The sequence below is a fragment of the Aulonocara stuartgranti genome, assembly GCF_965226115.1.
Source record: "Aulonocara stuartgranti genome assembly, chromosome: 17".
Classification (NCBI taxonomy): Eukaryota; Metazoa; Chordata; class Actinopteri; order Cichliformes; family Cichlidae; genus Aulonocara; species Aulonocara stuartgranti.
In genome coordinates this window covers 2,050,707-2,172,602 of record NC_138953.1, presented here as the reverse complement: position 1 = coordinate 2,172,602, position 121,896 = coordinate 2,050,707, and the positions used below count along the sequence as shown (strand labels likewise).

The window sequence follows — 121,896 nt, the reverse complement described above, 5'->3', positions numbered from 1 at the left end:
TTTTTGGCACAACACCGGCCCCGGACAAAGCGGATGAAGATGGATGGATGGATGGATTTATTTCCTATCCTATTCATAGCCTTTTCTTTTTTTCTTTAGGTCACGAGCAGTTGTGTAAGCATTTCACTGCATATCGTACTGTGTATGACTGTGTGTGTGACAAATAAAATTAGAATTTTTAAACATGATCTCTAATGAGTCTCTCTCTTGCAAGCAGGTAAAGCACTGCATGTGTTATATAACTATCTGTGAAACTGAAAAGAAAAACTCTACTCCTCCAAAGGAGAAATTCATTAGTTACAACAGGATAACAAGATTAGAATTTCAGCTGTTACAAAGAGTATTTGTAGCAACATTTTTGACTGACATGAGATAAATACTTTATTTAACCAATAAGCAATACACATGCAAAACAAAATAAGCAACAGCCAGTGTAACCTCTACTAAAACTTTGCTCAAGATTAGCAAGCAACTGAGTCTAAAAGTGGTGACTTCCTGGCATGAAATATATTTTATTTTATAATATTATTATATTTCAAAATTATACATGTCACACACACACATCTTAGACTTCGGTGTTTTATTGAGGAACAATAAATATCAGTAGAGAGCAGTCAGTCCCAACGCTGGCATGAAGTGTGACTACTAGGGTGGATGGTCATCTTCCACACGTCGTTTCTGGTGCTGCCAGAAAAATAGTCCGTACATAAAGACGTCCAGGAAGAGGTGGAGGAATCCATGTCTGTGCTTTGGAGCTGTCAATAGTCCCACAGGTTAATCAGCAGGGGCACATGAAGGAGAAATAGTGGTTACTTTAAAGGTGCTTAGGACGCATCGACTTACTCCACAGGTTTGTCCACCATAAAACACCAGTGCTGCTGTCAGCCAGTCAAAGTCAATATAAATTAAAAACACAGGAAGGCAGGATGTGTTGCCCATCACATACTCCGTTCTGGAAACAGCAGAAATGCAACCGTGTCCACATTTTGTCGTAACAAAGCAGATAAACTCCCCTGCTATTTGTAATCCATTAGAGTGCCACATGAATACAGCTTAAATGACAGCGTGCGTTGACAATATGTACACCTGAAAGTATCCATTTAGCAACAGGCAACACAAAACTGCTAATGCTGCAAAAGTTCAAAGATAGGACATCTGCCCAAGATACACATTTCCAAACATTTTACTCTCTGCTGCCAAACATATTTACATTTTGAGCGCATTTAGAGGAGGTGAAACACAAATATGGCGCGTCCCTTCATGACACATTTATGGACCACAGAAAACAAGGTTAACAATTCTAATTGTGAAATTCATCCATTTATGCCAAGTCTGCAGTTTACATAAAAACCCCTTTAAACAATTAAAGAACATTTAGCTTAGCATAGGCTAGTTTGCTTTATTACAAAAAATAAAATCTAGATTTTAAACAGTGTATAAACAGCCAGTGCTACTGCGGCTGTTACACAGGGACTAAAAACGTAACCTGTGACTGGCTTGAAGTGGGACTTTACGGGAATCATGACACACACACAAGCATGAAAGTTGTTAAGACCATAAACCTGCTACTTCTCGCTTCCTATGCTAATTGGTGACAAATGGGTGCTATTACACTCAGTCTTGTTTATAGAAACGTCATTTTGTGAAGTAAACGTTCTAAAATTTCAGCTTATTCCTGATGTTTGATATGAATGCAGTAAAAAGCTGAACTGTGTATACTGATTATTGTTTTTGAAAGAACCGTTTTGTTGTTTTGTGGAAAAGTTTAATAACTGCCAGGACTTTAATTCATTAATGTTATACTTGAATTAATTTCTGTCGTATATTGTTAATGTGTCAGGTATCTCCATAGTGTAGGAGTTCACACTTTTGGCCCACACACGCTGGTTTCAAGGAAAAGGCATAAATCAGCTGAAATTCATTTTTCATTCTTAGATGAGCCTGTATGTTACAGTTTAGCTGTTATTTAGTTGTTGAAACTGGCAAACTGGCAAGAAATCCTACATGAATTTGTGTGTAGGCAGATGGTGTAATTGTGTTTGTAAGGCACACAGCCTTAAAACCTGATCTTACATGCGCACATCTGTGAAGTGAGACATAGATGTATAATGTAGGTAGGAATGTTAGCCACAGGTTAAACTCTTAACACTGAGTCTGTCATTGTGTCAGTGATCCCTCAGCTCAGTCTCTTCATGGCATCGTACTCTTTCCGTGCACAAAAGCATTGTTGCTCACGCTAACAACAGTTAGGTTGATGCTACTATAACCAACAGTTACAGGTAAGATAATGCATCTACTCGTACCAACTGAAGGGGGCTATGCTACACACAGCTGTTACATGTCTGCTGCTACAGCTATGTCTCTATGCTGTCATTTCAGCATGCACTCAATTTTTTGTTTTTCTTCCAAGCAGCCATATTTCAGTACACTAAGAGAATCAATAAGGCAGAAAGATGCTGTGATTCATATCAGCAACGACAATCCTGCAGCCTAGAAAAGACCTTAAAGCAAAAACAATATAGAAAGTATTTTCATGCTCAGTCATCAAGGTAAGGAAATCCCAAAAAGTGGATTCTGTTCATGTGGACGTTTCGTCACTCATCCAAGTGACTTCTTCAGTCGTACGCTTGGCCACCGCTACGTCCAGATGAACAGTTTTTGGGAATATAAAAAAGTAGTTCCCTCAAACATGACAGTGAATAACTGCTTTGCAAAAGTCTTTTTGGAACAGATTTTTGACTTGCAGCTTGAGTTTAATGTGAGCAGGAAGCCAAACAGTCATTTTCCAAGTGTACTGAAATAACAAATACATGGAAGGCAGGAAGTGCTTCTAAAAGCTGATATGTCTGCAGAAACCTGTGCACTGTGATGAACAGCATTAGTTCATCAAGTAAAAAACTACAGATCCTTGGTCTGATCTTTTGTTTAAATAGTCTTTGAAATTCACAGGAAGAGTGGAAATACTGCATGCAAGCTCATGGGTCACCCACAAATTTTAACGTCTCTCATGAAGAATCAAGCAACATGAGAACATGTGGAACTTATTGCTTTGGTTTCCAAATTGTCCTTTCAATTTAATGTCCTCCAAACCTTATCATCCATCTAATCACAAGGCCAAGGAGCTAACAGTTAGACGGACAGAGTGAACTGAAGAGGAGGACAGAAAATTAACCAGAGTCCTGTGGAGCTAAAGGTTGATGCCTTTGACCAGTGAGGCTTCCAGTGTGATGGAGAAGTCGTGCAGTGTCTCAAGGACGCTAATAAGGGTATTGAGAGTGGAAGGGTCTCTGAGCATTGCTGTGTCCTCATACATCTGCAGGATCACTGGACATTCCACGAGCAGGGGGAGCCACTGGGGCAGCAGGCGGTCTCTGTGGGGCCAACAGTGATCAGAATTATTAAAACTTCACAGTTTATCGCATTTTAAATTTCAATTTTTAATTCAATTTAGTTTTTAAAAAATGTTAGTTTCAGTTTGGTTTGATTATTTTTATTCATTATTGTAGCATTATGTCACAAGATAAAGCGCCTCGAGGTGACTGTTGCTATATAAACACAACTGAACTGAATTAGCTTCAGTTTGAGTTGCTACACAAAGCCTCCCATTGCTGAGGTGACAATCCTGACCACACTGACAGAGACTCAACCCAAGGACATCTCCTAATTATTGTTTAGTTTGGTTTTAGTTGAACGCACAATATGATTTGGTTTAGTCTTATTCAAGAGTCCAGTTTAATTTTAATTTCAGTGAACAATGTTTTTCTGCATACCGACAGTAGTGTTAGCTTTAGTTTTATTAACTGTAATAATGAGACAGACAATTTAATATGTGTAGTGTATAGTAAATGTGTGTGCTTATGCTATGAACAATATGTAAGTAAACAGTCTGTGTCAGTTAAACGTAGTAAGAGTTAAATCGACTTAAATGTTAATCAGTGGTGAGACTGCAGATTTTCAACAGGACTAAAAAGATAAGCAATGTGGATTACTGGGTCTGGTATTGAGATGAAGCATGACAGGTGGAATATCCGGAGGCTCAACACAGGGCCGGCAATGAAGACAGAGACTTGGGAAAGAGGCCAGAAGAAGACAAGTTGAAGCCCCTCTGGAGAACAAATGAAACCCTCAGGAGTCTTGAGAGCAGGCTGTCCATAAGAAGACAGAACAGGAGCCCAGCAATGAAGACGGTGGACTACCAGAGATGACTTGGCCAGCGATGGTGAGGCAAGACAGGGAAGCAGCAGCTACGGCAGAGGCCATCTGGTGGCCCAACAGGAGGCCAGCAATGCTTGGGAGGAGGCCGAAGACAAGGAGAAAGGCCGGGAGACTAACGGCTGAGGGAAAGCCGAGCTGGTAGCTGAATTTAAAGCAACTGATGGTGAAGCACAACAATCTGCTAGTTTTGAAAGTAGCAGCCATCTGGCTCAGACAACATGGGACCCTCTGGCTCAGCTTCTGGCTGCTCATGTTCAGCCTGTGCAGGACCCACTGAAGGCTCTGGTGACTGGGAATGTGCAGAATCCACTGAAGGTTCCTTCTAGGATCTATGCCCAATGAAGAGGATCGGCTCCCTGGCTCAAAGTACTATATCATCTCAAAGGAGCACTTTGCGCTTAGACTGTGGGATTTCTTTTAGTTCCTAGGGCATTAAAAGTAGAATGGGAGGCAGAACCCTCAGCTTTCAGTTTGGATTCAGGAGAAAAGCAGGTTTTCTACTTAGATTAAGCTTAAAACTTTCCTTTCTCATGAAGGTTGTAGTTGGGGCTGTATCAGGTGACCCTTCTTTAATTATGCTGCACTAGGCCTAGGCTCCTAGGGGCTTCCCATGATACATTGTGCCTTCCTTCTTCACTCACCATGTATTTATACACCACTTTGCATTTAATTATCATTAACTTCTGCCACAGTGAAGAGAAACAAAGAAAAAAAGAAAACAAGCCAAGTGTCACCTGTGGCCTGTGACTCAGTGTTTGTGTGCTTTAGTTATATTCTTTAATTATTGTAATTCGTGGGTTTTGGTTCTGCTGTGTTATATTTTTAGTCCTATGGTTTTGGTTTCTGTCATTAGGCTGTCTCGTGTTCCTCGTCTTGTCACACTCGTCCTCGTGTTCCCTCTGTCTTCCCGGTCAGCCATGTCTCTCTGTCTCAGTGTCAAGTCCACATCTTTGTTATACCTGTTTTATTTTGGCGGTCCCTCGTCTCATGTCAATGTATCTAGTTTTGCTTCCTTTGTCTCGTTCTGACTAGTTAATCCCAGCTGTGTTTCCCTCCCATTTCCCACTCTGATCACTCTGGTGTGTATTTAAGCCCTGTGTTTTCTTTGCTTTGTGTCGTGGCGTACCCTCACCATGCTGGTGGTTTCCTGTCTGTGTTCATGACTAAAGCTTAGTTCATGTTTCTTAGTATTTAGTTCTTGAGTCCAGTTTAATATCTAGTTTGAGGTTTTACTTTTTTTGTTTGAATGAAAGCTGCTATTAGAGTTTCACTCTTGACGTCTGAGAGTCCTGCATTTGCTGCCAGCCACACAGCACTCGCCTCGACAGTGAGCATTTATTTTGTCCTGTCTCCCCTGCCCTAGAGGAAATCCAAGACAAATGAAAACTTCTGACCACAATCGTGACATGTTTTTAATATGTCAAATTTCTGATCGAATAATCACAAATCAAAAGATGCTATCAGAGCCCACACCTGCGCAGGAACAGCTTCCGTCACAGCTCACAACATAATTTACATTAATTCGTTGTCTCCACACTGACCTGGCTCCGAGGCAGACTAACAACTGGAACTTTCCGTCCTTGCCGATGTTTCTGGAGGTGGAGTTGATCGCATTGAAGTAATGACAGAGTGACTGACAGGTCATCTTCATGGCCTCAGTGGTCTCCTGAAGGTCTCCCACCTGGTCAGCTGACTCCATGTAGGCAACAGCCTTCTCTGTAGGGTTTTAGAGGAGCATCACACACCATATCAGCTTACTTAAAGCTCTCTACTGTTGTGTAACAGCTCAACAAACTGAGAACACTAGGCTGAAGGCTATGTTACAAATTCATTTGAAAGCCCAGATTACACAAAAATAATTGTAAATGTTGTATAATCCTCTACAAACATGTATAAAAACCATGACACATGAATAAAAAGGTATTCCACATTTTTTCTTTAATCCAGTAAAACCAGTACACATTGTAACACAGTTTAGCCCTTGATTTTCTGCCATGGGCCAAACTGAACAGTTTTCCTCATCAGCAGCAGAGCGTGCCGTCTCTTCACACTCACCCACAAAGTCCCACACAAACACAGTCTTCTGGAAGAGCCTGGCAGATTTGAAGCCGTGATGGAAGAACTGTTCCAGAGCCGCGACCAAGCTATTCTCGCCGCACAGCAGAACAGTCAGACTGCCTCTCTGTGCAACACACATCAACACGTCAATGCACAAAAGCAAATGTTGATACAATGTAAGAAGTTTGACATTTAGCAAGTGACGCTGTTACTTTGTCTGTTACTTAGTACACACATGTAACGAAGCTTGCTTGTGTGGGCAGGTAACTTGGCACCCTGTCATCTAAGTGGCTTAACACTTTTTGCTAATTACACTATTCCCATGAACGTTGGAGTACCTCTAAAATTCGATTCAACAATGTGCTGTGACAGACTGTCACTGAAGAGAAATGACTACAACTTGAAAGATCATCACTCTTTCAGACTTTCTATGGTCAAAGCACAACTTTACTTATGGACACATAATGAATGCACTCCCTGATGGAAACAGGAAAACAGAACCCACACTACTCAGAATTCACAGACAGCATAGCAGTAGTTAAGCTATAAGGCACGCACTCATTAGAAAAGGATTTCAGAGTGCTGAAAGTCACTGACCTCTTTCTCTGGTTTGTGGAAGTGTTTGATGATGTTGTTCACTGCCTCCCCAATCCCCTCTTGGATTTGTGCTGAATTCAGCTCTAGAATGGGGAAAACATCTGCATCAGTACAGACTGCTACAGACCTCTGAACCCTGACAGCCTGAGGTAGCAACAGCTAATGTCTGTAGCTACCATCCTTCCTGGAAACGCTGCATTTTTGAGCTGCAATGGAAGTCTGAGCTTTAAACCACACTTTAAGAATTACCCATATAATTGAGTTCCTGGCAGCTTATCATTATTATTATAGAAGTTGATATGCCTTAAAGTTTCCAAAAAACTACTGCAGAAAGGGTTTTTAAAAAAGCATTTAATGGAAGCCTGGCAGTCTTATTTTGATGATATTATGAGATTCATTGCACATAAAAGCTCAAAAATAACGAAAACATCGATAGAGCCTGAAAGTGTTTAGTGAGGTGGTGGATGACTGAGTAATTGCACACAGACCATCTTTTGTTCCTACTGTGGATAAAATCTATTTAAAATCCTGCACTTCAAATATCAGAAAGTGCGGCAAAACCTGTCAGGAAATGAAAACATTTCATTCTCAGTATTAGAGATTTCCTGTTGTGTGAGAACGCTGACAGTTACTGACTGGTATCTCGTCCGGTGAGCGATGTGATGCTGATGCGTCTGCCCTGGGAAGGTGAACGCTGTAGCGGGGGTGTACGGCAGGCCCTTGCAGAATCATCCTCTCCGCTGGGCAACACTAATTCCCCGATTAGGACCCTTTCCAGGCTGCCGTCATCCACACCCTTACCGAGCCATCGACCGCAGGGGAACCTGATGGACAACAAGGTGCTGAGGTTACACATCAACGCTCTACATCTGTTGGCATCTTTCTATTTGTTCTTCTGATTTTCAGGGGAGATATTTTATATTTGACTTGCTATCAACAAACACGCAGAATGGTTCCTACTAACTAGCACTTGGTGTGCATCAGAGGGTGATGTACTAAATGTGGTTCAGACACACAGGCGGGCGAAATCTACGCGTTTTCCATCCGTATATCGGTTTGTTCTTTCTCCACACGTCTCCGCTCTGATCTTCTCTCTTTGTCTTTCGTATGTTTTATATTTTGTATTTTTCAGTGTCTTGTTTCTTTTCTTGTCTGCTTTTTGACGTTATGAGAAACAAACAATTTAATATTTTCTCCGATTGGGTTATACAAACAAAATTGACCTCCAATATTGTCAGTGAGCCACACATTCCAGTTAATTTAACAAATGTCTCTATAATATAATATAATGCTGAATGAATATGCCTTTTTTAACTCACTAACAAGAAAAAACACTTTATTAATTTTCATTTTAAATTCATCAAAACTGCCGAGAAACAGCAAACTATTAAATGCCCAGAGTGTGACACGCGTGCGCCAGCAGTTACACTCATGACAGGACGGTTATCGGCTGCTAGCTGCACTCTTATTGGTCGTAATGTTGTCTGAGGTCTACAACAATCTAATTTGGCTGCACAGAAAAGCATGTGAGGGAAGTTTACTAAATGAGTAACAACAACAGAACAAAGACAGGTCCTCTACTCGCCTGTAGGTGTGTCCTGTGATCTCGTTCCGCACCATCACACAGTCCACCAACCATTTAGCCAGGAGGCCGGCATTATCGTGACCCAGCTGCACCGTGGTGAGCTTCCCCAGGTTCTGACACTGAACACAGAGAGCAACTAGTTAATCAATACAATATCAGATCCTACTCTCTTTCATTACTGTGCATGATATACTTGTCTGTCTCTGGTTAATTCAGTTATTTGGGCACAAACGTTTTACTTTTTATTTATTTTTTACATTTCCTTCAGCATATTTTCCTAATAGCTCCAGCAAAGACACACAGAGCACAACTTCAGTCAGCACTCATGTACGCAGGGTAAAGGAGCAACTTTGAGCAAGTCAAACACAGAAAAGAAAAGCAAGCATTTCAAAGGGATACGCTTGATGGTGGGAGATGGAGCTGTAGAGCAAGGGCTTTGTCTAACCTTGAATATGGCAGAGATGTGCGTGTGAGGCCTGAAAGCAGACTGAGGGAGATGGAAACATACGTTAAGACACAAAGAAAGGACAATAAAACTCACTCATGCATGCAAACTAGGCTTGGCTCACAGAAATCCTACTTGCATGATTTGACACTGTAAAACAAAATTGATTTATTGGAGTGCACTGCATAGAAGTGCAACTAGAGGGCAGTCTTCACATGACCTACATCACTTCATAATCGATCTTGCTTGATGGAAAATTTCTTGAGGTAAAAGGAGAATTGTTTAGGGCTTAGGAAGTAGACTGCTGTGAATGTGATGGCAGATGCTGCTGAAATTCACCACAACTGGTTCACTTTTAGAACTAAAACAGCAGCTTTAAATGCTTCTTAGTCAGGATCGGCGATAAACTCGCGCAGGCGACTTTTTTGTGAATTTATACGTTTTGTTTGCAGCGAATATTTTACTTTCTTTTCTTGTTTGTTTCAGAGTTATTATAGCTACTTTTTGGATTATTCATTTATTTAAGATGCACCAAATTGCACAAAAGACTTAACGTTACATCAAAGATTTATTTTTATGTTAGCTGGAGGAGAGATTTTTATTTTTAACTTACTTTTGTGTTTCATTTTGTATTTGTTGTTTGGTCGGGTGTGTAAGACGGATAAACACTGGAACGACCTGTAAACACAGTTACAATGGGGAAAAGAAGCCAGTTTCTTTGTTTCCCTCCCTCCATTGTGGGTTTTTAAAATGTAAATAATATAATAAAGTTTTTGTTTTTTTTAACATGAGTTTGAGGAAATGAATGGCTGAATTTGGGCGCACTCTGAGGAGGCTGCATGTGCCTGCAGATGGAAGGCAGTGCCGTTAAAACAGTGTTATTATTTTTTTCCATTGGCTCCTTCTACTGGGTTCAACCAAAATTATTAGCAAACTTACTCATGGGCGAATAAATGAATGGCTCTTGTAAAAATGATCGGCGAAAGGCTCGGCCTATCGTCGATGGTCGATGCATTCATCCACTCGCCCAACCTTAGTTCTTAAAACTGCAAAACTCGTGCAACGTGGACACAGAGCAGGAGAAATTCTCCAGAAGTTATGGGAACTAACTCTCCAGTCCAATATTGCCTATTCAAGAAATGCTGAAGCCAAGGCAAGAAGCATTTTACATATCACTTCATGTTTTGGAGCCTTGTCCCGAGACTTCTGGGATGAACTATTCTCTTTACAGCACCTTTAAGAAACACTGATTTTTGATTACTGTGGCTTTAAATAAGCTGCAGTGCACCATGTGATGTTTGACAAACAGTGACAAGGAGTGAAACATAGAAAACACAAACTCAATGCCTGCACACAACATCAGAGTGGCTGACAGCATGATCAACTTGTGGGAGGTCAAAGGTCACAGTACTCACATCAAAGGTCATTTCTAATACGTTCTTGGGGATCTGCATGATGCCCGAGTCTCCCAGTTCCCCTGAGACGCACACCCAGGGGTTGGATGTGGTCATAGCGTTGCTCAGCTTCTTGATGGGGATGATGACGACTCGGTATGGGATCACTGCAAAAAAGACAAAAAAATCCTCACAATTTCACAGTCAGCTATTGATCCGTAGCTCTATGACATTTTTACTGTAAGGCTTCAGTAGGTGGTGCAGGAGGGCTGAAGGGCTTTCCAGGAGTTTGATGTCATGCCATTATAAACAACACGACCTCATTATAAACAACAACACGACCTCTTTTCATAGAAATGCTGCTGACACACAATTTCAGTTCCAATATACGTTTATATGTGTGAGTGTATATATACAGTTCATAAAAATACACATTGATATGTGACATATTTAACAGCATAATTTGCTGTTTCCAATCACCTAAAGCTTCTCGTCTTAAAACGTTTCTTTTGTTCAAGAAAAGCATTGCTGTGGGTGGCCAGAGGTCAGAGGTTATGTGTAGCTGATGGAAAACTCACTGATGGTGGTGAAGACACTGGTGAAGCAGAAGTAGTCAACAGCATTGAGAGAGAGCAAATGGAAGAGGAACTGCTCCTTCTCCTCCTCACAGCGCAGGAAGGCGTAACGTTTGTACAGCTTCCTGTGGCGGTCAGTCAAGTCAGGTTCAGATACAGCGAAGTACATCACATCTCTCCTCATCAACATCCATGTCAAAAGTCTTTTTAGTTTGACAGTTTTTGCACCCTTAATAACTAAACAACAAAATAAAACGTTATCTTTCTAGACTAACAATTAGAGAGCCCGACCATGAAACTAGCAATGAACTGAAACGCTTCTGTTTTGTTTGAAGGGGCAAAATGGAGGCGTGCAGGGAAGCTTACAGTTATACTTCACTCAGAAATGGATGTGTGGAAGTCAAGTGGGAATGTCATTTGGCCAGATGGACCTTTTACCTCCTGTAAATGAATACAGCAGAAAAATACTCCCAGTGCTGCACTGGTGTGGCTCAGGGTGCTCACTGCTGCCCCCTGTGGCATGATCAAGCCACACAAAAAAGAGCCACTTTCTCCCACATCGTATAAAACGGAGGGTTTTCTACAACTTTGTGTCATGTGTTTTAACTGTATGCAAACCCTTACTGTGAAAACGACTGCAAAATGTATGTTTAATAGTGCACGACATGTAAATATGAAGGTGGGATTCAGTCACCAAAATGCTTACTTGGTTAAGGCTTGTCGCGACAGCAACTGTTTGAGATGCTGAGAGAGCAGCTTCTTTTCCAGGGACAGGCGAATCCAGGCTCTGGCTCGGCCAACGTCCGTCTTGATCTCTGACATACTCTGGATATGCCTGGGACAGACGGAGAAGAAGAATAACGCTGTGGTTTTAAGATGAAGGAAAAGTTATTTACTTTAACTTCACTTACAGATTTTATACATTTTCACAGATGCACCAACACGGACATACAAACTACTTGTTTACAGTACGTGCAGCGAGTATACTGTATATAATATGATGTTTAATACTAACAGGAACACCTAAACAGTGTTACTCTAGTCTACCTGTTGTAGAAGAGGCTTGGACAGTGCAAAGGACAACAAAGTCATACCTCATATCCTGAATGAGAGACACACGCAGAGAAGGCATCGCTATGGAACTATCAGACTTCCTCCTCTCAAGAAAGCGAGGCGCTACAAGGAGAGATGGATTTTTTGTTGATGCTTTAACATGTGACTGAGGCTTTCGACTGCGTGTGTGTTCGTGTATGTTACCTGGTGAGTCAGCCTGCTGCGCCAGCATCTCCTCCCGGGCCTGATAGTGCAGCAGGTGAGACCACAGAGCAGACTTCCCCTGAAACATCACGATCAGCATGAGAGAGCCGAGGACAGAAATGACACACATAACAGCAGTTATTGCACCGATGGATGAGGCATCACATTATACACAGACACAGAGGGAGGAACCTCAACATCTATAGCGTGTTGAAGAAACCTAACATTTGTGCAGCACTGTATATATCTTTACTTCAGTGTGTGTGCTGACCTGTTTGACCTGCAGCCCGTGGCTCCAGATTCTCTCTAGCAGGTCACACAGACTGGCAATCAGAGTGTTCTCCTCTAATCCAGTGATGCTGGCCTCGCCATGACCCAGCTCCACCGCCTCGCGGCCCATCTTCTCCACCAGCATACGCTTGGTCTACACACCCACATACAATTAGAGGAATCACTGTGATATATTATGAACATACTTAAAATCCAAGGCATATGACACATCCATGTAACCTACCCTCCAGTTATATTAAAAACCACTGCATTCTGTGGATGGACGTGCCTCTTCATCATTTCTTATGATGGCTAAATGGGCAAACTGGAGTAGAAGAGCCTTGCTTTGTATTGTGGAGAATTTGTGTCATAGTTGAGGAACTTTTTATGTGTATGGGTTAGAGATGGCACGATACCACTTTGTTATGTCCGATACCGATATTGATATACCGATAAATTTGGATATCGGCCGATACGAATCCGATATAGTGTGTTTTTTAATCAATAAAAAAAACACACTATAAATAGGGAACCACCCCCCACCCTCCACCTCATGATGCTTAATCGACGTAATCAACTTTAATTCGATGCAGTGTGAAAAAAAATGCACAGAAATCAATTATTTTTCCACAATAATTAAATAGATTCAACATCTTTCTTCTACAGAACTGCAGACTGCACAGATGGTACCTTCCCAAAGGAAAAAGTGCTACAGCTTACTAGGGTATATTAGACTTAACAGTTACTATATACAGTAATGGACTTCTATACATTTTACATCAGATTAAAACTTTGGGTGTAAGATTCGGATAATTATTTATTAAAAGCTCCACATTTTAAATGAGAATAAGAAAGAAAAGTATGTCTTTGTGCCCCCTTTTCCCTGTTCATGCCCTATCGGCCCCCCTGGCTAAACTTTGCTAGATCCGCCCCTGCACAGTTACAGCCGTCAGCTGCGTAGAAAAAGATCCTCGAGTAGAAAGTAATATTAAATAAATTCTAACAACAGCTGATCAAGCTTAAACGTGCTGCTGTTGTTCAGCCGCTGGTTTCCTCTTTCTGGTGCAAAGTGGGCCAAAAACAAACAAGAGAGACGGACTCGCGACAGAAAAGCTGATCAGCTGATCATTGATTGAAGTGGCAGCAGGAGAGAGAGGGAGAGGCAGTCGCTCCATATATCGGTTGTCAAGCTTAACGCTGGAATGCTTTACAAACATTCAGAGATGAACTTACACACTTGCTTTACTTCTCTCTGGGATAACTTTCTCTGAGATAAAATGCTCGTTTGGTAGCGAGGCTCCAAATGCTCAACCAGACCACCGACAGGTCTCACACGCCACAGCCGCTCTATCACGTGACGCATACTGCTCCGACGTGCTACGGTTATGAGCCGAGTTACGCCATGTCGCAAGTTTTTTGAGGTGCTTTTTTGATATTTGATGGATCGATTACATTTTTTATTTCCCTCCGATATCCGATCCAGTAATTTAGGTCAGTATCGGACCGATACCGATAAGTAATATCGGATCGGTCCATCTCTAGTATGGATTTGGAGGTACTCTATGCGACACACTGCAGTTCATCGTTAAACATTACAGGAGTCATTTTGATAGAACGCAATAATGTGGTAATTTCACAGTTATTACCACTCATTCACCATGGTAGTTTATAAACAGGAAACAGAGCTGCAAAATGCAAAACTGCCCGTTTCTATTTAATAACATATTAATAACCAGGTAAAAACCCTTGGAAACAAACTTAAAGAATAGTAATGACTACCAGGAAACTCCTGTGGCAGTTTATGTGTAATAAGCAGCAATTTAATACTATGGTCATGATAGCTGATTAAAACAAGCATCAGAAAATCTGTAATGAACTGGAAACACTTATGCAAAATGTCAATAATTAAGTTTAAAAGAGTAACCCTTTAACTGAGAAGTATAAACTGTATATATATTTACAGTTTTCAGTAATAACTTCTGTAAATGAAGGACAGCGAATGAGTGCATGCAAGAATCAAGAATCATGGGTCATTTCCAAGTGCAGAAGCATTGCTGGGGTTCTGTTTCACCTTCATGCGACACTCCTTGAGCAACCCTTCCACAAACTTCCAGTTGGTCTGGGCGATCACGGCAGGCGACAGGTCGGAGAGTTTAGGCTGTCGCAGATTCTTCCCGAGGCTGCGGGCCTCCTGCATGTACTTCTGAAGTGCAGACGAAGATATTTAGTGAGATTTAAATAACAGGCACTGAAAGTGTCATTCTTTTGTATGAATGTTTGCAGTTAACACGTATTAGAGGTTGAGGTAAGCATCCTCACTCCTGGCACAATCTCACAAATACGTGCCTTCCTTATACACTGTTAATAACCTGTTCTAGTAGTTCTGTGACTGTTAATGGTAATTTTGTTCATGTGAGACACTTCGAGGAACTTAAGTGAGTTAAGTTAAAGGGTGTGACACAGGAGGCGAGTAAAAAGAAAGGCTGTGTTGGCAGGAAGTATCACTCAGTCTGGAGCATGGCATACCAAATTCAAAATGTTTCCTATAATGAGCTCTGAGTGCTTCGCAGAAATGAGAAATCCATGCTCTTACATCACTGTTCTCACAAACAGAAGATTTCCCACTGCTGCTGTTTCACATTTAAAGTGTTCAAAGCAGAACATGACATGGAAATAGCTGGAAATACTGTCAATGATGTATTTGATGTCCTTTTTTTTTTTTCAAATTAAAGGTTCAGTGTCTAAAATCTTAACCACTAGATGTCAGGAGATTGCAGTTAAATTAATTCTGTTTTTTTTTTTACCATCCCAGTTTAAGAGGAAAATTCTAGCTATGGTGTCTGCTGTAGGACAAACAACTCAGGCTGCTGTAGTGAACGTAGGGTGTCACTCTGCTGTTCCCCTCAGCTGTCAATACGCCTGCATGTGTATTTACTCTGAAGGAGGCTGTACAACTTTGTGGAAGAGTCCGACATGTGTTGATGAGTCAGTGCAGCTCAAGTCTGTCTGAGGCAGGTTTTTGAAGATGTCATAAATGTTTCTGTTGGTAAGAGCTGCTGTTTTTGCCATTGTTAGCTGCTGTTAGGTGGCATCAGTGAAACTGATGGGACTTTTTATGACACTGAGGCCTAACATTGGTATACTGGTGTAATGGCTATAACTGTCTGGATATGGGATGGTCACATCTTCATCTACTCACAGTGACAAATTGCAACAATATGAAGAAAAAACAAGCTTGTTTATGCACGTTTTTGTGTTATTGCCCGGACTTCAGTCAGGAGACGAGGCTTCAGGTAAGACAGAAGAGGATGACATACATACATACATAGTAGATACATACATACACATACATGAAACGATAACACGCATTTAGGTGAATCTCGACCGCTGTGTTCAAGACAGGAGGGCAACATGGTGGTTTCCATAACTCGGTGCCAGGTCCAATATATTTCTGATGGATTCACTCACAAGTTTATGAGAATGTAAATTTTTTGAAACACACAATTACATATGAGTGCAACTTTTTTCCTCTTGAAGGACCTAAAAATTTACTTGCGGTACCTTAAAAGTGAATCTCTCTGGATTTTTGACTGCTGCACATTCAAAACAAAGAATTGGAAGATATGCCTTTGCTAACTGTGCAGCTCACCGAGCCTAAACACCCCTCAGATATGCAAAAAGATTGTATTTTGCTTGTTTTATTCTTGTTTTCCTTTAGAATTTTATATTTTTTACTATTCAGCAAGGAATTGTGCCTTAGAGAATGTGGGAACCTCGGAAAAGTAGGTGGAAGTGAGGGTGGAGGCTATGAGAGGGAATCCAAAACACAAGCATCTCCTGCACATACCAGGCAGGAAGCAGAAGCAGATTTTTTAGGTGGTTTGACAGGAGGAGGGGATGCATTGTCCCACTCCCAAAATGCCATGGAATTCTGTAGGACCAGGCAGCCCTCCACCTGCTCGAGGAGGAAGAGCGGTACAACCCGACCCCAGACGGACCGGAACAGGACACACAGCCAGATAGAAGACGACAGAGCCAAAAGAATGGAACATAAGAAGACAGTGAAGGTAGCATAAACATAACATAAACCAAACAAAGAAAGCTCAAACAGAAGGAAACATAAATGTAGTTACACAACAGAACAAAACAATAAGCAGAAAATAAAGATGAGAGAGTTAGAGAACAGTGGAGACCAGGGAGCAGTCAGAAGGATGGTTTTTCACCTCTTTCAGGTCATTATCAAGGGTTAGATGTTCCGTTTGTTGTCTGTGGCGATCTTTTCTGCGCTGAGCTGTTGTTGCCTTGTGACACCACCTGCAGAACAAACACGCTGTGAATATACTGCGTAGCCTTTAACTATCTGTGCTCCTGTGAGTCAAACTGAAGGGAGAAGAAAGTACATCAGTTGTATAAAGTTACTTTAAGATTTAAGGTAAACTTTGCCTTTAACAGTAAAGCAGTTAATTCACAACAGTTTTTTATGTTTTACTTTCTCTTTGATTTGAACTGCATTTTAACATTGATGATATTATTACGAGCAGCTTAAAACAATCCTATTAAACTATTCTATAAAGATTTTTCAGCAGTGCAAACAGATTTGTCAACATTTTTGAAGTTTTGCTTGTTATGTATCACTGATTATGGAATGCCACACGAATAAAATGGAGAAAAGGAAATAGGATCTGAGTGCATCTAGCTGGGCTTTCAGTTGTATGTGTGTAACCTGATCTAACCAATCTCTGTTGAACCTACATTCAAACTGTACTGGAGTATTCTGACAAAGACAGCCTGAAGCTTCTGCTGTCGTCTGTGAAATCTGTCCACAGTGGAGGCTGACTCACTTGTTATTGCTCGGTCCTGTGTTGAGCACTTCGGTCTGCAGTTTGGGGAAGAACCCCTGCTCGTACTTCCCCTGACCGATCTTCATGTCCAGCAGGTGTGGGTGGATGGCCGTGTGGTCAATCTTCATCAGCCGCTGCTCAATGGCCTGAGCTAAACAAAAGACGGTACAGATTCAGACAACGCTGTAAGGACGTGAAACCATCATGGCATTTGGAGAATTCCAGTAGGTGTCACATTACTGAAGGTAATTTCAGATTTAAACGCTGCAGGCATGCATGTGGATTTATGTGTTTACTGATTCCACCATCTAGATCGCATCTTATCTGAACACACACACACACACACACACACACACACACACACACACACACACACACACCACTGGAAAAAAAACTGCAATTAAGATGTAAGACATTGCGTGATATGTCGCCGTCCTTCACAGATAAGTTTTGCTGCAAAGAGTGACTCAGCTTCCTGTTTGTTCTATTCTGTGTCACTTCTAGGCTGTACTTCAAAACAGGCTGTTTATATATTAAATCACAGCATGATGTATGACGTTGTGGTTCATTCTCTATAGAGACCTGGTCTGACTGACTCTTACTTGTTGATCCTTCTAAAGATTAAACATCATCAACAGCAGCGACTGCAAACACACTCCATCTTCATCTGTCATGTGGTTATACTGCGTTTGTCTCTGACTGAAGTCCTCAGAGAGCAGGTGGTGTGTTCTCTGAGTGGAGGCACTGGAGGGAGGCAGGCAGAGGAAAGGCCTGTCCATTGTCTGCATAATTAAGTATGCAGACCATTGCAAATGAAGTCACCCTTGGCAACTGCAGTTCACATGGACTGGCCTATTAGTGCATGGAAGTCGGAATCACTGAACACACTGAGCCACGGCAGCTCACTCGTACAAACAGCGTTATCTTGAGCTGACATGTGAAGAGTTATAAGCCACTGTTGTCGATCTCAGCAATGATCATGAGAACTGGCAGGAAACCAGAAGAACACCAACACTGTCAGAACATTGTGCTCCCTGCTTTTTTTCTAATTCTTGTGTCATGTCCTGCATTTTTAGCATGCTACCAAGGCACCAGCCCACACTTCATCCAAGGGGATTATTTCTAGAAGCAACAACTGGTCTGATAGAGACTACTCCTTATTGTCTTCTAAATGTTGCGAAATTCCAGACAAGGCCAGGTTATTATTCTTTGCAATTGTTAATAATGAGTTTATATGTTTTAAATGGTCATAAAGGGGGAGAAACTTTGCCTCAAGACAGTTTTTTAAACAGGTGCCTGATAGGATTCAAAAAGCTACTACGGACAAAGGCAGAGGTAATGCACTTTAAAACTGTCTGACAATGACGAATAGACAACAGATTAATGGGTAACTTAGCAAAGAACCAATTTTAATTTGTGTCTTTAGGACTTTGATACCATTAGCCTTTGCAAAAAGTCATAATTTATTTTTCATTTCTATAGTTGAATCACAGTTTGACAGGCATTACATCGTCTTTTGCAGCATCAAAAAGATCCCAAAGAGCTGTTAGTTGTGTTTTTAAAAAAACTAGAGAGGGGGACAAAAGGACTAAAAACGACCCACAGCAGATGAATAGCATCTCAAAATTATATCCTAAAGAAACTGGAAGAAATCCAGCAAAGACCTGCCCTTCAGAATGGCTTCTTAACAAATATTCTTCCACTGAGACAGTGCATGGATTAACTGAAGTATGGAAACTAGAGATGGCACGATACCACTTTTCTATGTCCGATACCAATATCATCAATTTGGATATCAACCGATACCGATATGAATCCGATATAGTGTTTTTTAATCAATAAAACAGTTTTTTTTTAATATCTTGCTGCATTTTGTATAAGTTCATACTCAAGTTAAAACAAACACTAAAGCTATTCTGTTACACCTGTATGCAAAAAATAGACTGCACCCAAAATATTTCATAGTTCAGCAACACTGATCAATCTAATAAACTTAAACCTGCTCCATCCTCCCTATTCTGGTATTTTAAAGAGTTAGCAACCTGACTAATAGGGTTCTAAAACTCCCAGCAAAAATAAATAAATAAATAAAAAATAAGGAACCACCCCCCACCCCATGATGCTTAATCGACGTAATCAACTTTAATTTGATGCAGTGTGAAAAAAAAATGCACAGAAATAAATTATTTTCCAAGAATAATTAAATAGATTCAACATCTTTCTTCTGCAGAATTGCAGACTGCACAGATGGTACCTTCCCAAAGGAAAAAGTACTACAGCTTACTAGGGTATATTAGACTTAATAGTTACTATATACAGTAATGGACTTCTATATGTTTTACATCAGATTAAAACTTTGGATGTAAGATTCAGATGATTATTTATTAAAAGCTACACATTTTAAATGAGAATAAGAAAGAAAAGTGTGTCTTTGTGCCCCCTTTTCCCTGTTCATGCCCTATCGGCCCCCCTGGCTAAACTTTGCTAGATCCGCCCCTGCACAGTTACCAGCCGTCAGCTGCGTAGAAAAAGATCCTGGTGTAGAAAGTAATATTAAATAAATTCTAACAACAGCTTATCAAGCTTAAACGTGCTGCTGTTGTTCAGCCGCTGGTTTCCTCTTTCTGGTGCAAAGTGGGCCAAAAACAAACAAGAGAGACAGAGTCGCGACAGAAAAGCCGATCAGCTGATCAGTGATCAGTTTCATGATTAAAGTAGCAACAGGAGAGGGAGGGAGAGAGAGGCAGTCGCTCCATATATCGGTTGTTAAGCTTAACGTGGGAATGCTTTACAAACAGAGATGAACTTACACACTTGCTTTACTTCTGTCTGAGATAACTTCCTCGGAGATGAAATGCTCAACCAGACCGCCGACAGGTGTCACACGCCACAGCCGCTCTATCACGTGACGCATACTGCTCCGACGTGCTAAGGTTATGAGCCGAGTTACGCCATGTCGCAAGTTTTGTGAGGTGCTTTTTTGATATTTAATGGATCGATTACATTTTTTATTTCCCTCCGATATCCGATCCAGTAATTTAGGTCAGTATCGGACCGATACCGATACGTAATATCGGATCAGCCCATCTCTAATGGAAACAGGAAGAAAATGTTGCGCTTTGCCAAACTATGCTGTGGTTGCGGTTCTGTCATGGTGCAGGGCTGCATTTCAGCCAGTGTGAAGATGATCTTATCTAAACAAATGGAATTATGAAAGTGACAAAGTACAGTCAAATTTTTATCCACCACACAATCTGGACAGTGTTTAACCCTTTAAGACCTGCCATAGAACCAAGTCTGCCAGAGCTTATAGTATATTTTTACATGCTGTGGAGCCATTTTTGGGAGCATTTCAAGTTGCTATACATCAATACAACCATTATAGCCCAAATTTTAATAATATGTATGCATTAAGTGCATAGAAATTACATAAATTGCAAAAGTGCAATAAACTACAAAAAAATTTAAATTCGTTTTTGTTTTTTTAACATATATTTCTACTTAGAGAAATTTAAGAGGTTTATCCCTCAAAACTGTAAATACAAAAAAGTTGCAAAAATAGTTTCCCACCACAGGAAATTTATTTTAAGTGTCTTCATAGTTTTATTTTTGAAATACACCAATTTTTATATACTGCAGGAAAAACGAAAATAAATATTATACTGCAAATTTGCAAAAAAACCCCAAAACAGCATGTGCATCAAAATAAACTATTTCCAGCAGTGCAATATGAGTCCTCAGCATCCCAGAAACGACACAGAAAGTCATAAACTCAAACATAACTTTTAAAAACACCAGTATAGGCTCACAAGGCCCTGATGGTAAAAAACTACATTTCCGCAAAATGACGTCACTTCCGGTTTCGGGCAGGTCATGGTGGACATGCGATAGTTCGCGCTGATGGACGTAGGAAGTGTTACAAACAGCTGATCGGATCGGCGAAGCGTGTTTCCGGAATATTATGTTTTTGTTGCTGCAAGAGCTTTTTATGCAGTTTTTATATGTGGAAGGAAACCGTGACCGAGGACAAGCTGATGGCATCAGATGTAAGTACAACTCCTCCGGTTTCATATGCAAAAAAAATTATTGCGCTAGCTTACGTGGTTGCAGTGCTACTGGGATTTAAAAATAGTTACGCAAAACGAAGCGTGCCCGCTCTGACCGGCTTTAAAGGGTTAACAGACAACAACTTCATTTATCAGCATGACAACAATCACAGACCTCAGCATTACTGAAGCAGTATGTTGACAGAGAAGTAACAACAGGCACACAACATCCAAAGAAGAGCTGTAGCATGTCCTTCAAGGAGTCTAGATGACTATTCCTGAAGAATATTCAAAGAAATTCCAAAACAAGCTGTGATGAAGAATAAAGATTGGCTTTCAAACTTGATAAGAGCTGTACAAACATCTTCCATCTATGTTTGTACATGGTTTACATGGTAACTGCAACTTTGCATCAATCACTGAGCTAATTCCCATTTCATAAGCAAAATATAAAGAAATGTATCAACATTTTTGCATAATCTCTGAGCAAACACTACTTACATATAACAACTCTTCCACTGAAAGCAGGCACTGAAAAGACTTATTTCACTTCAGTGAGAAAGTTAATTAGCCTGGAATATTTTCATTTTCACAACACATGCTTCTCAAACCAACAATCTGAACCATGTTCACACAGAAATAAATCTCTCACACACACGTCCCCATCTGAGCTTACCAGACTCTTTGAGGATGGAGCACCTCTGGTAGCAGGACGACCGGAGACTGGGAGCACGGATATTATAGAGGCGTGCCTTGTCAATACGAGTGTCAAAGACATGGAGCATAGGCTCCTTCTCCTCCCACTGAGACATGATCTTGTTGTCGATGAAGGTGGCAAACATCTGTGTCTCGATGAAGTGAGACAGAAAGGGAAGGTAGGGCTCTGGCTGGTCTGACAGGAATGAAGCCTGTTCACAAGAGCATATGTATTTTCAGTACTGTGCAGTTCAATGTCATTTATATAGCATCTTTAGTAACTTTAGATTTTAAGGTAAAGACAGCACAATATTATAGAAAAACCTCAACTATAAAACAATCCCCTACGGCAAGCACAGGGAGAAAGAGCCCACTTTCAGACAACAATTTGTTTGTAATAAACAAAGCTAGCCTTAAACCACAAATGCCAGGAAAATGTAAATATAGAATTTTAACAGAAAGGAAAACAACACAATGAAATAAATAAGTCTAATCAGCACTAAACATTGACTGAAAATATGCAGACTGATTCTTCAGTTTAAAATACTGTCCATTCTTACATAAAATACTTTAATAGGAAACAGTAACAGGAACTAACAGGTTTCACAAATAAACAGAACAAAGAAAATAGAGTCCAAAGAGACTACGCTATCATTTCTTCCAATTATGGATGATCTCCAGCTAATTCATGATAAATCCTCTGGCTTTTCTTATGATCCACTGTCCTTCCCTTAGATATGCCCTTCTTTCCATTTGTTCTTTTGCTTTTTAAATCACTACCAAGTGAGATGAACTACAACTTATTTGGAAACTGTTTCCTCCTGTTTATGTCATTTTAGGGAGGTAAGCTGCTGTTTCTTTTAGTTATTTCTTGGTTATATTGTGGTTTGTTTGTTATTTTGGCCTCATGTTCTTTTGATATCATTTTGTACTTCTGTCCAATAATAACTAAAACATCTTGGGACTTGGAAAAAAAGGAACTGGTAAGAAGAAAAATGCCTCTTTTACAAATACCATGAAAACGTTGAGTACAACACTTGTTTTCCAATAAGGTACGACCTTTTTACAAACATATTTCTGACTGAGGCACAACGAGAAAGAAAACCTTGATCACCTTGTCAAAGTTGTGCATCTGCTCCCTGTTAGTGAGCCAGGACTCCAGATCAGGAGCGCTCTGGATAACAAACGATTCATAGTCTGCAAACATGGTAGTGAAGCGGCTGGCGAACACCTCCCTCAGCTGAACGTTCAGTTTGGCGTTCCTTAGCTCCTCTTCTTCACCTCCTGTTTGGTTTCCTCCGTCGGTGGGCTGACCTTTGACTCCAGCCCTCAGGGCTTCCACACGTGCCACAGTCACCCCAGTGCGTTTAGTCAGTGCCTGCAGTCTCTCCAGCGTAGCATTTCCCTGCAGCAGCTCCAGCACCACTAACTCCTCTCCTGCCAGATTGCCATTCCGTCCATCGTCCTCTAGCTGTCGAAGGGTGGCGGATTTGCGTTCCCTTCCTGGGGTGGACGAGGTGCTGCCAGGACTGGAGCGGGTCCGGGGCGGGGCGCCAGTGTTGGCAGAGAAGCCAAAGCTTAATAACACCTCAGTGAGCTCCTGGATGAATTCGGTCTTGTTTGGGAACTGAGGGAAGTCCTCTGGAAGCTCGATGGAGTGGTTGTCAATATCCACAAAACACAGGTTGGCCTGTGAGAGGAAAACACGTTTTTATTAGGCTCTGAAATAAACTCTAATGGTGCAAGTTTCAGTTCTGTGATGTGCATTTCTGTTGGCACAACAAGTGAATTCAAATGTGTTCACCGCAGACATTGGATCTGTGCACTGCAGACAGGAGAAACAGCTGGTGGAGGCAGGATTAGTAAAGACAGATCGTTTTTAGGAGGTGGAGGTATGATGGGGGTTGGGATATGGAGTGTCGAGAATATAGGCCAATGGAATAACAGCATATATTCAGACACCAATCCAAATGTGATAGGATGGAATTTGCATCACGCCTCATGGGGGATTAAAGCAAAACCTCTAGAAACACTAAACATGTAGAAATGAGCTTCTACATATCACAGAATACAGACTGCTAAAGGACCTCTCAATTTAAAACGTTTTACAAGGACTATAAAAATGTTGCCAAACAGACCGACGTACACCACAGCTGGGGGAATTTCTTAGTTGTTAATTGATTGAATGTCCAAGTGCAATTCCTGTTTGCTGACTTCTAAATGTAGTAAATCTCACTGAGCAAAGTAAAAGAAGGTTTGGGTGAGAATATTGAATGAGTGTAAAAACAGACATCGAAATTAGGTGAGATGTACGTGGAGTTCTGTGAGATAGCAGTAAGGCACGTGAGCCCATGAGACTGTAAGCATACAGACACAACCAAAAACCAACTTGTTGAATTAAGTTTACAGAAACGTTCGTTTGGCTCTGGCCTCTCATAGCTATACTTGCAGGCAGAGAAAGGCACAGTGTAACAGAGCCAAACATCTCTCATGCTCACGTTTTTAATAAACAGGGTTAGAAAAAGACACATTCACCTCCTCACTGTCTGACTGAGGCTGAAAAGTGACAAAGCAATAAAAGACTACTCCTGTCTGGCTCTGCCTTGAGGTGAATTTAACGATAACAAGGAAACTGACTGTTTTTCATTTAATTATTTCATATCAGTTTATTTATATGTCTATAGCACTTCGCTCTCGCTCTGCAGGCCTACTTGTTGTTCCTAGAGTATTTAAAAGTAGAATGGGAGGCAGAGCCTTCAGTTTTCAGGCCCCTCTTCTGTGGAACCAGCTTCCAGTTTGGATTCAGGAGACAGACACTATCTCTACTTTCAAGATCAGGCTTCAAACTTTCCTCTTTGGTAAAGCATATAGTTAGGGCTGGACCAGGTGACCCTGAATCCTCCCTTAGTTATGCTGCAATAGACGTAGGCTGCCGGGGGATTCCCATGATGCACTGAGTTTTTCCTTTCCAGTCACCTTTCTCACTCACTATGTGTTAACAGACCTCTCTGCATTGAATCATATCTGTTATTAATCTCTGTCTCTCTTCCACAGCATGTCTTTTATCCTGTCTTCCTTCTCTCTCCTCAACCAATCACAGCAGATGGCCCCGCCCCTCCCTGAGCCTGGTTCTGCTGGAGGTTTCTTCCTGTTAAAAGGGAGTTTTTCCTTCCCACTGTCGCCAAAGTGCTTGCTCATAGGGGGTCATATGATTGTTGGGTTTTTCTCTGTACCTATGAAGCGCCTTGAGGCGACTTTTGTTGTGATTTGATGCTATATAAATAAAATTGAATTGAATTGAATTGAATATAGTGCAGGGGATGATACAGTTAAAAAAAACATCACCTCATCCAATAAAGAAGAACAGCATTGTAGCATTATAAAGCATTAAAACTGCATGTTAGGCTTTTATAAACTAAAACTACAATAAATACAAAGATAAAGATAGCAGATCCAGAACAAAGACAACATAAAGACTGTATTTCATCCAGCTGAGCTGGCTGCTGTGTCCTTATAGAGACTTGATCAAACGGAACCATTATTAATAAAGTTTGATTCAGTTTTTTTCTGGTTTAATAAGTAAAATGTGTGCCATGCTCATTTAAATGTGCAAGTGTGTGTGTGTGTGTGTGTGTGTGTGTGTGTGTGTGTGTGTGTGTGTGGTTAGACTTAAAGGAGGTTACCTACACACCTGAACAGAAACTAGAAGATGTGAAATTATAAATTAAGTTCTATGTTATTACAATTTCCTGTTACAAGCTTTTCAGTTTGGGTGCTCCGAAAAGGAACATTTTTATAAAAATACAGATGACATCCTGATCTGGTGTAAATGCAAAAATCCTAGGTGACATCTTTCTGGAGTTTTGTGTTCACAAGAGTTTCAGAAAACCTGACCTCTGACCTCTTAGGTGGGACATAACAAAGTACTTCGTTACTGTATTTATGTAGAATTTTCAGGTATCTGTATTTTTCTTCTGACAACTTTTACTCCCTACATTTTAAACATGCCTGTTACTCTAGGTTTATTTAAAGAGAATAATGTTTTTTTAACCCTTTAAGACCTACTATAGAACCAAATCCGCCAGAGCTTACTTTATATTTTTACATGCTGTAGTGCCATTTTTGGGAGCATTTCAAGTTGCGATACATCAATACAACTGTTATAGCCCATATTTTAATAATATGTATGCATTAAGTCCATAGTAATTACATTAATTGCAAAAAAGTGCAATAAAGTACAAAAAAATTGAAAATCGTTTTTGTTTTTTTTTACATATATTTCTACTTGGAGAAATTTAAGAGGTTTATCCCTCAAAACTTTAAATACAAAAAAGTTGCAAAAAATAGTTTACAACAACAGGAAATTTATTTTGAGTGTCTTCATAGTTTTATTTTGGAGATACAGCAATTTTTATATACTGCAGGAAAAACAAAAAACAATCCTATGATGCAAATTTGCAAAGAAAACAGCAGGTGCATCAAATAAACTATTTCCAGCAGTGCAATTCGAGTTCTAAGCATCCCAGCAACTATTCAGAAAAGCATAAAGTCAAACATGACTTATAAAAACACCAGTATAGGCTTTTAAGGCCTACAAGTAAAAAAAAAAACTACATTTTCCGCAAAATGATGTCACTTCCGGTTTTGGGCAGGAAATGGCGGACATGCGATCGTTCGCATTGACGTCTTTTTCAATGTGGGAAGTGTTACGAACAGCTGATCAGATCAGCAAAACCTGTTTCTGGAATATTATGTTTTTGTTCCTGCAAGCGCTTTTTATGCAGTTTTTGCAAAGCTATATGTGGAAGGAAACCGTGACCGAGGACAAGCTGATGGCATAAGATGTAAGTACAACTCCTCCGGTTTCATATGCAAAACAAATATTGTGCTAGCTTACACGGTTCAGGTTCTACAGGGATTTAAAAATAGTTACGCAAAACGGAGCGTGCTGCTCTGACCGGCTTTAAAGGGTTAAGGGGCATCCAATGTCTGCACAAACATCAACAAACACAGAGAAAGAGTGAGAGACAACTTCAGTCAGAAATAAAGATGAGAAAGACAGGACAGGAGAGGAAGAAGAGAGGTTGGATTTAAAGGTAAGGACGGCTCAGTAACCGACAAATTTAAGACATTTTGTCTTATAGCTTGTGAAACATCTGCTTACATCTTGTTGAAATCAGTTTTGTAAATCCACACAGAGCAGCAGACCAGCTAATCACAGCCTGTACACAAAGGAAATCTACTGAAACTCACATTAGAAATGACTGTGAGCTGTGACTCTTTTCCCTGTGCTGAGCCACAGCACATGCTGTATCTCACGTTGACCCCTGACAGTACTCATGTGTGAAGTCATCCTCTTGATTCAGTAATTTGATATTTACCGGAGTATCTGCGCTTCTACTTAAATACAGAACGTCTGTACTTTTTCACCTCTGCCTGACCCAGAGTCAGATTTAAACTAGTCCCAAATTTCTAGGAGATGCACCTGTGACATAACTATGAAAATCCTTCATTCTCGAGTTACGGCGTTCACAAACTTGGCTGCCTTCTGACCATTGTTGATGCAGTTTCATGAATCCACAGCTTGATCAAGCCCAGTGACAGAAGCACCATACACCTACAGCACTCAAAGGATCTGCGGCCAGCATCCTGTGCCAGACCATAGACACCAACACTGGTACCCTGCCTGGTAGGACTCCTGGTCGATAGTAATTAATATTATACAGCTGGTTTTAATGTTGTGGCTGGTCTGTGCATTAACGCTACCCAGGCTGATGTTGTACCTCCTGAGGAAGCTCAAGTTTGGAGCGGTCAGTGCCCTCTTTGGACTGCAGGCCCATCAGGTAGGGAACAGGTGCATCTAGGAAATGAAGGAGGGAGGCTGGCAGGATGGGAACATAGACGTGCTGCCACTGGAAGGGAAATAGGAGGGTGGTGATGCCCTCTGCCACTGTCATCAACCGCTGGTAGTCTGAGAAACACAGAGAAAGAAGTGTGATGTGAGACAAGAGCATTACAGCAACACGTAGTTTCATGTCAGTTGTAAAATTGCACTCTGATGATCCTAAATTCACGCTAAGCTCCACCAAACACCACACAAGCACTGCTACAGTGTCTTGCAGGCTGAGTTCAGCAGCAGTTCAGAGTGAAAAGTCCACTTGGAGGAAACATAACTAAGGTTTCATGAATTCATCATCCTCTCCTCTCCTATGGTCCACTCCCCCTGGCTCAGCCAGCATCTCCTGATCTGTATGTGCACCTTCACTGAAGGTTTCCAAAGTCTTAACCACAGTCTGCGTGTCGGAGATACAGCTGGTTCACTTATCGGAAAACGTCCGTTTCTAGAAGCAGAATGTATTTACAATTGTGTTTAAATGTCTATATAAACACACACACACACACACTTGGAAACAATTATAAGCACAGCTGCTCTAGGTAAGTGTGTAAAATACATGTTAGAATAAATGTCACACACTCAAATAAAAAGTGAGGCAATAGGTCTTTTTCTTTTGTGTTGGGAGAATTAGTGATGTCTAAAGAACCAATACGTGTGATTCCTCTCAAAGGCAAATTTTGGAATCTGCAATAGTACTTGATGTTTTTTTTACTAAGGTAAATACCACAGGCAGCAAACCAAGGGTGCAATTGTTCTGAAACTAAAGGGGGCAGCATATACACGTATTCTAGTCTATTCTTAAATAAAGAAGAAGAAGAACGGCAGCTAGGAGCACTTCAGTTTCCAGGCCCCTCTTCTGTGGAACCAGCTTCTGCAATTCTGCAATGGCAACTGATGTTAAAGACTCATGACCAATTATCACAAAGGCTTGATTAGGTTTACAAGGAAATTACTTTTTCAAACAGCATCAAGTGGGTCAGGATCGCCTTTTTTCAGTCATTATTTAAAAAGTGCATTTTGTATTTACTTAAGCTTTGTTTAAGATTCAAATTTGTTTGATGATCTAAAACATAAAGTTGTGACAAATATGCCAAAAGAAGTAATCAGGAAGAGGGCAAACACTTTTCCCATCGTCATTAAGAACCTCCACAGGCAGAGTTGCTAGAAGTTACTAAAGCTGCTACCACAGCAGACACTTGTGTATGTTAAAGCTCTCGTGGTATTCAAAGCCCCTCGTACACATCATGGTACTGGGCACTATTGGCATACGGGGCCATATGGTACGGAGTAAAATGTGGGGCTAAGTTGGCGCAGTGCTCAGGTTTGGGCCTACTTTTTAAACTGCATTATAACACATATATGAAGATTACCTTTCATGCAAATCTAAAATAACTGCACTTAATCAAAGCACGATTTACAGGTTGGCTGTAGCTCAGGAAGTTGAGCTACTACTAATCAGAAGACTGGTGGTTTGATCCCCGTCTGCTCCAGTCTGCAGACGGGGATTGCCTTTGGCAATATTAACCCCAAGTTGCTCTCCGATCCATCCGAGGCGAGTGTTAAATTTAGGGGTGAATGAGGCATAAGGACGCATTCTCAAAGTGAAAATCTGAGTAATTAATAAATGTTTTTGTGGGAAAGAGAAAAGCCAGGTTTTGAAGCTCCTACCTGTAGGCGTGTGAGCATATTTTTCATATGTCTGTACATGTTCAAAGTTTCTCCTTTGTGTGGGGAACACAGCAAGCAAATCTCACAGAAACACTCCTGTTTCTTAATGTTGCAGCATGTCTCATCCTATTTGCTCTCTTTAGCTTTAAAATAACAAGTTCAGCTGTTCTACTTTAGTCATCAACACTTGCTGTTCTAATCTGACTTAAGTGGCGAGGTGCAGTATCTCATAAATTCCCTCCTCTTCCCTTTACTCACACTGACAGACTTTAAACTTGCTAACTCGAGGCACCTTCAGATATATTTTGGAAAGCCCCAGCAGTGACAGGGCTCAGGGTTGCTGTTGTTGTTATAGAACTGAAAAACAAGACGAAACAGGTCAAGTCATTGTGAAACTGTAACGGTGCATTAGGGCCTGATAAAGACCAGCAGCTCAGTCTCACAAGGCAAGAAGTGAGCAAGTCTGTGGTAAACAGCTGTTACTGTCAGGAAGCAAGTTGTCATCCCATGACAAGTCAAACACGCTGATTAATCACACTGTGTGAAAACGCTGGCCGCACCTTAAACAGCAAACAGACTAACAGTTCTTGTGAAGGTCAGGACAGGAAATGACATTTGCATCAGTGCAGTGTTAGTGCACACAGGCACCTGGCTCTGTCTGATGCTTTTTAAGCAGTTCAAGCAATTTCTGTATATAGAGAATAACTGCAGACAGATTCTTAAGGTGTATCTACAAAACACCCGTGAATCTCCTGCAGTGGTCCCATCAACATCCAGTGAGGTCAGTGGTTCCATCTTTGGCCTGTGATTGATCCACCGACCTTCTGCTGCTGGAAGTTTTTTAGCATCTACACATTTTTTTCTTTCTTTGAGTGGTTGCCAAAGTCAGAGACTCTGAGTAGGAATGTGAACATTATTAAACACTTTCACTGCATGTGACGAATAAAGAATCTTGACTAATCCTTCCGTTCTCTAACTGCATGTCTTTGGACTGTGAGAGGAAGCTGGAGCACGTGGAGACACACAACCTTCACACAGTAAGACCCCTGATAGTGGAATTGAACTCAGGATCTTCTTGCTGTGAGCCGACAGTGCTAACCGCCATGCCACAGTGCTTAATAATAACGGCTAGCTTATTATTAACACAATCAATAACGACACGGCAGGACAGCAGCTCATTAACGTGTAGCACTGTTCCATGTTTCCCTGCCTACAGCGCCATTACATATGAAGTTGGTATATTTCTGTACGCACATAATTACTCAACTTTTTTTGATCACTCGTGTTTGTGTAATCTGTGCAGAATGTAAAAAGACGAGGAATATGCTCATTTTTAATCAGTTTGTATTATTGAGTATTATTGTGGATTTTCAAAGAAAGTAATTGCAGAAACCGGCCTAATTCATGATTTCAAATCCTTGATTTTAAACTTGTGGCAGAAACAAAAGTACCTATAAGCATATTAAACTTAAGCTAACATTAAATGTAGCAGTTCAACTGCAGCTTAAACACACAGTCTTTCTGGAATTTGCACTCGTGAATTTGTATTCTGTAAGAAAGTTTGTTGACCTAAATTGACTTTGACGGTAACCTCAGAACATGCTGAAACAAGGAAATCACGTTGACATATGCACAGTCATAGTGTCTTCATGACTGCACAGATGAAAAGGTTTTTATTTGCCTTTAATTTGGAGCAAAAGCTTCAGTGCTTGTTAAAGTCTGACATCATTAACTCAGTCGGTTAAGCACACCGTCTTTGCAGCTATTAATGTTTTATCATATATGTCATTTGACACTTTAATATAATTTTTTTTGTAATGCAAACATTTTAAATGCAAACCTCACGTTCTCGCAGCAAATCTCCTTTGCAGAATAAATGTGACTCGGAAGGGCCACAAGAATCATCTTTACTAACAAGCTCACACTAAAATGTGTTGAAAAACCTTTTCTTTACTAAGAACAATACACAGTGAGGTGCGTGATCAGATCCAGAGAGTGAAGATGCCAGAACAATGGAACCAGACAAGATTTTACAAATGTAGAAAGGATCACTGGGACAACTTTGACATCTATAGTGAGGGAGTCGAGTTTTTGGTCACTCTCATTGATGCCCACTTCAATTGCTTGCCTCAAAGTTGAGAAGTTAAATGTCCCTCTTTCAGCAGAGTTTGTTCTGTCTGGACAGATAACTCCTTACGACATTTATCAGAATCCCATTTAATCAAACGTGACTCACAAACTAAAAAAGGGTTTTCCTCTTCATTTATTTACACGAGCGATTTCTACGTGCCTACAGAGAACCTGGACCTCCTAGAGGTAGTTTCTGATGGTTGTTATGAATGCCGCCTTTAAAACTGGCGTTTGTATTCCCATATATCATTGTGATGTTGTTTATTCTATTACTCTTGTTCTCTTCTGCTTGCTTTCTTTTTTCTTTCTCAGCAGGTGACCCAGGTGATTGATATATGCATTTTTTTTCTCTGCCCGTTCTGTTGGTTTTTGTTTTTTGCCCTTCTCCCCCGTCCCTCTTCTCAGCTGTTTCTCTTTCCCTCTTTCTTTCTCCCCTTCTTTCCCCCAGTCAAGTCTGTCCCGTATTCAGTAAGTGAAAATAAAATAAACAATAAAAGGTGAATCAAATGGACCATTACGGCAAGGCTGGGATGGTCAGTTTGGTAAAGTAAATCCGTTGGGCATCTTTCTTCACCTTTAGACAACAATTCTGATGCAAAAGAGCCAAACGGGACAAGCAAAAAAAAAAAAAAAAAAAAACTGGCGTTTTTTGATTTGGAGTTGAAGGTCTGGTATATGAGCTAACAGCTTCTTTTTGCATGACTCATCATGCACAGAAGATAAACAAGCTGCAGAGAGAGTGCTGAAGCTGCACTGAAACTGCAAAAGAGTATGACTGAGGAATGTAGGACAAATAATGATCTCAGTCTACACACTAGATTCTCTGCATTTGGCTCTAATACTCTAACACAGTGAGGAACGCACACACTGCGTCTCACTGCAGCTGTCAATAATAAATGAAAGGAATCCTAGAAGCAGGGAAATCTGATCACTGTGTATCTGAGTGTGATATGCACATAAAGCCTCATTACAGTGTTCTCTGTTTTCATCTGAGTTTTTACTTTACAAGTTTCTAATGCTTCTCCGCTTCAAAGTATAGAAAACAGGAACAGTATGTTTTCTTTTCTGTTATCAAACTGTTCTGGAGAACTGGTGCCAGAGGAACAACCTCCTTCTAAACGTCAGTAAGACAAAGGAGCTGATAGTGGACTTCAGCACTAAGCAGGAGAGGAACTACCAGACCCCCGTCATCAACGAGTGCCCAGTGGAGAGAGTGGACAGCTTCAAATACCTCGGAGTTCACATCACGCAGGACCTGTCATGGTCCTGTCACATCAACACCGTGGTGAAAAAGGCCCGACAGCGTCTCTACCACCTCAGACGCTTGAGAGACTTCCAACTGCCCTCCAAGGTGCTCAGGAACTTTTACTCGTGCACCATAGAGAGCATCCTGGCGGGAAACATCTTAACCTGGTTCGGGAACAGCACCATGCAGGACAGACGAGCTCTGCAGAGGGTTGTGCGGTCAGCTGAGCGCACCATCCGCTCCGAGCTCCCTGACCTGCACTCAATCTACAGCAGGCGGTGCTGGACCAAGGCCAGGAAGATGGTGAAGGACCTCAGCCATCCCAACAACAGACTGTTCTCTCTGTTGAGGTCAGGAAAGCGATTCCGCTCCCTGAAGACCAACACAGAGAGACTGAGGAGGAGCTTCTTCCTGCAGGCGATACGGTCTCTCAATCACACCACCACACAGTACTGACCCACACATATGGTTCTTACACACACACTGGACTTTCTGGACTTTGGTTTTGCACAACACTGGTCACTATATTCTTCATTTCCAGTTAATACTTGTACAGCTGCTGTTATTGTGTATATATTTATTTATATTTAGATTTCTTCATACATTCTTATATAGTTCTATATTGTGTATTTTGTTGTACAGTTATTTTATTTTCAACTTTAATTTATATATTTATCTTTATCTTATTCTTCCCAGTTAAATTTACCCTTCATTCTAATTTGTGTTGTACAGTTATTTCATTTTTAACCTTAATTTATATTTTATTCCTTCCTAGTTAAATTTACCCTTTTTAATTTTTCATATTTATTTCCTATCTTATTCATAGCCTTTTCCTTTTTTGTTTTCTTTAGGTCACGAGCAGTTGTCCAAGCATTTCACTACATATCGTACTGTGTATGACTGTGTACGTGACAAATAAAATTTGAATTTGAATTTGAATTTCTCCCACTAGGAGCTCAGTCTGAGTGGAGTTTTTTTCTCCTCCTCTTACCTCATGTAGTGTATTTTCGTTGTTTTTTCCTATCAGCCTACCTTCTGACATGTCTGCCCAATGTGATGTTTGTGTAAAGTTGGTCAGAAGGTTCCTTTGTGAGTGCGCATGCGCCATTAGCGTGCTGCCTGCTGTAACCCTAATTTCCCTCGGGATGAATAAAGTATTCTGATTCTGAAACAAATTTTCTCCACAGACATCCACAACTTCTGGCAACCAGACAGAAAGCCTTACAATAGCTTCCAGTGGCTAAAAGGCCTCAAAGTAAGAAACGACGTCATAGCATAATAGAGTGAAGACAAAAATGTATCCACTGAAACCTCTGAAGTTGATTAATTGAATTTGATTTCATTTTTTTCTCAAATATTTTTATTGAGGTTAACCAAACAGAATACACACACATTAATAACAAGCACAATAAAAAAGAAAACATCGCAGAGGTTGTGAAAGGGGAAAAAAGCATATTGCAATGAGGTCTTAGATTCTAAGAAAGAACAGAGCTAAACTTAGTTATTGTTAAGGTGGCAGTTAAATAGAGAAATATATATGTAGAAAAAATAATATAGAATAAGAATATATAAGAATAAACAAATGAATATCTACATGCAGGCTCATAGAGCAGTGATGAACTCAGGGCCTGGAGATTTGCAAATATTTCAGCAAGGACCCTCACAGCTGTTTGTATGTTTTGCTGGTATCGCTAATCAGAACAGATCTTTTCCAGGCTTAGACAGGACATCAGATCTCTCAGCCAGTGCGAGTGGGTCGGGACAGAAGGATGCTGAATTTATCAACTTAAATATTGAATCTCACATATCCTCAGACAGAGACATGCTTAAGTCCTGCTCACAAGCAGTTTAATGCCTGACAATCGAAGGGCCTTTAATGCCCACCAGCATGTGACAGATAGCAGATATTAACCCTTTCTGAGTTGGACGCAAAGTTAGGAACATATCTGCCGTCTTCAAAGTACCTCAGGAAAGTTCGACATCTAAGACTGAAGAAAGTGTCTAATCTGAAGACGCCTGAATAAATGTGAATTTTCAGAGAGTTTCATAAAAGATGCTAAGTTATTATCAGTGAACAAATCATTAAAGCACCTAGTGCTCCGTCCACGCCAATCTTGAAATACAGGATTGCTTGTAGATGGTTAGAAAGGGTCATTTGATGCGATTGGACTCAAACAAGACAAATCAGTCAGACAGAAGTGTTTTGTCATCTGAGCCCATATCCTCACAGTGTGCCAGACCAGCAGATTATCAGATGGCTGTGGAGTGGAGATCCAACTACTGCCAAGACAGATGCATCTTTAACATAATTTAACTCCGCCGGCACCCAGGACGCTGAATTGTCCCAATTTTGGAAATGAAACCAAAATATGCTGATCATATGTTAGCTACCCACAAACTGGCAACATAACAATGATTAAAAATGAAAATGTGCCATCATCTTACAGTGACCAAAAGCTAGGGACCACAGCAAGTCTTCCAGGTCCCGATGCAACAAAACAGCCCCATCACACGACCACCACCATCTTTTACTGCTGCTATGTCCCTTTTCTGAAACGCTGCATTATGCAGTGTGACACACGCCTTCCAAAAAGTTCAACTTTTGTCTCGTGAGTCCACAAAGTTACCTTTGCTACTGGTCCTGGCTACTTGCAGCAGATGGCCCCGCCCCTCCCTGAGCCTGGTTCTGCCGGAGGTTTCTTCCTGTTAAAAGGGAGTTTTTCCTTCCCACTGTCGCCAAAGTGCTGCTCATAGGGGGTCATATAATTGTTGTCTGCATGTATTATTGTAGGGTCTACCTTACAATATAAAGCCCCTTGAGGTGACTGTTGTTGTGATTTGGTGCCATATAAATAAAATTGAATTGAATTGAAAGTATTTTCCCACTTTCCACACAGGGCTGTGCAGGGTTGGATTTCTTCCCCTTTAATAATAATAAACCTTCATTTAGAAATTTAGAAACATTTAAGTGTTACTAACATAGAAAAAATAGGAAATCAGGAAGGCGGCAAACATTTTTCCCACTACTGTATAATGTTACAGTAGTGTAACAATTGTTCATAAGGCAACATAAGATATTACTAAAATAAGGTAAACTGAAGCTGATGACTGGACATTTAACTTATCAATGACTCTCCAGGTCCTATAACATGTTAAAATGTCCATTGAAACCATGTTGGAAGCATGTTTAGAGAATAGGTTAATGGAACTATCTAACAATGTGTGGTATAGGTGACACAGCCTGTTTGTATTCTGTATGCAGAACCAATTCAAAGTGTAATAGCACCAGAAATCCAACAGCATGTGTAGAATGTACTTACCCTGTGAGTACAGCAGAATCTGCATCTCCAGCAAGGTGCAGGTGAACACCTGGACCAGGTTTTCCACGCCTAGCAGAGAAAAGGCCTCTGCCAGGGGGAAGTCGGCCAGGGGAAGCTCTCCTGGTCCCGGCCTTTGGCAGACAATGGATTCGTATATGCCGTGGAATTTGAGTGAACGCCCCAGAGCAGGCAGCGGCACCTCGTACAGGATGTTGTAAACGTAGCTCTCCAGTGGCAAGGGGGGTGCGGTTGCAGCTATGACAGCAGAGTGCATCTGTGCAAGGAAGCGCCGGCAGGCGTGCATGAAGGGCATAGGCGTGATCAGACACAAGGCTTTGGACACATAGAGCGTGTCCCGTGACGAGTCATAGCTCCCCGCTGCACGAGATAAAGATGATGAGGATGATGAGGTGGGGGAGTAACCATCATCTAAACTGCTGGCTAGTGAGTCCATGCTGGAGGAAGAAGAGGAGGAGGAAGAAGCGGCATTTGTTTGCTCGGCATTGTGCATCTGGTAGAGAGTCTGCATGGCAGAGCAGATCTGTGGGCTGGTCACCTCCTCATAAAAGGTGTGAACGAAACCATATGTTCGAGATCCATCCTCCTTGGTGATGATGAAGGAGTGGAACTGAGGCTCGCGCTGGTCTGCCTGTGTCCTGAATGACAAACCTTTGGGCATACAGAGCTGCGGAGAGAAAGGGCAAACAGAAATCATCGTGTCAGTTCTGATTCACTCACGCTGGAATCTTTTTATGTGTCCATAATCTTTCACTTTTCCAGATCTCATAGGATTTTCAAACACCGGTAAAAATGGTTCTTACATTTAATTCTACAGCTGAAAATCTTACAAGAAAAAGGCAGCGATTCTCTGCATGACCATTCTCAAATTTGAATTTCTGCGGTTTTATGCTTTTGTTTTCCATTTTATTGTTATAATGAGTTCAATAAGGAAGATCTATGGCCTCACATTTGTCCGCTCCAAGGTGCTGCCGGCTAAATCTGAGCTTCATCACTTCCATTCATGCCACGTACTCTCACTGCGTCTTTGTGCAACCCACCACCTCTCCATCTCATCACTCAAGCTCCATTCAAGCCACCTTCATCTCCACCAACGGTGTCTAGGCTCCAGGGGGTCCTCACCTAATCCTTTTTACAGCTGGGGTTCTGTTTTGCCGAGACAGACCATCGGAGTATTCTGTGATTCTTTCTAATGATCTGTCCTTATTGAACTGATTTGTTTGTTGCTGTGACAAAACAAAATACCTGAATATGTTAACTACGGCACTGAGGAAGTCTTTCATGGCGTCTTATACCACACATCCACTATTTTCAAGAAATGAGGAGAAGATTAATTATTAAATAAATTTGCTAACTCTCTATAGCAATCACGTGTCATATGATTACTTGATCACTTGTTGCTTTCACAGCCAAACTCTATCAGTTACTGCCATCATCAGGTTTACTTGGCTGCTGAGACGAAGGACACACTGTGGAGACAAGTCTCAAGTCACCATGTCCATGCATGTGTACATGCACACAAACTGTTATCCACAATAATTGTTTTGACGATTTGTTGACATTTTGAATTCTCTTCCTTATTGTGCTCTGTGCTGACGGGCATCTAAACAAATATTTAGGCCTGATTGGATTATCCATGGCTCTTAATGAGCAGTTCAGTCAGCAATGAAAGATAATGATATAAATGATGACATCTGGCAAGTCTTGTCTCAAATAAGCATTAACCAGGCTTCAGTACAAGCCTGCAGAATGAACCAGGAAGCAGTAACAATCATCTAACTACGTGAGTGAGGAGCAACACAGGAGATACCGGTGCAGGGTGGCTGTTCCTGTAGGAGCCAATATACTTATGAGCTCCACGATGTAGCAGTTAAAGGACAAAACAACCAAATTTAAATGTCTTCCTGTTTATAATACTGATGTGAAAAAGAAATGAGGACAGCAGCAGTTCAACCTATGTGCATGGTTTATTGTTTATGGTACAGGAAAACTGCTGCTCACAGATTGCAACACATCAGAGATCTAGTATGTAAAATGTGGTTTAACTTAAAGAGCAAGAATGGGAATATATACACTAGTATATCAGTATATATGTATACTAGTATATATATTAGTGTAATGTAAAGTTTTGAAAAGTGTGCGATTTCTGTGCCTGCAGAACATGGGCTAATACTCATTTGGTTGTATTTATTCTCTTTACTGACAGGACCATATCCATAAGAAGTGGGCAAACCTCCCTGCCATTTACAAATATATGATTTTCCCTCCCAGCAGAAACCTAAAGAGGAGGAGATTAGATTCCACAGACGGTGAGACGGTAATAAGATGAAGAGATGATGGAGGTATGTAGGTAGAAGAGGAGATTTAAGGCTATAATGATAATGATTTAAAGAGCTGTAATGATCAGAAAACATGGGAAAAGAAAGAATGATATTTCTGTCATTAAATGCCCTTGACATGGCATCATCAGGTTTCAGCTGCTGCACTGCTGCATAATGGACTGTTTCCATGTCAATGTAAGGAGAGATGCGCGGCTGAATTATTTAAAAGATGTGGTGCTGGGTGAGGTGGAAAACAAGGTGTGTACTCTTTATCCACACGGAGAGTACACGCCTTTGTTTCCATCACGAACACTGTGCTGGTCATGTCTCCTTCATTCCTGTCCTGCTGTCACATGTGGTCCATCTCTGCTGTCTAGGACTACAGTTGGAGATGGTAGGATTTCTTCTGCTCGCAGCAGGTGGAGAACTAGCTGACGGCCCAGTACGTTGGGCTCACCTATGCTTCAGAGCAGAGCAGGGACTGCCATCATCAAGTTTACTTTTGCATATAAAATGAGAGATTCACTCGAAAGGCAGCTGATTACACTACTTAGTAATTTATTTATATGAAAGCACTTTAAAAATATTTTATTTGCAGAGTAGAAACTCCCTTTAAGGCACATATTTGCATGTGTGCGCATCACCTTTGCCACAGGTAGAATGTAAAGCTATATATTCAGTACATAGCCTGTCCCTTTTAACTGTTGTGTTGCTATAGATCTTCCTAGATGTCTAAACTTAAAAATCTATTATTTCTTCATCTACATGTGATTCGTATCTGTTCATATATGTCTGGTATCTCTATCCCAAATACTGTTTGGCAGTGTGGAACTCTTCTCTTGACAAGATTTTAAAAGACCTAAATCAAAACCATAACTCTGCCACTGTCAGTACAGCTTTAAATGTAAAACTTTTTGGAGGGGATTTGTATTAATTGCTTTGTTACCCACAATTCCTTGAGGCCCAACTGTGTTTTAAATCAAAGCCTCAAAAGCTTCTTCCTCTGCCTCTGGCCAAAACCACTAATCTGCCCCATTTCCTCTAGAAATGATCCCATTGGGCTCTTCCCGCCGTAATTTTGATAGAATCCATAGCCTCCTTTATCCTCTGCCTATCATTTCTCCAGAAATCACAGTCCACATACCATGTTAACAGCATCCTGGTCGAATGGGTTCCACTCCACATTTTCTGGATAACGTGCCAGAACTTTGGACTTGAATGTCCTCTTCAGGGGACTCTGCTCAAAGTTTTCACCTGGACAAATGAGAAAGGGAAAATAAAAAGGTAATAATGCATCAACAAACAAAAAATCAAACAACTTGGGCCTGAAGCTGCAGAGTCATGCTCCAGATCAGCTGAGCTCAATGCCAGCCCACCTCAGTTTTAGCTAAACGGATACCCGTTTGGCGTGCTGTTCACAAATAGCAGGATACTGTTTGCTGGTGACTCTGTAGGATGCTTTCCCATGCTTTTTCTGACTTAAGCAATGCCATATCTGTTATATTAATGCCTACTTTGTTCTGTGAGGGCTATTGCTGCTAAACTCGATGCTTGTCTGGTGTGCTTGTCATGTATGCAGGTGAAAACGCAGAGATGGGTTCTTTCCCCTCCTTAGAATTTGCAAGAATGTTTTGGGAGGTTCCAGAAAATAGGCATATGATTTTACAAACACATTACTCCAAATAAAATATCAACCCTAGTTTGAAAAGTGGTCCTGACACAGTTCCAATTATGTTGGACATGAGATACAGAAGTAGAACATAAAGCTTAGCAGAATCAGTAGCACTGGCTCAGTAAACCAAATGGACAGAATATCTCTGTGAGCGACTGAACTGCAAAGCAGATAACACCAAGTTCACACTTGTGCACCTGGAAGCTCTGCAGTGAGCTTTCCTGAAGATGCAATCAAAGATGTTTTCAAAGAGATTATTAAATACTATATAATAGAAAAAACAACACCACTCAAGTGGTTCATAAAGGAAAACAATATATGAAAAACCTCAAATAGAAATAACTGTTCTCAATTCTGGCTAGCTGAGCCCAGTTCCAGTTAACTCAGTTCATTCACAAAGAAAAAAAATCTCTATATTTTGGTTATCCTCTGTCAATTCAAGTCTACATCATAGAATGTAAAATACCCCACTTTGGGTTTTTAATCCACGAAGAGAACCCAAAAGAAGGAAATCAAAATCCTAAAAGGTTGATTCAGTTTATCTGGATGTAGCGTTTTCACTGGGAGAAACGTTTAGTCAGTCATCCAAGGGAATTCTTCAAACATCTCCCAGGGCCTCGTCACTAGGATTTGTAGCAGTTTTCCCGCCACCTTACGGGTTTCTGGCTTCTATTTCTGGCTGACATGAGACTTTTGTACATACTTTTTCGAATCCAAACCTATTCCTGGCCAGTATACCAATGTTTGCACCCTTTATTAGGCTTTGTATCTGCCAAAGTGGCCAAATGTAGGGTCATCAACTAACAACTGTAGAAGGGTTTCCCAGAGACAATCTGGTATGCAAACCTGAAGCTGTAAGACTCTGTAGACCTTGTCTTCCAGGATGGTGAACTTGGTAGCCTCAGTCACAGTGAGATTCCCATCATCTATTTTAGCATGGTAAATCTTTTGTATTTTTGCATCATTCTGGTTGGCTCTCCATATGTCCTCATCTGATAATGAAATGTGCTTGCGAGGTTCCCCTTTAACAGATAATATGCTGGCAACCTGGGTTTCATTGCTGGCAGGGTCACTAGGGGCTCTGGATAAAGCATTTAGCAGTGTTATATTTTACTGTACTCACCTGTAAAGGTGAACTTCTGCAGATACAGGATCCAGCAAGTGACTGTGCAGATCCCTTTTAGGTTTTGAACACCCAAACCAAGGAGGAGTGATCAGGTATCTCCATTTCTTGAATGCCCACACTATAGTTAGCACTCATTTTCTGTAGTGGAATAAATGCAGGCCATAGGCCAGAATTTCTCTGCATAATCTACTTTGTTTGCACAAACACAACTCCAAGTCCAACATCACTGGGATCTGTATACACCACAAAGGTTAGGTCAGGGTTGGGATGGCCTGAGATATCAGACATCAAAGGAATGCTGACATTCTGGAGTCCAATGGACTTTGGGTCCTTTTCACTTCAGTGGCTCAGCAATCTGAGAGATACCAAACCTGTGATACCAGCCTGCCATTTCTAATAGCTGGCTTTTTTCATCTTAACAGTGAGTTTTGTCTGCCTTAATTTGTCTAATATAGCCCAAAGATGAAAAAATGCTGTTCTCTGGTTGGAGAATAGATCAAAAAATCATCCAAGTACAAAAAGCAGGTCCAACCTCTGAGATCACCCAATGTTATCTCCATCAGCCTCTGGAAACTAGCTGGCTCGTTCCTCATTTTGAAGGCATAACTTTGAACTGGGAAAGGCTAAAGGGACAGGTGAACACTGTTTTGTCAATGCCTGGACACCTCCTGGGTAACAAAGGAGTTTATTAGTGAGCACTTCTGTGCATCCCAGTCTTCACATGCATACATCCCTGTTTTTATTAAGTTAACAAAAGAAGTGTCTCTTTTACCACTGCTTCCAGTTGGGAGACCTCAACTGCTCTTGGCAGGAGCTCTGCGTCAATGTTAGTCTACTCTAATAGAAGCCCTTAGCCCTTACTCCCTATCCCCAATCACCAGGTATGTCCACACTTCCTCCAAAATCAAACCTTTTCTTCTAAGCCAAACCAATACTGGTGATTTTTACTCATCCCAGTAGGATATGCCTGGCACACCTCACTCAGGAGGTCCCCAGGGGTCATCACTGTCAAATGCCCAACAAGACTCTAAGATACCAGTTGAGGCAGCAACTTGTCCTTTATCCAGAGTGGGCACTTAACTCTTTTCTGGTTGAACCATAGTCTCAAACTTGGAGGTGCCAATTCTTACTGATGCTGCTTCATACTCACTTGGCTTTGTCTAGAAATTCTGTCCATAACAATTTTGATAAGAAGGTGGAGTCTACTACCCACCAGGAATGAGTCTGACTCGCAGTGTGAACCAAGTTCAATAGCTGTGCAAGGACTGAAAGGTTCGTAGCAACAGGCCGGACACTCCATACTCCTGAAGCATCTCAGACAGAATGCTCAGAGGGACATGCTCGAATGTCTTCTCCAAGTCCATAACATACATGTAGACCGGTCACCTTGTTTCCACACACATTTCAATATCCTCAAGAGGATAAAGAGCTGGTCCAGCATTCTGTGACCAGGACGAAAACTGTGTTTTTCTGCCTGAATCCTAATTCGACTAACAGATAGACTCTTCTTTCCTTTAGCCTGATGTAGACCATCCCATTGAGGCTGCACCTGAGAGCACTGTCTCCAGTCTCACTGCTTAAAGATGGGACCCAACATCCCAGTCTGTCAGTCCAGAGGCACTGCCCCACGTTTCCAGGTGACACTGCAGAGGCATGTCAACCAAAACAGCCCTACAACATCCAGGGCCTTAAAGACCATGGCTACCTCACCCCAGGGACCCTACCACCAACAAGCTGTCTAGTGACCACCCAGACTCTGCTTTTTCTATAGAAGACATTTCAATTGGATTAAGGAGGCTCGACTATATCCTCATTTGAGGTCAGTAGCACCTCACGCCATGTACCATGTAAATAGAGCGCCGTTTTCCTCTCCCAAGTCACCCGACTGTTTGCCAAAATTGCTTTGAGACAGATCAAAGTCTTTTTCTTTTCCCATAACAAAGTCTTCCTACACCCAAGTTTTTTTCCAGTGACTGCCTGAGCTGTGTTCCACTTGGACTGCAGGAGCCTGCCAGCTGCCTCCAAAATCTTACAAGCTAACCAAGCCCGATAGGACTCTTTCTTCTGCTTGATGGTGCCCTTCACCAGATGTGAAGGGCACCATCAAGCCTGAAGCCAACGCATTTAAGAGTGCTCTCATGGGTACTGCAATACTGCAATATACTCGCTATTGTGCATCAGGGATAACATTTACAACAATCACTAAAGCAACATCTAATATACAAAGGAGAGAAACTTGGAAAAAACTGGCCCATTCTGCTCTCTCATACCTATAGACCAGGGGTAGGGAACTCCAGGCCTCGAGGGCCGGTGTCCTGCAGGTTTTAGATCTCACCCTGGGTCAACACACCCGAATCAAGTGATTAGTTCATTACCAGGCCTCTGGAGAACTTCAGGACATATTGAGGAGGTAATTTAGCCATTTAAATCAGCTGTGTTGGATCAAGGACTCATTTAAAACCTGCAGGACACCGGCCCTCGACACCTGTGCTATAGACATTTGACTGTCTACCCCAGGAGATAACTGCTTTACTATAAGGCTGTCAACTCTAAGGCAGAAGAGAAGAGAAGTCAGGCATAAGCACAATAACTAAAAAAAACCCCAAAACAATAACTCGCTTTAGTCATGAAGACAAGAGGGACTGATTTGGATAACAAGTTCAAATAAGCTGACCTACATTCAGCATTGTCAGTTGTAGAATGCAGACAGGAAATGAGAGACAGCGACTGGCTAAGAGGATGAAATGGATTGAAGACTGTAATCCACATGGAGGTGGTGAGGTGATCCACGGGGATCTACAAAGTAGGGCTGCTCGATTATGGCAAAAATGATAATCACGATTATTTTCACTGAAATTGAGATCACGATTATTTGACGATATTTATTTAACCCTTTAAGACCTACTATAGAACCAAGTCCACCAGAGCTTATATTATTTTTATTTATTTTTTTTACATGCTGTAGTGCCATTTGTGGGAGCATTTCAAGTTGCTATACATCAATACAACTGTTATAGCCCATATTTTAATAATATGTATGCATTAAGTCCATAGTAATTACATAAATTGCAAAAAAGTGCAATAAACTAAAAAAAATTGAAAATCGCTTTCGTTTTGTTTACATATATTTCTACTTGGAGAAATTTAAGAGGTTTATCCCTCAAAACTTTAAATACAATAAAGTTGCAAAAAATAGTTTCCCACCACAGGAAATTTATTTTGAGTGTCTTCATAGTTTTATTTTGGAGATACAGCAATTTTTATATACTGCAGGAAAAACGAAAAACAATCCTATGATGCAAATTTGCAAAGAAAACAGCAGGTGCATCATTTCACTGTGGGAAGTGTTACGACCAGCTGATAGGAACGGCAAAGCGTGTTTCTGGAATATTATGCTTTTGTTCCTGCAAGAGCTTTTTATGCAGTTTTTGCAAAGCTATATGTGGAACGAAACTGTGACCGAGGACAAGCTGATGGCATCAGATGCAAGTACAACTCCTCCGGTTTCATATGCAAAACAAATTATTGCGCTAGCTTACACGGTTCAGGTTCTACAGGGATTTAAAAATAGTTACACAAAACGGAGCGTGCTGCTCTGACCGGCTTTAAAGGGTTAACAATGACTTTAAAAAATAATATAAAATAGTGTGCAACACCACTGAAGTTTTTTTTTTTTAAACTCTCTTTTCAACCAACGGCAGTCACTCTCCAAATAACTTCTGCTTAGCTTTCCGAGCTTCCCTCGGGTCCTCTTAATCAGCGGTCTCCAACCTTTTTTGCGCCACGGACGGTTTATGCCCGACAATATTTTCACGGACTGGCCTTTAAGGTGTCGCGGATAAATGAGGGAGGGGCTAATAATCGGCTCAGTCATTTTTAATGATCGTTGAAAGCCCAGATCGTAATCGTGATTAAAATTCGATTAATTGAGCAGCCCTACTACAAAGCACAGGAATGTTGGCCTAACACAAACAGATAGGGACTGACATGATTTCTCTATCCCCAAAAGGGCCAAAAGTTTAATTTGAAGCTAAATATGTGGTACGATGCGCCCTGTGCTATGTGGAGAATTTCATGCTGGCCTTTAAACTCCCTAAAGCTGGTAAATAATATTAACCTAAAACTAAAACTGTGAAAAGATTTAATGGACATAATCATGAATATGGTTTACATAATAAACACATTTTCTTAGTTCTATTCAGATGTGTTTAATTGCAAAGAGAAACTCATCATAATTCAGGAAACACAGTGAAGTATGAACAGATGTGCAGAAAGACCAATTCAAACATGCAAACAGGTTTTATAGCTAACGCTGTTAGCATAATATTGCTGATAAGTAACAACTGGTATAATAAGTGGAACTTGCTATACTGAGTTTTCATTCCATGAGTAAAGGTAGTAAACTGGTGAAAGGGACCGTTTGGATCACAGCATTATATGAAGAACATATACAATAATACAAAACAAGTGTCATCTCATCTCACACGTAATTTTTTGGGAGCTGCAAAAAAATCAGACTGCAAACAAAGAACATTACTTTGCAAAATATGCTACAAATCTGTTTGAACTAAAGGTAGAAACAAGCTGCTTGGATGGAAATTACTGGTGCAACTGCATGAAAAAGCAGGGCTTTAAACAAGTGGTTAAAAACTTAACCCAAGATACAACATACCAGCAAGATTCTTTTTCAAATTTCTAATTAGTTTAAATTTACTTATTTATTCTCTAATTTATTTGTTCTCTAATTTCCTATGTGACAATATCGTGCAGGCTCCCAAAGTTACACAGTAAGGGTGCTTTAGTTCTTGTTTTTGTTAAACTAAAGTGTTAAGCAGTAATGTCATAGTTTTATTTAAACATTTCGATGGAAAACAGAACCTAGGCTATTTTGACTTATCCCATGTCACGGCGTATACTCTGCCGCTGGCACTGTTTGGTAATCAGTTCATACTTCATATTAGATAATCTGTCATCAGTGAGCTCTTTGGAAAATAGCTGATTGATGACATCAATAAATGCTGCTTCCTGCAATCACTGAAATTAACAATTTTTAAAAACATATAATTTTGAGGCTATATCACCCACACCTAGTTTATCTAAATATATTTATATAAAATATTTATTTTAATATACAACAGTCCAGTTTATTTTCCTCATAAGGAAGTTGCTGAAAATTAATACTACATGCAGGGGTGCACATAAGTGGTCCGCTGGCATTTGTTTGAAGCCAGCTCACCTCCTGCAACCACTTTTCCAAGAATACGTGCTTCTTTTGCAGTTCGGACTCCTCCTGACGTTTCTTTGGAGGTGGAGGAACACCAAAGTAAAGGAGCTTCTTCGACATCTTTAAGAGCTCTAAACAAATGTCTGTCCTCCTCCAGAAAATCGTATGTATGCAAACGCGCGTTGCAACTTCTTATCTGGTGCGCGTCTTTTATTTTGACAGCGCATGCGCACCTACGGACCACTGACTATATGTAAAGGTTGACATCACACACACTTAGAGAGCAGTTGAGTGAGAACAAAGCTGGCTTGCAGGAAAATAATGTGAAGTGTAAGCTCAGAATCGAGGAGTACAGGCAGTGTGTTTTACCTGCAGATGCAGTATCTGGATCCCTGCCTTGGCGGTCTGCTTCTAGCCACCGGTGCAAAGCTAGAGGTGAACCACATGCAGCAAGACATGGAGCAAAAAACACAGAAAAAGAGCGCAATGTCATAATAAATGGACACAGAAAAGCAAATTAAATGCATGAAAATGAGGTAAGCATGAACATGACACAATAGATGATAGCATGCCATTAAGGATGCAACACACATGCTTCAAATGGAAGCGGTAACATTGTAAAACGACACTTTTTTCCTAATAAGGACTCGAACATTACAAAACAGAAACAAGAGATTCAACTAAAATGCTTAGATTCATGTTAGTGACCTCTTTTTGAAGCTGTCGGTGAAACTCGAGGTTCAGGGCAAGTGAGTAACACATTCTTTGGAGTCAAACCAAGCAGCATATCCAAAACACAACTACAGAAGCAGCAAGTGTACCATATTTATATTGCAGTCAAATAACTTTACCATTTTCACATAGAAGAGACCACAGAGATGACAGTTCATATCTGTAATGTAAATTTGACAGCGTATAAAAGTGACTGTCTGTTTAAGTGTTTTTCCCAAGAATTCTAAAGAGTGAAGTAGCGCCGATAGACGTGGTTAGTTGTTGTTGATTCACAAAAAGTGTCGCAGTAATTTATTTCAGTTATGGGTATATTTGGTGCTACAGATAGAGGACATAGAACATTAAGGAAAAGCTACAAAAACATAATCACTTTGACTACACTGCTTGCGCGCTGAAGGATATTATTGCATTGGAAGTCACAAAAGCCACCCAAAGCGGCTCTGTGGTTCAGTGACCTGACACAATTTATACAGCTGGAGAAAATAAAGTATACTCTCAAGGGCTCGAAGGAGAGATTCTTTGCCGTTTGGGATACTTTGCTAAAACATTTAGAGAAAATTAAAACCATTCCCATCTGATACTCACTTGGCAGCTACCGTATACCCTTATTGTTGTGAAGGTGATTAATTTTGTGCAAACTATTGCCTTTTAAGTGCACATCTTTATATATGGTGAATGTTGATGTACCTCATTTAAATTTATTTTCTTTCTTTATTTCTTTATTTATTTTTCTGTCTCTCTGGATTGTGTATGTTCTTTGGGTGGGGTACATATATAAAAAGGAGCATTGTGACTTTGTTACACGTATATCTTTGAATTACATTCTTGACGCTCAATAAAAAAAAAAATAATAATAATAATTTATATATATATATATATATATATATATATATATATATATATATATATATATATATATATATATTAGGGGTGCAACGATATTCGTATCGATATTGAACCGTTCGATACAGTGCTTTCGGTTCGGTACGCATATGTATCGAACAATACAACATTTGTAATTTATTTTATCAACTTTCCTTCTGACGATGCTGTCTGTGTTGAGCGCTCAGTGAATCTGCGTTCGACTACTCCGCCTAGGCTGCACTGTCGAGCGCAGATCCACTGAGCGCTCCACACAGACAGCATCGTCAGAAGGAAGAGCGCAGGGCAAGCTAGCAAGACAGAAGTTAACCTCTCCTTGCAACATGGACCTCCCCCACCCTCATTCAGATCTGGCGTTTGGAATTATTTTGGTTTTCATGTGACGTATGACCCTGAAGGTAAGCGAGTCATGGACTAAAGTAAAACAGTATGTTGGATGTGCCACGCAATGCTCAATTACATAGGTGGGAACTAGTGTGTTAGCGCAGTTAGCTCATTAACGTGTTGGCCGTCTAGCCCCATGCACGGAGCGATCCGCGGTAGCTCGTTAACGGAGATTTGCCGTGTTGTGGCGTTAAGGTCATTTCAACGAGATTAACCTGAAAGCACTAGTGGGAACACAACGAATATGACTGCACATTTACATCATCCTAGTGCAAAGACAAAAACAACAAGCATGCTACTAACTTTAGCCGAGTCATTTAGACAGCTGTTAGCACATGATTCTCCTTATGCTGCTGAGAATATAGCCCAGAAGAAGCGGATAGTATAGCTTTTATTTTGGAAAGAGGCATTTCTCTGTAATAAACTCTCTTTTCCAAAGATGAGTGATTCCTCAATCAGATACAGGGCTCGCAATATCGCTTGCCCGACGTCCTGGGGCTAGCGATTTTTTTTCAGACGGGCTACCCTGCCCGTCGGGCTATTGTAGGAAGGAAAAATCTATGTCAATGCTTTTGCATTCTTTCGGAAATGTAGCTGGGTAATTATGTCATTGGCATCGGTGAGTCACTGTCAATATGTGACATATTGAAATCGCGTTTGAATTTGCGCTTGTTTTTTTGCTTTCACTTTGCAATCACGCGAACTGTGTATAGAGAGCGACAGCACTGATCTGTGAGTGATGATAATTTGTGCACCAATTCCTCTGACATCGTCTTATTAATCGTTAGCTTACTATGCAAACATGACAAGTGAAATCTCCCGCAGCTTAAACATGTGAGAGGTTGATCGCGCAGAGAATCGCTGAGCTTATGTGAGTGAGTGTGTAAAAGCAGCAGGATATATATTGTAGCGGATCAGGGCTGTTCGGGGTTCTGTTTGTACAGTTATGTTTTGTTTATGTTGCCATAGTGACGGGTGACGCCCTCTCGCTGCGACGGTGTGTCCTTCCGGGGTCAGAGGGCGCCCTGTGTGTTGTTGTTGTTGTTGTTGCTGTGCTGTTGCCGCGCTGAGCAGTTAGCTAGCGGCAGTGTTCTTCTGCAGATGTCAATAAACGGCTGTGCTCCCTGGCTAGCTCACGGGAAGCAAGACCAAACGATACCTCCGTCTCCTCCTTGTCTGAGCTCGCCACAATATTTTAGTTCTGCTGAGCCAAATAAGACGGCTTCAAACTGTATTACCCTTCAAGGACCTGCAGTTCAAAAAAGCGCCCCCCCCATCCCCCCGACAGCCAAACCCATCTGTTCTCTGATTGGATTGTTACATTTGTGATTGACATGACATTGACCAATCATAAGTCCACACACAAATCTTTTTTTACACACACACAAATCTTTTTTACACATACAAATCCTGATTTACAAGTACAAAATATTTATAAACCACATTTTGAGCCCATACACAGGTTGTTTATAAAAATGTGTAAAAATACAACAAACTTTTACATTTTATATTTTAATGAAATCAGATTTAGTGAACGATAATCTTACTTTGGTTACCTAAAACTAGACTAAAGCTAAAATAATTTAGATGCCTAAATTATTACTAAAACTAAATTACATTTTAGTCAAAAGACTATGACTAAAAGAAAATCAAAGTTTGCTGTCTTCTAGCATGCCTTCTTAAATCTCTGCTGCTTTTTTAAAGACGTTTTTGGCGTTAAAGTTTTGCCGTTAAACACAACATTAATAAACCAGTTTGCACAATTCAGTTCTCCTCCTGATATTTTGGCTTGCTAAAGGAGTCCCCATATCTGCAAACTTGTCACTACACTCACTGTAAATACCAACAGCACTTTTTTCCCCAACAAATAATTTGCACTGACACAACATTCTAGCAGATCTACTAAGGTTGGAAATTATATTGGATCACAGATTAGAGGAGGCACTTTTGTAAATTAGCTAAGTTATTATGAATTAGCTCATCTACAAAGTTAACACAAAACAACAGATTAAAACTGACATCAACTAGGCCAGGCATGTCCAAAGTCCGGCCCGCGGGCCGTCAGATTTCACATGGCCCGCAGCTTCAGTCTAATTATGTATTAATAAAGCGCTTTACAATGCCACTATTCATTCACTCTCACATTCACACACTGGTGGAGGCAGCTACAGTTGTAGCCACAGCTGCCCTGGGGCAGACTGACAGAAGCCAGGCTGCCATATCGCGCCATCTGCCCCTCTGGCCAACACCAGTAGGGTAAAGTGTCTTGCCCAAGGACACAACGACCAGGACAGAGAGCCCGGGGATCAAACCGGCGACCTTCCGGTTACAGATACGCTTCCCAACCCCCTGAGCCACGGTCGCCACGTATTATTTATGGCTCACTTTCTTCATGACTTTAAAAATGCAATTCCCTTTTTCACCACATGGTGGTAGCACATTTTTTCTGCTACCTGCACCTGAGCTGCGAGCCCACCCTTCTCTGCTCTGCTTTTTTTAAACTTAAAATTCGAGGCAGTTGTGTTTGTCTTATTTGTAAAGAGACTGGTGCCTTGTTTAAGGATTTCAACATTAGGAGACACTACGAGACTAAACTTGCTGCAACATATAACAAGCTAACAGGGAGTGAGCGCGCTGAAAAAGTGAAGCAACTCCAAGCTGCTCTGGCTTTGCAACAGTGATTTTTTACGCGGGCCTGTGAGACACATGAAAATATCACGAAAGCCAGCTACGAAGTGGCTATGTTAACAGCTAAACATGGCAAAGCTTTCACTGAAGGTACGTTTGTCAAAGACTGTGTCATGAAAATGGTGGAGAACATTTGCCCCGAGAAGAAGCAAGAATTTCTCAATGTTTGCTTCAGACATTCACAGACAGCTGCGGGACAGAGGAGTGGAGTTGATATTTTTCATTAGCCTGTGATGAAAGCACCGATGCATCTGACACCGCGCAACTGCTGATTCTTTTACGAGGAGTCGACGACAAGATGAACGTGACAGAGGAGCTGCTGGATCTCAAAAGCCTTAAGGGTCAAACCAGAGGAATGGATTTATTCATTTCTGTTTGCGAAGCTGTTGATGATACGAAGCTACCATGGAGTGAAGTTTCTGGGATCATTACTGATGGTGCACCTGCCGTGGCTGGTGAGCGAAGCGGACTGTCCACACTGATCTGCAATGAAGTCAGTAAAGAAGCAGGTAACGCTGTTAGACTTGACTGTATCATTCATCAGCAGGCTCTCTGTGCCAAACATCTCAAATTTGAAAAAAAAAAAAAAATGTTATGAAACCAGTAGCAAAGACAATCAACTGTATTCGCTCTAAAGCTCCGTACCACCGACAGTTTCAGCAGATTCTGCATGACATCCAGGCTGAATACGGTGACGTAATTTATCACAACGATGTGAGGTGGTCTGCACTACAGCGATTTTTCTCTCTCAGAGAGGAAATTAGACAGTTTTTGGATGAGACGAGACAACCAATGGAAGAACTGTCTGATCCTGTATGGCTGGCAAATCTGGCTTTTCTGGTCGACGTTACGAAGCATCTGAATGCGCTGAATGTTAATCTTCAAGGAAAAGACGCAGTGGGGAGCCAACTATACGCTCACATCAAGGCCTTTGGACCCAAACTGTAACTTTTCCAAAGACACGTGTCCCTAACAGAGCCCTGTACCGCACACTTCCCAGCTTTGAAAGACGTTATTGACAGTTTCCCAGAGGACATTAATGTCCACGTGAAGAGTTACACAACAGCTATCGCGTCTCTTTCTGGGGAATTTAACAAACGCTTTCAGGACTTTGCAGTTTTTGAAAAAGACATGCTGCTTTTCTCATCTCCCTTCTCCGTGGACCCTGATGATGCTCCTCTGCAGCTTCAGCTGGAGCTCATTGAGCTGCAGTGTGACGATGAGTGCCGCGGAAAACACCGGCAGTCTTCTCTTGTTGACTTTTATTGGCAGCTGGACAAAGACAGGTTTCCTGAAGTGCGATCACTTGCTAAGAAAAAGCTGAGCTTATTTGGTTCCAATACTTGTGTGAGCAAACATTCTCTGTCATGAAATTGAGATCCAGGATGAGTGACTCCCACCTGCTTGATATTTTGTGCATCTCAACCACTGCCCTCAAACCAGACCTGATCGCTTTACTAAAATCTCGATCTCAGTATCACCCCTCTCATTAGAGCAGGGATGTCCAAATTACTGGAGAGCTGCTATCCTGCATGTTTTGGGTCTCTTTCTGGTTTAGCACAGCTGAATCAAATGATGTCTCAGGCCTGTGCAGAACTTTGGTAAATGAGGAGATGTGCTGATGAGCCATTATTTGATTCAACTGCAAACCAGAAACAGAACTAAAACACGCAGAAGAGCAGGAGTGACATCCCTGCATTAGTCATGTGTTCCTGAACAGTAAAAAGAATAAAGCACACTAATGCAATTCACAAAAGGAAAATGTATTTTGTTTGTTTGTTTGTACATATTGTGTATATTTACATATGTGTTTATTTCTTGTGGCAAGTGAACTTCCCAGTTGTGTAATCTTCCTGTGAAGATTTGAAAGATCTGATGTGAAAAACTTCTGGAAAGATCTTGTAAAAGTCAAGAGCAAAATTCACTTTTTTTAAACTTTATTGATAACAGACCACTTTTCATTACTTATAACTCCTGTTTAAAATGTTCATGAGGCAACGATATTGCAAACTCATGGAAATTTAGGGTATTCTATACAGTTTGTTCAATGTTATCTGACTCTCCAGATATAAATGAAAGGCAGAATTGTGTCTTTAGAGTTGTTCATGCTTGCCTGAGTGGCTTTTATTTAGGTACATTTCCATTTTAAAAATAAAGGTAATGACTATTAAAATTGTTCTTCATTACGTTTTCACGTAACTTTGTTATGGAAAAAAATGTCAAAAGGAACCATTGGCCCCCGGGCATCTTCACTTCATAAAATTTGGCCCTCTTTGCAAGAAGTTTGGACACCCCTGAACTAGGCCGTTTGGTTAGCGTGTTAGATTGATGTGATTGAATGTGGATGAGAGAGTCACACAAAAACACTCATACAAAAACAGTCTTGTTTGTTTGTTTTTACATACTATGTGCAACTAACATTTTTTTCATTTTCTTTGTTTTAAATTCAAAATTTTAAAAACTTTTCAATGACCTTTAGCTGCTCACGTGCTACAATAGACTGAAGTAGGGCTGCTCAATTAATCGAATTTTAATCTCGATTACGATCTGGGCTTTGAACGATCATTAAAAATGACTGAGCCGATTATTAGCCCCTCCCTCTTGCTTTACTCTCGCGCTGCTCCGTGTGGCAAATCGAGCGCACCTCTCTGCATTTCGAACACGTGTCACAACAATTAAGAGCAGCGGTCTCCAACCTTTTTTGCACCACGGACCGGTTTATGCCCGACAATATTTTCACGGACCGGCCTTTAAGGTGTCGCGGATAAATACAACAAAATAAAACTAGTACCGGTACCGAAAAAAAGAAGATTTATTCATAACACACTGAAAAGACCCAGGAAAACCGAGTTAACGATAAAAATGATAACAAAATAACGCTGAAAACCGATAAACACCCTGAAAACTATACATTTCACACCTGAGCCTCAACTCTCGCGGCCCAGTACCAAACAACTCACGGACCGGTACCGGTTCGAGGCCCGGGGGTTGGGGACCGCTGATTAAGAGGACTCGAGGGAAGCTCAGAAAGCTAAGCAGAAGTTATTTGGAGAGGACAGTGACTATTTTTAAATAAATATCGTCAAATAATCGAGATCTCAATTTCAGTGAAAATAATCGTGATTATCATTTTTGCCATAATCGAGCAGCCCTAGACTGAAGTTCACGCTATGTGCATTTGCTGTTCTCTCTACAACACCATACTCTTATCTGATCTTACTGCTGGAGCATGATCTGTAACTGTGCATCAGCCAATCAGTGACACAGATGCACAGTTACACGTCCCCATCAGTATTATGTAACTCTAGAACATGCATTAGTGTGCACCGCTGCAGCTTCCTTCTCCGTCACTGTCCTGTCTATTCTGATACTTGTCTGCTTTTACTGATACAACACATGTGCAAGTACTACTACTGTGTCTGTTTCTTCCTGAAGTTGTAGTGCTGAACTGTTGCCTTAATGATCAACTTTGATTATAGAGTCAGAGTAATCTGCTTTTCATCGATCATATCTTTAAAACAAAGCATGAACTGTTTGGATTTTATGACAACTGTAGGACGTTATCTCTTTGTAGAATTGTAATGTAACAACAATGCTACACGTGAATACTGTGTCGAGATCATAGACTACTTGTTTTTGTCAGTCTTTGGTTCTTTTTAGTAGAAAATGTTGCAAAGCAAGCAAACTGTAAAGTCTTTTTTAAAAAAAAAAGTAAAAAAAAAAAAAAGGTGCAACCTTCTACCTTAGGTACAAAGTGTGGCAACCAAACAGTGAAACAGGTCCTTCCTAATGAAGCTCTAAAAACCAGCGACATCGCCCACAAAAATAGAGAAGCAACGTGAAAGAGACATGAACAGAATGCAGCTTGCACACTTTACAGGTATATATGTAAATGATAATGAAAAGTTATTTTAATTGTGTGACATTGTTGTGACATTACACACATTACACCCCCCCCCCCCCCCCCCACACACACACACAAAAAGCATGAATTTAGTGCTAATGCATACACACATCCACTAAAAAGATTTCATTGTATAGTTATTTACAAGTGTGGCCTGTCCACAAAAAGCCATGTCGTCATCATTTTGCATTTTCTTTTCCCCTTTGCATGCTGAGATCACAAGGCCTGAACCGAAAGTCTGTCCAGTCATTCTGTAAAAGTCAGGCGTCACTTAGTTCAATCATTAGGTAGTAAGAAGTGGAGTGAACTGTTCTTCTTCTGCCGTGTGACAGGAAAACCACATACACAGTGCTTGCTGGCATTATCTCTTTATTACATCATGGCACCTCTTTCTGTTTGTTTCTGTTCGCTCCCCTCAGCTCGTGTCCCAGGTTCCCTTCATACAGAAACGTTCAGAGACACACAGAGTAAATACAGCAACAATTAAAAAGTGCTAAAACTGCAGAGCTAAGGTAATATACAGTGGGTTGTGTATATGTGGATTATATTTACATAGTGAACAGAGGTTCATAAAAACAACTTTGCCCTAAAAATAACAAGATTTCTTAAAAAAACATAAAAAAATCTTCCCACAGCTGACTACACAGCAAAAAGATGCATTTGCATTAGTCGGTCAACCACACACCTCTGTGAGATTGATGCAGAGGATTAACAAGCCTCAGTTCTGACTATGACTTAAAAGCCTGACTGTGAACTAATTCAGCTTAATCTGACTGTTGTTCTGCTCCGTCCTGAATACTGAGAGCCATAAACTGCAAACAAAGCAACCACTTGTGGCTGCAAGAAGTCTAGGAAACAGTCCTCAGCCCAAACCAAACACTTGATGACTTCATTTGCTCTCATTATGGGCCATGCTAAATAAAATATCAAGTCCAACTTTGGTCATTCTAAGTGCGAGTATAGTCATTATACTCGCTCATTTACTCAGTCATTTTTGACCTAAGTCCCAACCAGACGTTTTCATTATCCACTGATATCTCTGTTGTCACACCCCCCCCCCCCCCCCTCAGGTTAAGTCAGAGCTTCCCAAAGTGTGGGGCCCGCCCCCTAAGAGGGGCGCAGAGCCATTGCAGGGGGGGCGCGGTATGAAAAAGGAAAAAAAAAGAAAAAGGAACGCTTGGACACTGCTAGCATCATGGACAGGTTTTTGACGGGGCTCTCACACAAACGCAAAGCAGGAGATGAAGCGTCGCTGAATATGTTTCCAAACCAACTTCATTCTAAGCCAAAGACTAGAAAATATGGTGAAGCAAATCTTCCCTTTGGCTTCACCTGCACAAGTGCCGAGGTAGGTCTCCCTGCAGGATTGGTTTTCCCTTCGTCGGGAGCAGCGCTGGGCTCTCCAAATCACGGACAAACAGGATCCCACATTCTTGATTTTTAGTTCACAAACACTTCTTGCAATGACTAACTGCTCCTGACATTTTGGAGATGTTAGCTCTTTATACAGTAAAGTTACAGCTGGATACAAATAACATCAGGCTGATCCTGCAGCGATTTGTTCCCCCGGTTCAAATCACGGACTAACAGGATCCCACAGCTGTTTATGTTTTTGAACCTATTTTGCACAGAGAGGCATTTTTTGAAAAATGTACTGACAGCAATGTTAAATATTATTACACAGGAAAGAAACAACTACACGTAAAATAATCACACCGTGACGCCTCTGCCTTTGTAAATAGACAGTAACTGTTTGTATATGTAAGCGTGTAAAACCTGCAGACAGTCAGATTAACAGGATTTTGTTTCTATCTGCCATTCTGCAGTTCATCTCATGTAAACAATAACGTGGCCACAGCGTGACGTGAAAACAGGCACATACCTCTGACGTTGCGTGACAAACTCTATTCCTCGTCCACACGTAAACACAAAAAAGGAGTTTTAAAAAATCTCTTCATGATTAGTCGATTTTTGTTGTTTTTTCCCTTTTGTGAAAAATAAAACTGAGATTTTACAAGCATCAGTTGTTGGACCTTTATTGTCCAGGTTATATATTAATGAGACTGATGAGAGTTGCATAGGAACTCAAACACAGTACATTGGCTAGACTCGTCATGCGTAAAACCTAACATTTAAAAACCCCAACGATTTATGAGGTTATCACATGGCTGCATGTTCTGGATACGTGGGTGAAGGGAGGAGCTGAGCTGTGAGCCGATCACTACCTCGTGGTAAGTTGGAGGACGCTGGACGGACCTGGCGCCCCCAAACATACAGTGGTAATGTACAGATGATGAAAATAAAATATACCTTAGAACATGCCAATAAAAAAGGGGTTCAACAGCACATCGCCTAAAACATATAAATAATTTAATCACTGCAGAAGAAAGGCATCATGGAAAAATGAATAAAGTGTGGTATAAGTTAGTCTTTATTTTTTTAATTTTAGCATAACGACTGTGAAAGACCAAGCCAATCACTGCCTTTACTTCAAAACTGATAACATTGATAATTTAATTAATATTATTAGAAAAAGTAAAAAGAACTGAGGGGGGTGGGTGCATCTGTTTTATTGATCAGATCAAGTTTAATTGACTTGGTGTGTTCCTTGTTCCTGAGCACTGTGCATACATACAGATACATTTATTTAAAATATATTTCTTCTACCTTGTATAGTGTACATTTTAGGTTATGCTGCATCTATTTATTCCTGCTCTTTCCACTTTGCTGCTGGAATAGTGTGAATATTCCCCTGTGGGACAATTAAATGCTTCTTTATCTTATCTTCTCCTGACAAGTATCACAAGAATTTTCATTAATCGACAAACAAACAGCCAATTCACTCTTCCACAAGGACTTCCAACCCCAAAGTGTAAGAGCTAGGCTACTATGTGACACACAAAGCAACATTAGACACAAATTATTTAAAAGTCCCTCTGATTACATGAAGGTCCCAGGAAGATATCGCTGGAATACATATAGACAAGTGAGATAAAACATGTTCCTGAACACACACACGAACACACACACACACACACACACACACACACAAGATAAACAGCATAATCATGTTCCCCCCAGACACTGATGAATAATGCATATGGAGCCTATTGCCCTGGCAACCAGGTAATCAGATGGCCCACTGTGTGTGTGTGTGTGTGTGTGTGTGTGTGTGTGTGTGTGTGTGTGTGTGTGTGTGTGTGTGTGTGTGTGGGATCACAGTCAGGGAGCATGAGTGATGGGCTTTGTTCCTCTGTGCCGAACTATGAAGAGGCTGTCAGCATCTCACCTCCAGCATGAAAGGTGTGCACCCATGGATTTGGAAGCTGGGCTGCACCTGTCACTATTCTTAAACCTCGGGGCTTTTATGTCTCATACTACAGCATAATACATAAAAAAAGGATTCATCTTGAATATCCTGGATATCTCCTGAATATCTCATGTAAATTAGCCCCTTTCTACACAAAGTCTATCATATGTAGACGTAACAATGCATCATGGGGATACAGAACAGTCTGAGACAGATCTCAGCTGTTTCCTTTATCTGAACAGGAAGAATCAACACTACACCAGCTATCACAGCACATCGAAGCTGGAGAGGAAATTCATTAATACTGTGAAGGAATATTAGCTCCTGGCATCATATTTAAGACAACCGATGCTCCACAATTTGGAGTGTGTAGTGGGTTTCATTTAATTTCATTCTTTCACAGCTTCAAGTAGGAGCTTTATCCTTGTTTCTTACCCAATCATAAAATTTACAGGATGATTTGGAGTTCGTTGCTGCAGAACTAGCTGCAGAAAGCATTTCTCAACTATGACACCTCCTTTTAAAACTACATGGCTTTCACAAAGATGGCTCACATATGTCCCAACTCAATCAAACTTCGTCTAACCATAGGTCTACTGTGGAACAGTTCTTTTCTGCCAACACTACATGTTCCTCAGTAGATTTTAGTTTAGCCTTTAGCTTCTTCCTGTTGCAAGACTTCAGCCTGTTCTCCGGGGCACAGATCCATGTAAAATGCCTTGAGGCAATTGTTCCTTTGATTTGGCACTATGCAGATAAAATGGAATGGAATTAAATTCTAACCGTACTGAACTCATTCAGACAAACACAGAGAGTCTTTGTCTTCTCTTGTCCATTTGTATTGTGTAGACAAGCAGCATTTTGGGGCTCTTAGGGTGTTTTCAAACACATATAGTTCAGAATCAAGTGATGCGCTTGCAAACTTGTAGCTTTTTCCTGTTGTTTGGTTTGTTGTCCACAGTACACAGAAAAATCCAAGTGAACCAAAATGCGTCACTACAAACCACGTGAGAATGTTCAGTCCACTCATTGGTCAGGTGTGTTTGGGGTACGAACAACAAAATTAAATACAGGAAGAAGGTCCTGTGGTCTGGACAGTTACACCTTCCCGTAATGAGAACATAAAGCTATGTGGCTCTGGTACTTGTAACGCACATTTACATTTGGAAGTTGGTTGGATTACGTTCACACCACAAACTAACTGCTCTGGAGTTTTTGAACCACTTTCTCCACACGGTCTCAGTGCGGCTGTTGTCCGTACCCGAGTTCACACCGGACCAAACACAGCAGGTGTGAAAACACTCTTTGTCCAACCAGTTTCCCTGACAATGGTTGGCAGGCTGGCCCATCCTTTTGGCTTGCATCGGTTTTTGTAGGGCTTCAATCAGCTGTGTTGGCAGTTAAGTAGTCTTTGCTACACAATTAATTAATTAGCATTTGCTACAGAAATGCAAGAACAGCACTAATAAAAAATCTTTTGTAGTTTTGATTTGTTATTTTGTGTTTTTGTGCTTGTGTTGCACTTATACGTGGAGTGGAGAATCTTTTATTTTTAAACCAATGGAGCAAAGAATCTGAAGTATCCTGGATTGTTAGCTAATAAAAAATTAAAATGTAATAACAGTTGGCTTTTAAAGTGAATTAGCTGAAACAGTAGCAGCTGTGTAGTACCAATTAGATGTTTTTTTTTTAAAAAGGGGGGGGAAAGTGCATAACAGCGTTTATGATTCATGGCTTCTTTTCTCACTTGATTTTAGCTGTTGGTTGATTCATCCATCTCTCACGTCAGACAAGAGTTCATGTGCTCCAGCAGCGTTTCACACATTCCATGACCCCAGTGCTCTACAAGCAGCACCTGCTACATTTTGGCAGCCACACAAACATCTCATATGTGCATGGAACACAGATTCTCTCTAAACGGAGCCAGCGCCTGCTGTGCTGAGCTCAGCTGCCAGCGACTGGCACTGACTGGGTGAGAGCAGCACCAAGTCCGTCTCCTTAGCGACAATACAACTACAAATGGGGATTGTTGTTGAGGTATCAGAGGGAAAGGAAGGGGAGCAGGGAGGAGGTCGGGCTAATAACTTCTAATCTCTTAATCATGATGGGTTATGCTTAGAAGATGAGGCCTGCAGGGGGCGCTACTGAGTCTGTGTGTACAGTGTGCCAAAGTGTAGGTCTGTAGGTGGGGATGCTAAATTTGATATTTAATCAAATTTGAAAAAATGAGTTTGCAAAAGCGTACATTTGACTGTGGAAAAAAAACAGCATCACATGCTCCCACATGGCAGTACCATGTGATATGACAATACAACTTTTGGGAGGGTGTGAGGCCATTCCAACCCCCCCCCCCCCCTTGGTAGAAGCACATATTTCAATGGTTCTAAGGTAGTTGTTCTTCTTTTTTTTTTACTTGTGTCAGTGAGTAGTAAGCACCTACTGGAGCTGTCAGTGCTCCAGTGTACTACAGTGCTCTTGTGTACCAGTGACTAGGCTCAGTTCAAGCAAATGTGCTTAAATACAAGTTATTTGGATGCGTCACCACTTGTCCGTCTGGACGGAGACTCAAAATCTCACCCCCAGATTACAGGAAGTTGGTTAAGGTGTTCAGAAATGACTCAGAAACCACCAAGGCTCAAGCCTGCCATGGAACGGAAACTGCTGGAATACCAGCATCATGATTTTTCTCCCCATACATCGAGAGAGTGCCAGCCATGAAAAAAAAAGCCTCTGTGTCAAAATCGATATTTGCAGCTGCCAACAACAAGCCAAATGGCTTCTGGAGAGAGGTTTTATGGTCAAATGAGACAAAGATTAAACTGTTTTGTCACAATGAAAAGAGAAATGTTTGAGGCGAGGCCAGGTTTTCAGACCGAACAACAATCTACCAACTGTCAATATAATGTTGGTAGTGTCATATTGTGCAGGTGTTTAGCTGCCAGCGGCAGTGGTACATAATGAAGAAGAAGGACTACCTCCAAATTCTTTAACTTCAGCTCAATAGTTGGGTGGTGTTTTCCTAGAGGACAATGATCCCATCAAAAGTGTTTTTGGAATGAGCAAAGCAGGCTAGCATTAGGTTTCTGGAATAGCCTGGTCAACTCATTGTCATTGGTGAATGGATTGGTTCTTATATAGTGCTTTTCTACTATACCTGAGGACTCAAACCACTTTATACAATCTGCAGCAGATTTTTCAAGTTCTTTATATCTAACATAAACACACATTCATACTCCCATGGATCAGAGAGCAGCTTGGGGTTCTCTTGCAAGGATTCCAAGGATATCTGGCATGCAGACTGGAGCATCCAGGGATCAAAGCACTAACTTTCCAATTAGTAGATGAGCTGCTCTACCTCCAGAGCTACAGCCACCCCTTGTTCGGAGACTGATGAAATCCTTCATGGGCACAATGAAGAAGGAAGCATTTACATACACAAAAAGAGAGAAGGAATGTGTCAGGATGCTGTGGGATTTGGAAGGGAAAATGCTAGCCCACAAGTCCCTTTATCTCTGCTAAGCTGTAGGCACCACAGTAGCTTGTGTTCAGCATTCTTTACTTATGACACAGCTGTGTCGGCACACAGCCAAATGTCGGGCTGTGAGGGGTGGAAGACCTACACACCAACCATCCATCAGTTTACTACCAAGTCTGTTATGGTATCCACCACATCACTGGTGAACCAGTAAGAGTTCAACTGAATTCTGTTTTATTTACATAGTGGCCAGAACTATTGCGTCAAGTAACTTTAGATTCTATCAAAAGAGTCTAAATATTAGAAAGAAAACCCCAACAATGATGAGGAGGCGAACCAGTTTTCATGTTATTTATCTTTGGCCCTTCTGTGTTTTGTTGTTATTTTGCTAATAAATTAATAAACACTAATTCAACACATTTATATATTTTTATTTATATTTCAGGAGGATTTTATTATTTATCTTCATTTAGGAGAAAGTCAGGCCTGATAATGCCTTGCACATAAAAAAAAGATTCTCCAGAGTCTGGAATATAGCTGGTTTGTTTACAGCTTATTTATTTTATTTACCATCTCATCAGTACATGGTGCTATCATGTACTATCAGATGCTTGAGTCAAGATATTGGGATGGTTTTAAACATGGAAAAATTGGATCAATGCATCCTGTCAGAAAGAGACAAGAGAAAGATTTAAATGTTATTTCTACACTAAAGAGAAGCAAAATGAGAGAAATTTGATCTTTGTTTCTAGTTGTTTCTAGTTAATAGAAATATAATGTCACATCTGCTACTAGCTGTGTTTGAAAGTGTACAAACCTGATGATACAAACTCCCAAGAAGTCCGCAGTTGTTTTCTGAGGATAAGGAAGTAATTTGGAACTTATCTCAAAAACAGCTGGAAACCTATGTGTCTGTCACAATAAACAAAGCAGTGTTGGCTCAATATATTTTATGTATTGATCTGTTGTGCACTGAATTACTCAGCAACTGAAAAAGCCTGAGGCACTGAGGCATATTGTTACAGTGATCTTTAACAATCTGTTTTCTTTCCTTGTTTGTTTGGAGATTTCTAGAAAATTTGTTTCATCATAATTCTTGTTAGTCAGATCTAAAATAAAATAGCATTGTTTAGACTTGCAATGTGCAATGCTGTGGGTGTCATCGTTTCATAAACACTATTGTTGAGATGAGACAACAGCAAAAGTGGCCAGCAGGTGTCACTGTGGAGAAAGGCGCCCAATTGTTCTGGAAACTCGATGCAACTCCAGCACAACTGCTTCAAACGTTTCAGTGTTTCACAAAACACTGCTTTGTCCATCACTAGGGAACACACAAGGACATGTTAGCAGTCACGCTGACAGGGAAACTACAACTATATACAAACACAAATATGCACTCTGGGGACAATCAAGAGAGCAGACCATAAGACGATTATGGATTTGTGTTATCTGGGCATTTTCACATTTTTCTGTTCCAGGTGCTATGTTTGTTTTTCTTTGTGTGATATCCTTTTATTATGTTTTCTCCTATTTTCTCCCCCCTTCCTTTTTCTGCCTGTCAGCTTAGTCACTGTCATACTACACATATACTGTAATAACTGAAATTACAGTAATGGTTCTCTCCATCTCCTTAAACAATAATAGAAATGAATAAATACACAGATAAACAAACCACACAAACAAGAGGAGACCTCATCTTGGAAAAGCAAAACTACATTTGGCACAACATCACATTAGGAGTTTAATTTTGTTTGCAAAGCTGCCAAACGAGAATTAGGATTTTTTTTTTTTAAAGCAATGTGGTAAAAAATAACTGGTGGTGAAACAAGGTGGGCAGGAGCCAGGATAAGCTTTCAGGTGAGCAGCTCGAGCGAACACCAGTGTGAGTGGATCCCATTGATTGATACATGAGCTGCTAGTTAATATATCAGAAGGTCACACAGGCATCTGCCAGCTAGAAGTGATCTCAGTGAGTATGCAGCTTAACAGAACAAGAGAAATAACAAAACTCGGCGCACAATAGTAATCAAAACTAAACTAAAAACTCAGTAACTGGAAATCTCAAACTGAGCTGCAAGCAACCCAAAGGTGAGTTAGAAATCATCACCATGTAGTTTGCAAAAAGCATAATCCCAAGATGATTGAAGCAGACAGCTTTGTCCCCTTGGCTGTGCCTGAAATCCACAAAACCTATGAACAGAGCTCTCAGTGCAGTTGTAAAGGGAAAAATATAAGTTTACAATGTTTGGTAAGTGTGACCAGGATGAAAACAGCATTGCTCCTCCTAAATATTCAAACTCATGATGTCATGGATCAGCTTCATATCTTGTGGATTAGGACTAGTGGTGCAACGGATCACGGTTGATCCGTAATCCGAACCAATCCCACTCCACGGTTCGGCACGCACGTGATCCGAAGATTCGAAAAAGAAGAAAAAAAAAAAGTATGTGTATGGGTATGCGGTATTTAAGCAGCCCTTTCCTGCCCAGTCCGACCGGGCTAAAGCTATTACAAAAGCTACTGGGGTGTTTAGCTGCAGACGGGAGGCCGTATGATGAACGTGCTTGAGCCACGCTACGCGTCCACTTCAGTGGCAAGATCGTTCCAAGCATGTATGAGCAGGAAAAGATTTAAGTTATGGCTGAACTGTCCCAGGCATCTTCTGTTGCCCAACTACAAATGGGTGGACCTCCAGGGCAACGGAAAGCTACATGACCGCTCATTATGTCACAGCGGAGTGCGATATAATGAGCTCTATGTATTATTGTAGGGTCTACCTTACAATATAAAGCGCCTTGTGGCGACTGTTGTTGTGATTTGACGCTGTATAAATGAAACTGAATTGAATTGAAGTGAGTGGTAGATGCAAAGCCCTATACTGCCCTATATTGTACCATAATTTGTTTTTATATAATTTCGTGGAATAAGTATTGAGTTGAATGTTTTTAACAGGCAAAAAATACTTCACTAAGTAAATAAGTAAATGCTAAATTTTTGTCTTTTTTCTTTTTTTGTTGATCCAAAAAACTGATCGGATCCGTGACTTAAAACCGTGATCCGATCCAAACCGTGAGATTTCTGATCCGTTGCACCAATAATTAGGACTCAGACTCAGTGAACTCAAACCTTAGTCCAAAACATTGGCAGAGCAGGGACTCCAAGTGTCCAGGACACAACATAAAACATCAGGAGGAAGTTATACGTAACACAAAACACAGAGAACAATCGCTGTCAAAATAAAACAGGAAGTAAAATACAACTAAACTTGGGGACCAAGATCAACTTGACAGAGGAGAAATGGACACACGAAAACAGAGAAACAAGACTGGAACACAAAAAGGGACTAACTAAATACTACCTAGCAGACACCCAACCCAAAAATAACCTAAGATGAAGGATTGCTGACAGATATAATAAACAACACGAAGGAAGATATAAACACTGCAGCCAATGTTGCAAAAAACAAAGCAAAACAGGAAACAAGACTAAAACACATCACATCACTGGCCTGATCATCAAAGCCAAAAGCAATCATAAGCCTACCCTTAAACATGAAGTGACACATCACTTCATGCTTAAGGGTTTGTAAATGAAGCATGGCAGACCCGACAACATATTCGCACTTTTCAGCACGCTTTATTACAGTTTTTGTTTCTTACAACTCTCGGCTGCAGCTTTTCAGCTGTCAGCCACACACAACACCAACAACAACAACTTCAGTCAGGACCGAGTACAGACAGGGCAGGCGTGACGAGCTGATCCGGCGCCACACACTACGCCCCGCCACACGATGGTTTCACGCCATCAAATTAAGCCATTACTAAAAAGCATTTTAGCAAAAGTTTACAAAACCATTTGATGTATACATCAATATATATGAGGTAAGAAGCAAAGCTCCTTCAATCTGTACTCAGTCTGAAGAGTGACTGCTCTGGCCACCCTGTTACATCTCATAGGACAAAAACTACGAGGTAGAGAGCCGACTTCCTAACTGTGCATTTCTTTGTGTACGTGTGTCAATAGTCAGCTGTTAGCATGGCAGCTGTACCCACAGGGATGTGGGACCTCTGCCTAGCAGAGGTCTCACCTACTGGGGCCTCTGCTAGGCGTTCCCAGCACACTACACGTTTAGGTGCACCGGGTCTGTCCAGCGTCCTCCCCCGCCACCTGATCCAACTCACCACCAGGTGGTGATCAGTTGACAGCTCAGCCCCTCTCTTTACCCGAGTGTCCAGAACATATGGTCGCAGGTCTGGTGATACGATTACAAAGTCGATCATCGACCTGCAGCCTAGAGCATCCTGGTGTCTAGTTTCTTTATTGCTTTAATTAGTTTAAACTAATTTTAATCCACCAATAAAACTACTTCTCAAGAAAGGAGTAAACGAGGTTGTGTTTTGCTTGCTAAGAAATTACTACGTTTTTAAAAAAATGCATATATAAAAACAATTTTAAAGATACATACTTGGGAGCAGAACCAATGGGTGTGGTGCTCTGACCCAAAAATACGAAACATAAATCGCATAGTCCCGAGAGAAAGACTAAGATATTGTTGGTTTGGGTCTCTTTGTGATATATATTAATGTAGCGCAATTTTTCCAACAGTGTGCTATTAGGTCAGCCTGCTGTATCTAAAGCTTCTCCCAGTTAGGCATAAGCATCTGGAATTTGTTTAACCATATATCTTTAAGATGAACCACAATCATATTAGTCATGCACAACAAAGCCCTATTATGTGGAATGTTGGTCTTAGTGACAGCCGGATTCTGCCGGAGGTTTCTTCCTGTTAAAAGGGAGTTTTTCCTTCCCACTGTCACCAAAGTGCTTGCTCATAGGGGGTAATATGATTGTTGGGTTTTTCTCTGTATGTATTATTGTAGGGTCTACCTTACAATATAAAGCCCCTTGAGGCCACTGTTGTTGTGATTTGGTGCTGTATAAATGAAATTGAACTGAAAATTCCATCTGAGCCTTCAAAGCACAATGACACAATGGCTCCGTTAAACCTAGAGTACTGTGAGCGTCCTGAGGCTTAATAAGGCTTTACCTGGAAAACACATTATAGAAAAAATGGAGCCATGATAACAACAGACATAGACAACGACATGTTTGTTCAAAAGACCGGTGAAAAACAGCTGGTGTGTGAGAGAGAGTGTGTGTGTGCGCTCAGTGGGTAAAGTGTATATCTATCTTTGTGCTGCCTTGACACTAACCTTCGAACTACACTGGAGCATAGAGACACAGCTCACTGGAGCGCCCAATGCAAATATGCATTCTGGTTGAAACTCTTAGAAATGACTGAAAAACATCTGTACACAAGGGATTCAACATGATATTCTGCTTTCCGTGCCACAGATGCAGCTTAGACAAAGCAAACAAACACATTTAGAACGTCCACCTGTGTTAGCATAGCACCTAGTTATATCAATCTAAAACTGAAGAAGAAAACTAAATATAAGAAACAAAACAAGACAACACAGTTGATTTTGTGCGTGAGCCCAAGTTTTTAAAGTCTTAAAAAATAGCCCTGATATAACTGTGATGTCGTCTGGGTGATCTAATTGCAGCCATTGAGAGTCGAAGGTTATACAACAAATTGCTTTATGGAAACACTTGAGTGAAGTTCATATTATTCATTCTGATCTTTGCAATCCACCACGTCTTGAGCGAAATATTTAGCTCTTTAGCTGCTAAGCGCTTTACTATGATTACTATACTTGTATCTGGGTCTGTAGCTTCTGGAACAATGAACTAAAAATGAAATAAAACAGGCAAAAACATTTTTTAGGCTACAGTTTTTAGTGGTTTCATCTCTTTCTGTGACAGTAGTCGCAGACTGGAGTGATTTTCTTCAATTTTCTCACTATTTATTTATTTTTTTTAAATCCCTGCTCATCAGCTTCTCTCCCGATCAGACTGCGTACCTATCAGATTTGACCGTTTTGTCACGTTTCACTGCTGCACTAAACAATCCAAGCCAGTCTTTCAGAAATAGCAGCTGAGTTGCTCTAATCTGTCTTGACAAGTACACCAACACCCTAATTACATAACCTGGTGTTGCTTTAAGGGTAGGAGAGAGGGCTTTATTTGTATGTGACTGAATGTGGCTCGAGCTCAATCACACAGATTGAAACACAGTTAACTACGAGGTAATGATGTGATGATGGAGGAGATTTTGGCTGTAGGGGAATTAATGTGGGCTGTGAAATAATAGGACAATCCATCAAGGTACTTATGCTAACAATGTGGGATTAGCAGGGTTTACCAATCGTTTGTATTTAACATCCTAAGATTAATAGAGACAGCTGATAGAAGCTGTAGTTTTACATCAGACAATATCAAGGTCAAAGAATGATTTCAAACTGGTACCAGTTATGGTAGATCAAATTTCACAACAGAAAAGATAGACAGAGAGAGAATATGACATGAACTGCTTATCTGAGAGAGGTCATGCTTTTGTTTATTCAGCCTTATCACACAGACCAGAGGTCAGTAGATGAGTTGGAGCTCATTCTCTGAAAAATCAAAGTCCAATTCGGCTAGTAAAAGGATCAGGACAAACACACACACACACACACACACACACACACACACACACACACACACACACACACACTGTGGATTGACAAATGAGAGGATGCAGTTTTCACCCTAGAAAACTCTCTTACCCACCTAAGACCCAAACTCTTTCATGGTGTGCACTTTTAATTTCTCTTTGCTATTTGGGCTGATTGGAACCTGATGAATGTAAAAACAAAAAAATTACCTGATTTTTTTTAACCTGGTTTTTGTTTCTGAGAAAGGATTATATAATTCTATAAGAGCAGAAGCAATCAAAAGTGACAACTTAATATCTAAAAAGTAGGGCTGGGCCATATTATACCGTTCACGGTAATACCGGTATAATGTTAGGCAACGATAGGAAAATGAAATATCGCGATAGAATATGAGTAAAACGCGCATGCGCAGTGCCTTTGTTTTCATATGCACATGGCCGATTGTTGAGTGAAACAGATGAACCAGCATTGGTTTGTAAAACTGGTGCAACTTCCGTGATGTGGAACTGGTTTGGTGTTTGTCCGTCAGATACACAACAAAGCACATTTTTTTGCAGAACATGCAAGCGGCCGTTGTTATTGTCGTATTTGTCGGACTAAGATGCTCTTAAATCTGGGAGTAATCTGGGTCCTAAACTCCGTGTACTTCAGGTCAAACAACACTGCAGCATCACTTAGAGTTAAAAACTGTCTAAATTCTTTCATCTTTAATAAAACGATCAGCATTGCTGCTTTACCAGGTGTAACTATAAAGTTTAACTTCCAGGCATCCATGAAAACAAAAGTTATTACATTTAACGGAGTTAGAAGTTAGCAGGAAGCTAGCGGAAGTTAGCTCGCTAGTTTCGCTAGTTACCTAAGCATGATATTGCATGTTCTGACTGAGAGATTTCTGAAAAAAATCAAACGTACAGCTCTGCTATCACTTCCAACATAAATGAAGACAGGAAACTAAACAGCAGTGATGTTTGTAGGGTTACTGAAGTTGGGCTAGCTGGTATATAATGATGTGCTACGTGATCGCTAGCGACACAGCTATGTTAGCATAACATAAACAGTGAAGCTGGAGGACGAACACTAACACTTTTCCACTTATAAAAGTTAACGTGAAGGTTCTTCATGGTTAGAAACAAATGCAATCGCATGGCAGGATGCTGTAAACGGACCAAACTTCAGTCAGGAGAACAACTGAGATAATCCATCCACAATACGAGGTTAGTCATTAATATACTGCAACAACATGGGAATAGAGCAGCTGCCAGAGAATTCAACATTAATGAATCAATGGTACAGAAGTGGAGGAAGCAAGAAGAATGAGTTTAATCAAGTTTGATTTATCTGACTGCTTTGTTTCGCTTAATGTGCCTTATAATCCCGTGCACCTTATGGTCCGAAAAATGCGTACTGCACACTGCAGTTTAATGTTGCAAAGCACCTCTTTTTAACTTCAGTGGATATTATACATGGTTATGCTCAGGATATGTCAGCCCATTTCTACTGGAAATGCCTTTTGGTTAAACTTTCAGCAAGGAATTTGCATTTGCACTGTTACATTTTTATAAAGCTTTAATGTACATAAAAACCAGCTTCTTGTTTAAGTGAAAATAAATGGAAGGTTGTCTTTTTGCGCTAGTAATGTTGTGGAGTTGTATTTTGTCTCGCATCAATTATATCGTCGGTTATATCGTTATCGCAAATTTTCAAATATATATCGTGATAAATATTTTTGGCCATATCGCCCTGCTCTACTAAAAAGCATTTTAAAAAAGTCCCTGTGAGCACTGTGACCTCACAAAGGTAAAGTGAGCTCATTACACATCCCGACTGTCTCATATGACAGGCTTTATGGTGTTTGTATAAATTCTTCCAACATTTTCTGGTATCCATGAACAAAAACAGCTACAGTGATGTGATGTCAGCAGCAGCTCTAATCCGTCATAAGGGTCTTAGCTACCACTGGGCAGTCTATCTCAGTTATGTAAGGAGATTTACAGGCACTCTGCCATAACACCACACTCTGCAGTTACCGTGATCAAGTTTATCAGAGCCAATACTGCCTGTATATGTCCCCTGGCTGTATAATGCTGGAGCATTATATTTAAAATCAATGAAAACTAATTTGGACTCATTAGTCAAAGCTTAGCTTCCAGTGTACTCTGTTCAGCCTTTTTTAGTTAGCTCCTCCCAGTAGCTTCTGTTTAAATTGTGGCTATTGATTTTTCTTTCATTGCTAACTTATTTTTCTGTCAAAAGTGATAGGATGACACACACACACACACACACACACACACACACACACACACACACACACACACACACACACACACACACGTGAATCAGTTGATGAGTAAACTTGTAGCTTTTTCCCATGGTTTTGGTTTGTTTCCACACAGAGAAAAACCCAAGTGAACTCCAAGCGAACCAAAATGCGTCGCTAGAAACCATGTGAGAATGTTCAGCCTGCTCATTGGCCCGAAGTGTCTGGGGAGGTAGTAACAACAGTAAATACAGGAAGAAGATGCTGAGTTCTATCGGAGAACATAGAGAATTTCCATTTATTTCACATGTAAATTGTAAATGCATGGGTGCTTCTGCCAACAACCATTGCAGTCTCTCTCTGCAGCTTCCCTTTTAACTCTTCAGGCTCGTGCCTGTTTATTCCATAATTAAATGCAGCCGCTCTGAACAGCTGCAATCAAAGAACAAAACCTCAAGCCTCTACACAAAATCAGCAACAGAAAAAAAGTCAGTGGAGCTGACTCATCATGGTCATGTCCAACTACAACTGTTGCAGAAATCTACAAGAAACAATCTTTTCGGCTTTCACTGCCTCTTTTGTCTCTTTAAGGTCATGTTGAGACAGAACATATGGCGCTTGGGGTTAGAGGTCACTTCAAGGGAGGGGCGATGAGATGGTTGTTCAGGCCTTTCAAGAGCAACTGCTCACTTTGGTTTAAGAGACTGAGAGGGGTTTGTGAAGGGATATTACGGCAACAGCTCCCAGCATCCTTTGAGGTTGGCAGGCCCCGCTGACTCCCACAAGCAGGCGATGGACCATTACCACCCCCTGACTCTTAACTTTGATTAGCAGCCTCTCATCCAGGATGGGGCCCCATATCTCCTGACTCGTTGCTTCCCTTTTATCAATGCAGCGCTGCTCCAAACAGTAAAGTGTCATTTATACCTACGTTGTAGGCTGAATCTATGTACAGCATACACACATGGCCCATGCCACTGCCAGCATTTATATCTGTGCAGTCCAGTGCAACATGCAGTTACATTTCCAGGGAAATGCACCTCACATTGTAGGTAGAGCTGGGCGATAGAACGATAACGATATGTATCGCGATATAACTTTTACTCGATAGAGAAATTAAGCTATCGCGATAGACCTCGCCGCTCTTGTCCTCAAAAAAAAAAAAAAAAAAAAAAAAAGGTCAGCCAATCCAAATTAAGTAGCGCAGAGCCGAACCAATCACAGCCGCAGCGTCACGTCGCGTGACTTGTTACGTACAGCACAAGTGCCAAGCCGCACGTGTGTTTGTTTGGGAAGCAGCCAGCGCGTAATGGAGGAAATGAGTGTGCCGACTAGAAAAATCAACCGAGCGTGACCGAAGAGAAAACAGATGATGGTTCCAATGCCGGAGAGATTGTCGAACGGAAGAGCCATAGAAGCTCCGTAGTGTGAAGGTATTTCGGCTATTTCAAGTCTGACAAAAAACAGAGTAGCGTGCACTGTAAATTGTGCCGAAAGCAAGTCTGGAAATACAATAAACTGGTGCATGCGTCACACTGTGCGCCACGTTATTGTTTCGGTGAAATGAATTTCTACAATACTGTTACTGTTAATTGTACTCTCTGCAGTGTTTAAATGCTTACATATACACACAGTTACTGTCCGTCCACACATACGACTCGGTTCTGCTTCTATGCCCCAGCTTTGTTTACTTTTTCCCACCGAGGCTTCTAGACTTCTGATTGGCCAACATTTCTGCACGGTTAGGAATCTAGCGCCACCTGCTGCTTTGGCATGTTCATAGCAGCGTTTTCCTTCATTTCTCCCTTTATGTGTGGACGAGATTATTTTTTAAAACGAAAACGGAAAATCTCCGTTTTCAAAAATACCCGTGTACGTGTGGACGTAGCCTCAGTCTCTGACTGGAAGCGCTAATTCGTCATTCGGCTTTTGTCAGACTAAAGTAACTGTTAAAACTGTTTGAAAAGCTCAGCTATACAACAAGGAGAGATTGAGAATTTCCTTTTAGTTCTCACTTTATTTGATATTGACAAAAGTTAGTCAGTTTTGTCTGTTCTTCTGTAAAACAAACTAAGATTTATTTTTAGAATTAATATTTTGTTTCTAAGTGGAATTGACAGTTTAGTCTGTTTCGTTTGTTCTATTTTGAAACTTAAACGCTTTAGCGGCTGCCTTTTGTGTAGTTTGCAATATTTGCCTTTATTTATCTGAAAAAGTCTCATGTTCCTTAAGTACATCTACCCTGTTGAACTTATTATGGGAAATAAATATTTAAATCAAAACAAGCTGCTGATTATTTCACATTTTACTTGTGAGCAACGGCACATTTAAATCTTACAAATATAGTTATTTGGCTGATATCGTGATAGATATCGTTATCGCCTGAAATGAAAAAAACATATCGTGATATGAAAAAATCTCATATCGCCCAGCTCTAATTGTAGGATTTCAGAATGGTCTGTGGTTATGATGTGACTATAGCAAAGTTTAACACAGAATTATAAAATCCCTGTAAAACTAACAATCTAAAATGTAAAGGACTAAGAAAAAGACAGCAGCATTTTTTAAAAGTTAAATCCAACATCTGTGAGCAAGATCTGGGATCTTCTTCAACACTGAACATCCGACACAACTATGTGGCACGCGTAGAGTCGAGAGGTGACAATTATTTTATAGTTCACAACGCCATAGAATTCATTTTATCATTTCATTTGTTTGTCTTCATGCTACTTGGTTAAGTGAAGCAAAATTAAACAGATTATTATTCCAGGAAATCTATACGAGATCTGACATGATATGTTGGCCCAAAAATTTAAATATGGTTAAATCACTGAGTGGGATCTAATCTGATTGAGGAGAAACACTTCAAAAGTCTACCTGAAAGCTCGATGTTCCACAGGTTCACCAAACAACACCTTCAATGGTTTTTGGTTTTTCTGGATAGATCTTTTTAACCAAAGGCAGAGCTTCCGCCAGCTTGAGCGAGTTTGGTCAAAGCATGTGACAATAAATGAAGGAGGAACCATCAGAATGGTATGAACTGGTTGTGATATCGTACTTTTCTACTCAAGCATTTAAAGCACTTTATACAACATGTCTCATTCACCCATTTACACACACATTCATACAAGTGCTTGTTGTTCTTTTGGGAGCATCAGAACTCAGCCAGGAGAAAACTTTTGTCTCCATGTCAAGTGAGGCAAAAACCTCCACAGTCATTAAAAAGTCCACCTTTAGTGACAAGTTCTATAATAAGAGGATGCTGTTGGTCAAAGATTGAAGAAAGCAGAGTGGAGTCAATAGCCTGAGTGTGTGTAGGGGAGTAGAGGAGGCACTGCTTAGGCCTGGCTGTGTTATATTACAGAGATGTGCTCAGTGTAGCCTGGAGGAAGTGTCCAAACAGATTACTCTAAAAAGCTTAACGACAGGCCGGCCATGCTGACAGAACACGAGGCAACAAATGGGGGACAGCAAAGTAAAAGAGACTGAGGCTAGAAGAGAGGAGAAGGAAGTAATGATGCGTGGAAGAAAGAAACCCACATTCAGAAAGACTCAGATCTGTAGCAAGCGTGGCAAAAGTGGAGTCACCGTCCAAAAACTCGGAAAGAAAAAGGAGTTAAAAATTCTAAAATGAGATCAACATTATTATTACAATACAAGAACTGCAGAGATGTTAGCAGTCATTAGCCATTGTAAGTGTCTGTGCCATATAATCTGTCCATTACCCATGCACGCTATTGTTAACGTGAGTCAACAGACGCGTCCGTTACTGTTGTTAGTCCCTGTCATTAGCATACTTGTCATGTTGGCCATTATGATGCAGTCGTTGTCCTGACTGCTCTCAGGCTGCTCTGGTGCAGACAGATGGTCCAGGCCAGTGGGGAGTTTTAGCAGTTTAAATCCCATTGTGGCCTGCAGCAGCAGCCCAAAGACACTCCCACGTCACGGCTGTCCTGTAAGCCCCTGTGCTTCAATGATATTTAAACCTGCACTGGGCAGCTTCCAAGCTGGTAGCAAGGGAGGTTACTGTGCAAACACAATATTAAGAGTCATAAATGGGTATAGAATGGCCCATCGGAGAAGTAAATCTCCCCAGGGATCGATCACACAGCATCTCACAATATGACACTATCACAATGAGAGATTATTATTGAGATTTTTAACATTTTGCAATGCTGAGTATTGCAATAACATATATTTCAAATTTATCACCTTATTTCAACCGCAAATCCTGTTCTCACGGTTAACTTCGTCAGTTTCTGTTGTATCCAGTAAGAGAAAAGTTATTTTTGCTACAAAATGAGATTCTCAGGCATATCAGCGCTGTCACTACAACCTGTCATAAATGTTGCCATAAGATGAAAGTTGAAATCACATCATATATGTTTATTCTTTTTATAGTTGAGCAAGCTTAACATAAACAGTTGAACTGGTAATGAAAACATTTTAGATACATTCCTGCAAACAGGAATGGTAATGAAAGGTTATGAAAGTGTCTTTCGTAACCTGGAAGATTTAGGCTACAGGGGTCTGAAACCACCAGCTGCTTCCCCTCCACCAAGAGCGCATACCTTTCTTACATCGAGAGACAGAAGAGAGATGTGCAAGCCATGACCTCATATCTAAATCTACACGTGACAGCTCTCACCCCAAAGTTAGCTTTTCAGGCTGGTCACTTTAACTCCACAATGCTGCTGACCCAGAATGCATCTGGTGTTAGAATGCACAAACTATTTTAGGGCCTGTATGACAGCCAGGATGTATTTATACCCCTGAGGCTGAGTGGTGTGGTATGGGCTGTGGGCCCGGGCTGAGACAGTGACCTCTTACAGGAGACAATTAACCAGTTAAGAAAAAGTTCCTCACCAGCTGATCGATTCTGAAGATTTCAGCTCAAGAGCAGAAGATAAGTTTGACTACATTCACATACTCAAAAGACCCCTTTTGAAGGATGCAGGTGGATGATATCAAGGATTGCCACAACAACACAGTGGCCAATGAGCTAGGATATACTACGCTTAGGATTGGCTGGTTACCAACAACGAAACTTTTAAAAATAAGAGTGAGCATTGTCCAAGAGGACATAAATTGTGCATGATGTTATTTTCTCTGACGTATAAATTAATGAAAATATAATTAAAAATACAAACTGATACAATTACCCACACATGGACTTTATTTTTCACCAAAGTCCATGTGGGAAACACTTGTATGATAATAGACAGAAGGTACGGCCAACTCTAAAAGGAGGTTGAGGCAGGTCTGCAGGAAGTTGGGTCCTCTTAGTAAAACAATAAGCAGACGGAAATAAGGCCACAGTAGCGCACAAAAAGCTGGGAGGAGGGGAGTCGCAGCCTAAAAAAAGCAAAAACAGCCTAATGTGGGTCACTCTGTTTGTTTCTGCCTCTAACTTAGGGGCAAAAGAATAAGTGGGGTGCTGAGATGCTGCCTAAGCTTGAAAAACAACCAAACAATCAATCGTTGCAACATTATCTTTGTGTACAACTGGAGATCACCAGAGACCGTGGCAGCAGATCTGATTACAGACAGTCAGAGCAGCTATTTCACACTTTTTACTATCGTTGTATTCATAAACATTTAGTTCATTTATAAGAAAAACTGATTCCATATTCTTTTCCTGATAAGATTTCTTCTTTTCACAGCCTGAGAGCCCAAACAACAGGCTATTTTATTCGACTGGGATTTTTCATGGTAATAGTTTGACAACATGATGAGGCTATACTACATCATCTTTCAGCCTTTGTTGTGTCCCAAAAGTACGTATGATGAAATTGCCAAAGATACGCTATTTGAGCAGAACCAGCTCAATGATTTGGGATGAAGGATTTCTTGAGCTGGTCCAGAGGCTCCCTCTTAGAGCTGACTAACTAATCTTGTGATTTTCTTTTTTAAACAGCCCATTGGGAATCCTCACCAAGCTGGCCACTTCACCACTGATCACCTTTGATGAAGTTTAAAGCATAGGAAGCATATAATGCATCTTTGGTATAAAACTGTAGCTTCCCACCACAGTAGTTTTAAGTATATTTTTAAAATACTTACTTATAAGGGTTTTTTTTAAACAAATGATGCCTTTACAGTTTGTATCTCAGCAGTGCAGCAGAGGAGCATCACTGCTGAGCAGATGGCCACAGTCAAGCAGTGTCTTTATGGAAAGCAAGGATAAGCAATTGGTTTATGAAACCCAGTGCTGGGAAGTTATTTCCCCCTTTCAATAAAATTTTAATATATATCTGTGTATATGTTCAGTTTCGTTTGTTCTAGATTAACTTCACTCGTTTCACTTAATCATCCAGGCTTTAAGCCAAGTCACTTGTGTGCAACATGAACACATTGACTTTACGATTCGCAACTTTGCCCCAGAGGCAAAAGTTACAATTCAACTGTGATGCAATACAGCAAGCAACTCTCTTGTTGATCCACAAAGCAAAGCTTTCCACAGTGCATTTAAAAAAAACCTCCACTCTGGCTGTTGCAGAGGGAGAAAATACAAACTGAGCCCGTGAGTGAATGCATCTGGTGACAAAGCAAACGTGCTGAAACTGAGGTTGGTGCCACTGAAGAGCAGACATCGGCTCTCCTTCAGTCACCAGGATGAAAAAGATTTCTGTGAATACACAACAGGGATCCTGCCGGAATTACATGTCAAAAATACATTCTGCTGTGGAGACAAAATCCCCATCTTAGTCCACACCTGTGGTAGTACTGAACGTAACTATGCTTTTTTATTTTACTATTAAAACTCATACAAACAAACCGGCGAAGAACGCGTAATATATCCAAACATGTCTTTATTTTGCTGTAAAAGTTACTTAAAATGTATAATTTTAAGCCACAACAAGCATCAAAGTCAAAATCGATTCATTTGGGAAACACTGACACTGAAGCTGCAGAGCAGCTCTGAGACGTAGCACAGCACAGGAAGCCCAGATCAGATTATAGGATTCGGAAAAGATAGGTTACTGCTGATTTCTCAAAAGCTTATTACCTTAAATGACACTGGTTTCCGCAGCTCATATACTGTGATCAGACAGGAATGATGCATATCTTTATTCTAATGTATAGACACTGCTTATTTGCCCTGTAGTAACTCTTTGAAGTAACTGTTTCATTCCACTTATTTGTAAAGGTGTGTGTGTGTCACTTGTGTTTTAGGGTGTTCTGAAATCTCACTATATGTCACATAAATGTATTAAATGGTTTACAATAAAAAGCCAGAGCTCCATAGCGGTGGATGGATCGTTACAGTTAACAACACCGTGTTAAGCGAGAGGGGACCGCTGCGGTTCCATTTGACTTTAAAACACGTTCATAACTCAACAACAGAAAAGAAGCCACATACCTGCTAACTCGTCCGGTTCAAGTCCCGTTTCTGTGTCTATTCCACAAATAACAAAGTAGTGCGCGAAGCGGCAGGGCGCCGCGGCCGACCCCGCGGAGGTCCCGCTCATCCCGGCTTCGGTGAGCTGCGCGGTCCGTTCCTAGTTCTTCAAGCGATACATCCAAGAGGAAAAGGCGGGGGGCTAAATAAAACGCTCCAGTCTTTGATAACGCTCCACTGCTGCGCGTCGTATGAGAAAATGAAACATTCGCAGTATAAGAGCTGCTTTAAAAAAGTTACCTTTCAGTGACCGGAGCTTCTGTGCAGCTTCCCAACACACTACTAACTCTACGGGAGAAGAGAGCTGTGTGAATCCCCGCCTCGGCAAAGCTCGGAGGAGTCGGTGACGAGGCGGGATATTCAAATACGACCTATGGTCCTCATATTCGTCAAGCTGACAGACTGCAACACACGTAGGGTTGCCAACTCCCTGAAAAATAAATAAGGGACACCTCGTGGCCAGGGCCGGGCAACCCAGTTGTCTTCACCCTTCCCAGTGTGGTGAATTTTCTAGCTCTTTTTTTGTGTGTGAAATTATTTTTTTAACCATTTGACTTGAATTTGATTTAAGTAGATGTTTATTCTTTGTGATATGAACACATGTGAAACAAATGATCATTTAGCCATTTATTTTTAGCTCAAAATGACAACATTAACACATAAAACAGGTCTCCTTCTTAAACAGAAGCCTGTCATGCTTAACTTTTGAGAATATAAGTAAATCTTTCTTTAAAAGAACTCTGTCCTGCTTAACTTAAAATAATAGAAAACAATAGAAAGAAAAACATTCTTGTAACAGTGCACATTTAGTGCATTTAGTACAATTGGCTTCAGTTGAGGTATTATTTCAGCTTTTCTAATGCTAATCAGCTGCTCCTGTTTGTAAACCCGCTTGTTCCCATGATTACGCATCTTAACTCATCATCATTATTCATCTATGTATTACTTTTATGTATTAGTCATCTATTCAATTCAATTCAATTCAATTTTATTTATATAGCGCCAAATCACAACAAAAGTCGCCTCAAGGCGCTTCATAGATACAGAGAAAAACCCAACAATCATATGACCCCCTATGAGCAAGCACTTTGGCGACAGTGGGAAGGAAAAACTCCCTTTTAACAGGAAGAAACCTCCGGCAGAACCAGGCTCAGGGAGGGGCGGCCATCTGCTGCGACCGGTTGGGGTGAGAGAAGGAAGACAGGATAAAGACATGCTGTGGAAGAGAGACAGAGGTTAATAACAGATATGATTCAATGCAGAGAGGTCTGTTAACACATAGTGAGTGAGAAAGGTGACTGGAAAGGAAAAACTCAATGCATCATGGGAATCCCCCGGCAGCCTACATCTATTGCAGCATAACAAAGGGAGGATTCAGGGTCACCTGGTCCAGCCCTAACTATATGCTTTAGAAAAAAGCATATGTAATCATCTATCCTTGCAGTTGTTTATTACACAAAATAAATTATATTATCACACTTCTGGCCACATAGCGCTGATATTCACTGCACATGCCCATATTAACTTTTTCCAGTCAGGTGTTTTCCTTTTCCCATTCTTCCCTTTCTCTGAGGGGAACAAACATTGCTGCTCTAATGCTGGGCTTACACTGTGCGGTTTTAGGCCCATTTTGAGACGATTTTTGAGTGATCTTCATCGTGCGTCGTGTAGTATACGTGGGGTAACGAGAAGTGATTAACACCTCACGACCAGCTCCCGATCATCAATCGCTCGTGAGGGTGTCACCACAGCCGCTCACACTGCTCATGTGCAAACACGTAAACATCGGTGAAAAAGACGGAGCAGCACAGCTGTGCAGCGTGTGATCTGGACACAAGCGATGGAGGCACAACTTGTAGAACTTTGGAAAGCTCATCCGAGCCATTTCGATGTGGCATCACAAAATTATCACGACCACAACAACCGTGAAAATAGTTGGATTTACATTGCTGCTCAATCACAGCTGCCTGATCAATGTTTTTCATTAGCAATTTAGCAAAGTTGATGGTGGTGGTGTGTCTGTGAGTGTAATGCTGGGCTTACACTGTGCGATTTTTGGCCCATTTTGAACCGATTTTTGAGTCGTGCGACCGATTTGGCGATCGGCCCGATTTTGGCCTTCATCGTGCGTCGTGTAGTATACGTGGGGTAACGAGAAGCGATTAACACCTCACGACCAGCTCCCGATCATCAATCGCTTGGTCGTGAGGGTGTCACCGCAGTTTGTCACACTGCGCACGCGCAAACACAAATGTCAGCGAAAAAGACGGAGCAGCACGGCTGTGCAGCGTGTGATCTGGACACAAGCGATGGAGGCACAACTTGTAGAACTTTGGAAAGCTCATCCGAGCCATTTCGATGTGGCATCACAAAATTATCACGACCACAACAACCATGAAAATAGTTGGATTTACATTGCTGCTCAATCACAGCTGCCTGATCATGTTTTTCATTAGCAATTTAGCAAAGTTGATGGTGGTGTGTCTGTGTGAGTGAAAGACAGAGAGAGAGAGGGAGCGACAGATTTTCTGTTATAACCTTCATGTTATGGAGGCACAGTGTGCGCACTCAGGTCGCATCAGAGCATCGGGCGGTATAGTGTGAGACCTGCATCGTGACCTACGAACTTCTAACCCCTGCGAGTCAATCGTGCAGTTTGAGCAGGAGCTGAATAACGCGACTGAAAAAATCGCACAGTGTTTGCCCAGCTTTAGGTTTACTGTCGTCCGAGACTTGCACCGCAGTGTCGGCGTTTGTTTCCCTGTTGGCCATGCTTCTTGTTGTGGTCATCTGTTGTCTTCCGGTATTTTCTCCGTAAGCGACCTTTCCTCGACCAATGAGATGAGCGGTAATCTGAATTGTCATAAGTGTGCTGTCAGCTCATTGGTCACAAATCAGGAGAGGGGCTGGGAATTATGTTTTCAAACAAAGTGTTAATTCCATTAAAAGTTATAGACTACTTTTGATTCTCACTGTATTACGGGACAAAGTGCGTCCCTTATTAGCTCAATACGGGACGTGTTCTTTTGTTTCGAAATACGGGACGATTCCGTCTTTTAAGGGACGGTTGGCAACCCTACTCATCACCCATACGCATATTATGTCGCTTCCATTTTCAAATAATAAGAAGTTGTGTCCAACTAACTTTTAAAGGCACATAAAAACCAACCTTTGAAAATGACAAATTAGAAAAGAGACAAAATTTTCTTCCATGTAAAAACAGGTAATTTAGCCACAGACAACAGTAAACTGCAGCGTGTAGGGAGTGTATTGTTCTGAAAAACAACACAGAAGAACGATGATTTTAATAGATTTTAATAGAAAAATAGAGTTTTTGTTGCATGTGTGCTAAAAAACACAAAACTTGCAATGGTCATTGACCCTCCACCCAGAACAGTAAAATCTACATGATTTAACATTCACGTGCTGACTCTGATAAACACAAATTTCTGTAATTGCAGGTCCTCAGATTTATACATCGTCTCAATTTAATAATTCGGCGAGTGCACTATATATTGCGTTGTCTCCCTCTGGTGGTCAAATGCATGGACGCACAAGAAGAACAGCAGTTTCAACAGCTGATAGCTGGAGATGGTTTGAAATGGTGCCTTTTCAAAGTAAAGACAAATCTTTAAACTCTTCTTCTTCCCGTTGATCATCTGCCTCCATCTCACCCTGTCTTCGGTCACACCGACCCTCTGTATGTACTCCATTATCCTTTTCTGTGATCTTCTTCTTATCCTCCTTCTTTGAAGCTCTGGTTCTAGCATCCTTTGTCCAATAATATCTACTATCCTACAGTTAAATGTTCAAGTCTTACAAGCAAAAACATTTAACAACATAAATGCTGATCCCTCTCCTATTTAATCTTAATATGTACAGTACTCTGTTTTTGTAATTATTGTACATGACTTAAATATTTTTTCTGTAAAAATTGTGTGTGTTTCTGTTCTGTGTCCTGTTTCGTTTGTATATGTGCTTTTTTCTTTGCTGCTGTCACAACCAATTTTCCCCTTGTGGGACAATTAAAGGATTATTCTATTCTATTACAAAGTAGCTGGTAGGAACAACTCTTGATTCCAGCTAACAGAATTGTGTCCTGTCCTTGTGAGTTTCTGTTTTCTGCCCCATGTTCTCGTGGATCTTGAACTTTGCTGCACTCTGCAATCAACCTTGATAAAGGTTAGGGTTTTGAGTCCTGCATCTGGGGTCCACTTCCTGAGAAATGTTGTTTCATGACAGAACAGTGTGAGTGTCACATGCAGCTGATTGCTGTGATGTTGAATTCAATTCAATTCATCCATCCATCCATTCGCTTCCGCTTATCCTTTCAATTCAATTCAATTTTATTTATATAGCGCCAAATCACACCCAATGCCAAGGAAGGTTCTCCTGTCTGAAACTGTTGTATAAGCATGCAGCACTTTAATTTTGGCTCTTGGCAAAGGCGGTCACACTTTTCTCTTCTCCTCTCCTTCCTTATTGAAAGAAATCTCCGTCCCGGGTTTCTCCATGGATCGGGTTTCCTCCAAGGCGTGAGCACCGATAAGCAGAGTTCTGTATAAAATTAATTATTCAAAGTAAGCTCAGGTATGCCGTTCAGCAGGTTAGTTACAGCGCCGGGAGTAGCTTGGGAGAACAAAATGACACAGAAACTGCTTCAGGTTGCTCTTCCAAAATCAGCTCAAAGGTTTATTCAGTATACAACAGTTTATATAGAAGAAAAAAAGGTTCGTGTGTCAGCAGATTCTCAGTTCAAACCGGTACAGACCAAATAAGGAAACGTCTTCCTGCCTTCTGAGCAAAGAAGTATCCTTTGTGTAGTTTATCAGTTCAGCTACAATTTATGATCATTCCAGCAAAATACACTCCTAGACATAGAATACAGAGTTCTTTCATTAGTGAATTCTGAAACAAACCACCTGGCCTTTAACAAGCTCTTTTCTAGGAGATAAAGAAGGGAGGATGGGAGTAAGGAAGTGATCTCTGTGGTGTTTTCGACCTTGAGGTACCAGCCTGTGATTCTTACACATTAATTCTTGGGTCACAGAGAAAGAGAAAAACAACTAGTAAATGGGCCTTATTGAGTAACAGTTTTCACTACAAAGCAATATCCTGTAAATGCTACCATGGTATCAAAATATCACAACACTTATCTTCCCTGCTTTGCCTCTTATGTCCTTGTCTAGTCTTGTGTGTTTTGTATTACTTTTCCCTGGAACACTCTCTCTCAGTCTGTTCTCTAAAACCTAAAAGAGGAATTATGGATTTGATCAACTGGTCCCTAAATGCAATTAACACCCTTTTCTCAACGAGAAGTCTGGGCTCGGGTGAGCCTGAGTGCTGAAGATATCTACCTATTTGGAACCATGATAACAGGGTTCTTGCTGACCGGAGCTGGCTTCTCGAAGATTAAAGAAAGCAAAAAACCCCACAAGGCTGCCCGCTGGGATTGAATCGATGGGACGAGTGGTGAGTTCTCAAAATGGGCTCATTGAGCGCAGCACGGATAAGATCTTGGAGAAGCTTACGGCTGCCGTGAACACTCAGAATAAGACCTCTGAGCGAAAATTGATCACATCTTGGAGAAGCTCACTGCGGTCGTGAGTTCTCAGAATCGGCTCTTTGAGCACAAGAATGACAACATCACAGAGCGTAAGTTTGATAAGATCATGGAGAAGCTCGCAGCTCTCCAACGGGAGATTGAGAGACCAGTGTCGGACTGTCAGAACAGCTTTGAAATTCACATGAGTTCTTCGCATTAAAGTAAAAACCACCATCACTTCATGTGGATACTGCTTCAGCACCAGCTGTGGTCTCAAGGCTGGAGCCGAACAACAACACCCTGATAACGACTGTGTTTAGACTGTTCCTCCCCCATGCAAGGCCACCTGGGTTGGCTGGAAGACTGTTTACTAAGCCTGGCAGGGCGAAGGACACTGTCTCAGCTGAACTCTGGACACACACATACACTGATACACACTCATCCCCCTCCCTTTCCAAACGCCTTCGATGCTTGTCCCCTCCCGGGGAAGATGGCGGTCAACTGGACCAGCACAGACATGCTGCAGGACCGGATGCTCTGTCTACACCGGCTCTCTCTTACCCTTTACCCGCCCCTGTTGCACATCTTGTGTTTCAATGGTGTATTGACAGTCATGTGCTTTTTGTATGCGCTGAGGTATTTTTTTTTTTTCTGTTCTCAAACTGATCTCCCTGTTGGAGCTCAGTCTGGGGGGAGTTCTTTTTTCTCCTCGTCTTTCCTCATGTGGTGCATTTTCCATTGTTATACATCCCTGTCTTCCCCATGTGATGTTTGTGTAATGTATGTATGGTCGGAGGGTAAGATGGCGCTGGCATGGCTGGCAGCCTTAACCCAATTTCCCTCGGGATGAATAAAGTATGATCACACAATCAATCAATCAATCTTGAACTCACCCTAATAGGGGCATGCTGTTGGTTATATATATTAGGCCCTGAACTTGAAACAGGCAACAAGTAGTGAAATGCATTATAAAAATATGAAAGTATAAAAGGAGATCTTAACCATATATGAAAATATTTCATCCTAACAATGGTTTAATTAAACCTTAGTTTTTAGAGTAAAAAATCAAGTTAAACTGATCTGATTTCAAAGACTGGAAAGAAAGAAAACTAGTGAGATGTACAGATAGGTCCATAAATATTTGGATAGAGACACTTTTTTTCTAATTTTGGTTCTATACATTACCACAATGATCTTCGAATCAAACCACTTGAATGCAGTTCAAGTGCAGCCTTTCAGCTTTAATTCAGAGGGTTGAACAAAAGCATTGCATATTTTTTGCATTGAGTTCACCAGTGCTTTCTGTCTTTCTCAGGATGTACAACACTGTACATGGACTAGTAAAGCGCTATATAAATACAGGCCATTTACCATTTACCATCCTTAACGATTGCTCATCTTGATGCATGCTCAATCATCCAGGTGATTCATTCATCCATCCCAAAAAGTTGCTTTTGTTCATCTGGACGTTGCATTTTCAGTAGGAGAAACTTTTTGTCACTCAACGAAGTGACTTCTTCCGTCTCAGCTGACTTCAGGTTTCCCCAACCTTACAAGGACGATGTTTGCACAATGACTGAAACTAGCGCCACTGGTGAACAATGGGCTGTGAGGTCAGTTTCTTGATCAGTAATATACATTTGTCATGACCATTGATCATCAACCACTGATCAAAGATCATTGATCAATATCCAAGAGTTAAACGACACGGCGACTCCAGCAACACTTAAAAGTAATAAGAAACAACTTTATTAAGTGACCAACGTGTTTCAGCTTGTGGCCTTCATCAGGGTCATTGTCAAATGTGAAACAATTTGTGTTTAAATAAAAGTCTGGAAACAGAAAAAAAATTCAAATGGACCAATCACACCTTCACAAATAAACCAGCTGACCAATTGATATTTAATGAGGTGGTATTGGCTAACTGGTTAATTGGTTAGGTCACAGCCCAAATAGATTCTAGACTAAACCATTAAAGATTAAAAGGGGGAGGGGAAAATAAATAAATAAATACATCAATAAAATTTCCTCACATGTATTATAGTAATAATGCTCAAAATTACACAGAAAAATGCAAATAAATTAATATAAAAATAAAAAAAGATAAAAATTAAAAGTTAATATAAATACACAAACATTAAAAGAGGGAGACAAAGCAAAACATCTAGTTAAAAAACATAAAAACACAAAAGGTACAGTTCACAGAAACTCAGTAATAAATCCTCACTCATAGGATGTAAACTCGAAAACACGAAATATCCAGAATGCTTCAATTCTTTCTGATAAAATTAATATTACCACTTCTTTGACTGGGTTTAATGGCTTCAATGCCTATAAAATTAAGCTGATTTATAATGTTTTTTATTAAAATGTCTTGCAACAGGACTAGTTAATTAAACTTCTGTGTTCATTAATTCAATCTTTCATAGGGCATGTTGGGGTGGAATTATTTGAAGTGCCTCAATTCTATGCTTTATATTAACTAAAGTGCCATATAATCATATAGTGTAGTATTAAGTGGACACGGCCCTGAAAATAAAGGCATTAAACTACGTGTCCCAGCTTTGGCAAAGTCAGGCTATCGACCGGACCTCATCCCACAGGCTATACCCACCAAGTCTGTATGGTTTACCGAAGATACATAAACAGGGTGCACCTTTAAGGCCAACTGTCTGTATAATCAACTCGGTCACCTATAACATCTACGTTTCTGCCTTCAATCCTCAACCCGCTGGTAGGCAGCTCTGAACACCACATCCAGAACACTTTGGATTTTGTTGAGAAGGTGAGAGATGTCATTATGGAGGCAGATGAAACCGTGGTGGACCGACACATCAAATTCACCAGGGAGGATATGAACAGTGGCAGGTTAGCCTTCTTAGACTGTGAGATTTCCATCAGTAATGGGGGACATCTAAAAGCTGACGTGTACCGGAAACCTACGCATATGGGTCAGTATTTAAGGTTTGACTCTCATCATCCACTGGAGCACAAACTGGGCGTCATCAGGACGCTACAACACAGAGCGAACACCATCCCCACGGACACAGCAGCCAGGGAGGCAGAAGAACATCAAGAAGGCCCTGAGTAACTGTGGTTATCCCAGCCGGACACATTTACTGTACATTTACAAATGTACAGTTATAAATGTTTTTTATAACTCCATGCACATTTACAAATGTTTTGCACATTTGCATAATGTACTGTTTATAAGACTGGGGAAACCTGCAGTCAGCTGAGACTCCACTTGGATGAGTTACGAAATGTTTCTCCCACTGAAAACGCTACGTCCAGATGAACAAAATCAACTTTTGGAGATTTACTTACCTGGATGATTGTGAATGCATCAAGGCATTTTAGCCCATCTCTAATATTTTTACCTCTCTTATGAGTTATCATTGGTGGTTCTTTAAAGGTCCCTAATAAGTTTGGCATATCCTTCAAAATGATCCAATGTTTTAAAATAATTTCTTTAATGTTTCTGGTTTTTGGTGTGAAGGTTGTGCAAAAGACAAGATTGGATTTAAGTTTTGGAGGTTTCTTGGTTTCTAAATTCTTACATAAAAGATAGCTCTCATGTGAGGATATTTTATTTTTTTATTTATCTTTATCTTCTTCATGCACCTTGGAAGTAGGTGAAGTTGTGCCAGAAGTATTTGTTGCTATCAATGGCCAAGAGTACCATTCACAGACAGCTTGGGGAAAGGCTGCAATTCATGGTCTGGCAGTATAAAGGGTAAAAGGTGTCTTTTACTGAAATGTGGCTTTCAACTGACCACTCTGCCATACAAGCCACATTGGTGGAGTGCTGCAGAAATGGTTGTACTTCTGGGAGGTTCTCCTGTCTTCACAGGACAATACTGCAGCTTTGTCAAAACATCGGGTTCTTGGTTATCTCCCTGACTACAAGAAAATCCTTGAAGTCCAACCTTTGTAATGAATTATTAATTTAGTTTACCTGCATTTAACACTACACGATATTTGGTAAGAGGACGGTTGAAAAGAAAATAATGGTGGTTGCAGTTAGTAGATGAACCCATGGTATAATTTTAAAAGTCCTAGGTGTTTTTCAGAAAAGTTGACAGGCATTTGACGCTTTCCAATATTTTAGTAGCTGCCCCTATGGGATGACTTTGGATATCCTGTTACTTCCTTCTTGAGTTAACACATTCCAGTGATTCCTGAGATTAGGGACAAAACAGGTTTTAATTTTCTAAAATATATTTTTTGATTTTTCAAAAACATATTTACATATAATTGTTACACAAAGTTTTGGCTGTCTCACCGTGTTTTGGTACAATCTCCCAGGTGTAACATTTTTTAATAATTTATGTTTTTGCTGGAGAAGTGCAACGTTTAGTCAACACCATCAGACACAAAGAAATGCAAAAATACATATTCTAAATTAAGTTGTTTCAGCTATTTTGACTATTAGTAGCTTGTCTATTCTACTGTTTATGCACATATGTTTTCAAACTAAAAACCATGTTTAAGAGTAAGATTCTTTGGCTTTTTATTATTAGAGTTACAGTCATACATATTTTCAGAAGCTTGTATTTAATCTCTATAAGAAACAATCATATTTAGCAGCATGCAAATTACACATTTGAGAAAACTACGTATTTCTATTGGAAGATCATGAGGGAGGAAAATATATGGTTCTCCAAAAGAGAAAAATAAAGAAAAACTCCATATTATGGAGTTGACAAGGTGCTGACGGTGGTGACACAAATCTGACGGTGGTGACACACTAGTAGAGAACAAGATATTATTTCTTTCAAAATGACAATTAAACCTTAACAACTTACATAATATCACAAGACACATCATAACAATTCTGTTTTTGCACATGTCAAGTTCTACATCTTAATAGTTCACCAGCCAGTAGCTGCCTGCTCCTTGATTCCTAAAGTTCTCTGTGGTTGTGTTTAGACCCTGCTGGACTTTCTCTCCTTTTGTCTCTGTGCTTGTTTCCAAAACCTTCTCTTCTGCCTTTTTTCTTTCTTTCAGATCACTGATGTTCTTTATTTTTCCCTCTTTCACTCTATTTCTCCATTTTTCCCTTTATGAGAAACTCTTTCAACTCAGGCTGGCTGTTAATTTTTTCTCTCCTTTTTTGATCATTCCTGTTCCTCCTCTTTCGTTCCTCTACTGACAGCTTCCCCTTTGCCATTCTAGCCTGAAACATACCATTTTGTAATTACTATAATTTTTCTGAACCATATGAATTCATTTGGATTTTATCTGGCGAACATGTTTTTTCTCTCATCTCACGAATCACTGATTCACGAGATTTTCAGAAAACTTTACCTGTAGGATTCAAACTAATGGTATCAATTTAAAAATCCTACGTTGCCTCGTTCTCGCATTGACTTGAGTATCCACACAGACTGCCTGGCAGGGTGACAATACCCCATCAGCCTTTGAGATGTGAGAATGTTGTATAAAGTGCTTTGAAAGGACTTCAAGGAAAATTTTAAGTTTCGGTGTGATTTTTAATGTACGGTTTATATATAGGTGATGGTTCTGGTTTTCATTGACCAGTGCCATGTTCTTAATAAAGTGCACATTTTATGGCATAAATTTGCAACATGTACACTTCATTTGTCAATTTCTCATTTCTCATATTTGTTTAGCAGTATAATTGAAAATACAGTTATAGTTGGTGTGTACTAGATAAGCTTTCAAGGTAAAAATGTGAAGCATGAAGTAGCCTTTGCAAACAGATTCCTGTTTAAACAAACAATGACAACGGTGACACATGTTAACAATATAACATTAATTAAACGTACATATTTACACTGACAACAGGTAAAATATTGAATATTTTACAGTTTTATATGAATGCCGCTGTACTGTACAGAAGAGCTTTTGATAAACCAAAGACAGAAATGGTGGCACCTCTACAAACATCTGAAACAACTCAAAATAGTTCCCTCAGGGCTGTTAGCAAAAAAGAAACGTAAGAATGTATAGTTTTACATTTGGGCCAGAAGCCGGATTCATGTTTTATATGCAGTCCGTGTATATATTGTTGAGGATCATCTTCTGTTAGCCATGAAGCTTGTTTCATTCTTCCACTTATAGCCTTCACTCACAGGGAATCCTACATTTAGAATCAAGTTTAGGAACATGCAGTGAGATTAAACACATTTAAAATAATTTTTTACTTTACCTAAATGAATAATTAATGAATAATAATCCAAAACACTTTAAAGACTTCAAAAGTACACACTTTGTTTCTGTGGAGTGTCCCGATTTCTGGCCTTGGTCAGCTGAATGGCTTCACACTTGGTCCTCTTCATCAGAGGAGGTACAGACGGATAGAAGCTGCGTCTCCGCCTGTGTGCCACATCATCACCACATCTACCTTTCTTCATTGACTTGAAACTGTTCTGGGCTCGTAGGTTACTCTCCACACTAGTTTTTTGATCTCTCCTGGTTGGGACAAAGCTCTTTTGACTGTCATTAAACACTTGCTTCTTGGCTGAATGCTGCATGCATGTAAAGGATGATGGGTCCTTTGTATGAGTGTAAGACTGACCTAATGTTGAGGTGCTGCTGTGGGAATGAGCTTGCTGTAAACTGTATAAAGAAAAATGTCGTCTGGCACTAGCTGAGCTGGTATTAGTTTTAGAAAGTAATGTATGGTGTGTATCAGTGTGGCGCGTTCCTCTGTATCCAGTCTTGTCATTTATCTCTTTGTAAAAATGTTGCGTCTCCTTTTTAGAGGAGCGAGTGTTTTTGCTGGTTTCTGGTGTCACCAGAGTTTTATTTTTTTGGACTGTAGACTGCTCCATGTGCTTCAGGTGCTCACTAGGCTGAGAAGCTCTCTGAACAAAAAAGTGAGGACTCACAGGATTAGGACTCAAATCCAGAGTCTGGAGACACCTCTTAGGCATGTACTTGGAGGATGGACTAGTTTGTGCATAAAGTAAGGCATCATTGCTGCCCTCAGTTTGTGATGAGAGTACTATGGTTCTTCTCTTCTGTGTGTTAACGCATTTTTCTAATGCTTTTTCCAAAGTCCTTTTTGCCTTTTGTTGAACATGCTTGTGGCAAGCTTTAGTGGAGTATACCTCCCGCTCCCCAGACATCAGAAGCTTCTCAGATGAGTCTTTGGATGACAGACCGATTTGAGAGTTTTCATTGGCAAAAATGTTGGTTTGAGCTTCCATGAAGGTACTATTGCTATTCTCCATGTCTAAAGAAATAGTCTTCCTTTTGGTAAGGACTTTTTCCATGTCTGTTTCCACTGTTTTTGAGGTAGGTGGTCTGTTGGCTTTTTGCTGATAATGCTTAGGATGCCTTATAACTTGAATCAGTTTTCTCTTCTTTATACTGTGCGATAGTCTAAAACTTACATCCCGTCTCTTTTCTTTCAACTGTGGATGTTGAAGTTTGGGTTGATGCTGAGACTTTGTGTCTGCAGGAAACATACCAGGCTCTTTGGTCTCCGTTTTAGCACTTTCATGCTTGCCGTCCTGCGTTTTATTATTTTTCCTTTTTTCACCTTGTGAAGTACCATCCCTCCCCATCGACTCAGAGATTAGTCCACTTCTCCTCTTGACATGTCTGCTGCTTTGGTTTCCATCATCCTCTGTGTCAGATATTACTATAACAGCAGGATCATCTGAAATGCTTCGTGCTTTTCTACCATGGTGAGATCCAGTATTATTACACTTTTCTGTCCTTTGTGAAAGGTCAGGGTTCCCACTCTGGATCACTTCATTACAACATCTGGATAAATCTATAGATGTACGTCCATTGGTTTGACAGTTTCCTTCCACAGTTTCAGGAGAAGGTTTCTTCAGTTGATTAAGGCTGGCAGCTCCACTGTTCTCTGTGCGCGTAGAGAATAATCTCTTTGTTTTTGTCTCTGGACAGCTTTGGACACCTTCATCCTCGGTGTCAGAATCAAGGTTGATGATGTCATCCTTTTCTGAAGACTTGCTTCTGTTCCCCGTTTGACTTGGTTGTAAGTTTGCCATCTCATGGTCTTCATTTTCTTTTTCAGAACCAGAGTCATTTTTCTCTGCTGACGCAGGCGCTGACAGGTTACTTAACCACTGTTTGGACACGGTCAGATAGTTACGTCCTGAATCAGCAGAGTAATCGGAACTATCGTCAGTTTCACAACTGTCATCAGGAGCACTATGTGACTCCCTATTTTGTGGTCTCTGAGCTTTAGTCTCAGTTGTGCCCCAGGAAGAAGGCACCATGAAGGACTGTTGCATTGTCTCTCTAGATTGTATGACTTTTGCTAGATGAGAAGGTGTTTCAAAAACCTCCATCATGGAAAAAGCAGAAGCTGGCACATGGTTTGGAACAGATCCGGGTACCTCACAGACAGCTGGATTTGTGTCACTTTGTTTTACCTGGTCTTCATGCTCACCATCATGCTGTGAAACAGTTTCTGGGTCAGCCTGGCCTGCTGGTTCCCATTTAACATCTAATACGCTAATAGGCATAACAAGCCAATCATCGTCCTCATCAGTCTCCTCTTGATCTTGCGCGTCAGAAAGGGGGCTCAAAGAGCAGCTTGCTTGCCAATCTAAATGTTTCTCACCGTCACATTTAGGACATAAGAAACGTTCAAACCCATCCTCAGTTTCAACAAAACATGGACAAGAGCAATCTTGTGCTATGCCAAGTGTTTGGTTCTTTGGAAACTCGGCCTGACTCTGCACACGTCCAAACTGCGTATTACTGGCTTCAGACACGTCACATGAAGGTGAAGGCATCTCCTCGTCATTATCATCATCATCATCATCATCAATTTCTGGATTCTCATCTTCACTCACATCTTCATATGAAGGGTCCCTTTGATTTGTGTTTAGGAGATTCGTGTCCATATTCGATAAATTTTCTGTGTCTGAAATATCTTCATATTGTGGATCTTTTACAACCGTTACATAGAACAGCTCTCCACTGCTCACTTTATTCAAAGGAAGAGATGCGCTTAAACAAGCCTGTAAACACACACCAGTTGTATCCTCTTCAGCATTTTTATAGCTTGTTTGGTTGCGCACCGATTGTTCACTTTGGTACATAGAGACTCGCGTTTTGCCAAGCTCAGTTTTATCAGTTAATGAATCTAGGCTGGAAAGTGCAACTGCATCCTTAGATTCAACATGGCAGTAGTGTTGGTCTTCAATTTTCTGAAGTTGGTTTACATTTTTATCTTGATTTCCACCAATCACACAAGGCCCACTGCCTAAACCTACTCCTTCAATTGGTTTGAGGCTAACATCCTCCCTCTCCCATCTCACATGCTTGGATAACAAAGGTAGAGTGCCTGGTGTTTCTTTGAGTCTCTCACGCTCTCCTTGTGAGGAACTGCAGCGGACCGTTAATCCTGGGTACTTCTCAGTCTCTTCTGGCACGGTGACCCCAGACACTGCTGTCACAGTCACTGGACTCTCTGCTTCATTCTTTGTGCAAGTGGCAGCAACATCCAACATGACATGTTGATAATCTGTGGACATAAAGAGATGAAAGTTACTTATATCGCCACTCCAGGTTTGTTGCAGTGTGATTCAGAAAAGTTGTCCAGCTCTGCAATTTGTTTTACATTCTTCAGTCTAGCATTTGGATTCTTTGGTGCAGGTACTGAATAATTAGGAGTGGTTATACATTATTTCATCAACACTGGCATGTCTTTTACCTTCAGTTATCAGAACATGACTGACAACCCTTTACAGACATAATTCGATCCAAGCAGATGCATTTTGGGAGAATGTTTTAAACTTTATACAGCAGAGATTAGTGTACCTTTTAAACAGTTCTCTGATGCAGATGTATCATAATTCTTGTTAGAGCTGGGAAATAATTCTGTTCCTTTGCTGCTTTTCAACCCGTCTTGGTCAAGAGGTTGTCCAGTGCAGTGTTGAATCCCAGAAGCGTTGGAAGTCTCTTTCTTCTTTACGTCTGACTTGTAAAAGGCAATCTCTTTATTGATGAAGTCAAACATTTCATCTGTCCATGATTTGGCTTTCTCAACTTCAAAATCTTCACATTTTGTTGGTTGACGGCTGTGAGGATAAGGAGAGATCTTCCGCTGTCGTTTCCTCTTCAGTCCACAGTTTGTTGAATTTCTCACTTCTTGATTCTTACAATGTCGTTCATCTGAAATATCAGCTCCAATATCAAGTTCAACATTGGAACCCATTTTGTCTCTTGAAGATGATGAGGTGGTAATTAAGGATCTACAACAATGGGCATGATGTGGACACCTTGCTCTTAAGCCCTGGAGAGCATACATCCTGCAAAAACAATGTAAACCAAAATCTGGGTTATAGTTATACAATTACACACACACACACACACACACACACACACACACACAATTTGTTAACAGTTTAAATGGCCAACATGGAGACAAATGCCACCAGTCTCCATTTAAGATGAGGGCAGTGAACCTGTCTGTGCCTCCTGAAGCCCATTAAGAGTTATTTTATTTTAAAGATGATCAGCTTCAGTGGACAAGTTCTCTACCTCCGCCCTGTACACAGTCTTATCTCCATCAGAGTTGAGCTGAAGATGTCGTATATTATGTTATTGAATGCTGAGCTGTCCATGCAGAGCATCCTTACGGAGCCCTTCCTCTTCTCCAGATGACCCAGCTCTCTGTGAAGTGATGGTGATTGCTTACAGAGCAAATCAGTCCACGGAGGATGCAAAGTGTTGGGTGTAGACAGTCTCTGATGTGCTGAAATAGTATTCACTCAAAACACTTAATTACTATAGAAGTAAGGGCTATAGGTCTGTAGTCATTCAGGATGTCTATACCAGGCTTTTTGGGGACGTGAATGATAGTGGAGGCCTTCAGACAGGTAGACGGGGAACTGTGCCATGAGTCAGGGAGAGGATGCACAGGCTTTAACCACAGCCCCTGAGACTGGCAGCTCTCCCGGGGTTCACCGCTCTCAGTCTCCTCTTAACTATCATTAGCTTACAGCTTGAAGTGTTTAAGGTATGTGCTAACTAAAAATAAAGGCAAGATGATGGTTTATTAAACCTTTAATGACATTTGCAGGTTGTCTCTGTGGAGAAATATAAATAGGACACCGGAGTAAATTCTCTACAGTCTCACTCTTCTGTTTAACGTTTATTCAGCTGTGTGAAAACCAACTTTGATCTCAGCAAACCGATTTACTCAGGGACAAATAAAACCCTGAAAAATGCCAAAAACATTTTAAAGTTATCTAAGTGATACATACATACATACATACATACATACATACATACCTCTCATGTTTAACCTGAGTAGCCAAAGACCGAGGGGGGTCTGAAAACAATGCGCCGGGAGTTCGTTGTTTACGCCGGCTTGAACCCCCCCGCTACCTATCGAGCCAGTGGGTAACAGACGTCTCCAAAAACCCGAGAGCACTTTTGCACGTATATGATGTCTTGATAAACTGAGCAGATATTTGAAGTTTACACAGCTACATTCACACTTGAAAATATCTTTAAAGTTTATTTTGTGACCCAGAAAGAGAAATAAGAGTAATATTAAAACTAGGTAGCTGCTACCATTGTTGGAAACTGGAATTGGCTGGGCCATGCTATAAATTCTGGGATAGGTTGGGCCAAGAAGGATACACCCGACCCATCCTTCAAATCTGGGGGAAAAGGAGGACACATTTGTTGGCTGCATTTGGAGCAGTCTTTGAATTTGGACAGCCTTTGTTGCGACACTGTAACATAATCGGCCTACAAATAGAGCTGGGCGATATAAGATTTTTTCATATCACGATATGTTTTTTCCCCATTTCAGGCGATAACGATATCTATCACGATATAAGCCAAATAACTATATTTGTAAGATTTAAATGTGCCGTTGCTCACAAGTAAAATGTGAAATAATCAGCAGCTTGTTTTTATTTAAATATTTATTTCCCATAATAAGTTCAACAGGGTAGATGTACTTAAGGAACACGAGACTTTTTCAGATAAATAAAGGCAAATATTGCAAACTACACAAAAGGCAGCCGCTAAAGCGTTTAAGTTTCAAAATAGAACAAACGAAACAGACTAAACTGTCAATTCCACTTAGAAACAAAATATTAATTCTAAAAATAAATCTTAGTTTGTTTTACAGAAGAACAGACAAAACTGACTAACTTTTGTCAATGTCAGGAGTTTTCCTGTAATGCAACTCAGGTCAGAATAAATGACACTCAGACAGGTTTGCAGGTTTAACGTGCACACGGGTGAGAGCTCAAACGGAGACTCACACTCCGCAGCCGTTGCCACCCTTTATTTATACTCAAGCATGTTTGCGTCACAGACACATGAGTGGAAGAGATAACATACAACAGTAGAGACTTTATGCTGAGCTTTGCACAGTGTAACTTCTCTAGTAAAAAGAGCAAACACATCTAGAGGACCTCAAATGAAATGTACATAAACATAATAAAATCTTTCAACAGTCAATATCAAATAAACTGAGAACTAAAAGGAAATTCTCGATCTCTCCTTGTTGTATAGCTGAGCTTTTCAAACAGTTGTAACAGTTACTTCAGTCTGACAAAAGCCGAATGACGAATCAGCGCTTCCAGCCAGAGACTGAGCTGCACCGCTTTATTGTATTTCCAGACTTGCTTTCGGCACATTTACAGTGCGCGCTGCTCTGTTTTTGTCAGACTTGAAATAGCCGAAATACCTTCACACTACGGAGCTTCTCTGGCCTTTCCGTTCGACAATCTCTCCGGCGTTGGAACCATCATCTGTTTTCTCTTCGGTAACCTTCGGTCACGCTCGGTTGATGTTTCTCTAGTCGGCGCACTCATTTCCTCCATTACCCGGGCAGTACGGCGGCTGGCTGCTTCCCAAACAAATACTTGTGCTGTATGTAACAAGTCACGTGACGTGACGCTGCGGCTGTGATTGGTTCAGCTCTGCGCTACTTAATTTGGATTGGCTGTTCTTTTTTTTTTTTTTTTTTAAGAGGACAAGAGCGGCGAGATCTAGCGCAATAGTTTAACTTTTCTATCGAGAAAGTTATTTCGCAATACATATCGTTATATCGCCCAGCTCTACCTACAAATGCGGCCTCCGAAGGATGCCACCACAAAATCTGGACACAGCTACGATACCAGAGACAGCTTCTTCTTCTTCGGGGTTTAACGGCAGCTGGCATCCTTGCACATGCATTGCTGCCATCTTCTGTTCCAGTCTGTTATTATACTCTTAAATCCTACTACTTATTCCTGCATCTTGCAAAGCTTCAAACGACGCATCGACAATTTTAATAGTCGATGTAATCGTGACTAAACGACTAACTGTGGCAGTCCTGATTACAAACTGAACAGACATGACTGGGGGATAGGATTGCCTTGACAGTGTGAGGAGTTGTTAGAAGACGTAAAGTCCATCGTGAACATCCGATGACTTGTATAGTGCACTATATAATATTTTGTATTGTATTCATTGTAGACTGGGATTTCTAATCAATTTAAAAGGTTTTTAAGCATACCTGAGACCAGAAGGTTTGGTCTAAGCTGACTGATGGTTCCCATTTTGTAATCTGAAGTGATTCTGACCTTAGAGAGTGTCCTGTACCGTATTTTCACGACCATAAGATGCACCATACTAAAAGGCGCCGTCTCAGTTATGTGTGCCATTAATGTATTTAAGACACACATAAGGCGCACCTGATTATAAGGCGCATACAAGTATGCGTGTTTAAAAATAAAGCGGGAGCAAAACTGAGTTTGGTACTCACATTTTTATTACCGTAATTGTCATCAAACCCATCGAAGTCCTCATCCTCTGTGTCTGAATTGAACAGCTGCGCTAAATCTCCATCAAACATGCCAAGTTCACTTTCTTCACTGTCAGAGTCACTTTCCGTGCCGTGCGGCTCCTCGGAAATGATGCCGGCTTTTGCGAAAGCTCGAACAACAGTGCCAGCAGACATGTTAGCCCAAGCATCTACAATCCATTCGCAAATTATGGCGTAACTCGCCTGGCGCTGCCTTCCACTCTTAGTGAAACTGTGGTCCCCATCGGTCATCCATCGCTCCCACGCCGCTCGGTTCACACCGATGCCCAGCGGCTGGAGTTCCTTTGTCAGGCCTCCCGGAATGACAGCAAGCTCACAGTTCATTTGTTTCACTAGTTTTTTCACATCGGCTGTGAGATGGGCACGCATAGAGTCACAGATTAAGAGCGATGGTGATGCGTGGAAAAAACCACCTGGTCTCCTTACATACACCTCCCTCAGCCACTCATCATTTCCTCATCCATCCAGCCCTTTTCATTTGCCTTAATGATGATTCCTGCTGGAAACTTCTCTTTAGGCAAAGTCTTTCGCTTAAAAATCACCATAGGCGGCAGTTTCTGTCCATTAGCATGGCAGCCAAGCACAACAGTAAAAGAAGACTTTTCATACCCCATTGTGCGTATCGCTACCGTGCTGGTCCCCTTCTTCTCCACAGTGTGACTCACCGGGATGTCAAAAGTGAGCGGCACCTCGTCCATGTTAGTGATGTGGCTGGGCTGGATGTGTTTGTCGGCGATGTGTTTGCTGCAGTAGGAGCGGAAGATGGCCAGCTTTTCATTACCGGTATAATCCGCTGGAAGTTGCTGCGCTAACGTAGTCCTGGTCCGGATGGAAAAATGGCACCGTTTCATGAACCGAAAGCACCAAGACGGACCTCCTTGGAAATGTTCAATGTTCATCTCTTCAGCTAGTGAAACTGCTTTTAGTCGAATGGTGACCGTCGAAACGCTTCTCCCGCTCGTTCTTTGCTCGATGATCCACCGCTCGAGTCCTTCCTCCAACTCGGGCCACCTCGCCTTATGTCCGCGGAAACTCAGCTGCGTTTTCTTGACCTGCCGGAGCTTGTTTTCTTGCTTCCTCCATTTGCGAACCATCGATTTGTTAATCTTAAATTCTCTCGCGGCTGCTCGATTTCCATGTTCCTCCGCGTAGCTGATGGCCTTCAGTTTAAACTGTGCTTCATAAGCGTGTCTCTTTGCCATTTCCAGGGTTGTTAAAACAACGATGTTCCACATAATGCACATACCTGTCCTTTTATACAGGTATGTGCGATTGTCCGGTATATACGATCAACGCCCACACTTCACCCTTTAGCGTTCTCATGGTGTTCTCTACTACGTCCTCCTTACAACACACAGGGCGCACTGCGCTATAGGGCGCGCCGTACTTTTTAAAGAAAATCTTAGACTTTTATGTGCGCCTTATGGTCGTGAAAATACGGTATATTTGAGACAGTAATTTGAGAGTTTTAAGATAAAGAAATTGTACCACACCCGGTGTTTGTAGTTCAACTTAAGGTTTAAATTTCCTTTTTATTACAGACTTAATTTGTTAATACAATTTGTTAATAAGGGAAGTTAATCTTATTATTCTGTAGTATGTCAGGGTTGTTACTTAGCCTGATAGGGCGGAGGACACCGTCTCAGCTGAACTCTGGACACGCACCCACACCCCCCCCTCCCTTTCCAAACACCTTCGATGCTTGTTTCCTGTGGGGGAACACGGCGGGTCCGTGTGCCGCGCTGGAATGGTAGCGCTGTGCAGGATGACTGCTTTGTTTCCTTCGGATTACTCCTCACCCCCTACCCAACCTTGTGGCTTGTCACGTACTCCATTGTTGTACTGTGGACATTCATGTGCTCTCTGTCCAGGAGATTTTTTTTTTTTTTTTTTTTTTTGTTTCCTGTTCTCATGCTGTCCTCCCATAGGTGCTCAGCACGAGTAGAGGTCTTTTTCCTCTTCTACTTTCCCATTGTTGTGTACTTTCAGTGTCTTTCTGTAACGCTGCCGATCTCCGACCTGTATTCCCATGTGATGTCCGTGTGTGTGTGTCCCCGACTTACACACCTCGCAGTGGGGTTCTATTCCACTGCGGGGCAACCTGCATGTGGCCAATAAAGCCTTTCATTCATAGGTGTAAGTTTGCATGGGATTAATGAAGACTCAGTCATTTCTTAGAAACTCCCACCAGCAGTCAGAGAAGAGCTGACGTTGATGTTTTAAGGCATTCATGTCGTTTGATGTTTGAGCTGATAAATGGTAGATCTGAAATCTCTAAATTATTGCATAGTGCCCATTCTACATCCAGCCAGGGCTCATCTAAGAGGGTGTGTTTTAACCATCCTGTGATGAACTGAAGCCTGTTGGCTAAGAAGTAGTGCTGAAAGTTAGGCAGATCTAGTCCTCCTTTGTCCCTTGTAGTGTTTTTAAGCTGATACGCAGGGGTTTATCTTTCCAAATGCATTTGGAAATATACAAAGATTGTTTACCTGAAATCACTTAATTTTTGGCAAGACCATCATTTTTATTGAAGCAATGCTTCCCATGAGTGATGTGGGTAGAGATTAGGGCTGGGCGATATATCGCGTTTTTTAAAAATATTGATATAAGCTGTGACAATATCCTTTATATCAATAAAGTCTAGGTTACGTTATAATTATAATGGTGGAGCTGCAAGTTTGCCTCCCTTTCATCCACTTTTGTCTCTAAACAACGTTACTCGGCGCCTCGCCTCTCTCCTTCACTGAACACAACTCCCCCTCCTCCCCCACCGCTTCACCTTCAGGTAAGGACAAGATGGACACGGCAAACCTCCGTTAACGAGCTATTGCACATAGCCCCGTGCGTGGGGCTGGACGGCATGAACGTGTTAGCGAGCTAACCGCACTAATGCCATGCAGCTTACAGGGGCTGCACGGCCTAAAATCCTTTAGTTCTCTCAAAAGTTGACAGCGCGCCTTATGTATGAATTCTGGTTGTGCTTGATGACCGCAAACAGATTTTATGTGGTACACGGCGCTCAGCAATACGTCAAAAATTTTTTTAGTACGACTTTGGTAAGCTACGGAGCTGCACCACTCTATGGATTATCGGCGCATTACGGCTACCGAGGAGCCTCGCGGAGTGATACGTACTGTGCTTCAACGTAGTATTACCGTACGTGTGTGTATAAGGACCATAAATTGCACCTGTTCAGCAACGTGGTTACAAAGAGGATTTCAAACTCCAGGCTGTCAGTCACGAACTTGGGAACAGAGCAGCTGTGAAATCTGTCTTTGTTATTATGCTCATCGTGTTTTAGTTTACATTTTGAGTGCACAATTGTGAGCTTTTTGTTATGCAGAAAAAACATTGTTTTCTTTTATTTTTGGAGCATTATCATTTAATGAATGCTAATAATTTAGTTTTGAGTAATTTTTTCATGTACATCTATGCTGTATGTTAATAAAAGTGCTTGTGTGCCTGGGCGGTGGGTGGAGTGCCCTCAGGCCTCTGGGCCTGAAGCCCAGTCCTCTCTGGCACAGCTGGCTGCCGGCAGAGCCCGCGGGCACGCCACTGCAACCCCCTCTGGCCTCTGCTCCGTGACCTCTTGTTTGGGGCTCTACTCAGCTCTTCCCAGGAGGGTGGCACGGTCCCCCCCCCCCTTTGGTGGCCCTCGTACTCTGGGGCCTCTGGATGTCTGGGGCCTGGATCTCCTCCATACCTGCTTCATGCCCTGGAGGACGGGGCTATGGCTCTACACTCCCTAGCAGATCGTTACAAACCTTTGGAATACAAGCATGCTGATCCACACAGGTGTACACAGATGCGGACTACACCTTTCTTGGCTGCTGCCTCAAAGCACATTGTGCGCCGTCTATCTTGCATGCTGCACAATAGCGTTTAATATTTAGTATCTACTGTCATCTACTGCTAGCTAGTTTGTTGCTCTTTTTGTGTTTGCTTTCTCTTCAGGGCTCGCAAAATTTCAAAATCCCTGGTAGCCCTTCGGGCAGGGACTCTTCAGTTTTTGGTAGCCTGAATAAAAAAAACAAAACAAAAAAAACAAAAAGCAATTTTTTGATTGATGTTTTGTTTCCTGTTTTGTTTCCGTTACAATATTATACATTAATGTATAATATTGTAACAGAAACAAAACATTAATCAAAAAAAATTGTTGAAACACAAATTACAACATTGTATAAAAATTACAATCAACTCAAATACTTGGTTCTAATTGAACAGAAATTTCTATGAACTTGTAAGAACTGTGTAGGACATGAATCAGTCTGTGTCAGATCCTGAATTTGAAATTTCCACTGAAGTCACGGGTAAGAGACAAGTGGAACTAAGATCGAGGCCATTTGCTGTTTGAAGTTTGCAAAGACTGCTACATTGTGCCAGTGGTAGTTCACTCTTTGCAACATAGTAGCTGTTTTAAACTGATTTTTCAGGTTTATTTTTAGTATGTTATTTGCAATTGGTGTTTGTTCTGGAAAAGATATTGCAGACTGAACAATAATGCGTTTCTTGCATTTCTCATGGGGGCCTTTCTTAAAATGACTGGTCCCAGTAACAAAGGCGCTTGTCGACTCAGAAATCGAGAGAAAACCAACAACACACCCGGCAGAACATTATGTTATTTACACGGGTGCACATAAGTGGTCCGCATGTGCGCATTCACTGTCAAAATAAAAGACGCACCAGATAAGAAGTTGCAGCGCGCGTTTGCGTCCATATAAAAGGCTGTTTTTGTCCTAGAGTGGGATTTTCACGGCACATTCCGCACCACATCTCTGTGCGTTCATCATTTGTTTGAAGCCAGCTCACCTCCTGCAACCACTTTTCCGAGAATACCTGCTTCTTTTGTGGTTCGGACTCCTTCTGACATTTCTTTGGAGGTGGAGGAACATCACAGTAATTGCTTAAAGGAGCTTCTTCGACATCTTTAAGAGTTCTAAACAAATGTCTGTCCTCCTCCAGAAAATCTTATGTATGCAAACACGCGTTGCAACTTCATATCTTGTGCGTGTTTTTTATTTTGACAGCGAATGCGCACCTGCGGACCACTTATGTGCAGCCCTGGTTATTTAGCTCGTCATATTGCAGCCACAGAAATTCTTTTGTCCATGAAACCATAAAGCTGCACTTTCTTTTTGCCTTATAGTCTGATTTGTCATAACTTCTCCGTTTTGTGGTAAGCTTTTCTTTGGCTGTCACTTCTTCACCCTGACCTGTCTTATTTGGCTCAGCAGAACTAAAATATATATATCTGTCTGTGAAGGTTCTCAGTCATCCAGGTCATCGTAGTCAAATATAAATCCTGCTGCTTTTACACACGGACTCACATAAGCTCAGCGATTCTCTGCGCGATCAACCTCTCACATGTTTAAGCTGCGGGAGATTTCACTTGTCATGTTTGCATAGTAAGCTAACGATTGATAAGACGATGTCAGAGGAATTGGTGCACAAATTATCATCACTCACCAATCAGTGTCACATATTGACAGTGGCTCACCGATGCCAATGACGTAATTACCCAGCTACATTTCCGAAAGAATGCAAAAGCATTGACATATCTTTCCTTCCTACGATAGGCCGACGGGCAGGGCAGAGATAGATTTTGGTAGCCCGACTGGAAAAATCGCTAGCCCCGGGACATCGGGCTAGCGATTTTGCGAGGCCTTCTCCTCTCGTTAACTGAGAAACTGCTGGCATATTTGTTTTACATCTATACTGTCCAGTCTCTCCTGGTGGACATGGTTACATACAATTTTCGACTGATGTGGGCCAAAGCCTAGCACATACTTCCCAACCTTGAGACCTCAGAATTAGGGAGACATTCAAAAGGGCTGTTGGGGTGGAGTGGTATACATATGCATGTACAAAAAAACTTGTATCTTACAGTGTTTATTTATCGGATAAAATAAGTTAAATGCCACCGTTATTATTGTCCAGCCTGAAACAGGCCGGGGGTTAGGGCTGTGCGATATGACCAAATCTACGCCCTTGCCTCACCAACACTACTTTTTGCCTCAGCCTCTACCAGAGCCCCGTTCCGCTTGGCCTGTCAGTACATATCAGCTGTGTTAGGAGCCCCACAGGCAAACAAGCCTGATAGGACTCTTCAGCCTGATGGTTCGCTTCACCTCTGGTGTCCACTATCTGGTTTGGGGGTTACCAACATGTCAAGTAACAACCACCTTGGGTCCACGGCTCAGTATCTCTCTTCACCTGAGGGTCCAGAACATATGGCTGCTGTAAGAAGATTTTTTACATAATACAATATAATCAAGTGTGCCTTATATTCAAGTGTTCATATATTTCAACATAACCAAGCTTATTGTTAAAGAGAACATGATGTATTCCTTACTTCAGTGTGTGAGATGTCAGATAAGCATGATATACTTCTGTATTCGTTATTTCAGAGTGTGTGTGTGTGTGTGTGTGTGTGAGGTCAGATAAGCGCTGAGCTAACGTCTAACCTCTCCCCGACTCCTCACAGAAGAGGAAGTACTATGTAACCTGCTTTTCCCTATAAATAAAGCAAGCAAGCCTGCAATCGGTGTGTGTCTTCTCAGGGACATTCACCCTGAGAAGACACACACACACCGAACGTGCGCACGTTCTTAAAACTCTGAGTTGGTCTGCAGTGTCTTATTTCTCTTACTTGTGATAGAACAAATGTCTACCCCTGACAGCTGCAGATCTGATTATTTGATTGCAAAAATCAATCATCAACCTGTTGCCTGAACTGTCTTGGTGCCACGTGCACTTATGGCTGCCCTTTTGTTTGAACATGGTGTTCATTATGGACATACAGGACACCACTCTGCTTCAGATCTGGCAGGTCAGTCCCAATCACGCTGCTCCAGGTCTCACCAGCGTTGCCCACATGAGTGTTGAAGTCTCCCAGCAGGACAACAGGGTCTCAGGTGGAACTACCTCAAACACTCAGTGACTCCAAGAAGGCTGGGTACTCTGAAGCTCCGTTCGGCGCAGAAAAACATAACCTTGAGCACTTATGATGAGCATTTTTGTTTCCTCATAAAGAAGGGATCTAACCACGTTCACATTATATTTTTTGGGTGTCTTAGCATGTAGGTTTTGAAAATGAAAAGCAGCTATGTAACTCGTTTAGAACTGTGCTAAAACCTTAGAATCTCAGCCACACACAGAAGAAAAAAGACAGAAACTGGCTTCTCAGTTTCCTCAGTTATCTTTGAAGTCAGCCAATAGACTAATTATTATCAGGAGCTATTGCAGCTAACTAGCCACATCAGAGCCACTTCTGCCTTTCTGTGTTTCAGCCTCAGTAACATCTGCTCCAAGTTTTACACCTCTGATGAAATCTCACAAGTGTAAGTTTATTTTGATACCAAGATTGTTTACACAGAGCTTGTAATTGCAGAACAAGGAACAAGTTAATACTGGGCCACTGGTATATAAAGAGGTCAGTTGTTACCTTTGGCCTGTCATGCTCAAACTCTCACATTTCAAAGACTCTTTAGACTTTGGGGGTTCTTTTGAACAATCTACAAGAACATTTGAGAGCTACTGCCTCAAAGTTTGACTGAAGAATAAGATTTTTTTTTTTTTTTTTTTATTCAACATGAACTTGTTAGTTTATAGAAGTGAAATAGCTGTCACACCATTCATGTGACATGGCCATAATGGCATAGCTCAGCTGCTGTCAGGTAACTATAGAAAATGTAATTTCAAACTTAATTTCTGTTATTACTCTGACCCACCTCTATGCGGCATTAATGAATAACAGCATCTACCACTCAGAGTTAATATTATTGTAACATACCATAGTTTATGGGGTTTTGATTTGGAATTTCATGGAAATTTTCAAGGTGTGCACGATGAATTCTTTGCGCACGCGGCTGATAAGTTCAACACGCGCGGTTTGTTGAATTTACGCGCGAGGAAGTTAATTGCTTTTCCCCACACACATTCACACTCCGACCAGTGCATCGGGAGCAGCTTGACCAATGATATTTGGCATGCAAACTGGAGCTGGTTCGAACAAAGCTTCTGATTAGTAAACAGCCACACCGGCATGTAAAACACAGACAAACACTGACTTACAGTTTCACTTCTTTTGAAGAGATGACGCACAAAAAGTGAAACACATTTTGTTTTACATATAAAGTTAACATAAAATGCGCGCACGCACGCACGCACGCACACACACACACACACACACACACACACACACACACACACACACACACACACACACACACACACACACCTTGTCAGTTAACTTACCACATTCGCCTTACTTATGACAATTTCCGTCTACTTCGAGGCTTCCACATGAACGCAGCAGCATATTTCCACTCCAGACTAGTGAAATCCACGAGAATGTTGGTTGTCATCAGCAAGAGTCCATGCTTCCTTATAAATTAATAATTAGGACTTATATTTTCCTCACACCCGCTTCTGTTCAAAGGGAATTTTGTCGACAGAGTCCGTGTTCCTGCGAACGGCGGTGTACCAAACACGCACGCTGCCTAGGCCACACACTTCAAACAAACACAACAGGAATGACTCAGCTGCTGCGTTTCCTCTTAACTGTCCCTCTCCCTGAAGGAATGAAAGGGCGAAACGGAGCCTTTATGTGTCATGTGAGCCAACTCTGATTGGTGTGTTTTTGGTAGGCGGGGATAAACTCGTACGAGGTGGAGCATAATAAATATCTAGAATTACATGTAAGCAGGGGTGTCCTCAGGATCGAAGACGTTAATCCAGAAATCCTGTATCCAAGTGTGCAAGCTTGGTTCTGTTTCTTTCGGGTGGATTCACATTATGACAGCTGACATCTTAATGCATGACATCACAATCTGGCAGCTGCTCACTAAACATGTAACAACTGTAAAAGTGCTGCTGTTCCTAATCTAAGTACACAATATTTAAAAATATATTACTATTGATTTAACACAGACTAGTATCCGCTGTCTGAGGAGGGTGCACAGTATCCTGCGGGACCAACATCACCCTGCGCGCCACCTTTTCCATCTGCTGCCCTCAGGGAGAAGGTACAGGTCTATACAGGCCAGAACATCCAGACTGGCCAACAGCCTGTATCCACAGGCTGTGAGGCTCCTGAACTCTCTGCCCCCCTCTCACGGACAATAACCATATCCAACTTCTTAATAGCAATGAACTGGTCTGCATTGGTGCATCATATCTTTATTCTCTTCCCCCTCCTGCCCCCCCCCCCCCTCTTTCTTAAATACATAACTATCATATCTGATATCATATCTCACAGTACAATAATATTGAATGGGTTGCATTGTTGTATTTTGTCATGTTTCTCAGGTCTTTGTCTGAATTTCTACGAACATTATTGCTAAGGATTGTCTTATTGCATTGGAGTCACACTGGGTTAAATATGTACACTTGGGTTTTAAGGGGTATTTATTATTTTCTTCTTTTTTTTGGGTTGTATGGAAGCCCCAAACGCAATTTCATTGTTCTTGACAATGACAATAAATAAATAAATACTAAATACTAAAATTGCAAGTGTACAAATCCATATACTATCAATGAAAAATTTAACACAAATTCTCCCTGTGGTGGGGAATTTATATATATATACAGTGCTGGTCATAAAATTAGAATATCATCAAAAGGTTGATTTATTTCACGAATTCCATTCAAAAAATGAAAGTTGTATGATGTATACATTCAGTCCACACATATTTCTTTCTTTTTATTTTTTTTAACCTTTAACATTTTAATGATTCCGTTATACAGACAGGCTTTTCTCTAAAAAAGAAAAAAAACATCCACTGAGCTTGCAAAGCATGCATGAAGATATGTACATTTCTTTTTTTTCCTTTTTTTTCACATATTTCAAGTGTTTATGTCTCACAACTTTGATGATTATAACTGACAACTAATGAAAACCCCAAATTCAGTATCTCAGAAGATTAGAATATTACAGTACAAAGAAAGGTTTTTCAGAAATCTCGGCCAACTGAAAAGTATGAACATAAAAAGTATGAGCATGTACAGCACTCAATACTTAGTTGGGGCTCCTTTTGCCTGAATTACTGCAGCAATGCGGAGTGGAGTGGCATGGATCCGATCAGTCTGCGGCACTGCTCAGGTCAGTGCTTTAAGTGGCCCAAAAGAGGTGCCGGTACTCTATTTTTTTTCCGCCTCCCCTGAGGTAACAACAACTATATTGAATGGGTTTTATATACAACAGTCAACAGACAACCTTATACTAAATAATAAATCATTTTATTAGTTTGTGGATTTGCTTGAGCTAGAAAGAGCTACTGAACATAAATAAAATGTGCAAAAAGGTATTGAAAATTTTTTTTAACAAAATGTACATAAAATAAATTATAAACTAATTTGTATTTTGCTCTCTCTCTTGAGTCCCTGCTGGTATCAGCAGCAGCACTTGTAAAGTGTACCTGAAGAGCTTGGTAGTTCTCCCATACTACTTTCACTGTTCTCTCACTTGAAGCAACCCAAACATAATAACCATAGAACAGTAGAACATAATCTTGAGTCTTGAAGATGGTTCATTTCTTTACCCCTGAAAAATATACAAAAGCAGATTCAGCAAAATACAATCACAGTACACCAAATGAAAAATGAGAAATACTGTACAAATCATTTTACCTAGAAAAGGCTCCAGCACGTTTTGGGCTCCACTTTCCTTTCACTTTGGGCTTCGCAGTTTGTGGATGCTGCACTTCTCCTCCCTAGTGCCAGCCATGTCTGCACATATGTTTGTGCGTTAAACTGATCCAAGGGTGGTCCGTTGCATTTCAGGAAAATCATATTTGAAAGCCTTTTGATGTCGAGAGAGTTTCTTTTATCTGTCAAAGTATCATTCATTGAGCTGAAAGCTCGCTCGCATTCACTTGTTGATACTGCAATGGTGTGGACAGCTGTAAGAAGCGGCTTCAGGGCTGCTGGTGTCTTGGAAGCTTTAAGGTCTTTATACTCCCTAAATCCTAGGACACTTTCCCTCTCCCCAACTCTGAATCTCTGACATAAACGTCTGACCGCTGCATCCCCATATTGAATATCTAGAGATGCAGGCCAGGAGTCAGACTGGAGGACCTTGATGTCTGAGAGGAGGTGACTATCTGTCTTTTCAGATGAGGTTTTACTGACATGCAAGGAAGTTGTTGGAGTCATCCTGCACTTAACATTTTCAGCCAGGCTATGGAAAAATTGGCCATGGTTGATTTTTATAACCCTCTGATTTTCATGCAGGCATACATTTCTGAAGATTTTCTCCCTTTCAGCTTCAATGGCAGTTTGTGTGTAGGGACCAGGTGTGGATACCATTGACTCAAACACCCGGATTTGTCGGTCCAGCTGCCTGTCGGCTTGATCCAAAGTCATGTCCCGTCTCTGGAGCATTCTTGAGAGGTCACTGAGTTCTGTGAGAGCGTCATACATGATGCCAAGATTGACCACAAAAGAAACAGTAGTGAGAACATCATTGAGTCCTTTGTATTTTGCTCTCTCTCTTGAGTCCCTGCTGCTATCAGCAGCAGCACTTGTAAAGTGTACCTGCAGAGCTTGGTAGTTCTCCCATACTGCTTTCACTGTTCTCTCACTTGAAGCAACCCAACGCACTGATAAAACACGGCCTATCACAAGGAGACGTTGTCCAACATTGTGAGCACTCTCGGTTAACTCCCTTTGGTTTTTTGGTGATGCATGGTAGAGGGAGTAAAGCTGATCTAAGAATATTTTAAAGTGGTTGATTCCTCCTACCTCCTTCAAAACATCACAAACTGCCAGTTCCAGTCTGTGATTGAGTCGCCTTGAGGCGACTTTTGTTGTGATTTGGCGCTATATAAATAAAATTGAATTGAATTGATTGGAACAATGCCAGACAAACAGGTAAGGGAATTTGGAACAAAGCTGCGCAGCAACTCCTGCTTTCCTCCCAAGCATCACTGAGGCTCCATCACAAGCAAATGCCAACAAATGTTCCTGTAGGTAGTGAGGGTCAAAGCCATTATTATGAAGACATCCTAACAGTGCTTCAGTGATGTCCTTTGCTGTGGTCCCCTGCAGCTCAATCAGTTCAAAAAATATTGTGTCTGGATTTTCACTGGAAATAGCTGACCGCAGGCACACGACAAGCACAGACTTTCCACTTATTGTAGTGGATTCATCAATGAGCACACACAATTTTCTTTCATTCATCACTATGTCATTGACTACCTTCTTTTTCATTTCAGCTGCAATGTGATCCAGTATATTTGCACATGAGTTATTAGAGTGCAAAACTCTGCCCATCTTGACACCATTTAAAACTTGCAACTGGACATCTATTGGCATGTCTGTAAAGGCACGCCCATGCTTGCCAATCTTATAAGCTGTTCTAAACACATTGCAAGTTGAAGCGTAGTCAGCCTTTCTCATATCTTCAGTGTGTTTTTGCATTGTATTTTGTGTTGCCTTCTCTTTTATTTCAACTGCTTTCTTGTGATAAATTGAGTCTCTCTGCTCTTTTATTTTCTTTCGTAGTGAGTTTTGTTGTGCAGCCTTGTCCCTTCCAAAAGACGACATTAAGCACCCACTCCACTCCTGCGACACTCTCTGCCCTTGCTGCATGTCCACGCGAGCACAAACTTGACTACACACACTACAACCCAACTTTTGATTTCTGCTGATCAGCCACTTGTAATTTGTGGAGAAATACCGGACTTGTGCTTGGGACCAACATTCTGGCCACTCATGCTCGCTAACGCGGCTGTTGTCGTCGGTAGAAATGGTGTCATTCTCGTCGTCGCAAAAAGTGCCGTCGTCCGCGGCTGCGGCACTAGTGCAGCTTTCATTAGCTTGCGTCTGACCTGCAGCGATATCATTCTGGCTCGGTGGGGTGTCAGCCAGCGAGTCCTCTGATTCTGACCTTGTTCTTTTACTACTCAGAGTCTGAGCCAGGAGAGCATATTAAGTGTTCATTGTTTTTGTATTTTAACCGAGCAGCTGTTTGCGCGTTTTACACACCCTCTCCGGACCACGTTGAGTTGTTGACATGACAACGGCAAAAGCGACGCATGCGCTTTTCACTTGTAAAACACATTGGTGTATGGGTAATGTAGTCTCTGCTCTCGGTGGGACGAATTAGGAAGCGTGCTTGTGAAGGGCGCTCTGTAAAGCGGCAGCGCAGCCAAACGATTATAACAGATGTGCAAATGAGAGTACCGGTACGCTAAAAGCACGTTCTGGGCGCATGGAGAGGTGGCGGTACTCTCAAGAGCTATATTTAGAAGTGGCGGTACTGAGTACCGGCGCGTACCGGCCCACTTAAAGCACTGGCTCAGGTGTTATGAGAGCCCAGGTTGCTCTGATAGTGGTCTTAAGCTCTTCTGCACTGTTTGGCATATCGCATCTTCCTTTTCACAATACCCCATAGATTTTCTGTGGGGTTAAGGTCAGGCGAGTTTGCTGGCCAATTAAGAACAGGGACACCATGGTCCTTAAACCAGATACTGGAAGCTTTGGCACTGTGTGCAGGTGCCAAGTCTTGTTGGAAAATGAAATTTGCATCTCCATAAAGTTGATCAGCAGCAGGAAGCATGAAGTGCTCTAAAACTTCCTGGTTTATGGCTGTGTTGACAGTGGAGCAACACCAGCAGATGACTGTAGCTTGCCTCCACCAGTGTATGAATGTGAGAGTGAATGAATAGTGGTATTGTAAAGCGCTTTGGGTGCCTAGAAAAGCGCTATATAAATCCAATCAATTATTATTATTATTATGAGTAGTAATATACCTGTACCTTTTCTTGCCCTTATAGGGCTTTGGAGCGTGATGTCACGGGGGTGGGCGTGGAAAGAATTTTGGCCCGATCCGCCATTTTGGGGGTCTAAGTGAAAAAGGAGCGAAAGCATAGCCATGGTTCGTTCTTGCTGTGTGGTCGGCTGCAATGTTCGATCGCACGACCGGCAAGAGAATAAGCTCGAAAAGGGTTTGTCTTTTCATTCTTCCCCAACCTGGAAGCAACACGAGGCAGCTCGTGTATCGATGTTACCAAACGAAGGCGTCCAGCCTGGATAGCAGCTGTGAGACGAGCTGATATCCAGTTCTCTTCCATCTCCAAATATCTGTTGGTGCTCCGGACATTTTCATTCCGGTAAGTTCTAAATATGTTCATATCTTTATAGCCTTTTAGTTTTATTTTCTATGCGCTCTGAGCTCATAGCAAATTAGAACAAACATCCTACTGAGTGATTTTGCAGAACTACCTTCTATCTATAGAGATGCTAATTATTTGGCATTATTGCAGCAAACCAGCCGATGAAATGGATGAAACATCGTGACTGAGTTCCAGCGCTACACGAGGGACCTGCTTCAAACATACCACCATGCCAATCAGATTACTTCTTCCATGTGAGGGTGAAGAGGTGACCCTTCTGGATAAGATGGTGAAGGTTTGCTGCGTTTAGTGAACAGTGATAATAAAACCAGGGAAAATGAAACCTGCTCCTGTTAAATATTCTTTAGTCTTTTGCTGTATAAATAGCTGTATTTTTTCAAAAGACACAGTAAATAAAGTAATGTTAGTAGTGGGTGATATCATGTAAACACTGTCATGATTTTGTGTAAACATTTTGTCATTTGTAAACTATAAATGACATCATCATTGTAACTGATGTGATGTTCTATGAAGTGGTTTTAATTTTAAAAAAAGAGGCAAAAATTAGTTTGTTTCTTTATTCAACTTTTGAACAGCGGGACTCAGTCAGTACATATTCAGTAAATGCAAATTATTTACACGGCAGTGCACTACAGGCATAAATCTAGACCCCTAGATAAAACATGATGGCATTATAGCAGTGACGACTCCTCCACAGTAGCAGGTGGGGTTTTTCTTTTTTGAGGACGGCTCCTTTTACCTGTCACTACAGATGGTCTGTGAATGTTTTGATCAAGAGCCTTTTTTGGGCAGCTGAAGAGGAGAAGTCCATCTTATGGCCAACCTCTGACTGTATCTTGGTCACATTACCCAGCAAAACCCAGTATGCAGGTTCACCTGTAACAGTCCTTGTGCCACGGATCAACACTGTTGCTTCTACTTTAAACAGAAGAGCAGTGACGTGGGTCCAGGTCTCCGCGACTCCGGCCATGCAGGTGCAGCGGGCGGCTTCAACCTTCCCTGTGATGCTCACAGTGACCCATGGCTGCAATGCTGGTTCATTCAGTCTTTGAGAGTGCAGGACCTGAAACACACACAGACAAAGTTCATTTAAAGACAAGAACTATGAGCCAAGGCCGACACAAATGTGTTTAATCTACTTTATCATAAATGTAACAAAGTGTTTAGAAAGTTAGCACATACATGTCATTTTTCATTTCTTTATGTGTCCATCGCTGCAGGTTATAGTGTAAACCTGCCTGTTCTCTGTCAGAAACCTGCCTGCAGAAAATGAACCTAAAGTATGTAATGCAAGGATGTCATCACTGTAGAGATGGAGAAAGCATAAAGTGACAATTATGAACCACTTAATATGATAAGGAGATTCTGCAGGTCATTAATCAATGTATAAAACTAAAATAAAATGTATGAATGAATTTATGCTGCACTAATGTGAATGTTTGGATGGAAATCAAACGCATTTTACTCGCAGTACTCGAGCTGACTTACCTTTGTTTGAATGACGACTTGTACGCGCTGACTCCACAGATAAGGTACGAGAATATGTCAGGCTACGTCAATAGCGGTTGGTCTCCAGGGTCTCAGAGGGCAACTGAAACCAAGCCCACTGTGGCAGGGCGTGGCCTGCGGTGCCGTGCAGAGGAGGCGGACGCACCTGCACGGCATCCGCAATCACGCCCCGCCGAATTAAATATTGTACTGGGTCCTGTGGTTGGGTTGTTGTGGTGATAATGTTGAGCGGGCAGCGGGAGAGCTGCAGCTCTGTGAGCATTGTGAACAGCAACCGTGTGAGTCAATAAAGTATGCTGGAAAGAATGAATTTGCACCTGGTCGTTTATACCCACCTATATAAAAACACCCCATCAGACACACGGCATTTTCCTACTTCATAACTGAAAGAAATCTCCGTCCCGGGTCATCCGTGGATCGGGTTTTCCTCCGAGGCGTGGGCACCTATAAGCAGAGTTTTTGTCTTTACCCTATAAGATTCAAAATTATTCAAAGTAACACTCAGGTTGTCATGGTCCTGGGCCATGTTGGCCCAGTATTCTTAGTTTTCTTGTATGTTTGTATTTTGTTCCCTATTTAGGCCATGTTTCCTGAGTTGCCCTGTTGTGTTGTTCCCTAAGTGTTTTCCCTTTGTGGCTTTTACCCCCTGTGTGCCCCTCTGTGTATCTGTGAGCCCTCGTCTCTCCTTATGTTTTATTCCATGTTTCCCCAGCCCGTTATGACTGTGTTCTCCCCGTGCTCTCTCCTCCTGTCTGAACCTCTGTACTTCCTGTTTGACTCTGCCCGTCTCCCGTCAGTGTTATGTTCACCCCGCCCTGTCTCGTTATGGTTATCTGTGTCAGCTGTGTTCCCCGTGTGTTCCCACTTTCCTCGTTAACCCTCTGTGTATTTCTGTCTGCGTCTCCCTCTGTTCGGCGTCGCGTTCTCCCTCATAGCTGTGTGATTTTTCCCCTGTGGCTCCTTGTACTTTAGTCTCCCCAGTTTAAGTTTAGTACTGTTTTTTGTGTTTCACTTTATGCCAGCATTAAAGCTGTGTTTTGAGTTTACGTTTTTGTCTCCGTGAGTTTGCGTTTGGGTCCTCTCCTGCCTGCCACACAGCCGAACCATGACACAGGTATGCCGTTCAGCAGGTTAGTTACGACGTCGGGAGTAGTTAGGAGAACAAAGTGACACAGAGACTGTTCAGGTTGCTTTCCCAAAATCAACTCAAAGGTTTATTCATCATACAGCAGTTTATATAGAGGAAAAAGGTTCGTGTGTCAGCAGATTCTCAGTTCAAACCGATACAGACCAAATAAGGAAACGTCTTCCTGCCCTCTGAGCAAAGAAGTATCCTTTGTGTAGTTTATCAGTTCAGCTACAATTTATGATTATCCCAGCGAAATACACTCCTAGACATAGAATACAGAGTTCTTTCATTAGTGAATTCTGAAACAAACCACCTGGCCTTTAACAAGCCTTTTTCTAAGAGATAAAGAAGGGAAGATGGGAGTAAGGAAGTGATCGCTGTGGTATTTTCGACCTTGGTACCAGCCTGTGATTCTTACACATTAATTCTTGGGTCACAGAGAAAGAGAAAAACAACTAGTAAATGGGCCTTATTGAGTAACAGTTTTCCTGTATAATATCACTATAAAGCAATATCCTGTAAATGCTACCATGGTATCAAAATATCACAACAATAACTGCCCTCGCAATTACAGCATTTTGGTCGGTCGGTCAGCGAGGCCAACATCGTTCTTTTTTTAACATGGACTTCATAAATGGTAAGTAAAGCAAGACTATTATTGTAATTTTTAAATGTATATCATAGGATATTCAATCTGTTTTCTTTTCTAAAACAAAAGCCTGATTTGTAGGAGCACGTGAGAATGGGCCAGCAAACGATGACATCTCGTAGCCCTTCTGCTCAAACAGCCATCAAATTGGCAGAACTGGGTACAAGCAGCACCACAACAGAAAGACTGTGAAAGGGATGCTGGCCAAACTTCAGTCTCTGAAGGTCTGTCCACGAACCCTACATTTGAAGATTGGACTGAAGATGCACCATATTGTCAAAGTGGAGCGCACCCTCCTCATCACCACAACTCTGGACTATGGACACCGACGATGAGGAAGATTTTTTGTATTTTGACGACTCCCCCAACATCGATGAGGTAGACTGGGCATGGCCACCCTTCCAAGTCCCTGAGAAATTACCCAAATCACTATGGGTTAAAGATGAGGACTTACACTATGTATCCACAAAATCGGTTTCAGTATGGTGATGAATTGTGAAGTAAGAATTCTTTTATGTAAAAAAGCATTTTTCTTTTTGTATATAAATAAATGTTGCCGTTGTGTGCTTCAATTTTAGTTATAATGCGCCAAATCACTACAGCAGTCGGCTCAAGGCAATGCCAACCAGAGTAAGGATCTTGTTAGACAACCGAGATAAAACATTTTCTATTAAAACCCGCACTATTATATCGTATTCCAGGAGACAGGTTCAGAACAACTTCTCAGTAACCTGCAGACAACATCAAATTAATTTAATGGTGCTTTTTTAGACACTGATCTGAAATATAAAAGTGTGTGTTAGAAGCAGCTTTGCTGGATTTGTTTTTAACTTGGTGAAACAGTGTAAATCTTTTTTTTTTCTTCTTAATTCAGCATTTTTACAGTTTTTAACTGTGTAGTCTTACCGTCTTTCTGGCAAAACGTATGCCAACTTGTGAAATGAGAGCATTTCTGGCAGTTAGGCGTTGATTATGCAAAAGAGAATAGCAACAATACAGCGTGTGTCTCTGCACCAACACATCCGCGGTCCTTTCACACGGAAACCACGTCTGTTACAGGCAGCGCTTCATCAATGTCTGACTGCCAGTGCTGGTTATTTAAAGTGTGTTTAAAACGTGACTCATTTGTTGTTAAAAAACAAAAACATTTCCTCCAGATATGCAATGTTACTGATTTAAAACATTTATATATTTTCAAATTTTTTAGTTGGATGTCAAACATATGAAAGACTCTGAAGCATATTTATATAGCAAAATTCACAATGGTATAACCATGCTGAACAAAAGAAAACCTCAGCATGCACCAATGCACACAAATGCAGGCCTTTCAACTGTATGTTACAGTTTTTTCTGAATGCTTAAACCCTAACTGTGATTCTTACAGCACAATTTCTAAAACTATTAATACTTATAGCAAAACCACTCACTGAGTTTGCAAAACTAAAAGCAGAAACACTGCTTTGCACTCAGTTTGCCATTTTGTAGCGCACACTTTGCAAACCTGTAGCTACAATCCACTGCACAGCACTCTCTTTGCAGAACTGTAAACACAACTCACTGCTTTACACTCAATTTCCAAATGATCAACGCACTCCTAGCAAAACTATACACATTTACGGCCATTATTTACACTCATTTGCCAACTGTCTGGCACACTGTCACATGTGAAAACCTTTTTAGATAATTAGTTCACTTTGCAATCAGCCTAAGCACTATAATACAGGTAAGCTAGGACACATGTCTCAATACTTAGGTCACTTTTGCAAAACTCTTCACACAATCCTCCTAACTGACCGTCAGCTTGGCAAAGCAGTTCATTTCACATTCAAAATGCACTACAACTACCAAAACACTTCATTCAGGTCTCAAATAAACTCATTCTTCCAGAACACTAGCAAAGGTTGACAGCCGACAAACACACTTTGTCACCCACAAAACAATGACCTAAAAAACACTAACAACATGTAGCATTACACAGTGTTTTCTTGTGTAAAACAAGGACACATCTCTGTTTATAATTTCAATATATGTTACTGGAATGAATCAGACATCATGCAGAATTCGTTAATATTTGTTTATGTATTTTTATGTTTTTGCACTAAGTAATCCCAAAATACAAGAATTTGTATACACACCATCCACTGATACACATACAATAGTAATGCTAATCTACTCGGTCTTCTCCATTTGGCCACAGGTTCTCATCCACATCACATCTTATGTCATCTATGGGCAACACACCTAGGAAAGAATCTTCTGGCTGCCAGAATTGAAGGAGTTGAAAAATTGAAGGAGTAACACCTGTGCAGATGTTCATCTACAATGAGAATCAGCTGTGGCTGGTTAAACTGCATTTTTAGATTTAAAATATGTTTCAATAAAATATTGCTGTTGGATTTTGCTCTTTTCAAGTTTTGCATTGTGTTATTGTTTTGGCCATAAGTTTAACATTTTTGAAAACAGTATGTAAGCACATGCAAAATGTCCTGTACGTACAAAGGTTATTGGCAGTTGTTGTGTTTGAGTGAGAAGATAATTCATGAAATTTGAGAGATGTAGTCATTGAATGCATTTTGTGCCAAAACAATGATAACTGGTCCTCAGTTTAGCCCACATAGACTTCTGTTGTGCTCACTGTGTGAGGACTTTTGCAAAAGTGACCTACAGTTTTTTCTGATTGCTTAAGCACATTTTTTGTAACTATTGGCTAATTTTGCAAAACTCTTCACACAAATAAGAAAACCTGTCACCCAATCATCAAAACATTGTAGTTCTCTTGCAAAAGCAAACACAGCTGGATTAACTCTCCACACCTTCGTAAAAATGGTGTTTCCGTATCAAACAGTACACACAAGCCATCATCTACTAAGCACACAATGCGCCAACTGCACACTGATGGTATGAATACAAAACACATCTGGCTTTTGCTTTCTCTGTGCACAAGGTAGGCTATGTCAGTTTGAGCTACTTCTGTCATAGATCCATAAGCATAGAGGGATCCAAACTTCAAGTACTGGTGTTTATTCAAACACATCAAAACAAACACAAGTGTTTATTTCCAAGTATAGGATTATTTGCAATCGCCATAATGACTCTATGGGTTACTTGGTCTGCAGTGAACATGCTTCCTCTGCCCCAGCATCTGGTCATCTAGCAATTCTGTAAAGTAACAATTTCAGTATTTTTACATCAATGGTATTGGTGTGTTTCTCATTGGCATATGGCAGTGCTACAAATCTTTGTGCGAAGTGACTGTACTCACCGATTCTCATTTCAAAATGTCCTTATGGTGCTTGCTACAGTGTAGCGGCTCGAGTTAGGCTGGACCCGTTGGCCAGCTACCCTCAGGGTCATTCCACGGTTGATTACATGGTCCACTATTGTAGCTCTGATGTCATCAGCAATTCTATTTCTTACTCTTCCTACCCTTCCTCTCCCCCCTCCTCATCTTCCTCTCCCCCCTCCTCGTCTTCCTCTTGCTCCTCCTTGTCCTTGTCGTCCTCTTCGTCCTACTTCTTCACCTCCACGTCCTCTTCCTCGGCCTCCTCTACTTCTCACTCTTTCTGCTCCCTCCATTGTACTCCGCACACACAGCTTACCTGTATTATAGTGCTTAGGCTGATTGCAAAGTGAACTAATTATCTAAAAAAGTTTTCACATGTGAAAGTGTGCCAGACAGTTGGCAAATTAGTGTTAATGATAGCCATACATGTGTATACTTTTGCTAGGAGTGTGTTGGAAATTTGGTAATTGAGTGTTGTGCAGTGAATTGTGCCTACAGTTTTGCAAAGTGTGTGTTACAAAATTGCAAACTGAGTGCAAAGCAGTTTTTGTGCTTTTAGTTTTGCAAACTCAGTGAGTGGTTTTGCTATAAGTCTGAATAGTTTTAGAGATTGTGCTACAGGAATCACAGTTAGTGTTTAAGCATTCAGAAAAAACTGTAAACCCTAATCCCATCATGTGCAACTCTGGACATTTGTCCAAGAAATCTGCAGCTTTGACACGACTGAGGTGTTTGAGTTTTAGTCAGTAGAGTGTCTCATATAACATTTTACGACCCTGGAAGAGGTCCTACAAAAGTTCCCCCAATAAAAATCTTAATAACACCAGATGAGGTCATTGTTACTGGTGGTGAAACAAAAACAAACCAAAGAGCAGCCTGATAGACAATAACCTTACTGCAGCATTAGCATCAGTTTGATGGTGCTGGTCAAACATAGAGACCACTACCAGCATCTCCTTATGTTATAGATCTAAACAACACGTTCTCACTCCCGAGTAGAGCAGGGCGCTATGACCAAAAACATTCTTCAGTCTTCAGCTAATCCAAAATGCTGCAGCAAGAGTCCTGACAGGGACTAGAAAGAGAGAGCAGATTTCTCCTGTTTTGGATTCCTGTTAAATCCAGAATTCAAATCCCTGCTCCTCACATATGAGGTTTTAAATAATCAGGCCCCATCTTATCTTAATGACCTTGTAGTACCATATCACCCTATCAGAGCACTTCGCTCTAATAGGCTACTTGTTGTTCCTAGAGTATTTAAAAGTAGAATGGGAGGCAGAGCCTTCAGTTTTCAGGTCCCTCTTCTGTGGAACCAGCTTCCAGTTTGGATTCAGGAGACAGACACTATCTCTACTTTCAAGATTAGGCTTCAAACTTTCCTTTTTGCTAAAGCATATAGTTAGGGCTGGACCAGGTGACCCTGAATCCTCCCTTAGTTATGCTGCAATAGACGTAGGCTGCTGGGGGATTCCCATGATGCACTGAGTTTTTCCTTTCCAGTCACCTTTCTCACTCACTATGTGTTAACAGACCTCTCTGCATTGAATCATATCTGTTATTAATCTCTGTCTCTCTTCCGCAGCATGTCTTTTATCCTGTCTTCCTTCTCTCACCCCAACCAATCACAGCAGATGGCCCCGCCCCTCCCTGAGCCTGGTTCTGCTGGAGGTTTCTTCCTGTTAAAAGGGAGTTTTTCCTTCCCACTGTCGCCAAAGTGCTTGTTCATAGGGGGTCATATGATTGTTGGGTTTTTCTCTGTATCTATGAAGCGCCTTGAGGCGACTTTTTTGTTGTGATTTGGCGCTATATAAATAAAATTGAATTGAATTGAAAGCCCTCAGCCAAGTGGCGGAGGGCTTTCGCTTTGGTGGCCTCAGAATCTCATCTCTGATTTTTGCAGATGATGTGGTTCTGTTGGCTTCATCGGGTGAGGGCCTCCAGCTCGCACTGGAACGGTTCGCAGCCAAGTGTGAAGCAGCGGGAATGAGGATCAGCACCTCCAAATCTGAGGCCATGGTTCTCAGCCGGAAAAGGGTGGAGTGCCCACTCCGGGTCGGGGATGAGTTCCTGCCCCAAGTGGAGGAGTTCAAGTATCTCGGGGTCTTGTTCGCGAGTGATGGGAGAAGGGAGCCGGAGATCGACAGACGGATTGGGGCTGCAGCTGCAGTAATGCGGACGCTGCACCGGTCCGTCGTGGTGAAGAGGGAGCTGAGTGTAAAAGCGAAGCTCTCAATTTACCGGTCGATCTACGTCCCTACCCTCACCTATGGCCACGAGCTGTGGGTAGTGACCGAAAGAACGAGATCGCGGATACAAGCGGCAGAAATGAGCTTCCTCCAAAGGGTGGCTGGCCTCTCCCTTAGAGATAGGGTGAGAAGTTCGGCCATCCGGGAGGGGCTCAGAGTAGAGCAGCTGCTGCTCCACATCGAAAGGAGCCAGCTGAGGTGGTTCGGGCATCTGACAAGGATGCCTCCTGGGTGAGGTGTTCCAGGCATGTCCCACCGGGAGGAGGCCTCGGGGAAGACCCAGGACACGCTGGAGAGATTATATCTCTCGGCTGGCCTGGGAACGCCTTGGTATTCCCCCGGATAAGCTGGAGGAGGTGACTGGGGAGAGGGAGGTCTTTGCTTAGGCTGCTGCCCCCGCGACCCGGCCCTGGACAAAGCGGATGAAGATGGATGGATGGATGGATGGATGGATGGATGGATGAATTGAATTGAATTGAATTGAACTGAACGGTAATATAGATATATATAATGTCAGTGCTTCCCAGCTTTAAACACTGAATGGTTGTACTCTCTCCATATTGTTGTTGATCTGACTCGTATGTCATTGTCATGAGACACTCTCACAAACAAAATCACGGTTTAGTAACACAGTAACGCAGTGTGCTAAAGGGAAAGTAACAGTAATCTAATTACTTTTTTGCTATAGTAATCCCTTACTTTACTCATTACTTGAAAAAGTAATCGCATTACAGCATTTCTGCCTATCTCCGCTGTCCACTGGGTAGCCATGGCTCAGGAGGTAGACAGGTCATCAACTAATTGGAAAGTTGGTGGTTCGATCCCTGACTTCTCCAGTCAGCACATGAAGTAGATAGAAAACACAAAGATGTAGAAAAACGTGTGAGATCACAGGTAAATGAGGGATGCTGTATAAAACACTTTGTGTGCCTGTCAGGATGAGGTCGTGGATGAGAGAAGGAGGACCCAAACGCTGGACTCACAGGCAGGTAGGTGAAGGTGGATGTTTATTGCCGAAGGAGTGAGCAAACAGTACAGAGGGAGGAAATGGCTGGCTGACTGAATGAACAAAGGACTGACTGACTGGACATACAGACGACATTGACATCAGACATACATCATTAATGACCCGACATTGAATGGGTAGAACAGAGGGCTTAAATACACAGACTGGTGATAATGATGATAATGAGAGACCGGTGAGTACACAGCTGAACATAATGAACTAATGATAATGGGAAGAGGACGGAACATAATGCACATGGACCAAGGCTAACACAATAAAACAGGAGGTGAAGCAGACAGAATATAAACAGTGAACATGAACTAAGAATACTGGGTCAAAGACCCAGAAACCCTGACAGTGCCCAAGCACAGTAGAAAAGCACCACATAAAAATCAGCCCGTCATAACCTCT

The 121,896-nt window shown here is 41.2% G+C and overlaps 1 protein-coding gene and 2 long non-coding RNA genes across 9 annotated transcripts; all 3 read right to left on the bottom strand.

The window, feature by feature from the left end:
* Positions 1 to 492: 492 nt before the first annotated feature.
* On the bottom strand, positions 493 to 78,586 carry LOC309692794 (DENN domain-containing protein 5B-like). Of its 7 annotated transcripts, XM_082511595.1 has the most exons (24): positions 78,153 to 78,574; positions 46,970 to 47,029; positions 39,723 to 39,832; positions 36,240 to 36,924; positions 27,763 to 27,950; positions 23,094 to 23,669; positions 21,960 to 22,191; positions 17,238 to 17,388; positions 16,620 to 16,710; positions 16,244 to 16,351; positions 14,468 to 14,599; positions 12,398 to 12,550; positions 12,127 to 12,205; positions 11,964 to 12,045; positions 11,576 to 11,704; positions 10,873 to 10,994; positions 10,316 to 10,461; positions 8,901 to 8,942; positions 8,456 to 8,574; positions 7,507 to 7,694; positions 6,871 to 6,953; positions 6,271 to 6,397; positions 5,757 to 5,931; positions 493 to 3,371 (listed from the first exon to the last, which is right to left on the bottom strand). In XM_082511595.1, the coding sequence occupies exons 1-24, from the start codon at positions 78,259 to 78,261 to the stop codon at positions 3,188 to 3,190; spliced, it is 4,071 nt and encodes a 1,356-aa protein (XP_082367721.1). In that variant the 5' UTR covers positions 78,262 to 78,574; the 3' UTR covers positions 493 to 3,187. The 7 variants fall into 7 exon arrangements, with proteins under 7 accessions (XP_082367721.1, XP_082367723.1, XP_082367722.1 ...); XM_082511597.1 differs by lacking the exon at positions 46,970 to 47,029 and having other exon boundaries at positions 78,153 to 78,575; XM_082511596.1 differs by lacking the exon at positions 8,901 to 8,942.
* Positions 78,587 to 88,232: 9,646 nt separating this feature from the next.
* LOC309692821 lies at positions 88,233 to 106,123 on the bottom strand. Its single transcript, XR_014272464.1, has 4 exons — positions 105,782 to 106,123; positions 93,511 to 94,001; positions 89,972 to 93,214; positions 88,233 to 89,842 (listed from the first exon to the last, which is right to left on the bottom strand). It is a non-coding gene; the product is annotated as an uncharacterized lncRNA (long non-coding RNA).
* Positions 96,665 to 105,759, bottom strand: LOC309692825. The gene is made up of 2 exons (XR_014272469.1): positions 102,841 to 105,759; positions 96,665 to 102,776 (listed from the first exon to the last, which is right to left on the bottom strand). It is a non-coding gene; the product is annotated as an uncharacterized lncRNA (long non-coding RNA).
* Positions 106,124 to 121,896: the final 15,773 nt, after the last annotated feature.

Bases quoted from the DNA above. Each gene is read 5' to 3' on its own strand.
- LOC309692794 (XM_082511595.1), bottom strand. From the start codon at position 78,261: ATGAGCGGGACCTCCGCGGGGTCGGCCGCGGCGCCCTGCCGCTTCGCG. The intron at 22,192-23,093 runs GTGATCAAGGTT...TCTTGTGAACAG, and splicing joins AGATGCACAACTTTGACAAG to GCTTCATTCCTGTCAGACCA. The intron at 6,398-6,870 runs GTCAGTGACTTT...TGTGTTGCACAG, and splicing joins TCCACAAACCAGAGAAAGAG to AGAGGCAGTCTGACTGTTCT.